The following is a 144,179-nucleotide window of genomic DNA, read 5'->3' on the forward strand; positions in this document are numbered from 1 at the left end:
GGCTGCTTACTTTCGCATTTCCTTCTTGGGGAGACTGCAACAAATTTTCATATGTCCTTCTCAATATGTACACCTAGCTCTCTCAGAGCCATGAAGTGTTATGAACAAAATTGGTGGGTGCGCATTCACGTGAATCATGAGTTATGGGTAACGATCTTCCATATTGGGTAGCTAGTATAGTGTTTCCTGCCGCTTAAATTTTCACTTCGCTGCGTGTGGATTTATTTTCGCGGACTGTAAAGTCAACGCTTCAAACCTTGACACAAGCCTTTTCTCCCACTCAAGGCAAGCGTACGCAAATGAGGTAATGAGTAAGCAAAATATTTTTAGCTTTAGCTTCTACTGAATGAATAAGCTTATACTAATAAATGTTAAATACGAAATAAGCGTGTACTAATAAACAGTTTTAGCTTGTACGCATTAGCGCTTGCGGGTACCGGGTTACCGTAGAGGTGTACGACACCAGTAACACCTGCACCGACATCTTGTCACGCAGATCTTAACCAGAGTACACACAGATCAACTACTGCAGTGGTCTACCCTGTTCTGCTTAGCTTCTGGTGTAAAGCACTGGCAAAGCAACACCTGTAATGTGAGCTAGGCCTTATTATAAGTCTACAGACTAGCATCTGAGAATAATTATTGTGCGCCTTTATCTGCGGTTGAAACATCCCAATTATGTTTCACTACCCGCTTTTGAATCTATTGCTTCGGGCTCAAAAAACGATTCCTGCTGCCACTGAACTAACCGTGGTGGGAATGGCCATCAAAGGTATGGCCGAAAGGTGAAGTACACCTTCGTCCATGAAATATTGGTTGATGGGACTAACTTATGTCATGGTTTCTCCCTTTGTGCTATTGTACCCCGTATGGGAAATCAATGGCACAGTGGAGAACCTTGGAAAGCGGACATTAAGACTAGTCTGAATTGCCTGTTTTATCTTCGCTACTATTTCTCGTTGCAGCCCTGACCTGCTACAGTTTATTCTTCGACTGAAGACTGACACACAAAACAGGAGAATTAATGCACAAACATTCTATCTTGCCTCGCCGGTCTCATGTACCGTAGCTTGCGATAGAGAATTCCCATCGGTAATATTGGAAAACATGTGCACAAGAACATTACCTCGTCCTGTACTTATCGAGCCTCAAAAGACGTCGTTTGCTTATACTTTCCAAACGCGATGATGCATGAAATTATCTTCTCATAGTAGTAACGTGTTCTGTGGTAGTATCGAATCGATCACTTGAACGCGATGTGTAATTGAGACCTTTATGGCTTGCATGTGTCCGTGCCTCCCGAATAAAAAAAATATTTCATTTGTATCATGCGACCGCGGCCATATACATGATTTTTTAAAGCTGCGTGCTTATCTCACGAAATGACAATATTTACTTATAGCATTTCTCTGGTCAGTGGTCTGCCGCAACAAAGCTAATATGACGCAAGTTGATTCCATACAGGTGAGTTTTTGAAGATAAGGTCATTTTTGCTGAATTCAGATCCCTCTAAGGCTCGTGGTATCTGGGTATCTTGTCGCTTTCTTCTCATAAATCCAACAAATTGAGGCTTTCGAGTACACGTAGGACAAGTAAAAGGTGTCAACATGAACCTGGTAATAAAAGAGACGTACCACGTTGGCGTATAGAGCTGTGTACGAAATAGTAATAATGTGTAATTGGCAAAAAACGATAAATGTGATATCAAGCGTCACTTACAGCGCATACATAGACAGAGGACAAAAAAGGACGACGTGGGCAAGCGCTGCGTCCCAATTTTTGAGGAGACGTTTATCTTAGCTAGGCATTCCAATGAAAGTACCAGAATAATCATTGAAGCAGCAGCGATTGCCTATGGCGACTCGGTTAGTAAGCCTTCAATCGCACTAACAGACAAAGAACTGGTTTTCCTGAGATCGCACATGCGCTCTCTTTCATCTTAGGTAATAAATTCTGAATGCATTCTCATGTCGGGTTGCTGCTTGTAGACGGCGCTTTTGTCTTGATGTTTCAGTGCATATACGTTTGTTTCTGAAAATAAAAATCAGTTGGAAGTCAGCGCTTGTCCACGTCGTCCTTTTTTGTCCTCTGTCTATGTATGCGCTGTAAGTGACGCTTGATAACATGGAATACCAACTAGCCCGTACTCAAACCTTGCTTCAGGATAAATATGAAACCGAGATGAGCTCGTTCAAACTGCGCATGTCTAGAACCGGAACCGCAAGTGTGGCTTTGCTCAATAAAAAAAAAATGCTGCACAAACACGCTTTCGAAGAAACCTCCGCCTGCAATGATGGTTCATGAACATAGTATTTCAACGGGTGCGAACAGTAATAGTCAGTACGTCTTCTCTTGCATATAAGAAACCCGCCGTGGTTGCTCAGTGGCTATGGTATTAGGCTGCTGAGCACGAGGTCGCGGGATCGAATCCCGGCCACGGCGGCCGCATTTCGATGGGGGCGAAATGCGAAAACACCCGTGTACTTAGATTTAGGTGCACGTTAAAGAACCCCAGGTGGTCAAAATTTCCGGAGTCCCCCACTACGGCGTGCCTCATAATCAGAAAGTGGTTTTGGCACGTAAAACCCCATATATTATTATTGCATATAAGAAACTCGCAAAGCTTATAAAACAAAGCACTGACGCCTGCTCATCATAACAGACCAGATATCCCCGCAAGTCAGTAGTTCGGAGCAGTTTCGCATTGTGATGGCTGAACATTCACACCGAAACGAGTCACATCGAAAAAAGTAAGACAAGGTCTTCGGGGGGAGCCTCTCTTCCCTCCCGAATGGCAAACATGCTTTGTCTTTGTCTTTCTTTGTCTTGGGTTTCTTTGATGTCAACCGTTCTGCGATTTTTCTAATTTTTTTGCATGTGCTAGCATTGTGTGCCTGCATTGTGTGCTAGCATTGTCTATGTGTGCGTGCGTGTGTGTGCGTACGTGCGTGTGTGTGCGTGTGCCGAATGGGTAGCGCATCGGGATGCTGCGCTAATGCGACAGGATTCCAAACCAACCGTCCGACCAACTTAGGTCACTGAGTATGTGGCAATGTGTACATATGTGCCACTCTTCAACGAATCTCTTTCACACCGACATAGATAACTGTAGTCGCGGTTCTGGAAGGTGTCGCTCTTCCATAAAATCTTTGACGCACTGGATATGTGCCACCATGTCTGCTATGATCTTCAAAGAACCTCTTTGACGCCAACTTGGGTATAGACACGTTGCACTGGGGAATGTGCCACTCTTCACTGCCAAAAAGGTCCTTTAAATTTCTCCGATCCTGGCAGAATCGAAACCACCTCACAAGGCTTCTTCAAGGACAGCAACGCTACATTTTAGCAGGCTTCACCAGAAATACACTGGTTGTATACATCGCTTTTCAATGAGCGCCATTCACTCCAACGCTTTAGAGGGCTGCGACATGAGTTCACTGGGTACGTTCAACACCCTCTAGAGAACTTAAGGCCTTCTCGCTGACCCTCTCCCCTTGAGCGACGTCACGCACAAGAGGCCAACATAGAAGTTCCGTGCAGCGTGCTACGAAGCTACGAGTGGCGCACCAGTTTTGAAAATGAAGCGCGGAAGATATACAATGGTTAACTCCGGCTATTCGGAGAAGACTGAGGGGACGAAAGCGGCGACAACAATTCAATTAGTTCCAGGAGCCCTGCCGCTCCTTGAATAGCTTCGGGGTTAAACAAGTCCCGGCATGCTCGGCCATGCTATTGCATGCTTCCGAACGCACATTTTTCTAGACGTGACCAGTGCATGTAGTCTCAACACTTGTGCTGTGCTTGCGATTGTGAGTACCGCGAGTCTTCATTGCCCCGGAATGTGGAGTGCCATGCCAAGATATGCCTATTAAGTGCTGCGTGCCCAATTGCCGGAGCAATTACATGTACAAATCAAGGCAGAAAAATAATGTATTCAAGTTTCCGCAAGATGAAGAAGCCCAGAGTGCCTGGATTAGGGCGCTACCACGTGCAGACTTCATTGTATTAGCGCACTCCAGGGTAAGATGTTCAGAACTTCTTTAAATAGTTACTTTTGAAAAATACGGAAAGGTTAATTGCTCAATTACAGCAAGTGCATTTACAGAAAGTGATGTTTCCTCAGAGTTCGACGCCAGCGAGGATAGACATAAATCTGAATTTGTGTTAAGGCACCTTTTGTGGTGTAGGACGAATATTTTATTGAAGAACTACTCCTGCAAGTTGAATGACAAAATATTGGATGCCAATGCTAAGGCAAGGAAGAGAAAAGCTGAAACTCTGCGCAATAAGGCAGCTGTTTTCGTGTAAATAGCTGCACAAATGTTTTATATCCCATTTCTAAACTCATTTGGGTTGTTGTAAATTAGTGGACTGCGGTAATTAATGCGTCGAAAGCGAAATTATTCGTTTGACCATAATCTAGATTGTAATAAATACATGTGTCCCCAATAAGATTGTTCATACGCAATTGTGAAGCTAATCGAGTGCATTACATTCGTCATTGCCGTGCCGTAAAAACCACAAGTACAAATACGGAAGGAGAGGTTTTTATGGATTCAATTTACTTGAAGTAATGGGTATGAAGTATGGGGTATAATAAATAATAATAATAATAATTCCCAAAAAACGTACATTACAAGGACGACAAAGCGCGATGCTATAAAAGCTTCTGGCATCAATACATGCACAAGCTTTACAAAGCTGTTTTGTATCTGTGCCTCTAAATAAATGCTTTGTAAGGTGCCTGCTGCTCATTCCGCAGTTTCGACTGAAGAAAACGTGTGGAGTGGTCAATAAAAGCATACGGCTGCTAGGTGAACCAAGCCGCGATCCCTTCACTGAACCCGTATCCCCGAGCGTGCCGATGGCCTCTTGCCCGTGACGTCACTCGCCGAGCACTCCGGCCTTCTAGTCTAGGAGGTGTTGGTACGTTCCGCTCTTGAATGAACCTCTCGCTAACTTCGGTGTCTGAGTATTAGTCACTGTGTGCGCGGCAAGCGAGGAGACAATTCTAAGCGTTCACAGGCACTGGCGAGCCACGCTTCTCGTCTCGGAGGCCATGGCGTGGACTTCTCGGTAGCGCCACCAGACGGCGCAGCGTTTCCAGAAAGAAGCGACAGGGAGGAGCCCAGTTGCCGCATGAAGCCTGTCTAAGCGCTCGCACGCCACGCCGCGCCATGCATTTCGGAGGCCACGCCTACGCTTCGCGGCGGCGCTGATAGAGGTCTCCGGGTTTCTTAGGGAAGCGCGAAGGAGTCCCGCTGCAGTAAACGCCTCATGCGTAACTCGTTTCGACGGTGGCGATAAGTTGTGTCACTACATTGTTTGAATACTACGCGCATTACCGTCGACAGTAATAGGGAGATGGGTTCTGTCGAATCTTTCATGGATACGGCACGCCTAACTAAACCAGAGGTGTTACCTCACGCACTAGAAGCACCAGTGTTTGGTTTGTTCAACGGTTTCGCAATAATTACAAATTACAAACAGCACAGCATAATTTGCCAACAATACCTACTCAATACAGTCATGTAAAAAATCTTCACGCCAGAAGAAATACGTTCGTTTTAGGTAGGAGTTAATTTTGTTCTCATGTGGCATTGAAAAAAATAGCTTTTTTGTGATATTTCAATCTTTTCTTTCTTGATTGTACCTTTCTTAACCTTATTGCAATTTGTACAATACAATGTACTCTTTTGGGGTATTTGTTTTTTTATGTCTTGGTTGCATCTTTATTTATTCGATTTTTCTTGTGTATATTTTCTTTTTGTTGGAAATTATGATGTACTGTCAATTCTATGTTTCTTATTTTTTTTCTCCCGTGTACTGTTATAATGTACTATTGGAGAACCTTCAGTGTTTTACATTTTGCACGTTATTGTAGTGTGCACTTTGGTTGAGCTTTTTGTCTTGTCAACTGCCGTGTAAATTATTCATCCGCCTACTCAAGCTGTCCATAATAGCTTTTAGCCGAAAATTTCTCCAGCAACCGTTAATTCTTTTTTTTGGGGGGGGGGGGGAGATAAAATTGGCTTTGATTTCACTTGATTTTGACAAAACTCCCTTATCGCAGGAAGGCAGAGATTGATTGATACGAAACATCATTTTTCATGTGCACCTCATCCTGACTGCCATTGCTTTATGTGCAGCACGAAGTTGTTCCTCAATCCCGGCCACGGCGGCCGCATCCTGATGGGGGCGAAATGCGAAAACATCCTTGTACTTAGATTTAGGTGCACGTTAAAGAACCCCAGGTGGCCAAAATTTCCGGAGTCCTCCACTACGGCGTGCCTCATAATCAGAAAGTGGTTTTGGCACGTAAAACCCCATAATTTAATTCCAATTTTAAGTTCTTCCTCAGTGACTTTTCAATAAAAGATTTCAATAAAACTGAACAGCACTCCATTTCAATTATGACAATTATGGCAACGTAGTATGGCAAATTCAGCAACGTTGACTTGTGAGGGTTCGGTCAAGGATTCCTCGAATGCCTGGGATTTCTAACAGGCAGGCACGCGCGCACACACACAACGCGCGCGCGCGCGCAGGCTATCTTTCCGCCAGGCTATCACCCTTTCTTGCGGTTTGTGTCACCCAGATAGTCACCAAGACTATCTTTCCCTTTCTTGCGGATCATGGAAGTGCTTGGAGCGTACGCTCTTCATGCGAACCTTCAGGCTTTGATTGTGGCTGGAGTTTATTTGGCTGCAGTAGTGTGGGAGTCTGTAGGTCCCATTCATGGGAGGCCCGGAATTACCAGTAAAGATATGGCGTACATGTGCTCTATCTTTCCCTCTCCTGCCACAGTGGCAAGATACCAACTGGAGCGTGATCTGCATACATCGGTGTCGCGCGGAGCGCTCACCGAGTGTGTCGGAGGCGTATTTGGGCAGGTCCCTGGTTCATATGGTCCCGCACTTAGTATTCAGTGCTTCCGGGTCAATGCCGTTTTACACACAGTTTATTACATCGCAGATAAGTTCTGCGGCAGCCCGCAAGTTGGAAGAGGATTCATGAAAGAAAAAAAAATTCATTCATTCAACTGCAACCCGAAGCTACATTCTGAGAAACCCGCATGGGCTCCCTTTCTTGCTGCAGCCGGATGAATAACAACATTCCTTTTCACACTTTCTTCTATGCGGGACTGTGGCAAGGACCATGAAATGCTCTAACGTGCAGTTTTATTTTTCCCCCTTGAGGTCGCGTCTACACTTATGACGCTTTATGGTGTGCTGACAAAAAAAAAGTATACGCAAAAAGAAGCTGCATATCCAAAAGCGCCTAAGCGTGGCACCTTACAAAAGTCCCAAGTGTGACTAATGGTATATTGAGATAAAATAAATAAACAAACAAATAAATAAATAAATAAATAAATAAAAACAATTGATAGCTACAACAGGCTCGCTTATCGGCCTTGTTTATGGTTTTAACATATATTGACGTATAACGTATGCATGTTACACATGCGTATAATATATGCATATGATGTCTTTTTGTTTTACGGCCATGCAGTGAGCGCATTTTATTGGCCGTAGTTTTAATGATGTCATTGATTTTCCGCCACCGTAGTTTAGTGGCTGCGGCGTTGTACTTCTGAAGTCCAGGTCGCGGGAGCGATCCCGGCCTAAACGGTGACATTTGAATGAGAACGAAATGCAAAAACACTCGTGCACATCAAATTTCCATGTGATAAGAACTAATCCGAAGCCCGCCGCTACGTTGTGCCTCATAATCAGATCGTGGCTTGGTGACGTAAAACGCCGGAACTTACGCCGGAAACACCGTAAAACGCAGCGCAGTCACTGGCTCATTCAATAAAGAATACTCGGTGTCTCCGAACTATAGCTTGAGGAGAGCTTCGCAATATGGTTGGTAATCGTTAATGTGGGGGTGACTCTATGGAAAGTAAGTTTCCTGAAGTTGTGGTTTTGTAATAATTTGGTTGGTAATAACTGCTCGCGTGACGTATGTGTTGCACATGTGCTGTGCAAAATAAAGAAACATTGTTCATTTATATAATGCATGGCTTGTGAGCGTCACGACCTTAAGCAAATTATGGCGAACCAGTTTAATTCAGTTTTATTTTCTAGTTTTTCTGTCCCGAAGAAAAATCAGAATAGAAGTAAAGATGGATTTACTTGCAACATGCTCAAAGGCATGACTGAAATAAAGGTGTTGCTCTGAACTAATTCTAACGTTTTATCTGTTATCAAATGCAAACCTCAAGCAACCCGTGTGCAGTTTATACATGTCTAGTTTAGAGTGTGTAGCTCTGAGGTGTAGAATGTGCACTCTAAAGTTTACAGTGTAGCGTCGGCGGTGGCGGCGGCGTTACCAAGCGAATGAACAGAGCGAAAGAGGAAAGAGCGAACGACGGAGACCAATGAGAGCCGCCCCTTAGGTGACGTGCGCGCAGGAAACTGGCGTCATGCGCAGCCGCCGGACCTCTCGATGCGTACTCGTATTTGGTCTCAGCCGGACCGCTCGTTTCGTACTATCGTTTGCTCACATCAGCTCTCACTCGCGCTTATTTGGTTTGCTTGGTTTGGTCTCGTTCACGCTTGTTTTGATTATCATAGTTTGCGATTGTTTTCTAATATGATTTTATGCGCGACGCGAATCATGCAGTACTTTCTGGAAGCCGCGCGGCACCCGCGATTACGCTGGAACCTTCGACGAGTTATTTATGTGTAAAAGCCAATGCGCTTGACCCACACATCAGATTCTCGACGACTGCCGACTCTGCTACATGTCTCTCAAATTCTTTGCCTCAATATATCACAAAATGAAAACGCTTATAGTGCTACGCTCGAATTTCTCATTAGGGAGTGTCATAATCACGGACGAATTTGTTGACACATACTGAAAAACCAATTGCGGAAGCATTCGTCATGTCTGTGGCGTTATAGCCACTTCGTAATTGTACTGCACGTGTTTGTTCGCGCTAACTTCTAATCTTCGCTAATCTTCAGGGCCATGTCGAAGATGCGCGGCTGTATAAAAACACTTTGAGATCAAACCTAATCGCTATCTTAAAGGTGCTGAAGTTGACTCGCATGCGATATTTGTAGCATGTGAAGGTAACACTAAAATACTAATTTGTTCAGACAGATGTAATAAACACTTATGCTAATGTTCTATGTGAAACATCACTAATGAATGAAAAGAAAGTAAATAGTGGTTTCTAGGGCGATTTTCTGAAACTGTCTGGTCATTTCTGAAATTCTCTTTCGTTCGCTTAGAAATTGGAAGTCTAAAATTATTCTTAATTCAGGGCGTGTTTTGTATAGGAATCTTGTCTCTTTATACGCACGCACATCGGCCATGCATGCCCCTCAACTCTGTTCTGTGCTGTGTGCTGTTTGTCACCGTAGAAAAAGCTAGCACTAAAGAACTTGTTACTTTTCTATCGATCTCTATTTATTAAAACTTGAATTGTAGCGTATTCATCTAAGACACAAACGTGTAACATGTTTTTTTTCCTTGTTTTCATACTTACCACAGCTCGAACAGTGTGTTATGAGACACGCTCGACTATTATTCCTTTCATTTTTCTAGTTCTTACTTTAATGCGAAAGCATTTTTCTTTAATTGTGCAACACCAGCGTCATCAGAAAGGCGTGGAAGAAAAACGGCAAAATCGTAATATGGCCGGTTTGCCGTCTTGCGTTGTTGCGGCCTCATAAGCAGCAACATTACCTTCGGAAACATAACGCAGCAGCACTAATCTTAGCGACATGACTGAGCGAAATAAAGCCGCGACACAGTCAGCGACAAGTAATGATCTCCACACACACGTCATCAGAACTGCTTAGGTGCCCCTATAGCTCTTTACTATATATTGTTCTTCTTTAACTTTGTTTAACCTTGTTCTTGAATTAGTGCAACCTGCAGTCTTTCTGTGTTCTTACTGCCGCGCTCTATTCCTAGTACGTTTTTTCACGCACTAACAACAAATAGCCTAAGACATAGCGGCATTAGGTAAAAGAAGCGGCTGCGCGAGCAACTGCACCTTTGATAAATTTGTCAGTTTAAATTTGTAGTTCAAGTCAACGTGGACGTTGGACACGTTCAAAGGACACCAGCTCATGTCACCACTAGAACTTGCCTGTTTAGGTCGTTACCGATAGTGTGATTTCATGCAACTGAAGCTTAGCAAGAGCAAGCGGCACCAAGCACATGATAGCTGGAAACAGCGAATAGAGGGAGAACACGGAACACATACACGTGCTGGAAGGATGTACTGGAAGGACGTTTATGCAACAACCATTAACTAAACCGTTAAATATCGTGCAGTCTTGTACTAACAGGTCTGTGTGTTTACGGGCATCTAAGAATAAACTACACTTTCACGGGTATTGTGTCATGATGTATTGCTTAAATTCACTGAACGGAAGCAAAATAAAATTAAACTGAGTGCAGAGAGCCGACTTGCACTCACTGACACCACTGCTCTTTGTGTTATCATACAGACTTTCCCTTCAAATTTCTTTCTTCCCATTCTTGTAACTCTTCATCACTCGTGTGCGAGTCCCGGGCGCCATCTGCAGCATGAAATTTAAAGCAGTTAGGCGTGAAGCGTGTGGTCTGCAACCGCGCTCTGTGCATTATTTAAAATTGACGGTTTTGCTAAGGGCAACGTTTTAAGAAACCTATTCCAGAAGTGCTGCAAATAAAACATGACAATGGGTCCTATGGAGGTGCCCTGCATGATTTCTGAACACCGTGCTGACATAATCACTTCGTTGTGTACATGGCTGTCGGCACGAGTGCACACGGCACGTGTACACGGGACATGTATGTCCTTCTATAGGACTAATCGCCCGTGACATGCAATACTGCAACATACCTGCTTCGCAAGCGAAGCAAAATATAATGATTTCTTCTTCATATTTCTTTGCTTGTGATCGCGTATTCGTGGGCTATTGCACGGGGAAGCACTTAACTTCAGAGACCTTGCCAGTCCGAACCAGAAATATATGTTGTTGCAGCACCAGTGGTAACGGGTCTCCGGTCTAGGAAGCCGTGGATTAACTTGTCCATTGCGTTTTCCAGATCTTTGAATGCATCATGTAACCACGTAAACAACAAAGGACAAAGAAGGAAACACACAGGACAGGCGCGAAACTTCAGCTTCTTCTTTGTCCTTTGTTGTTTGCGCGGTTACATGATGCATTCCAGTATCGACCCCCAACTAGTCCGCCTATCCCTGCTAAATATGTTATTTTCCTGTTCACCAGCGGCGTTTCCGACATCATGGCCAACAATCTCCACGGGGGTCTGCTTATCATATGTGTAGAAATATAGAATATATGATGTAATGAAAGAGAAGTGCTTGCCATGCTCTACTTCCGGCAAATGGGAGCGGAGGACAGCAGCAATAGCTAAAGATGCTGCAGAGTGCACTGGTTGATTGGTTGATTAATTGACGAGGTTTAATGTCCCAAAGCAACACTGGAGCTAAGCGTGACACCGCAGTGAATAACTCCAAAAATATTTCGACGACCTGGAGACTGGAGGTCCTTAAAGAGGCCCCTCCCCCCCTCCCCCCCCCCCAATCAGGCTTGGTGAAATAACATAGTCCGCGGGTAGCATACACTGCTGTGAACATCTCATCCAAGTTTTGCTATCGTATGCGGTGCGTGGAGCTCTTCAGCGCATCGCGAAGTCCCATTTCTCTCAAACGCTCTCTTTTCGACAGAAGGCCCTGTCCCCACTCTCTTCTACACGCAGTATTTCGTCATTCCCTTACATGGCTGCTATTGGCCAATAGCTGACATCAATCTGCGATCGGCTAGATGGCGTAGATTCCACGGCCGTCGCGGCTTGCCGCCACGAGTCCACTGGCTAAGCGCACTGCGGCTCGCTGAGGACAGCCGCGTTTGGCGTATGTCTAGCGCTTCGTAGGCACCAAAGGCGGAAGTCATGGCGTCTACGTTAACATCCAAAATGAAATTTGAGCTACACACAACGGTTGCATTTATAAGGCGGAATATTGTGGGCACGCCCCACTTCCTAATTGCTGTGGGCACGCCCCACAGCCCAATTGCTGACCTAATTATGCGTTAGGTCAGGAATTAAGTTGCACCAACCAACGTGAAGAGGTGGGAAGTACTTACCTGGCTCGGGCTTGAACGGCTCGTTCATTGCAGTTGGCAGGGACTGTGCACAACGTGGCTGTGGAGAATCCAAAAAAAAATTCATTGATACGCCTCAAAGAAAGGATTGATTTACGTCTGACTGACCAATTCCTAATGCGTGGGCCAACTCAGGTACACTGCAGTGAATTTGGTTATTCTTAGATGTCACATCATTTTATAATCGAAGGCACAGAACCTCCTAGTAGGGACAGCTGGGCAATTGGTACGGCTGCATTCTAGAAGTGCGCAGGTAAAGAAGAGACGAGCGTAAGAAGTTAGGCGATCATCTCTTTGCCATTTGTTTTACGCTCGTCCATTCTTTATCCGCGAAAGAGAGAGAAAGAGAGAAATGGAAGACAGGAAATCCAGGGAGGTTAACCAGACGCACGTCCGGCTTGCTATCCTGTACTGGGGGAAGGGGGATTTTAACCGTGAAGTTTTCAAGAAAGCAATCGCAGTAGAGATGTGTGTGTCCCTAATCTATCTATCTATCTATCTATCTATCTATCTATCTATCTATCTATCTATCTATCTATCTATCTATCTATCTATCTATCTATCTATCTATCTATCTATCTATCTATCTATCTATCTATCTATCTATCTATCTATCCATCCATCCATCCATCCATCCATCCATCCATCCATCCATCCATCCATCCATCCATCCATCCATCCATCCATCTATCTATCTATCTATCTATCTATCTATCTATCTATCTATATATCTATCTATCTATCTATCTATCTATCTATCTATCTATCTATCTATCTATCTATCTATCTATCTATCTATCTATCTATCTATCTATCTATCTATCTATCTATCTATCTATCTATCTATCTATCTATCTATCTATCTATCTATCTATCTATCTATCTATCTATCTATCTATCTATGCCATTAGAAATAATGGCTTTAGTATTAGCACCGTTAAGGTTAGCTGCGTCTTGTAGCAACTCAGGGAGCGCGAGAGATAATAATTAAGGAAATAAAGACAGGGTCTGCGTAGGCCACTCGTTTATTTTCCGTCTGGTTCTTTCTCGTTGTCCCAGATTGTGAGCAGAGGCGCGGCTGTGCATGTATTTCCGTCAATGACACCGGTCGCAATAGTCACGTCAGGCGCTGCACGATGACGACGTTCAGCAGGTTCGCCTCTTTCAACGTTGCCTTTTCGTCCTTCAGTTCCTTGCGCGGGAACGTTGTCATCAGGGCGAAAGTCGCTGCCTCGTACTCAGGCCTGGCGATCACGATATACTTGCGGATGTCGGCCACAGTGTTGGTCTGATTCATATGAGCAACCAACCTCGAGCCATCAGAGAGGCGAATCTGTACGTTGGTCGTAGGTAGAGACTCGTTCAGCTTTATCGCCTTCTTGGCGTTTGCCTCTAAGAGTTCCAGCGGCGGTATAGTCGCCGATGATCGGCGGCTTAGGGTCGGAGTTACAGCGCCGAGCCGGTGACCCGTGCCCTCAAAGGCCATCACCTTGGCCCGTTGGGGGGCCACGAATTGCTCGTGCCGGTGGTCCTCCATGATAAGGCTCAACTCAGCCCCGTCTGCCTGCTGCAATAGCTCCGCAGGGATCTCCCCTTGGCGCATAGCCTGGAGAAATTGCTGGGTGCTTGCACTGTCGTAGGGGAGCAGCGGACCATCGTCGATGCTGAAGCCATCCTCCCACATCTTGATCACCCGCGAGACAGAAGGCTGCTGCTGCGCGGAGGCGACCGGTGGGGCTGAAGATGCCCCACTCTCACTGCCCGTCGTAGCGTCACCCAGTTTGTAGCCACTTCCTGAGAACGAACTGCCACCGCCACTCGGCGATTTACAGGCCCCGTCATCCACTCCCGGTTGTATGACTTGAGCACCGTTCTTCTTGGCGGCCTTGAACATCTCGACGACAAAGTTCTCCTTGCTGTTCGATTTCCTGCTTGGCTCGATAATCTGCTGGCCACTCCGCTCTGAGCCGCCAGCATAGTATGCCTGGCCATCTTCCTCGTTGGCTCTGTTCCCGCGGGCAAGATCCGAGAACCCATGGATCCTTATGGACGACTGGGTTGCTGGCTTGGGTTTGGCAGCTATGGTGACGTGCTGGGGCTTCTTTGACTTCTCGGGTGGCGTCTCCTTGGAGCTCGGCGGTTCCATGCTCTCGTCAGGGTACTTACAGATTGAGGCTGGTGTCATCGAAAAATTCCACGACATGGACTCGAGGCATAGCTTGGCGCTAGACCTGTCAGCATCGGGTGATCAAAGCCGAGCACTCATTGATGTCCGACACCACATGCAGCGTCGCCATCTGGCAGGGGTGCTAAGGCAATTCAGCCTCCGCCGCTTCGCAATAATAGATCCTCTTCTTCATCCTGTCACTTTATTGAACGCATTCATGGGCGGTAGTAAATCGGTCGGCAGAAGAAGTCAAGAATATAAAAAATAATTTCGAGAAACGTTAAGTTAAAACGAAATTATTAATCGCACATTCTGAGTTAGGGGTTACACGAAACAGGTGTGTTACGAATAACAACTAAATAAATATTACTATAACGAAAGCGTAAGAATGTGAGACAGTAGAAAATATAGCGTCCCATTCTTGTCTAACGCAGCAAATTCTTAAGAAATGTGAGAGAGTCAAACAGATAGAGGGGATCAAAGGCAGTAAGGTTCACTAGACGTTCTTCAGCTTGCTGCCCTACACGCGGAGATTGGAAGGTGGAAATTGCTCCACAAATGGTCCTGACGCTAAATGCCAGAGCATCAAACGAAATGACCATTCTAACAGTCAAATTAAGGCCGGCTTTTCAAAAAGCGATTGGCCAAGGTGATAATGATGGTGATGGTCAAGGCTGTGGCCTCCATCAATTGTGCCCCTAACCTGAGTGTGTCTCTTTGTTTGTTTGTTTGCCTCTGACAGTGAATCATACCCACTATGGGGGATTAGCCAAGAATGGGGTAATTCATGCAATGTGTTCGTCATCAGCCGTTCGAGACCATATAATCACGTGCTCCTTCGGCTGACACGCTATCAATACTTAAAACGTGTCGTCCTTTTAAATCACACGTCAAACATTTTATTGCTTTAGCTTCACCAGCTTTAATTTAACGCTATCACACACTGTTTCTAGGGTGGCTTAATTCTATTCCCGTCATCTGATGCATGATTTGCCTACCAAGGCCTAACATCAGTTGTACCGTTGTATTCTTCTTTCTTTCGCATGGATTCTTCACTGTAGCTCGACCAATCTTGCACAATCCCATACTTTTCTACATACAAAATACAACTAACTATGGTGCCCATAAGACGCTTTACGATCTCCCAAAATCGCGTACTTCTTGAAGTCGACAATGTTTAATTTCGTGTGCACCCCTTGGCTGATTTCAGCCTTTTTCTTCACTTCAAGAATTTGCGCACATTTCTTGGATACTGCTTTGCCATTTTTTCTTATCATTCCTTTTGTGTCTATGTGCGTTAGGCGCTGAAGAAGGGGATTCTCAGCCTCCAGCCAACGCTTCTACAAGGGGACTTGCCTTATAGTCACGGCTGTTGCCTAGACGAAGACAGTATCATTGTCCCGATAAAGCACCTCTGTCACAACGTTGCTGAAAGGCTGGAGTTTCCCTTATTAAGCTTCTGTTAATCAATTCAAGCGCCATCTTCTTGTGAAACGATCGTCTTGCCTAGCTGCTCCCGACCACTTTGCGAAAATGAATTATTGAAAGCAGAAATTAACTACTCGCGAATTTATACAGCGGCGATGTTACAAAACTTTTCGTTTGTAATTGTAATTTATCATCGACCATCCTCCTTGCGTAATAATGTGTCCAATATTACGACGTGCCCTTTTGATTGTTCATGTATTCATATATATGTATTTCACAGTATTAATAAGTTGTATTTGCTTGCCGCATCTGTATTGATCGTGCAAGGGTCCCTACATTTGTGATTGGTTTTACATAGCATAATCTATTGTTTTATTTAATTTCTTTCACTTATGTGCACATCGTACCACAAGTCTTGTCGTGCCTGCTGCATTGGTCAAAGGTGCAAGAAAGTTGACTTTTGTCATTCTGTGTACGTGTGTGTGTATGTTCTAATTGTTAATTTTTTCATGTCATTTGCATATGTTCTGTCAACGATTAAATGTTGCGAAAAAGCAAACGACCAAAACTGGATATATTTCCAATGTCACCAAATAAATCAAAATCAATATTGGCCGTCACTTGCTCTTTCCAACCCTCCTATAGCACAGTACAACCCCCCCCCCCTCTTTTTTTTTTGTGAAGACTGAACCTGATTACCGAAGTAGACCAAGAGGTGCACCTGAAGCAAATAATTCGCAACTGTCACGTAGGATTCCCTCGAATGCAGCGCAAGCAGCGAGATTCACGACGATGCAACTTTACACACTTAAAATTATTGTTGCGCTTGCCGATAACTTGCGGGGTTCGATTCAAGAGGTTCGTCGCTGACGATCATTGCGACGGGAGTTCTTTGACTCTCTATATGTGCATGATTCAATTGCATCATGAACCGGGAAGTTCTGGTGCACATAAACCAACTTAATTGTGTGCAATGTACTGAAACACATTCGCGAATTTGGAATCTGGAAACAAAAGCGTAAATTGTTGCAATGAGCCCATATCATTGCTTAGGGCACCTACGAATAATAGGAAACGGTGATGTTCTTCCGCTGTACATGGTGGCGTCAAATACAAAACCCGAGAAACATCCTTGTCCCCATGACACGATCATTATTTCAGTTGACAGCTGGAGAACCGTGCGGGCTGACCACCAGTGCAGTTGCCTGTGCAGTAAATTTTCTTGAGGAAAGGAACACCATTTTCATTTCCGCGAAATTCGCAGTTACACTATGAAGGGTGTGTCAGGCTGTGACGTTACTATAGACACAGCGCTGGTGTCTGGTCATTCGATCTTCCCACTCCCACTCATCGCTAGTCGGTGAGGCAGGGCTAACCGAGGCTTGGTCCGTAAGTTCTCGAGCCATACCCTGCGCCACCTCATTGCTACCGTATGGTAGTGTGTGAGCGGGTGTCCAGATGAGATAGACAGTTTTGTCGTGGTTATTAGCTAACTTTAGGAGTCGCAGTGCCTCTAGCGATATTCGATCGTTGGCGAAGTTTCGTGTCGCCCTCTGGGAATCACTGGTGGTTATGTCCGTTTGTGTTTGCGATATGGCTAACGCGATAGCTATATCCTCTGCGGTTTCTTCGTGTAGCCTGCTGATTGTTGCGCTCGTCGTGCATTTTCACTCGTAATTTATCCCCCCTGCTGTGTAGGCGCGCTTGTGTCTGTATCTAGCTGCGTCTTCTTAAAAAAAACAAAAAACAAAAAAAGCTGCACCTGGTGTCACGATCACACATGGCCGGGTCTTCACTACTTCGCATGGGCATGCTTTCCGTAAAGCCGAAAGCCCAGACGCTGCCACACGTGATGATGATTATCATCATCATCAACATAATCATCATCTTGAAGGCAGTGGCACGATTTCACTCAAAGAGATTGGCCAAGAGTAGGGTGCCTTTCATAAATGTCTTAGAGAAATTGACGTAAAAACATATCAGTGACAGTAAATGAAGGCAAGAAAGTAGTAGAAATATGTTCTGATTTAGCAGCTAACCTCAGTGAAAATAATAACAAAAGTGGGCAAATGTAAAGCATGGGTGAAAAAATAAAACATCGAAAAGAATAAAAATCAGATCAGTGAGACATTAATATAGGAGTGACCCAGCACGGGATTCCCGAAAGACAGCAGGACAAGAAAGTTCAAGGGCAGTCAAAACAGTGGCGTTGAGACTACCAAAGTCGCCTTATTTAGGGAGGAGAAGCGAGGACAGTCCTCCAGAAAGTGATCATGGGATTCTAATCCATTGCAGGAGATTCAAAATGAAGAGGCAGCCGGAACAGATCGTCGAGCCGAAATATTTAGAGCTTGGACTCGACAGCAACACTTTGTTACTTCAAGCTACAAAATGTTACTTCAAGCGCGCTTTACAACATGTTCAGTTGAAATTCAAAGAAAATTGTAAGGCCTGAGTTAGCCCTCAGAAAAGGTACGTGCGTGGTTGAAGTGATAAGGCCCGTCGTCAGAAGAAGAAAAAAAGATTATTCAGATACAACGCAGATGTTAGAATTTATGTGAAGGAAAGCTTTCGTGAAGCCATTAATGAAATGCTTTAAATTTCCCCATTTCATTCCTGCATCTTTGGTACAAAGGAAACTGCGTGCTTCAGGGCAAACGTTCGAACAAAGAAAAAAGAAACTGGCACGCGCAATGTGCAATTGATTTGTGAGAATTTCGGAGAAATTCTGAGAATTGTCTACAATGTGTGAGCATTGTTGTGTTCAGCTGTGACTTCGTTTTTTGCTTAGTTTTGCTTACTTGCTTTTCCTAGCTTATGCGCTTATACCCATAGCCTTTCCGTTAGCAAGCAATGCTTAGGTTTTAGTAGACAATTGTCAGATTTTTTCGCTGCATCCAGCCCCGTCCATGCAATCGTACCAATCGAGCCGGAACGCCGGGCACGAGTGCACCTCGACGGAGCAGAGTGGTTGAAAGCCAACGCAACCGCCGCAGTAGCGCGTGAGACGTTGCGTGACGGAAGAGTGCATCGCCGCGATGCCATGTCCCCTCGCTGTCGCTATCGCAAGCCTGTGTTATGCCATTTATGCTCGCGTTCCTTGTCCATGCATGCTCTCACCTGCATTGTGACTGCGCCTTGGTTAGACGCAATGAAAAAACACCAAGCATCTCAACGCGCTCGCTTGCCCACGAGGTGTTCTTAACTCGAAGGAAGCTCAGCAGCGTTCAATTGAAGATTGGTTCACCCCAAAATCTTCAATTTGGCCCAAACCCAAACTTTAAGTTGGACCACCCCCAAATTTAGGTAGATTCACCCCCAAATATCAGGTTGGACCAACTACGTATTTCATTTGTAACCCTAAATTTCAAAGGCCTACCCCCACATTTCAAGTTGGCCCACACCCAAATTTTGGTTCGCCCACCCCCAGATTTCAATTTGGTCCTAGTCCAAATTTAAGTTGTTTCACCCCGAATTTCAAGTTTGTCCACCTACAAATCTAAGTTGACTCACCCCAAAATTTCAATTAAGCCCACCTCTAAATTTCAGATTACGTCACCCCCAAATTTAAGTTGTCCCACTCGAAAATTTAAGCTGGGCACCCTCAAATTTCAACTTGGCCCACCCCCAAATATTCAAATTGGCCCACCCCCTAACTTAAGCTGGCCTACCCCACATTTCATGTTGTTCCAGCCACAAATTTCAAGTTGGCCCACACCCAAATTTCAGTCGGCCCATCTCCAAACTTCAATTTGACCCAACCCCAAATTTCAAGTTGAATCACCCCAAAATTTCAGTTGTCCCACACCTACTATAAGCTTCACCATGCATATTCTAAAAAGCCCTAAAAAGTCTGGGGCAATTCCCTTTCTACATATTTTTTTTTTCAAATTGTTCCTTATCGCTCTAAAGCTACCAGTCATCTACATTTACACTATCATAGCATATAAATACGTTAACTTTGCAAACTACGGATTTTTAGTGCACATACAAGACATTGCGCTTTTCACGTGACAAGGCTGGGGAGTTCGCCAAAGAATGCGAACGCATTAAAATCGTTCATGTTCGTTCTTTTTCAGCGTGTTGATGTGCCGCTGGCCGGGTATCTCTCATCTTCTAGCACCACCTACCTTCGCAAGCCCGCGCCTCTCTACGTTCACGAAGCACTTTCTCGACATGCACTTTCCATCGAATTCAAGCGCAGCCATCAGCGTATACCAATAAGAACGGCAGCGGGGAATGACAGCACGGGCAGCACTTGAGAATAAACATTGCTACACGCAGTGGAATGGAGACTCGGACATTTTAATGGCATAAAATAACAGTATTCGCTCATAAGCAACCTGTGAACTCTGTGTGAACTAAAGATTGAATTTATGTCGGTGAGTTCGGTTTCCTAGCATAAAATTTGGAAAACATCATTACTACATCATATTATTTAATATTCCTTATCATGGGTTATGTAGCAATTGGAACATTGAAACCTATTGGTAATGAAGTCATAACCTATGTGTCCCAAGTTATCTGCTTAGCACCACTTTCGCGATATATGTCTTCGAAATCCTTTGCTGAATGCACTGATGGTACGGTTTGCACTGATTAGCACTGCATTTTTCTAGTGTTTATCTATGTTAATTAGAACATCAATGTAGTATCATAATGCTAAACGGGTAGGCATTCATTAATCATCTGCTTAGATTCCGCAATTGGGACATTTGCCTTAAAGTGAACCGTTAGAAAGTTAATGAGGGAAGCATTGCTTTTAAACAATCATTACACTAAACTTGTTTTGCAATAATATTGAACTGTTAAAGTTATCCTGTTGATATGACAACATCGGGCTATCTACCTTGGGAAAGTTTTATTTAGCCTCACTCCAATAAAAGAAGTAATTACTTTAAAAAATCAACCAATTTAAGAAACTTCTACGCGACTCATGTTGCAGCGGATGGCTTCCAACATGTAGCCTGTCTCAATCGTTTTCAATGTACGAATTCGTTTTCTATTCTTTTTTTTATAGATTGGCATGCTTGAAGACAGTAACGCAATATCGCAGCTATTGCGAGGGAATAGTCTAGCTGTGGGTGAGAACTGCTTATCAGGGTTTTGTGGCCTTGACTTGCTTGCACTTGCACAGAGATAACAAAAAAAAAATCAATGAGACATAGAGAGATAAAAAAAATTAATGAGACATACGCAGACAAAAAAAAGAATGACGTCAGAACTTATGTTCCGTTGTCTTCTCCTGTATATCTACGTGCCATGTTCTGGGCTGGTTTGGTTCTCGCTAAGCGATGCACCAACTCCTCCAGCAAGCAACCTTGATTATTGTTACCTACACACTTCGCCCGTCCTTGCAAAGCACACTCGCATTCAAAGATCACCCACAACTCACTATCACTTACTTGAGCTGATTTTCTACTAGCACAGGTACATGCCTTTATCGTGAATTATAATTGTCTGTTATCGCCCTGTCTGAGAATAAACTCGTTGCTCTGTTTTTCTTCAATAATCATTGATTCATCAAACGCTGTTCGAACACGTTCGCTGTCCGATTACTGAAGACCCAATTAATTAAGCACGTGTTCATTAAGCACTGCGAAGCAAGGGTATCTGCTTTTGTTACACCGCAGAAGTGCAATTTTCTTTTAGGAAGTGCATAGAGATAATAGTGCGTTTTTTTTTGTTTTTGCAAGGTTCGATGCTTTTGCGCCATTCTCGCTTCTTATTTGCGTGACAAGTGTGCCGCTGGCTGCGATTGCCGAACCATTAAAATTAGCTCATAACAAGTACGAAGCAATAAACTTGCGAGACGTACTTGAATTGAATACATTTAAATGGAGGAGGTCTCTCAGTTTCACATTAGTCGTCTCCCTGCACTTAAGCATGACGTCGAATGCTACGCACCTTCGAGTTACCTTTGCTACGGTGAGTGGTCAGACTGATTGGTTGTAATCGAAATACGAAGTTGCTTCGGCGTTCCAATGTTCCTCTCTTACGTACAACTTTCTTTCGGTTTCCTAAGCAGAATTTATTTCTACACGTTCTAGTTTTATGTATATTGTTTTGCCTCATGTATCAATGCAAGGTATGGTATAACGCCCTTGCGTCACCTACTTTACACGGAAGCATATTTTATTATGTTCTCGGTCCACCTCAGTGCACCTTTTGTGTGATAGGAGCAAATGTGTCCCTTGCCACATATTTTCATTTGTCCGGACATTCTAACATGAACCGAATACTTCTCTTTATAATCACACTATGCTGTTTCAGAATTTCATAATATTTTTTTTTCTTTTCCAAAAATACGGGAAGTCTGTCTGACGCAGCGTAGAAGGCCCGTTCATTTATAGCGCAGGTCACTTCAGCTGCTTGATGTAAGCCAATCGGAAATGTTGGTGTGCGTTCGTTTATGGCTAGTTCAGGAGCAGACTAGTTCATGAAAATTCTAAGTAGCATTGTTCGTAATAAATGTCCAGTGAAGTAGTCTCGTACTTTCTTGAAATACGTCCTGTACCTAAAGGAGAGCCGGGTTCTATTCTGAGGCTGACTTAAACGTAATGTCTCTGTCCCTATACAAACACTTACGGAAACTCGTCTGTACCCCTGTGTTACTGGTAATGTTATGACGACACTGTAGCATACCTTCATGTCAGAGTTCTGTAGGATTCCTTCCAATAACGTGTTTTCTTTCGTTGTTTCTTTTCCTAAGCAGGATAAGAAATATCCGGTATTTCATCTTGTATTCAACATCCGTTTCTCTCGAATATCCGTATTCGATTGCATTCTACGAATAAGTACAGTCAGCGCTGCGACCCAGCCAGACATAAACACCCAGCCAGTCTTCCAGAAATAAAGCCTCTTTCTTACTTGAGGGGTTACTACTTACTACTTTCTTACTACATGGGGCTACAAATACCAATCTAAACGAGGCAAGGCTCTCGCAAAGGCAATGGAGGACCAAGAAATGGCGCTTCTTAATGAACCGGGCGTCGCCACCCGAAAGGGAAACAGCGTCAACAGGTACACCACCCCGGACCTGTCGTGGATGGCGGGCTCCCTAGAAGTGGCCTGGCGGAACGAAGACGTAGACCTGGGCTCCGACCACAGCATCATAAGGGTAACGATCAAGGAACGAAGGTAATGGGCAGCCCTCGGCAAAGCCCGGATCACCGACTGGGACCGAATGCGCAAGCACACGGACGAAGAAAACGAGACCTCCGAGAAAACGCGGAGGAGGGCAGACATCAAACGTACGCAGAATGGGCGCGAGAACAAAAGATCGCGCTCGACATATTTACTCAAGAAGTTGTGACAACGATGCAGACGCCCTTCGTCGACGCCAAACTAGCACACATGTGGGAGGCGCGGCACTCGCTCACGCGAAGATGGAAGCGTCAACTACGAAACAAGAAGCTCGTCAAACGCATCGCGCTCCTCAACAAACAGATCGCTGAATACGCAACCAAGCTGTGCCGAGAGAACTGGATGAGTACGTGCGACGGGCTGCAGGGAAAGCTGTCGGCGCGCAAGACCTGGTGCCTGCTCAGACACCTGATCGACCCGTTGAGCAGCAAGACCGCAACCAACCGCAACCTCACCAAAGTTCTGAACGCTTACGATGGCAACGGCCAAAGGCTCATTGAAGACCTCAAGGCGATCTACCTCAAGACGGAGAGAGGGCGATTTCCGATACCGGAGGAGTACGGGGGACCGGAAAATCCGGCATTGGATGAACCGTTCACCATCACGGAGTTATTAACAGCCATAGACGAGAGTAATAAGGCGAGCGCACCCGGAACGGACGCCATTACATACAAGCTGCTCAATAACATGAGTGATGCGGCGGCACGCGGGCTCCTGGGTCACATCAACAGAAACTGGGTAAGCTCGAAGTTGCCCGCAGAATGGAGAGAGGCCGAGGTACGGTTCATACCTAAACCCGGCAAACCTATGACCATCGAGAACATGCGCCCCATCTCGCTCACGTCCTGTGTGGGCAAGGTCATGGAACGCACGGTTCTCAGAAGACTTCAAGCACACCTGGACGAGACAAATCAGATGCCGGCGACCATGTATAGATTCCGCCAGCACCTGAGCACCCAAGACGTCTTGATCCAATTACACGAACTGGTGATTAAAAGAGCAACGAGGCACGCGCACCGGGGTATACTGGCTTTGGACCTCAAAGGGGCCTTCGACAACGTGTCCCACTCCAGCGTGCTCGAGAACCTGCGCAAGACAGGGTGTGGCCGCAAGACCTACGGCTATATCAAAGATTTCCTAACCAATAGAACAGCAACTATCCGGATAAGAAATGAACGGTCAGAGCCTGTGGAGCTCGGAGACAGGGGTACCCCACAGGGGTCTGTCCTGTCGCCTCTGCTTTTCAACCTAGCACTCCTGCCCCTGCCCGAACTACTCAATCAGACCGAGGGCGTGGACCACGCGTTCTATGCCGACGATATAACGGTGTGGACGAACCGCGCGGGTTCCGATGCCTGGGCGGAGGAAGCCCTGCAGAGAGCGGCAACGACCGTCCACGAGTATGCCTGGACCTGTGGCCTGAGCTGCGCTCCACAGAAATCGGAGCTGCTCATGGTACAGCCCGGAAGACCAAAGAAAGAGCCGCCGCCGAACATAATCATCACCATCGACGGCACAGAGATCAAACCAACGCAGCAGATCCGGATACTGGGCCTGCTGTTGCGCAGCGATGGCAAGGCGCACGCAGCCGTCAACAAAATCAAGACCACATCCGAGCAAGTCCTGAGCATGATCCGGAGAGTCACCAACCGGAACAGAGGAATCAAAGAAGAAGACGCACTGCGCCTGGTGCAGGCATTCGTCGTGTCACGCGTAACGTACTCCGCCCCGTACCTCCAGCTTGCGAAGGTGAACCGCGAAACGCTGAACACGACGATAAGGAAAGCAGTAAAACTCGCCATGGGCATCCCAGTCTACTCGTCAACGCAGAAGCTGCTGGAAATGGGTGCCCACAACCCGGTGGAAGAGCTGGTGGAAGCACACCTATCCCACCAGAGGGTAAGGCTGAGCCGGACAGAGCACGGTCGGGCCGTCCTACGCAAGATAGGATGGCAAATTGAACAGCTACCGACAATGGAGCCGCTCCCCACAACGTGGAGAGACATTATTAAGACCAAGCCCCTCCCCCGGAACATGCAGCCGGGGAGGAACAACGAGAGACGCTCTGCGCGGGCCAAGGCACTGGCTCGACAGCTGGAAGAGGACCCCGAGGGCCTCTACGCGGACGCCTCACTTCACAAGCACGGAACCAGAGCAACGGCGGTCGTCACCACCATCGATAAACTGGTCACAGGCGCGTGGATACGGACGACAAATACAGCCGAAGCAGAAGAAGTGGCCGTGGCCCTCGCACTCGCACAACCGGGAGTGAGGACCGTTGTCACGGACTCCCAGACCGCCTACGCAAGCTACCGCAAGGTGAACATCTCTTCTGTGGCACTAGCGATCCTCAACAAATGCAAATCACCGGGGCGGGCCGTTGAGCTCGTGTGGGTCCCGGCTCACTCGCAAGTGGAAGGCAACGCACTCGCCGACCACTATGCCCGAGAACTGTCGATCCGGGCCGAGGACGAGCCAGGGCTACCGCACCCCGTGACAAGCTACAAAGAAATCACGCAAATGTACAGAAGCGGCAGATGTAGGCTTCCCCGTCCGCATCCGCAACTCAACCGAATTCAGCAAACGATCGTGCGACGCACGCAAGCGGGGTCGCTAGCGCATCCCGTGCTCTTGCATAAGATGTTTCCAACAGAGCATGACACTTCATGCCCTTTTTGCAGACGGTCAAAAGGCACTCTAGCGCACATGCTTGCAGAGTGCACTAAGCTCAAGAACCCCCCACCATCCCTACCCCCACCCTCCCCGGCCCCAACCCCCCCGAGCGATGGGAGACCTTGTTGTCCAGCCCCGACCTACCGGCCCAGCTCGCGCTGGCGGCTAGGGGCCAGGAACTGCTGGACACATATGGGACCTGAGAAGAAGGTTCCACCCCATCTGGTGCCAGCGCGCACCAACCATCACTAAGGGCTCAGCACAAAAGTTGATTCTCTCTCTCTCTCTTACTTGAGCATGCCTCATACTCACGAACCACGCTATCTCGACTCTCAGTGCTCAAATCGATCCTAGGTGAACTGTAAGATGTCTTAATAGGGCCTCACACATTAAGAACAAAGGACTGTTTCAAAACGGGTTCTCGAGGCCTTATTTTATTGCAGTATAATTGAGGACTAGTGCTGGGACTTCAACTGGTGGTACTGGGCATATCTGATAGGATCCTTTAATGTACTTATTGTGGGGCCAGCGTGGGCCTTCAGGCAGCGCTACTGCTATGGGTCCGTTCAGCCTTCCCAAGCGGTATGGAGACCATGTTATGACGCAGAAATTAGGCAATAAGTTGGAACAGGCGAGCACAGAGTACGAAAGCACAATTGTGAAAGTTTCCACTGCGCACTGTAGGCTCCACCATGGGTGCAACCTGTCTACAGAGGCGAGGACCTCTACGTGGCCGGCATGTTTGGTCACATTCTGCAAGCACTGGCCGACTTTGTTCCCTTCAGGTGAGCCAGCCCAAGGGGCGATGGATTAAGCGGTGATCGGTGGAGCGTGAAACGTCTTATCCTTCTAACCAATACCGGTGGTTATAGCGAACAAGGATCTGTCATGAGGCCACTGCTAATCTCACAAGTGGACTTATTCTCTACAAGGAGTGGAGCTGCATCGTGAGTGGGGTGGAGGAACAGGTGAAAGTGTGAGCAGGCAAAACTTCTGATTAGTGTGAACTGCGTCTAACCGAGCAAACACGATATGGTGCAGGCAGGAAACATACGTAGCTGAAAAGATTTATGCTACGCAGACTGCAACTCGAACACGACCGATGGTCGGCAATGTGCAGTAAATTTGTGCTCCGTATTGCGAAAAAATCTAATGCTAATTTTCACAGAAGAAAGGTGGATGTGCATGATTACGACCAAGACATGACACACAAAACGCGGCCAACAAAGAGACCAAGAAGTACAGGAAAGCGAGAAAGAAATTACGCAAAATAAATTAATAGTTATAACGTCAGCGTGACTTTCTAAAATATCAGCACAGAACGGGCAGCTAGTGATCTCGCCGAGGGGGCCACGAAAACAGACAGACTTGGGCTTTTAACAAATATGTTGCTATACGTAGTGCACATGCAAACAGCTGAACTATTGTTGCAGATGAAGAGTTGCTATTTCAGAGGTTGGTAAAAGGAAGGAAAAAATGCTGTAACAAGCACTGTACAATCATTTTCACGAAGCTCGGTAGTCTGAACGATAAACTCTTTGTATATTTGCCAAACTAGGGTAACTTGAAATCGAGAACTGCAGTCTAAACTTGGCATTGCGAACTTTCCAATGCACTTGTCAATTTCAGTTTATGCATGGTAATTACGAAGAAATTCTGTTTTTTCGGTGACCAATTGATCCGTATACTTTTGCTTACGGGTGTACGCCAATACGTTCATCGCCTTCCATGGGTGCTATCTTTCATTTTAAAAAATATCAACTCTTTTAAAGCAAGGAAACCTCTTGGAACTGGGCACACATTTGCGAGACCCGAAATGACTATCGGTATATGGCCATAAAATATTATTTTTTTGTGACAAAGGAAGGTGGTACAATACTTCACACTGGAAACCTTCGCGAACGAGAAAAAAAATATGCCTTGGCAGAAGGCAGAACTTTGGTCGAGCGCAGAAAGCTTGCAGCACTAATCACCAATTTTCACTTTAACCTGGCGTAATCCCCACTTGTCCCATAATCATTAGGCTTTGATCTGTCTTTATCGTTTTACTACATTGATACTATCCTCCGTTATTAAAATCACTAAACAAAAGCGCTCTGAAGGTGGTGCCTTACTCCCCTCGAAACCCATTGCCATTCGATCTTTGTTTCGATTAAAAAGGTGATGTGTATTTATTTCGAAGCGCGATGTGGCTGTATAAATAACGTGCCCGCACGTCATGCATGCACTTTATTTAGGAAGGGGGGAGGGGGGTATGAGTGGTGATTGTGTTCTTTGTGCTTACTATGTATATGTGCTTTTTCACTAACTAAATGTAGCTTTTTTTCCCACTGTATGTCTTCCTCTTACGCGCAGTTACGACATCGTGTACGACCCCCGACGGTCATTTGGCGTCCGCCTGACGAACGGTTCCTACAACGGCATCATTGGACTTTTGCACAGCGGGGTGAGCGAGCCTGTACAGATTAAATCATCTGCTGTTTTGGAAAAACGTACGTGCACGACGTGATGTCACGGACGTGGCTTATCACCATGCTACTACCGCAACATGGCGGCCTCGATGACGTCAGGGCACCATATTATCTCGCATAGACTGTTTTGCTTTTTGACGGTAATCATGGGGCCTGTAGCGTAAAAATGATCCAATATTTTTTTTTTTTACTCCAGTCTCCCGACGTCGATTTTCCGTAACCGCCAGCGCAAACATCGGGCGGTGACCCGCAGCGTTGCCTGAACAGTCCAATTTGTTTGCTTTCAAAACAAATAACAGTGCCTACATTGAGAGGTTTTTTCTTAATTAATTGGCTGCCCAGAGTCCAGGTGCACGTCAAGTAGCGGAGGTTTCGATGGCTACAAGCCAGCGCACTGAAAACATACAACCGGATGAACAGGGTGGTGCTGGAGTCTGCAGTTGGTCCGCTTTCCCTTACTTAGCTTGCGGTCGCTGGTTGAAAATCACGGCGGCGTGCAACGGAACGTCAAAAATGCCGCTAAAACGGATACTCAGCAAGGAAGAGCCGGCAGAGAGATGTCGTAAACGTTCCGAAAGTGCGCGATAACGTTACACGGTCACGCAAAATGTTTTATTGTACGCAAATAAACCCATGCCATCTGGCAAGTGCGAGTAACCAGTGCCTGAGCAATCGGCGGCAGCCATCTTTTGTTCCTTTCGGAATGGGGCAGTGTCTGGCTATTCGGGAGAAAAAAAATCAGCTTCGTTCGGCTTATTAATGCATCTTTACGCTTACACGTTACTTTCACCCGATGTGTTTTCTCGGGTGCCGTGGGTGCAGCTCGAGAACTTTTGACCAATAGCAGAGGGCTAATAGCGAAAAGGCGTCGAATCAGAAAGAATAATTTTTTCTTTTGTTCGGTCTAATCATGCACGATCAATGTGTACACGTCCTATCAAACGGGGAGCGATCGCGGTTTTTGTGACGTCGCGTGACAGACAGGCGAAGTAGGTGTGGTGCGAAAACGTTTTTGACCAGTCGTGGATTGCAGAATTGGAATAGAAAAGTTTGGAATAGCTTTGCGTTATAGCGACCCCTTTTTCACCGCATTATCACTGCTATACGTTTACCGCTAAGCACAAAGTGTACCTGTCGTGTTGTCATGTTTCTTGTTTACTCAATTTCTCGACGCGCCAGTATCCCAAGATAACGACCACGATGACGCCGACAAAATCCCTCTATAATGTGGCGCCAGATGGATTATTGTGCTATTCTTGCAAAATAAAGTGGCCCTACTGAAGTTTAGCACGATAAAAGGTATAAAGAAGGGCACTGACCAATAAAAGAACGAAAAAAAGGCGTTTGAGCTCCCCTGACGGGAGCCTCCTTCGCAATGTATTCAAGGAAGTGCGATACAATGTTTATAAACGTTTAAAATATGACGTAAGCATCGCGTGTGGATGTGGTGAAGGGTGGATGTGGTGAATGTCGGTGATAACGGGTTGATCGTACGCCTGGTGTAGGTTACTGAAACCAAGGTTTTGACGGAAGCTTATCTGGTAGGGAGGGGGTGGAATTTTGTAGCTTTTATCATGATTCCTCCCGACCTGACGGGCTTCCGTCAGAACCAATCAAATGCTCTCCTCGTTTCTTCGTTTAAATAGGAAGCCACTTTTGCTTGCTTTCAAAACAAATAACATTACCTACATTGATTGGCTTTTCTTATCTAATTGGCTGCCAAGAGGCGAGCAGCCCGCTCAAGGGGAGAGGGTTTCGATGGGCGCCGAGCCAGCGTCCTGAAAACAGATAACCGGATGAAGTGGGTGGTGCCGGCGTCTGAGATTGGTCCAAATGCGCATTTGTTAGCGTCTCTTAGCACCAATGATCAGCATCTCGCCACAACGCATGCGCCGAACCCAAACGGTAACATTGAATTTGGGTTTTCGCAATGCCCCCAACGCTAAATTAAAAAAAAAAAGATAGCATGGGCGCCCCAAACACCCTAAACCTGCTTTGCGCCTGCTTTGCGTCGTCTCAACGTCGCTGCCAACATATCGAAAACGCGTCACCGCTTTTTTATTGAGAATGATAAGCTCTCAGGTATAGTTTTCATGCTACAAAATATTGCGGATTGCATTATTCCATGTTTTGTTTCTCTGCCATTATGATTTCATTATACTTCACGAAGGGCGCTGCAATAGCGGGACGCTAGCGCAAGCAGCTAACCCTATTCTAAAGCACTTTCTCGGTGGTGCAGCCTGTGAACGCAAAGTGTTCGCTTGTTGGGGCCCCCTAAGTTCTGGACCCCTGTTCTAAACCTCTCTGCCGCAAGAAAAAAAGGAAATAGTAAGGGTGCGCATAGTGCGGCTCTAGTAGCCCGTATGTAGAATGCTTGCCTGCCCTTTTCGAGGGATGATTTCACACCACATCCGAAGCGCCAGACAAAATTAGTTATGATGACGTCGACACACGAGATCAACAAGCACAAATTATTGTACGTGATGCACTTTAAAAAAATGTACCTTACCGTTTTAATTAACAGAGGTATTTCTAAAAAAATGACATTTAGCGTTACGTCCTTCGTAAAAAGCCGCTCAGTAAATCAAAACCACGCCTTAAGAACGAGATGCTGTGGTATCCTTGCCGAACAATAATTTCCAGTGCACTGGTAGTGACACGTTTTCACAGTTCCTGTATAAAAATGGGCCGTTCTGGTCAGCTTATTCATGTTTCGTGTTGTGCTTTGCGAAAAGCGCCAGAGTGAACGAAACGGATGGCTTCTGACTAGTGCGTGAAAAGACCTCGTTGAGTGCCCCGTTGAAAACAAGTTTCGTAACTGTAACTTGTTAGACGTGCACGAAGCAGGCTAACTGTGCCTTTCAGCGCTCGCTGCGATTGACTGCTATACCAAATTAGTATAAAGCCATAACAAGTAAGAAGAGTAGTTTTATCAGCAGTATAAACTTGTGAACGCTCGCTTACTAGCTAAATTAACAAGCACAGTGCCAGCGAACCCAGGCAAACATGCACACATCCCACTCGATGACTACGGACACCCACTGTAAAAATGCGGGCGTGAGGAAGCGGGGCCGCAGCAGCGAGCGTAGGGACCTTCGTTTTGTCTATCGTTTCAATGCAAACTAAGTGACGAGAACACGAAAAGCTACAAGACGTCGGTCCACCTTGACTATGTCCTCAAAGCAGGTCGCGTTAAAGATAAAGACCTCGCGTCAGCGCGCGGTCGCGCCATAAGCAGTTGCCGCCGAAGTACAACGCGCCCCTCCCCCTCTCCCCCCGGTTCCTTGCGCACTACGGAAAAAGGCGCGCTTCCTCCCCACTTTCCTCCCTTGCGAGCGCGAGGTTGAGCCGCGATGACCGCCTCACCCTCGCCCGCTTTCATTCGCGCATACAGCACACGGCGCGCGGCGACGGCGTTATGGCCCTTGGACTTTAGACAGAACATCATGGCGATGGCGACGACGACGGCAGAAACGCGCCTGGAGTGTCCACGTAATTAAGTGCTATGGCAATAAAAACAAAAGGAACCCCACCACATGGTCCTCGTCTTTTCTTCACAAAGCAGGGAGCTGACCTGGCCGCTGCTCCGGTGATCGTGCGCTACGATCGCGCCGAGGTGGTGACGTACACGCCCCCCATGTACAGTGGTCACTGTGCGCTCATCGCTGTCGCTGGAGAGCCCTCCGTCAACGCATTCAGCTACTTGTTCGTCTTCGACTGGCAGGCAAGTCAACCAACACTGCGGACTGAAAACTATAAAGCACGGTGTGAACACAACGTTTAAACCAGGGTGCCGAACCAAGCCGCTATTGAACCCAAACCAGAGCTGAATCGTTGTTTTCTGCCATCATGGAACCGAACCCGACCTGGAATTTATTGGAGGAAGTGTTCTGAACCGGTTCAACAAGCGGTTCAGAACCGTGGATGCTCAGCTTGCGCACGTCAGTGAGGAAAATATGAACAAAAAAATATCAGAACTTCCCTTATATGCGAGACTGAAATAACCTAAATAGCCTCAAGTTAGTGGTGACGCTTGTTATGTTATTCATTTTTATGCAATCAAATCTGTCCTTTATGGCATGAAAGTTTGGGGGTTTTACATGGTGCTCAGCATATCTTGCTACAGCAAAGGGACCGGAAAGATTCTGTTCAACTGTATGTTCTGTTTTGATGTGGTGCGGCATCAGCTGAGCCGCAGTTGTAATCGAACTACTAACGAAAATATGTATAGTGTTGAAACTCCTGACGTTCCTTCCAGTGTTGCTTGGCCTCATGCGTGACGCCGCAATGTTGCGTGTGAGAATGACGGTGAAAGAGAGAGGGAAGGAAATCTGAAAATTTGACTTAAAGACCAGTAAGTACGTGATGAAAAAGTAAATATTTTTATTTGGGAACCCCAACTAATTTTTAGTGAGGCACAATTTTGCTCTACATGGAACAGATACTCGGAATGATAAGAAGCTATCGGTGTAGCTGATAGGATTACGAAATAAGACAACTATACTAGAAGAGCCACAACCTCGGGTGTCGCTTTAAGGGTGCAGTGTACCTTCACCGCAAAGCAATTGATCCATAGCAACTATAGAGCAAGCTAGAAAATTGCGCACGATACCTTTATGTGAGAGGCGCGTCAATACAAACACTTGCGTAAAAGGAAGACGACGAAATCTGTCTCTAGTTGACCGGTGCTTTCCCGTCTTCTGGATATTTTCGTTTTTTCTTTTTCGACGTTTCGCTAGGGGGGGGGGGGGGAGGGGGCGTACCGATGCATGCATCGGTCCCCCACCAGCAACGATGGAAGTTGACGCTGCCCGACCTTCTCCAGACTTGGCCTCGCGTTGCGTGGTGCCAGCGCGGAAGCGTTACAGTGAACCTGGGCGGTACCACCAGTGACAACACGGAACTGTACTCGGCCAGCGGAGAAGACTCCGAAGTTGGCTTCGAATCCATGCGAAGCCACAAGGCGAAGCGAAGGAGCGTCAGGACACTTTCGCTTTCAAGTACGTCTACAGTGAAGAACACAAGCAGTCCCCGAATCGACTCGGGGACTGCTTGTGTTCTGCACTGTCCAAGAGTACAGCGGGGATCCCCGCCATACCCTTGGAGAATCTGCTGCATTTGGATAGACAAGCTGTCTCCACCTTCCTTGAAAGATTAGTGGGAAATGAACCAACCGATATAGGAATTAACTCTCTCAAAAAACGTTCTCGCCGTAGATGTGCAATCAACTGCTTTTGACATCTTGCTACAGTAACCAATTTGAACGGGATCAAAGTGCGCTTCCACATTCCAGTCGACAAGAACACAGCAACAGGCGTCATCTACGACGTAAGTATTGCAGTAACGAATGAAGACTATAGTCAAGACAACTTCTCCTGAGACTACCATCATGCCTATTTCCCGGATTGTCAGTTCACCGTGTGTGAGAATAGTCTTTAAGGGCGGCACCCTACCATCTGTTGTCAAGGTGGGCCATTTCCACCACCTCGTTAAATCCTTCATTCCGAAACATCTGCACTTTCGCAAGTGTCTCTGGTTGGGCAACGTCTGAGGGGTTTCTAATAACGCGGCACTATGTGCACGCTGCGCTGAGTCCCACACCAAAGAATCCTGCAAAACAACTGTATTTAAGTGCAGAAATTGCAAAGTATCGCATGAAGCCACGTTGAGAAATTGCCCCCGAATCAAGAAGGAGTGGAGTTTACATAAGGTGATGGTAAGGGAAGGCTCCAAGCACCGGGAAGCCGCCGATTTTGTGAAAAAAAAAAACGACGCTCCCGCCGCCGCTACTGAAGTTCACCAGACAATGGGACAGACCCTCCACAGGGCCAACCTAGTCCAGAGCCATCATCACCTGACACTCTGAAACCGCAGTCCTTGAGCGAGACCAGACGCAACGCTATAAATGAGACAGAAGCCCAAAAAAGTGCCGTTGCCTGGCCTGCACTGCCAAATGCAAGCCCATCTGCTGAGCCTGAGCAGCGTAAATCGCCTTCGTCGAACGTGCCTATTTCTTCCGACAAGTCGCCTGAACAGCATGTACAGGTGATTATATATCGCCGAAGTCGCTAATAGCTGCACAAATGCACAAACTTCGACTGTTCGATGCGATTTACGAGTCCTGGATGCTCTTGCTCCTATACTTGGAAACTTCCATTAGAAACATGACTCGGCCCACTTCTGCGGAAGCGACCCTTTCAAAAAGAAGTCGACAACGTCTCATTATTCAGCGGAATGCGCGAGGCTTGAAATCACGCATTTCCGACTTCCATCAATTTGTATATGCAAATCGGTTCCCGCTGCTAGTCGTCTGTTTGCAAGGTGTTTAAGTTCTCTAGAGGTTGTGCACGTCTCTTTTTTTCCTCGTTCTCTATGACATGGTCTACACATGTAATGGCATCGCAGGTGTGGGCAATGCTGGTAGCTTGCATTCCGCTGGTGGCTGCTGCAGTCGCCTTCGTCGAACATCGCAGGCTTCGCACCAAGGGCAGCTTCGTGTGGGAGACTTACGAGAACACCTGGGACATTCTGCGCTCTTTCTCTTACGAAGGTACGTACGAGAAAAAAACAAAACGCAGCCTGCTATCAGTGAAATTGGTGTTCCAGGTTTTTCTACTTGCACCTTTCATGCATTTTAGTATTCGTGTGTGACTTCGAATGGTGCCAGTGGTGACGCGGCTTGCGTTGCAGTTGATTTCGAGAAATTTGTCTCCAACTTGCGCACTTAAAGCAACAAAAAAAATCTTAATCATGTTGGTCGTAATTTCTGCAAACTTTCTCAACAATATTAGAGCACATAGCTAGGCATAGCTACGCACATGCGAAAATGGGTCGACAGTAGCAGCACATGAGACAGCAATGTCCTTGAGTGTTGCTTTCAACACCATGAAGACAAAAAAAAGGAGGAATCATGTGCCTGGTGACCCTGTTTGGAAAAATTAATACACAAGTGCACCAAATATACGTAAATGTGAAGTCTTAATCAGAGCGCGCATTCACAAAGCAACACTTTGGGCTCTGTTCTTGCGAAATAGCACGTATATTATTGGAATTCAGCGTAAAAAAATTAAGCAACAAAAGAATAACGCGATACACTTAAAATTCTGTATGTTCTGTAATGTGTGGGGTACGCGTCTTCTGTCAGGCATGGCCTCCTCTCCAATTTTTTTTTGTAATTTCTAGGAAGTAATTGACATGTACATTCAATTCTCTACTGCTTTACGAAGTTCACCAGGATGGCTTATTGGGCTAGTTAGAAAAGCATCATAAAGGGTTAAGAGCGCACACAGACGGGGACAGAGTGAATAACAACAGGTGCATGGTTAACCCACGCGTGGATCGCTTTGATTTTCTTAAGGTAACACATTTTCAATCTGTTCCAGGTAATGCATGATTAGCTTTATACATGAAAAAATAAATTATGGGGCTTCACGCGCCAAAACAACTTTCTGATTATGAGGCACGCCGTAGTGGAGGACTCCGGAAATTTCGACCACCTGGGGTTCTTTAACGTGCACCTAAACCTAAGCACACGGGTGTTTTCGCATTTCGCCTCCATAGAAATGCGGCCGCCGTGGCTGGGATTTGATCCTGCGACCTCGTGCTCAGCAGCCCAACACCATAGCCACTGAGCAACCACGGCGGTTCTTTATACATGAAATAATTGAATTGAATATTTAAAAAAAAAAGAACGTTTGGAGCACTCGAGTGGGAAAACTCCTACAAATAAACCTGCATTACATATCCAAACCCGTAAAAAAAAACTGAATAGTCCTTACTTTGGCACGACCCGTTGCATTATCAAGAAGCTGACACACTCTCCTTAGTGAAGAATAAATGAACGAAAACGAAAAGAGGTCTTAGTGTCCCTATACTATTTTCCCCTCAGGGTGAAATGCGTAGAAATTTATACAAATTTAGATACTGGCAGCAATGTGTCAAGAACAGCGCATGACGGTTTCCAAGTAGCTTCGCTATCTCTGCAAACGACGTAAAACAAACCACCAAGCACACGACTCAGTGCTTTTCGATGTCAGTCCTGTTAGGAGTCACACCGTGTTTTAAAATTGACGTGTTGAATGCTCTCTTTCGGGAGTCTTCGGGGAACAATCAAATTACTTGGACTTGTTTCTACAGGTCACACTACAAAGACAAAGAGCCACGCTGGCCGATTGCTCTTTTCCATATGGTGGCTCACAGTGCTGGTGCTTACGAACGGCTTTGCTGGGCAGCTCAAAGCCAGCATGGCCATCAAAACCGAGCCGCCGAGATTTCAATCTGCAATTGAGATCGCGTACCAGACCGCCATACGTCCACTGATGTGGAAGGACACTGTGTTCGAGGTGTACGTACGGGTAAGCACGCGATTATTATCTGTATCATGTCTTGATAATTAGCTAAGTGAAAGCATTTGGTTGTGGAAAGACGGTATTCGTTCACATATCAATATAAGCCTTCATTTAATAATATCACGAAAAGAAGAATGTGTTCTTTGCGAACGCCTGGTGTGGATTTCTCCTCTACTCAGTTGCGAACGTGCAAAGCACAGTCCGTAAATTTGAAGTCTAAGCGAGAAAAAAAAAAAAGTTGGGAACGACGAGATCGCTGATAATTCTCATTTTGTTGACGGGAAAGTTGCTACAAAAAGGCGACTGCAGTGCATATAATTACCTGCATTTGTTCAAACTGAATTTCTCACTTTATGCCTCACACTAGTGCGAGGAAAAAAAACTTCGGCAAGATCTTTCTTTTCCCTCAGTGCTTTCACTAGTCCGTGAGTTTCTTTCACCAAAACATCACGGATTCAAAATACACGGTAGCATTTCTGTTCATTCTTTTCTGCCTTTGTTGGCATCGTCATTTTTCATCCTTATACTTCCTACGGCGCCAGGGTGCGCTCCGTGCCCGGCAGTCATTGAGTGTCGAATCCGGCCGAGGCTGATTTGCTTGAACGATCACGTACACCTTAGGCAAATGAACACGTATGTTTATTTGCCGTTTCGTTAGTTTGCTTTGCAAGGAACTAACAGCACTTTACCACCACGGCTACATGGCTAGAAGGGAGCATTCAGGCTGAACAAAATTGTGCGATTCCCTTGGATGATCGGCGAGCATTGAAACAGAGAGGAGGCACAAAGGTAGTATAGCGTGGCGAGCCGGGGATTGGCGGCGTAAAGTCTTCCGCGGTGACTGATTTCATAGGAAGCTTGCTAGAAGATGACCGGGGGGTTGGTTCAATCCTTCCGCTACTATAATATTTAGTGTGGTGCATTTATTTTCGCAAGAGCTCACGGATGTTTATTCATGAGCGAGCAATATGATTTCTTAGCTGGTTATGGGAGGTTCAGTTATGCTCTCTTAGTGTCGCAAAGCTTTAACTATTGTATAAAAAATTGCGAACCTACAACACTAAGTAACTTTATTGCGAAAATCTCAAATAAATATAGAATATACATATACCTCCTCCTCAAATTTGGTGCAGTGGCTGCCGAGAAAAACAAATTCTCCTTTTACATGCATTTAGATAGGAGCCCCTGAGGTCGACAGCTCATACCTCATACCCCCTGGTCGCATACCCCCCTGGTCTCGAAAAGGCGGTGAGTGGTGTAGAAAGTCATGTGAGCTCGCCTCGCACAAACACACGCAACCACATTCCCTACAGTGGGCGGCTGGATGTGTCTCTCCGGATGAATTGCTATCCTCTTCTGAAAGATACTCAATTTATCTACAAGAGCAACAACCAGCTAACCAGTGAAATGGCAGAGGCCCTCCACATAAACAAAAGAGATAACTGTGTCAGCCACTCTTCGGTCTTGCTACATGACAAGGAATTTAAGTTTCCTGATAGTTAGATTTTCTGTAATGTTAACGTTGCCTTTTAAAGCTTTAACCGGTGATCCCTGACACGCATCTGCAGCCCGCCTGCTTCGTGTCTGAGATCGTATACTTGCTTCCCTTGTATAAAATCTCTCAGTTGAGTAAGCGCCTTATCCTGCCTTCTCTCTTTGTACTCGTCTTTGTGCGCTTTTAGAGTTTCAAGACGCTAGTAATCCAACTCGCCCAGTTTTGTTCATTCTTTTCTTCAGTAGCCAAACTTCTGATATTGTCGTAGTTAATATCCGACAACATATATCTTAGGGCGCATGTCCGATATATTTCACATATTTTCAATAATCTCTTATGAACATATGGGGTTTCACTTTTGAGACCACGGTGACTTGAAAGCACCACGCGAATAATCTTAAAATCAACATGAACCAGCTATAGCCCTATTTATATTGCTGTGCTTCCCCATGTGAGGATCCTGTACAAAAAAAAAAAACTTGTATGTTCCAATGTATGATGTGGGTCACGTCCCATGTGATCCAATATATCCTATGTGGAATATCCCATATATCCTATGGGATGGGCGCCCTATGACACATCGGAGCATGCAGATTTTTTTTTATATGGTATTTCTATATGCCCACACGGGCTTAGTGGATATGGAACATGTTCTTTATAGACGCTTACATCGCTAGCTGCGTTCTGTGCCGATACCTCACGTGACGCAGACATCCACAAGGCCAGATCTGCGAGCACTGACGAGCCTCGTCCGTCGCCACGGCGGATTTGTGCCCATCACCGACATGTACTCCGAAGGTGCCATGAAGGATCTGTACAGCGGCCGCGCTGTCATCATCAGCGACCGTGATGTCAGCATGCACATGCTGGCCAAACAGTGCAGGCTCACCGGCGGCAGTCTGTATGTGGCGCCCGAGGAGCTCTTCACGCACTTCATGACCGTGGCCCACTCGAAGCGCTTGCCGCGAGCCCTAGAACGCAGGATTCACGGAAAGTACGTTTTCCCCTTCTTCGTATCGCCACACTTCCGCTTGCCCCAGAGTTAGCATTTGTCAGTCGACCTTGTTGTCTTCATAACAATATGCAGTTTTCAATTAATTTATTTATTTCAGTTCGTTAACGAGACAGCTAAGGTAGCCTGCCAGGACTGTTTGATGAAATAAAGTGTCGTCTATATCAGGTAAAAGGATTCCTTTAAATATGGATCCTATTCATTCGCGGACCGAAAGGTAATCATATTAGTGCGCTTGCTCCAAGTAGAAACACCTTCAAAATTTAGATTCCAGCTTGACCGAATCAGAATAAGTCGAAGCAATGTACGAAAAGCCAATTTGCTTAGAAAAGCAGGGAACTGCGCTTTTTGGGTGGCATAATTGCTTGATTTCCACAGAACTGTGAGAAAAGGGATGGTATACAACAACACCAGGGCCGGATAGAATATACGTTTGTTAAATAAAGGAAGAGATGGAAAAAGATTAGCAATAAATTGAAAAAGATTGAAGCAACACGTGAGTTCTTCACAAGTAAATGGACATTAGCAGGCAGCTGCACCGAGCGCCACCGCTGTTGGAACGGGCCAATTTCATCTGAATTGTATCCGAGAAATTGCACGGAAGTGTTCTTTTTCATTTTTTGTGCGTAGGGATTCTATTTCCAGTATTAATGGCACTGCCAATAGGAGGCCTAACTCCATATGCTCTCTCTTGTTCCTAATTTCTGTCGTCTTGCAAATTGCTTAGTCGTTTGAACTGAGTTCCTTAATGCACGTTTTTCTTTTCTTTCTTTTTAGCCTTTTAGAACCCCTTATCATTGCACAACGGGAGACGGTGGCTGCACCTGAATCATGACTGTGGTGAGCAGGGTGAAAGCTACTCCTGAATCAGCCTAACTGCTTCATTTTATATGATCAGCATGAACCGACAGAATTACACTGATGTTCTATAAACCAGTGTATAGGCTCAGTTTCATGGATCGCGTGCAACGCTATGGAGGCTACAGATACTTGTTGCAGTGGCTGCGTTCGCAGAAACAAATAGTTCGGTGTCCTAGCCAGCAGTTAGGTGAGACTTTTCTTCATTTATACAGTTTGAGCATTAAGTGAAAAAAATGTAATCCTCAAATAAAAATAAACTGTTTATTTGTACGACTGCTTTCCATTGTTTTCTTTTCGTTTTTTTTAAATATAATTTTCAGCTAGTCGGGGCAGCCTCACTGGCAAGCTCGCGCGAGCAAACGCCGTCGGCGCGCGGCCAAGCATAGACGCAACGCGCAGCAAATCATGGAGGGATCTGACGGAGTGATAAATTTTGGTGACCGGATTTCTTGCATAGCTTCCACAGCATTGTACGCTAAGTATGAAACGAAATGTAAGCGGGGTTATTGTATAAGTTTTGATTCACAAAAATACAACAAGGTCTTCGTGATTCGGATAGCCTCCCAATTCAGTCCCATGGCCCTAGGAAATCACTACCTGTATTTATCCTCGTATATTAAATTGTCTTTTCCAATAACCTCGCAGTGGTACAGCGGCGACAGCGACACAGTACGTGTTCAATATTGTCACGGGGAGCACTTACACGGCCAGGATTTGATTGGCACTCGTCAAGCTACGTGGCACAGAAACACATGCTTCAGGGTAGCTCGAGCGTTCAGTCATGCAAGCAAGGTTGTCGTTTTCATCCCACTTTGAGGAGGGAGAAAGAAAGAGAAAGAGAGAACGTTTATTCTTATTGAGATGGTGCGTCTTCCTCGTGCGTTAGGTCCCATTGGCTCGTGCCACTCGGCGCGGCCGCTAGATCAACCGTCCCTGCTCCAGCGGGTTTGAGCTTGTCGGTGCACTCTCCCAGGAGGAAGGTGAGGGTGAACGAATTAACGGGCCTCAATGCGCACGTCCCCGGGCGAGGAGAACGTCGAGGCACCATAGAAGGAACAGGAGGAGTAGCCTGAAAGGTGTGGGCATTTCCAGGTGCAGTGATATACTGTTGACTTTGCTAGACAGTAAAAACATAAAAACATTGTGGTGAGATTTCCCCGCCAAAACCACGATATAATTATGAGGTACGCCGTAGTAGGGGACTCCGCAATAATTGGGCCACCTAGGGTTCTTTAAGATGTGCCTAAATTTAAGTGCACGGGCGTTTTCGCATTACGGCCCCATTGAAATTCGGCCGCCGTAGCCGCGATTCGATCCCGCGACCTCGTGCCTAGCAGCACAACACCATAGCCACTAAGCAACCACGGCGGGTCTTGCTGCACAGTAGGGACTCTATGAGATGAAAGAGGTGAAGAGTAAAGAGGCAGGGGAAGTATTTAGCACGTAGTGATCGCTACTCCACGGCATCGTCTCCGTTAAGGATATGGTGGGGGATAAGGTGGTGAAGACCGTCCTGCTATGTATGTAATGTTGTAGCGTTCCAGTGGTTCTGTCGATGCGTCGTCTTGGTTCGACAGCTCTTCCTATGGAGCCCGGTTAGCAAGCTCTCGGGATACCGCTTTTGTGCGTTCATTAGCATGAAGAGAGGTGTGTCCATCATGTGTAACTGTGTAGGGTGTAATGATGTGAGGGTACGGTGTGTGTAGGATCTCACCATACCTTGTGACATGAACCCATTGCAGTGGTCACCGATTCGCAAACCTTTTTTCAGCATCAAACGTGTTGTCATGGTCGTGAGGAGCTGTGACAATATCATCCGGTACCTTGCACTCGTTGCACTGCGGGAATCTTATTTGCACGATTTCACATTAAAAAAAACTATACTGGTTTAGGGTATCCGAAGGGTCTGCCAATGAAAGACGCACTCAACGCCAGTCAACTGGACTTGGCTTGCTTATCTATCCTTAGTTTTTTGTTTTATTATGTGCGTTAATTTTTCTGCCCTTGTCAAATCATTGTAAGCAGCCCATTTGAAATAGCAAGTCCTACATATAGCATGGCTGCTAAATACAGCTGGCACTAAACCTTCTGGCCCTCTTTTCTTTTTCTTTAATTTTTCTTCATTACCTTGGACCTTACCTTGAATTTCTCATCTGAATTTCCTTTCATAAGATCACTAATAAAAACTGATTTGCCATGTTCGGTATCCCATGTTTCGCGTTATTGATTAATTCGCCTTCGCGTGCGATCTGCTAGCCTCTTTGCTAGATGAGATGATCGAGCGACCACCCGGGAAGGAGCGTTAGTCCCAGGCTTGAATTCCAGAAAGAATTTTCTTCAACTGTGAAGCTTCTTCGTCTTTTCTTTCTTTTTCTATTTTTTTAGAAACCTTTATGGGTTTGCTTTGTAGGTACATGCCGCAAGAAGAGTAGATGTCAATCTTTCCGTTTCATGAACCTTCCTCCACCTTGCGGGATTCCTGAGAATTGATTTGCCATGTGCTGTGAAATTACGTAGTTCTACAAGTTGCGCTGCATAAAAAAATGGCCAAGCCTATCTTTACTTTTGCGCGTGCGCAATATCACTGACGCTAATGCGTAAGTACTACAAGCCGCATGTGCTTGCTATCTTTAAATCTGTCATGTCATCTTTCTTGGGGAGGGGAGGGGGGGACTTGTAGCGGATGCTTACATGATAAGAAGGTTAGAAACCTGAAAAAGTATAGATAATTGACTTAAAGGCTATGCTGCCTCTTAGAACGTTTCCAAATTGTTGTTATCATTCTATAGCTTAAAAGCATCTGTTTTCTTCAAATGCATCACAATTAATTTTTATTGGTTCAGAGTTCAATATATGGGAGTTGGCTCTTTTCATGAAAGCGTTTTATAAATGTTTATTGTAACACGGCTCGCTACCCGCAGGGCTACGTGTAACCCATAGAATAGAATGTAAATCTCAGCGTGGAGCATTCTGTTGCTTAAAGAGAACTATCGCCTTACGTTGCCTGTTTCTCGTCATATCGCTTGCTCTTTTTTTTTACGTCCCCCTGCGTGTCATCCCGGCCTCCCTTTCCGGCAGAATAAGAGCCATGATCGAGTCCGGGCTTCACGCCAAGTGGTACGACGACGGCGTGGAGGACTGGCACCGCTGCCAAGGCATGCAAAAGGCCAGCGCCTCCCACGGCGGCGAGCTGTCCTTCAAGGTGCTCCGCTACGACGACGTGGCGGCCGTCTTCACCCTGTGGGCCATCATGGCGGCGCTCTCGCTCATCGTCTTCCTGCTCGAGCTGTGCGTCCACAGAACAGCGACGCTACCTCACCGCAAAATCGCTCCAATGCGTGCCAGGAGGAAGGCCCGCTGCATCGCGAGGGTTGCCGCACGATGAGGCTTGCGAGTTACGCAAACTCAAGAATCGAGAATCGTTTTTGCACCGAAGCTCTACGGGGGAGTTTCACGACACTTTTTTCGTGTGACTGCAGCAGCGGCTATACGCATCAGCAGTGTGCTTGGTTTCGAGAAAGGCTTAGGCGCATTTTTACAGAACGGAATCGGTGCAGTGCAGCAGTCGCAGCTTATACGAACACGCGTCAAGTATAGCGGAGAGTGTATAGAAGTACTAAGCTCGCATAGCGAAGCTTTTAGATAGACTCAGATTCAGCGAAATATTTGCACCGGATGTAGTAAAGCGTTTTGCAAAGTCTAAACGAGAATTAGGGTGGTTTCTGAAAGAGTGCCGAATACCTCGAGTATGAAGAAGGAGTTCGCTGCCTACAGCGAAACGTCTATCTGCACCTCTGGTATTATAACGAAAGAGTTACACCAAATAGATGGAGAATTTCACAGTGCGGTACCAGCGCAGCGTACGGAAGCGTGCGTTGGGAGTTAGCAGATAGTATAGAAGTGTTTTCAGTTCGATTATAATAGTTCACATTAAAGATACTGCGGCTATACTGAAGTGCTTGCATCATATACAGTGAAACGTCCGCAAGGACTGAAGTAGATTCCGGTTATTTGGACGCCTAAAATTTCCGAAGGATGTGAGAGCTCCTTGATACGGTTTCACTGTCAATGATGCACGAGTTGCTTGTATTTGCGCACACCTGGGAAGGTTCTTTAGTGTAACCTCGTACAAACAACGTCTGTAATCAAGGAAATATGCAGCGAGGGTGCTAAAATCGGATGTCACAATGGAACTTCCAACAGAAGTTACAATAAAAACTGACGAACAATCCAGTTAGAAAAATCACCGAATAAATATGCAAAGTGCAATTAATTCAAAAACAAATTGATACAGAATAATAATACGAGCATTATGCAAACTACATAGAGAAAATGTACTCCACGCAATGCAGTAGTGAGAAACAGAAAATAGCATTAACTTGGCATGCAGAATAAATGCATAGTCATGTTACAATTTCCAGCGGTAATTCAGCAAGGAATTCCTTGCGATGTCGAGATTTTGAGTATATGTGAGACAATGAGAAGTTGTATGCCACTGCGTAGAAGACGGCAACGATATTCGCACACCAAAACTTTTTTTTTTGATAAAAAACTGAGCTTTAATTTTATAACCACTCTTTGTGACTGGAACTTATCAGCGAAACATGCATTTCCTTTCTCCGAAGAATCACTGCACCGGCAAACCTGCATATCTCACGCAGATGTGATACAGCAATCTGGATTTCGGCTGCTAATTGCTGCTTCTCGGTGAGACGAGTGGTCTCTAACCATTTTCCTTAATATTGCCATTTCCTTACGAATTAAAGGGCATTCCTTCGATGAGGCATCGTGAGTGCCGCTGCAGTTTGTGCACTTCAGCACACTGGCTTCGCACGTGTTAGTGGTGTGGGGCCCAGTGCAGCGAGAACAGACGGTAGTGTTCTTGCACACACTACTCACATGCCCAAACTTCATGCACTTCCAGCACTGCAGCGGTTTTGGTATGAAGGGGCGAACTGCGTGTCGGAAGTGGCCCACTTTTACATGCGAAGGTAGGGATTCGCCTTTAAATATGATTTTGACACACCGTGACGTGCCGAGACGAAACCCGTTTGTGATGATGGCATTTTCCGTAGCTGGCTTGATTAAGATTGACAGATCGGAGTCGACAATGGTCTCATCAACATCGTAAATTACGCCACTACTGATGTGTTTGCCCAGCGGAATATGAGGGCGGACTTTCATCCCGTCAAGTTCCGTGACATTGCGCAAAGAATCCAGCGCAGCCGCGTGTTCTACGTCAATCGCTAGGACGTTCTTGCGGGTATTCTGTAGGGTAGCCAACCGGGCTCAGTCCTGGTTAACCTCCCTACCTTTCCTTTATCATTTGCTCTCTCTCTCTCGGCTGCTAAAGTACATGCTCTACACAGCGTATAAGCTAATAGTATGTAACGGTCAAAATGGCCTTGTGTAATTTTGAATGTCGCAGTATGTGAAATGAATACGGGGAGGAAGTCCAATTAAGTGTAGAATCTAGCAAAGTGGACAATTGGTCGAGTTGGGTAACGTTCATTTTTGAAACAGCGCAAAATGGACGAAAGACAGAGGGGAAAGCTTACAGGGCAGGCGCTTACTGATAACCAGGGGCGTAGCCAGGGGGGGGGGCTTATGGGGCTTCAGCCCCCCCCGAAATTTTTTCGTGCTGTCCATGCACCGCCGACCAAAGTGACTTCCGGCGCCGGAAATCAATCTGTATTTTGTCTAGAATGTCTTTTTGACGCTCGAAAAGACATTTAACCGCGAAGATTGCAAACTCGGGCTGGATTTCGTGGCAACGCCCGTACACCGGAAGTCACATAACGCCAAGCAGTCCCATCCAAGCACAAAGTTTTGAGGGCGCTTTGATGGTGAGCGGGCTCGCCGCGGCATCTCACTGAGGCCACAAAATCTGTGGAGCGCATGGATATCAATTGCGAAACTTTATGGGTATAAATCTCATAAGCTCTTGATGTGAAAGGTGCATTGACATTTCCAAAGTTGTGCTTTAGATATTCAATTGCGGAACTTTGTGGGTTTAATGTTGTTATAAACATTTGACGCCAAATGTCTATTGACTTTTCTAAAGTCTTACATCGTAACATACAACGAGACAAGCCAAATCAACACACTAGCAGACGAGTTGACAAACAGGCAGCGAGGTCCAATGAGACGAAGCGTTGGGGTGGTTCATTTGTGCCGTCATGTCACATAAAAAAATATAAACATTTTTTTTACCTACGCCAGAACATCCATGTCAAGACACTCAAGCCAGCCAAAGTAAATACGTTCTTATTTATTTTTTCTACTTTGACTTTTATTCGCGAGGACACATTGAGCCGCTTCGATTTTTTTTTTGTTCTCGCTACCCTAACCGCGGGCTGCCAGAGCCAACCAGAGCGCATACGTTTTTCTCGTATGGCCCCGACCACCGTGCGGTACACTTTGGTGCGCGTTCGGTTTGCTCTGGCCGAATGGATTTTCACCGGACAGAGCTTTGGACGTTTTCTGGCTAGCAGACGAGAAAAAAAAAGACAATGGTCTCTCGCCGCCATCAGTGTGGGGACTCGAAGGATTGCACCGCATTCCTTGAGCGGAACCTTTCCGGAAAGTCTTGTTTCGCCGCTGTAGGATACTTAGCATTATGCGTATGGTTCTCAGTGGACCAAGCGTCTCATGTTTTCTTCGGTATTCTTTCCGTAGCCCCATTAGGTGCCCGAAGTAGGCATTAGATTCTGGCCAAGATACTTTCCTATGCATTTCTTTTTCCTTTCGGTGCCTCCGCCTCACAGCAAAAAAATACATTGTTGCGGCGCAGCGAATTGTCGCATGGTGAAAGTTCGATTTTGATACTTCTTTTGCGGAAAGTAATGGGCGACGGGACGCTTCAGTTACCGGATACGTTTATTATATTATTGCGAAAGCAATTATATGGACACTCCAGGCGCATTCCTGCCATTGCCCTCATGTTTCGTATAAAGTCCAAGGGTGATAACATCGTGACCACGCGCTGCATGCTGTATGTGCGAGTGAAAGCATAGGAGGGGAGGTGGAATGGGTGAGCCGACGATGGTGGCTCAGTCTTGTGTGCGCAAAGGAGAAAAGCGGGGAGCAAGCGCGCCGCCTTCCGTCGCGCGCAATACATCGGGGGTAGTGGATGGAATGGGGGCGGAATCTAGGATTCTGTGAATCTATGATTGTGCAACATGTTTATTTGCCTTGTTTGGCGCATTATATACAGTTACTTCTTTATTACAGTATTATATACGCATTGTACAGCTATTACAGTTATACAGTTATTAGACGCATTATATACAGTTAACGTATACAGTTACATACACAGACTCATTGGAGACTTATACGTATACTTAAATATCTTGTTGCGAGGTTTTGTGTATACATGCAGTGAACTTTGTTTCCAGTGACACTTTTTTGTCCTTTATCACGCAGTATTTTCGCATTTGCATATCCCATTGTATCTTTGCATTTCTAATGTACGAGGGCGAGTCAAATGAAAGTGAGCCTACCCTAACCGCGCAATAATGGTTCGGTTCATTATCTGCGAGGCATGCGCGTAGGAGAACGGCATGTCTCATTTACAAAAGTGACACGCAGGTGTGAAGATAAATGTTCTTTAATGCTCTCATACACTGGGTTGAATATGGTTGCGTCACATAATGGACACTTCAAAAGTTGAACAACTCGGTGTCGCGAAGTTTTTGACAGCTGAAGGTGTTTCCAAAACAGAAACTAATCACCATATGACTGCCGTGTACGTTGAACACTGCATTTCATTGACCACTGTGAATCGTTGGAGCAAACGGTTCAAAGGACGTTGCAAAGACATTCCAAGACCGGGCCAAAACCATCGTGCAATCACCCCTCACACAATTTCAAAGGTTCATGAGCTGCTGAAACAAAAACGGAGGATAAGCATCGATGAACTGGCAGACCGTCTGAACATCAGTCACGGTTCGGTTCACGCCATAATTCATGAGCTTCTCGGCTATCGGCTCTTTGGCGCGCAATGGAGCCCCACGATTTTTATCCATCGCGAGAAGACGAAGAAGTTTCGCGCTGCCTTGACTCATCTGATCGGGTATCGCAATGAGCATGGCGACTTCTTGTTTGCAACTGTGATCGGGGACGAACCTTGGTGCCACTACTACGAGCCTGAAACACGACGGCAAAGCTTACAGCGGAAACATTCGAATTTACCACCCCCAAAGAACGTAAAGGCCATCATTTCCGCTGGAAAGGTGTTGTTGACTTTTTTTTTTTCGATCGACAGGGTCCATTACTGATAGAATTTGCTAAATCTTGAGAGGCTATCAATTGTTTCCGATATTGTGAAACGCCAGAATGGCAGCGTGTCGCAATCAAGAACGAACAACGTGGAAAATTGACGAATGGGGTCATCTTGCTCCACGACAATGCCTGTCCCCACGTCGCTTATGTGGTTAATACAAAACTGGCAAAGTTCAAGTGGGAAACGCTGCAACATCCGCCATACAGCTCAGACCTGTCACCTTGCGACTTCTACATTTTGGGGTAACAGAAAAAACAGCTCAAGGGAACCAGATACAGACTTTTTGAAGCAGCAACCCAAGGAGTTTTATAAGACGGAAATCACGCAACTCGTTAGTCAATAGGACAAATGTCTAAATTCTCATGAAGACTACTTTTAAATAAAGTACCCCGTTGTTGGCTCATTCATTTGACTTGCCCTCATATATCTTGCAGAACTCCTGCTTTTTATACGTGCTCTCTGTCGCGACTATAACTTGGGTGCAATTACTCACGATACACGACAAGGGACAGCTACTCCTGCGTAATACAATGGAACAAACTACAGCGTCATTGAGATTTTTCACTGGCCATTGCATATATACAAGAACGTAAGCACGGTTCTTGAATGACAAAATTTCATTAAGATATTTCTCCTCAACTTGTACAGTTCATTGCCTTTTAATTTTTCATATCAGTGGCATGCACTGCTTTCCTGGTTTCGAACTGATATAGTTCTAAAGTTCGTGTGATATTTTCTTTACTTAATAAATAGACAAAAAACATGGAAGCATTGACGTCAGTTATGTTGGGCACAATTTCTGGCACATACGAGTATAATATTTTATGAAAAAAATAGATATTTTACTTGTATTTACGGAGCGTAGCTTTCAAGAATTCGTTTGCAGCATCTTTGGCAATGACAATGCAGTTATTATTCATGTATTTGATCCCTCGATAAATTGTTTAAGAGAAAGCTTTAGCTCGGGCCCAATCCGACGCGGCCTATTCAAATACTTGTAAAACGCAGAAACGCTTTTCTGAGATAATCCTGCTAATCGCTATTATTGAAATTGGTTGCATTTGAGAGAGAAAGTTAAATCCTAGTGTCTGTTGGAAACAGAACTTCGATTTAGGGCCTGAATTTTGTTTAAAATATTTTGGAAAATTCGAAAGTTTGAAAAAATAGAAGCACGGCGTTTACAAACTAATAGCTATGCATGAAGAACAGATATTGTGGTTCTGTAAACGGCATTTATTATAACAGTCAAAGCGGACAAGTTTGCTGTGTCAATTTGTATCTTACGTTAATTGGTTACGTTGTGTACAAGGGTTCTGCAAAAGCCGTATTTCCACAATACTAAATTTTTTTGAGATTCATGTGTAACATATTTATTTTGTCCGCTGTAGATGTACTATTAGATGCAATTCACAGAATTGTGATATCATTTTTCATTGTTGAGTCACGGAGTTTTAAACTTGATAGTTTCGTTTGCCGAAAATGTTCAATTTTGGCCAATTTTTAATAAATAATTGACCTCCTAAATGAAAAATTCGAAGCCAGTAGTCACTAGAAATAAACTTTTTCTTTTAAATGCCACAAACTTCCTCAAATTTGCTGAAGTGGTTGCAGGGGAAAACGTGCAGCTACATATATATATATATATATATATATATATATATATATATATATATATATATATATATATATATATATATATATTGGGCCAGTGGCGTAGCCCCCCCCGAACAAAATTTCTGGCTACGCCACTGCTGATAACTGACATTTTCATTCTGAAAACTAAAAAAAGGCAAAAAAAGCTCATGAATACAAAAAGGCCAGCTCGAGCGCTCATGCACTAGACGAATGGGACCTCCTAGCAAATTTATGTCGCAGTAAAAGAATAAACAGAAAAAACCTCGCATGCAATTATCGGGCACTTTTCTAATTTAGAACGCTTCCACGATTTCAAGTGCCCCCTGACTCTCACGTCACAGATGTGCGCTCAAAATAACGGCAGCAGTCGTACGACCAACAATGGACAGGCTGGTTATTTTTTCTTCTTTTTTTTAAAGTTTGCTAGGCTGTGGCAGCTGCTCGTCGAGACAACACCCCGTCTGCCCAATGTTAGCGGTGAAAAGCTCCCAAGCCATAAGTGGTAGACAGGAAAATAGCATCGATCTTCAGGAAACGATACGCAGCCAGAAAAGAAAACTGAAGTCGGGGTTTTTGCGATACGGGGTTTAATCAGAACACCCACCTTCTAAGAACAATATGAATACAAATGGGCGACATTCAATAAAGAACACTCTCCGAGATATTCTTGTTGTAGGCATCATTCATACATCGCAAGCAGAAGCGAGCTCAATTACATTTGCTAGTAATGTACCATAATAATAAAGCTTGTTCATGGAAACTCACAAGGAAGCTAAAAATAGCTGCATGGGAAAACATCCTTCACCTATGCGGTTCATAAGGCAAAAAAAAAAGAACAGCGGTAGTAATTGCAGCAAACAACATATGTGGTTAGTAGAAGATAGGTTGCTTTATCTTGTAATGTTGATATTCAAAAACACATAACAATATTATCAGCCCATAATTCGCTCTATATTGTGCAGCTGGTTCACATTTTCTGCCTGTCCATGTCCTTATCTTGCGACTAAAGTAAACTTTGTTTCTAACTTCCCAACGTCTCTCCGCGCCATAAAGCCGATGTTTTCCTACTTGTATTTTCATTACGTTATTTAATTTAATAAACATAATTGGAACACTAACAAGGAAAGATAATCAAACGAGCCTAGTTTCTCTCTTCTTTGTCTCTAATCTTTCCCTTTTCAAGATTTGAATTAGCGCCGCTATTCCTAAGCAGCGTGATTGTTAAACAGCATGTTTTTTTTTATTCCTCTCTTTAGTAAATGTTATTGTAGAACTTAATGTCAATACTATATTTATTTGCAACCTTGCTATTCTTACTGTTAGTATTGCTGCTCTTTCCCCATTTTCCTCTATTGTTCTACCGCCCATTTCTTGGAAGATTAATGCCCTGTTGTGAGTGTGGGCCAGTGTCAAGGACCATCATCATAGTCGTCGTTGTCGTCATCATATACATCATTACCATTCTTTTATATGTTCTGTTTGCCTTACCAAAATTAACGCTCGCCAACTGACTTTGATTTCCACCCCACTGCACTTTTTTTTTTCTCATAAGTTGCACCACGTGGCACCTCGCTCTTCCACTACAACGCGAACCGATCTTCTGTTGTCTCGCGTCAGCAATGATAAAGCATATATGTGTCTCCCAAACGAAGATATTCAACCGTGTGTCTTCATTCGTAGTGCGCACACAAAAGTATCGCAGTCATGATACCACCGACACCCTCCCCCGTTCCAGTATCTACCAATTTAATTTACGAATTGATCGAGTAATTTATTTACTAACAAATCAGCAAAGCATTCACGCAGTATCCTTGGGACTAAGTTTTTGTCTCGACCAAAATGAAGAAAAAAAATAATTAAATCTGTGGCTGAGCCTCTCTAATCTGTACAGTGGATTACGAGTGGCAACGTAGTGGAGAGCTCTGAATTTGGTTTCGCCACCTCGGGTTCTTTAACTATATGATGTAACAGAAACAGTATGACGCAAAAAACAAAAGAAAGCCGATTCAAGGTAGGCCGTGCCGTGAAACCATGATATAGGAGGAAAGTATTTTCACAGGACAGATACATGAAAGCAGACAGATAACATGAGCCAGCTAGTACTGTCATAGGTATGCTACAGTTCCCACAGTGTTGTCAAGAGGTTTAACCTAGAGAACAATTCATGCATGCAATACTGTTACGTTTTTCCCTAGCAGTTCTAGTCGTTCGTGTTCCATTGAAATTAATGCGATCGGCTTCCACAAACAGCGCCCGTCATAGTTCCGGCATATGGCTGCTTAACGAATGCATCAAAGGATCGCATAGCACGTGAAAGGGAACCGAAAGCTTGAATTACTGGAGGGATCATTATAAAAAAAAAGACGATTATGCCAGTTCGAACAACTACGTGTCACTCAAGGTAAGAAACAGTGTCATAAACGGAATCAAAGAAGAAAAAAAAAATAAATTGAACAATGGCAGTGAAGGGATCTGAATCTACACCCCCGAAAAGTATAGTGCCTTATATTAGCGCCTTCTAGGCCAGATGGAAACCAGAAAAGTTTGGGCATGTTGGTAATTCATAGCTATATATTTTCGGTATTTATAGTACCTTGAGCCTTTCCACTTCTCTAAATTCCAGTGCTTGTTCTGTCGCTTGTTCTTACTGCACTAAGTAATCTGTACAATGCCTTAGACCCCTCGGCCATGCCAGCTTCCTTCTTTTTTTTCTTTATTGCCTGTTTTTCACATACACATCTACGCTGAAACGCACACATAATCAAAACATGAGTTCAGAGAAGAAGCACGCAAGAACCTGCAGATAACGCATACGGGCTGTCGTATTCATATTAAAATTCTTTAAGAAGGATCCTAACCTTGACAACCGCGTTTCGGAGCGCATTCTTCCCCTCTTTGCATCTCCGAGTAGGCATTTGTGCTTCCTCGGAAGTACCTCCACGTCGGTATAGCGTCTGGATCGCAGTTAAAGCCAGCCACTCGTGAGCGCCATAAGCGCGAAGCCGACCGGGATTGTTAAATTAAAAGGTACCCCATCCCCATTTTCTATTGCTATAGATATCTCATGTCATGGACATCTAACGAGAAATCCTCAACATGCAAACCTTCCCAACAATGTAAAAAACACTACGTTTACGGTTGTTTGCAGATTTACCATAGTGTTCCCCAAGGTGCTAAAAAGCGAATTTCTTTTAGAAATGGATTCATTGAAAGTGTTTCTGTCTGAACTTTGAAGAAAAAGATTATTTGACTTCTCGTGAAACTTGCACACTCTTTACCCTTTTAAATATATTCTGGCCTTGAGTTCTATTTCATAGGGACCTATTAGAGGCACAAGAAATTAACTGTGGAGCACGCCCCTATACAAGCTTTTCGTTTGAACATTTTTCAAAGATTCTATTGAAAAATGGTGCCTGCAGTAATGTTTGTAGCATCAACAAAGTCGGGAAGGGCTTTGCCCATTTTCACCTGACACGTAGTGGGCAAAAAATGATCTCTAACGTCACGAAAGAATATAAACCTGTTTACCAGTTGCACGCACCAGATTATCCTCATCCTTTACACGCCTGAAATAGCTCGTATGGCTACGTCATTCCCAACTCGAGGCCCCCACAAAAGCAGCAAACAAGTGGTGACATTTAAAAAAATACTTAGCCGAGAACAGTATAGCACTTGCAACACATACCACACTTTACTTCTAAAAAAAGAAATTACACAGTGCTGCTCTGGCGAATACAGAAAGACTTACCTTCAATTTTCCAATCCTTTTGCGCATCTCTTTTACATTTACTGATCATTCTCTTTAAAGAATTCTAGTGGGACACTTAGATATTTTGCCAGAGTAGCTTCCCATTTGTTTTTGGCAAAAAATATCTGGAGTCGACGGCCATTATCTGTGTGAAAATCTTCAGCACTTTCCCCGATTAACAGGACTTCCGGACATTTCACTGAATTGTTTGGCAACAATAACTGCTTCAATGACGTTTCCTTTGTTGACACAGAAAAGACCTACATCGTCTGCACACGCCAAGAGTTTTTATGATTGCAGTCCAAACTGCTGGGTAATGCTTTCTCGAAAGTACATTCGAGCGGTGTCCACAAAGAAGCGTTCTGCACAATTTCGACGTGCGCCTGCTGGAAGAATGCATCAAAGGACTGAATAACCGTGGAGCCGACATGAGAACTTGAGTTACAGGAGGGAAATCGGCGCTACAAAATCAGCGTAAAAGGCACAAAAACAAGTAAATACGACTGTACGACTCCTGAATATTACGTCCCATTCAAGGTTAGGAATCACCGCTGCAAATGTTGTCAGTGGACAAAAAAATAAGTTGAAAGAAAACTTATGGCAGCGGTGGGATTCGAACCCACGCCCCCGAAGAGACTGGTGCCTTAAACCAGCGCCTTAGACCGCTCGGCCACGCTACCGACAGTTTCGTGCTTCTGCCAGATTTCTAATCATCCGCTATCTCTACGCGCCTGACTCTTGCTCCATTTTCTTTTCTGCTATCGAACCATGCCCTACGACACGCAGCGTTACGGCGCCTTTCGGCTGGAGAAAACACGGGGCAATTGTAACGCACCAAACAGCACACTAGCGGCATGCTGCACTGTGCACAATCCCACATTTAGAGTTAAAGTTACTTAATTTGCATAAGTGATGAACAGCTACATACAAGGGTAATGTTGCACTGTAGATAATCTTACGTTTAGAAATGAAATTAACGCGTCGCGTCCAGGAAAGAAAATTATATTCTCGTTTTAAGACGAGACAACGTTTATTTTTTATTCAAATAATACGCAGCCGTATGCACGGGCAAAGTGTCGCGTCGTCCGCGACCATTTGCAAGCTTATCACAGACTGCAATTCAATGAGCATTCTTTCCCTTCCAATCCCATTCATTTGTTCCAAATTTTTCAATACGCGGGCGAATGAGTGCATGCTGAATTATTTTTTTTTGTTTCATTCGTTATCTTAAGTTCGGCGCTTCCTGAAGCGAAAAAGCGGGTGAGAAATGGTAGCTCTGCTTTCGTCCTCGAGCAATCCCGGTAGCCAAGTGTTGTTATTACATACAATGGATATGGGTATTCTTTGCATAATGCTGTTGTTGAACGGATTCAGAAGTGATAAAGTTAATGGCATTATGCTGTGGAGGCTATCGAACGTCTTACTTCAGAGAGGCATTCTTTGTTTGACTTTTTAAAGACTTATTTTAAACCTGTCCCCAATCGAACCTAAAGACATGGCAAAAGTGCTACACGTGCGCGTAGTCAAACATTTTTTCATCCGCAGTCGAAGAGTTATAGGTAAATATTGAAAAGTACTCCAGGCTATCTAATACTTCTAAAGCAAATAAAGCCTCAAGCTATGCAAGAAGATATCACAAGAAAAAGCCGTACAAGAGACTGACAATGCGCTAGCCCACCATAATATAATTGTCATTTATTGCTCTGGCCATTTAAATTTTTTCTTTACCCGTTATTCGAAACCGGTAAGTGCGAGCGGTTATAACAGAGACTACGGTTAGATTATAATATACGTGGATTACGGTTATAACGGAGACAGTAAAATTTTACGCCTGATGTTCAGATAACATTTCGCACTTTACTATGCATTTGGACAGGCCGTTAATAAAACAGACAAATTTCGCAGGCCCAGTAGCCATGTCGGAATCTCTCTGAAATAAAGTTTCCATGCAGTGGTTTCTCAGATGTAATACAACTAAGTGCGATGCGTACAATCCTGTGTAACATCGACTTAGCGATGCCACGAGCTTTAAGGCAATGTGTGATGCTTGTCGAGGGATGACCGGTGATGAGGTCTGCATGCACGGAGAAGCGCAACCGGTAAGTAAATATATTTAAAGATTGCATATACCGTTCTCGATGACTGACCAGTAATGGGCCCATTACATACCCCATGAGTCAAGAACGGGTAGTCCGAATACAAGACCTCTAAAGAATTATGAAAACGCAGCTGAATATCCCGCGCTACATTCCATTAGGAAGTGTGCGTGCCTTACAGGTACCTATCGGCCTATATAATATACACGTGTTTTACGTCTAATTTCGTGCTCTATTGCGCAGAACAAAGCTGCGCTCACTGGTACAACAACGTTCGCGAACATTTCCTCGTGTATCAGGCGTCACGTTGCCCGATGAGTGGACTTAATATGCACAGGATGTATGAATCCCATTGCTTCGTCCAATTCCGTGCCCCCATCGCATGGTTACAGATTTATCCATGTTAAATGTGCATCGCCGCCACACCCAAACGAAAGTGAGATCCGATATATATATATATATATATATATATATATATATATATATATATATATATATATATATATATATATATGCGTCGAGTAATCCCGGTTATGTATATATACGAGTCGTTTTAATCATCCACGAAGCACCGAAGGACGCGAAACCAGGCATCGCATGCACAGGAAGCTTCACTTCAATAAGGCGCCGTACGAGTTTAGCACAGCTTGCAGCTGTGAAGACACCTGCACACAGCGATCGCGACTCGCATAGCGTGCGGACGTTTGTGCATGACATCCCACATGTGTGCAGTGCATCACCAAGAGAGTGGGAACGCCGCTAAAAAACATTCCGCATAGTTATACCGTCGTTATTCCTGCGTGCAAGCATATGACATTTGAATGTGTCCGCCTGAAGCTCAATAAAAAAAAATACCGAAGCGTTTTAATGCCACCGTCTTGGGCTGTGAACGTTGCCGGTTTCTGTATGTAACAGCGAAACGAACGCTGTTACAGCCGATTCGTGCGCTTGAATATAGTTTGCCTGTATGCGTTCGGTGTTTCATGACCATGTTATTTGGCTGTCGCTGTGCACAAAACTGAGATATCACATGTGTAACAGCGCAAGATGTCGGCACCCATGAATCGCAAAATAATACCGTCTGTAGATCCCTATGCTACGGATTCTTCCACGAAGGAAGAATGAAAAATCAAAACGCATTATTTTGTTCCTCGTTTCCTCATTCCGGTTTCCTATCACATTCCACACAAAACACGTATTGCAAGCAATCCTTAGCAAGATTCCGGACCAAAAACATCTTTTCATTTCTATATGGGCAACAGGAACATTCATTCATTCATTCATTCATTCATTCATTCATTCATTCATTCATTCATTCATTCAGTTAATTCATTTGATTCATTCAGTTCATTCATTGACATGCGCACACGTCGATTCCAGTGATGAGCGACCATTGCAAAGCGTCTTTGTTTACGTCATCGCTATACGCTTTCTTTGCACCAGTGACGGCACGGAAGAGCGGGGCCGAAAGTGAGACGGGTATGAAAGCTTGGGGCTCTGAGCAATTTCTCTAGATTGCGTAGTGGAGCTACTCGTAATTCGCAGTGCGTAGAAATATAATTATATTTCTTCGCCGCGACATCGTAAGTAGAAGCCATTACCGATATGAAACCACTGCCTCCAAGAGCAAGCCGCCACCCCCGAAGATTTCCAATTAACCCTGTTTTATGTCAGCCGAACCAATCCCACACCTCTGCAAGTGTACTAATCCCATTGCTTTGTCCAATTCCGTGCCCCCATCGAATGGCTAAAGATTTATCCGTGTTAAATGTGCATCGCCGCCACACCCGAACGAAAGTGGGATCCGAACTATCATGACACCTGTGATAACTGCCCCTAGTTTATCAACTCATTTAGGCCACGCGCCGACATTCCCAAGCCTGATAAGATTACGGCCCGCCGCTCTCGCATCGCAGTGGACAGCGTTCGCAGACAGTTCGCCTTGGTCTCATAAAATTATAGTATACGCCTACCCAACTCGTCTGCAGCGAGTTGGGAGTGTGTCTGTACTGTGCCGTACTTTATATTTGGCTCTTGTGAGCTGCCTGTCAGTCCATGTGTGCTATACAATTAACCATGCGATGTTGTTGTGGGGTGCGATCTTGTAACGTTGCTGAAAGCAAACCATTCACTTACACTCGCGCGATTAATCAAAATTGTGTATTCGCCGACGAAAACACGATCCCGACCAAGCCAATGCGAGAATAAGGGACCGGTTCGCTTTCCGAACCGTTGCAAGGGGCGCTCTTAAGGTACTCCAATCTGTTCCTACTCTATTTCTGCCACTAGCCCGTAACGATTGGTCAAAAACGTTTCCGGCCACCCTCACTTCGCCTGTCTGTCTCGCGACGTCACTGAAACAACGAGAACAGCTTATTTGATATGACGCGTACAGACTGATTATGTATGAATTTGGCCAAAATAATAAAAAAAGAATTTCCTATTCTACACTTTTCTCTCCATTAACTCTTCACTATTGGTCCAAAACCTTTCCGGCTTAGCCCACGTCACAAAAGCGCGAAAACTCATCACGTCAAAGGGACATGTACACACTAAAGATGCATTATATGCCGAACAAAACTGACTTCTTTCTTCAGGACAGCCGGAGACTGCCCCGTTACTAAAGTTATAAACGACTGTTGTCCTCCAATTGCTGTGGCACTGACCTTTGAAGTTGCTGGGGATAATGGCGTTCTCGGCGAACAATAATGCGTTTTAGGTGGCAGCATAACGTTGTCAAGCCCGTTACGTACGTATACGACTTCGCTCTGCCAATTCTTCATCAATGAGGATCCGTGCTAGAACTATTTTTAACCTTCCGTTGCACGACCTCGCAAATTTTGGACCAGCCGCCGCAAGCTAAGTAAGGGGAAGTGGACCAATCGAAGACGCGGGCACTGTCCTCCTTTTCCGGTTAATATTTTCACTGTGCTAGCTAAGACCCACCCATACCCTCTCTACTGTGTGCTCATCGCTTCTTTTCAGCCGCATAATTTAAAAAAAATATGTCAAGGTAGGCAAGGCTATTCGCTTTCAAGGCAAACAAAAGTGGCCTCCTGTAAGCGAGGAGAGCGTCTGACTAGGCTGTTCAAACAACGCTGCAGGTCCCAATCCCGTGCTTGCGTCGGCGGTTACGTAAATCTGACGTCAGGAGATTACAGTAAAACCAGAAAGGAATAGTTCAACGTTATACGACCCAAGGTCACATCCATGGACACTGAAAATTTGCCATTTTTGAATTTCGCCATTCTGAAAAACTGTAATTGGCCGACATTGTCGCTTTCATGCGCATAGCGAGGATGTTTTTCCGGAGGGGGGGGGGGAGGAGTGAGTGCTAACGGGCTCGGCTAAGTTTCCCACGCTTGGTGCATAATAATACAACTGTTAACTTGAGCAGGCCTTTGGTCTGCCTGAAGGCGTGTACCATCCTGCACTTGTCTCTTGCGGGCGTTCGAAGAATATGCCGCTTTGTTCATAGCTGACGCGCCACGCATAAAAGGGAGCGGGACGCCGGCCGGAAAATTTTGGGGGAAGTCCTGAAGCCCAGCAGCACACACCCCCCCCCCCCCCACACACACCCTGGCTACGCCACTGGCTGCTATACGGGCCTCTCTTATCGACTTTAAACGGCGCTGTTGCAGAATATGTCAATGTGGCAAAATGTGTCCAGATAGAGTAGCCCCACCGGAGAGTTACACAATGTTTGTTTCCCCGCCATGCAGTTCTCACGGCTGAATAAGAAAAAAAGTTTGAAGAACAAAGTCACACTTTAACATAGGGGAAGGATTGTTGCTTATTAACAAATGTGTCAATTAGTACTCAATAAGGAGAACATTAACTGAGCGTTAAAAAAGGTGACTCGCATTCCGGCCCTGCGAAAGTACACGTCCAGCGAAGCTGTTGCAAGATCCCCACTACAACTGCTGAGGATGGTATGCAATGCTCAAAGCTGATCCAGCTCAAAGCAAGCATCCGAACCCCCAATAAAGGTGGTTCAGATGCTTGTTTTGAGCTCGGTCTTTGTTAAAACATATGCTGTTCTATGTGTTATATGCGTGATTTCAATGAGTGTATGCACTGTTCGCTTCCCTTTGCTGAGTGCTTGTAGCCTCTGCACTACGAGGGAAATGAGCGATTCCATTTTTGCTTGTTGAGGGGGGGTACGAGTCATTGCTGATGATGATAACCTCAGCTCACCGAGGGACACGAAAAATGCCGAGCACCGAGAGGCTAACAGCTTCGCTGTAATTGCTGCAAAAAAAACGATACCATTGAATGCTTTTAGCAGTTTCAGTTTTACACCGCTTTCATTTACGATTCCACTTATCCTCCACTGATCTCTCCTACCTCGCGAGAAATTATGGGGTTTTATGGGGTTAATTATGGGGTTTTACGTGCCCAAACCACTTTCTGATTATGAGGCACGCCGTAGTGGGGGACTCCGGAAATTTCGACCACCTGGGGTTCTTTAACGTGCACCTAAATCTAAGTACACGGGTGTTTTCGCATTTCGCCCCCATCGAAATGCGGCCGCCGTGGCCGGGATTCGATCCCGCGACCGCGTGCTCAGCAGCCTAACACCATAGCCACTGAGCAACCACGGCGGGTAAATGAGGACGTCCTTCGCACGAGACGCTGTAACTGCTGAAGGACATGTTCACCGCTTCAAAGGAAACGTGAACGCTAGGGCATCGAAAGATAAACGACGACGCAGTCGCACATCCTGTAGCGAACGCCGATAATGCGAAGACCTGATTCTCATGAAGCAAAACCACTCTTCGCTTTTACTGTGGTTCCCGTTACAGGCACAAAAAGCAAAAAAAAAATGGAAGTTTGCCTTGTCGTATAGATCTCACGGTATAAAAAACTGCATGGTCGAACTGTACGTTCAAAAACACATATACTACAATTGCTTTCAACTTAGGGAAGAGCAAGATAGAACGTAACAAATATTTCGGCAGTTGGCTCTGGCACACAAAACTCCAGATTTCCTTTTTTCTTCTTTTTAGCAGGACGTAATTTTACATTATCGGTGCTTGCACATATGCGACGACCTGACGAAATTCACTCCCCGCCATCGCAAATATAAAATAAAAAAAATTGAATATTATACAATTTTTAGGTATTATTCTCTGTCATGTGCACTCACCAAAACCAAAAAAGAAAAGAATTCTGATTTGAAGTAAAAAATATTTACTTATTTAATTTGTAAAGTATCGTCAGAGAATTTTCAGAGAGAAAATTGATGCCAATATCCAGACCCACCTGGCATCGTACGGAAGACAAGCGTGCATTCCCGTGTCACGCGCAACCCGTTTATCACAGCTGATATCACGTTATGCAGCAAGAGATTAGCGGGCATTGGTAGCGAAACCAAATAATATAGGCACAAACGCTACAGCAGGTCCCTTTTCACCCACCCTCATGCGAAAGATTAATTGCACTATGGAGAGAGAAAAAAGTTTAAAAAAAAGTACAACTGCTACGCGACCTGGCAAAATGCCCTTGAAGTTTCCTGGGTGACGCACGTTTCTCGGGAAGAAAAAAAAAATGGAAGCAAAAAGTTTGTGGCAGCGGTGGGATTCGAACCCACGCCCCCGAAGAGACTGGTGCCTAAAACCAGCGCCTTAGACCACTCGGCCACGCTACCTTTTTTTTTTTTTTTTTTTTTTTCTTTATTGCCGGTCGTTGGCCCGGATAAAAATTACACATTCACAAATAATCAAAAGGCACACTCACAATATGTTGAAAACAACCGCAGAACTTGTGCGGCTGCGCTTGTGCTAAAATTCCCTTATCGCCAATAATAATTCCACTCGTGGCAACCACTCTGGGATGCACTCCAGCAACTTTTGTTCCTCTACAAAGTTCCGTATGCTTTCTTTGAAATACTGGCGAGCCGCTCTTGCATCGAGATCGGCATGCCTTACCGCAATTCTACATTTCCAAATGCTATGCAGGGCCAAAAGCATGATCACATCGAATGGGGTACCATCATCACTTTCTATTGGCAAGTAGCGAATCCCATACGCATCTAGGGGGAAATCCTTTTTGATTGTGCGCTGGAGCACATCCCAGAGGAAAACGGCATCCCAACAATGCAGAAAAACATGTTCAATTGTCTCCTCCTGCCTGCAAATTGTACAATGAGTGCCCCAAGGAACAAAGAAACCTCTTTCAGCCAGCCATGGTTTGACAGTCAGCGTTCCGGAGTGCAATTCGAAAAAGAACGTCTTAGCGCCTGACGGTACTAGCATCGCCTTCACGCGCTTCAGAACATTGTGCCCATGGCTAGCTCTGTAGAGAGACCGATATAAAGGCACGGGAAGAACAACATCACACAGGTCCCTGTACAGTTTTTTCCGGTTAACGTCACTCAAATATTGAAGAGAAAAACGCGCTGACAAAAACCTGCATGAAACCACAACTTCACGTAGAAAACCATAAACACCCCCTGGCAAACTGCCCGTTGAGACAACCATTTCGGGCAAGTGCCTGCCCAGGCGAAGTTGGCAGACAGTGTATAAAAACGGGTTTTTTGCGTCCCTGAAGAAAAAAAAACGATTGACAACCTGTCTCAAAAACAAATGTGACAATCCAAGTCCTCCATTTCGAACTCGAAGAAACAAATTGGTACGACTTGATCTCTCCCAAGACGATGCCCACACAAACACTGCGAACACCCGGTGAATTTTTTGGATGTTTACCCTTGAGCAATGCAAGACTTGGAGGATGTACCAAAGTTTGCTCACTAAAAATATGTTGCAAATTGTGGCTCTGGAAAACATAGACCAATTCCAGCCATTCCATTTGTTTACTGTGTCCCGGAGCTTATCCACTTCACTCCTCCAGTACGACTCACTGTCTTTGTAGCACTGAAGGGGAACACCCAAGTATTTCACCGGAGTCGTAACGAAACTCATGTTGGCAAAAGTGTCTGGGGTCGCCCGCCAATCCCCGTGCCAGAATCCCAGGCACTTACCCCAGTTTACCGCGCTGCCGCTCACAGCACAAAAACTTTTAACACATTTGACAGCCTGTGTTATACTGTCCAAATCAGTGCAGAACACAGCAATATCGTCTGCATAAGCCAACAGGCGGACTTCAACCTCGTGCAGTTTAAACCCGCGGACACAGTCATTCTCCATGACACTCAAACAAAACGACTCTATATACAAGCAAAACAACAGCGGCGAGAGAGGGCAGCCCTGACGCACAGACCGCTTAACTTGGATTCGCGCTCCCAACATCTTGTTGACAATGAGCCGCGTCGAGCAGTCCCGGTACGCCATGGCAACCCCCTCTCTAATTATTCTACCCAAATTCACATAATCTAGAATGCACAAAAGTATGTCATGAGGCACCCGGTCAAACGCTTTCTCGAGATCAATTTGGAGCATTGCCACATGTGCACCCATGGCATCGCAACATTCGAGGATACTGCGTGCTACGTGTATGTTTGAGAAGATAGTTCGACCTTTAATGCCACACGTTTGATGCGGCCCCACAAGCTTCGCAATGACAGTCTGCAACCTCTTTGCTAAGATTTTCATCATTATCTTATAGTCTCCGTTAGTGAGACAAATTGGGCGGTAAGAAGTTACCCTTCGCAATGCAACGGGATCTTCTGACTTGGGTATAAGAATAGTGTGGGAAGATGAGAAGGACGGGGGTAGTACTTTGAGCTGGAATGCTTCGTTATAAACATCCGCTAAGGCTGGTGAGATCGCACCTTTGAAATATTTATAAAAGGCTGAGGTTAGACCATCAGGGCCAGGGGACTTTCCTGGATGCATACTTTCAATAGCACTTTTCACTTCCTCTTCCGAAATTGGTTCCTCCAATGTTTCTTTCGTACTTTCATCTAGCCTTGGCATCAACGACAAAAAGTCCTTTTTAAAACGATCAATGTCGACTGCGCAGTAAGTGAATAAACCACTATAGTGCTCGAAAAAAGCACGCTCGATATCTTCTGCTGCGTCGCTAACTTTTCCGCAATATTCGATTTCCGCTATCTGATTGCGGCGCGCATGCCACTTTTCTGAGCCTAACGCTCTTTTCGACGGTACTTCTCCCATTATCAGCCTTTCAGCCCTTGCCCGCACCACAGCACCGCGGTATCTCTCGATATCGAACTGTTCTATTTTATGTTTCAGTGCGCGAATATCGTCCATGAACATGCCGGGCATCCTACATTCCTCACTGATCAATTTTTCTAAATTCCTGCGCATCTGTTTTTCTTCTGCTCCCTTTTCTCTGCATATAGCGCTCGCACGCTCTAAAGCCTTGATTTTAACCACCTGCTTGAAGTTCTCCCATTTTTCACCAGATGTCGTGTTATCATCAGCATTCATTTCTTCAACTTGCTTCGTTACATCCGCTGTAAACATTTCGTCGCTTAGTAATTTCGAATTAAATTTCCATAGTTGCCACTCAAAGCCCTTTTTCTTTTCTTTCGTGCTTGCTACTAAAAAGCTGACCAAACAGTGATCACTGAATGAAAGTGCGCTCACGTGGTACTCCTTACAAAGGGGTATCAAATCAAGGCTCACATACACTCTGTCAAGACGGGCGTGGCTGGCTGCCTGAAAGTGGGTGTACTGCGTAGTCCTCCCACCACCGAGACACTCAGCCACGTCTTCCAAACCATCGTCCCTTATCATATCGCTTAGGGCAATGGTGCTTGCATCCTTGTACGGTCGGGCGCTAGTTTTATCACGGGCTGAAAGAACACAGTTAAAATCACCGGCAATAATGAGGAGCCTATTACACAGGGTATACTGTTTTAGCTGATCGAAAAATCTGCGTCTTTCCTCAGCGACAGTCGGCGCGTACAAACAAATAACACGCCATTCCAATGACGATAATAAAAAATCGCAGACAATAAGCCGACCTGACGGGCATGACGTCACAGCTTCTACTTTTGCTCCAAGGCTATGTCGGATGAACAAAGCGCACCCGGAAGAAGTTCCCACAGCATGGCTCACTATAACACAGTATCGAGCTAAGAATTGACGCACCATGCCCCCGGTTTCGTCGTCGCCCTCAACTTTTGTCTCCTGTACAGCTAGAATGTCCAGGTCATATTCGGTAACTAGTCTATAGAGTTGACTTTGCTTCCTCCTTGAGGCAAGCCCACGTACGTTTAAAGTGGCCACACGAAATGACCTATCGATAGACATCATTGCGAGGCGGTGAGAACCCGGGGGCATGACGCTCACCTCACTACTGCGCTTTTTTTCTGGGTGCCTTGACACGGTGCAGACCTCAGGGAGGCAAAGGCGGCGTTTCCGCCGTCTTGCGCTCCGTCGAAGTGTTCGGCCGAAGCCGATGGGAAAGACGCCGCACGGGAGTCGTTTTCGCAGGCGGCTCATCCGTTGCGAGGGCGCTGGGCCCCTTCTCCTTTTCGCCTGCTTCGTGGGGCCGCTTTGCGGTCGCACTGGCACTGTCGCTATCGATGCCTGTCATCGGCACTGCCTCGGGAGTAGACTCTACAGCTCCGCTGGAAAAAGTGTGGCCGGTACTACTTGGAGCAGCTTTCCTACTCCGGTCCTCCACGGCTTCATGCAGAAGCCCGGCGTCGGGCTTCCCTGGAGCTTCAAGGAGGACGTCCTGTGGAGTGTTCGGGGTACCCTCTTGAGTAGTCAGGTTTTGGCACACTCCTGCTGTTTCTTCGGAGTCTGCCTCATCCATAAGGTGGTCCAATGCATCGTTTGCCTGGACTGGTCCGGTCACGCTGGCGTACGTCTTTGGGCAATCCGCGTCCTCATGGCCGAAACGGCGACAACGACTGCAGCGAGGTACTTTGCAGTCCCGACGTATGTGCCCGGTGCTCTTGCAGCGCAGACAGAGCGGAGCGCGGCCTGGAACAACGACGAGAGTCAGCTCTCCGGCTATCTTGAGCTGGTGGGGAATGTCGTCGACTTTGACGTCGCCATGCAATTGCAGTCCAACTGAGCGAGTCGTCGAGCCCTTTTCAGTGACGCCTTGCACACGCCACTTCTCCCGCGTCACCTCCAGCACTTTCCCGTAGGGTGTCAGGGCCACACGAATGTCTTCGTCGGTCACGCCGTGCAGCAACCAGTGTAGCTTTAAGCGTACCTCTCGGTTGTTTGGATCGATGAGCAAACATGGGCGATCTTTTACCTTCACGTTGACAGCGGTGAGCAGTTTCTGAGCGGCGTCAGCACTCGTCATTGTTACAGCCCACACGTGGTTCATCTGATACGCCCCCAACGCCAAAACGTCGGGGAGGAAACGTCTGCGAAGCAACATATGTTGTTTTTTCTCTTTCCGAGGTCGCAGCTTCGCGAATAAAAACGCCGTATCGTAGGGCGCGAAATTTGTAAGGAGTTCCTGTTGGAGCGGTCGTAATCGGGAGGCATAATTGATTACGTGATTCTGCGAGTGATCTGGAAGAATAATTTAATTATAGTTTATTTATTTGTTTGGGCGCTGCAGAGAACTTAATCTCGAAAACAACGATAGCACTAAATTGTAATAATAATCAAGCGTTTTGATCGATTCCTTTCTTTCAGTCAGTTTTGTTCAATCGTGCAATAACTAGTGCTTCATTCTCTCTTGTGCGAAAATTTATCTAGAAATCTAACCATATAGTTTGTTGTTTAAATTGCAAATTGCTCCTGACAGCTTCTAATAATTATTTTCTAATATACGTGTCGTATTGAAGCTATTTTTGGTGATGCAATGGTACTAGTTGTATACATGTGTAACTATATGTGATAAGAAGTGCTATTTCTGTAATACCCTCATATGAAAGCCCTTCAGGTATTCCTGAAGAAATAAAATTTTAAAAAAAAAACAACCACTGGTCCAGTACGCAGTTCGGTAAGGAACATCTTGACGCTTCGTGAACGGAAGGTAATGCGCATCTTAATGTGGGTCATCTACTCAATAATAATGAAATTAACTGCAAATTATAACATGTAAAGTATCTGCCGTGTGCGGGAAAATGTATTTGGCCTTTTTCAGGCGCAAAGAAAGTTGTATTTCTAATGTTATCGTCGTCTACGGCTGCCACCCAGTATAAATTAGTATGCAGTGTCATTTAGCATGCAGTCGGATTGTCACGGTAAACTATGATAATGCACCCATTTGCTCTACGGTAGTTTTCTGTTTATGGGATGCAAAAGAATAATAACATGGCAACAGTTCATAATGCTAGGCAAACTATACTGTATGTTGTTTTTAATTAGCGTCTCTGCCCAAATTGGTAGGCGGAGCGGGTGACGTTGCACTTATTGAATTTAGAGCTACAAACCAAGCGTTTTTGAAAAAGTGTTTGATTAAAACTTAACTTGAAAAGCGGGGTGTTCTTGTCACAATATTAAAATGTAACATGTGAGAACAGGTGCTAGTTTGAAAATTAGTCCCAGGTAGACGCTTATGAATTCCCCTCAATTCATTAATTTCGTCACACCCGCCATGGTTGCTCAGTCGCTATGGTGTTGGGCTGCTGAGCACGAGGTCGCGGGATCGAATCCTGGCCACGGCGGCTGCATTTCGATGGGGGCGAAATGCGAAAACACCCGTGTACTTAGATTTAGGTGCACATTAAAGAGCCCCAGGTGGTCGAAATTTCCTGAGTCCTCCACTACGGCGTGCCTCATAATCAGAAAGTGGTTTTGGCACGCAAAACCCCATAATTTAATTTTTTAAATTTCGTCAGATAGAATAAGCGGATAAATTAAATGTTATTGTTAAGATGTTTCTAGCTACAAATATTTCATGTTGTATCTCATGTAAATATAGTGAATTTCTTTTTGTAATCTAACTCACGCAGAAAAATTGTGCTACCTGTCAAAGGTGACTTTAGCAGCTTCAGTTAAAATACCTCTATAGGCCATTCAACCCATGCAGAAGCAATATAGTAACAAATTAATAGCTACTTACTGTGCATATATCAAAACTAACACCGCATTCACGTAAGTATAGTGGACAAAATTCTGAGCGTGGGTAATGACAGCCATACAAGACTGAATTATGAAACCCAGTAGTATACTTCTAAGCATTACAGTACTTAGTAAACTTCACAGAACAGCCAATATTGCGTTGCACAACTTTGTTTTTTTACACTGTGCGTTTTATCATAGAATTGATTATTTGAAAACTGCTCTGTATTAACATGTATATGATATTATATCTACTGTTGCCTAAACTTTGCCTCTTGATTTTTATAGTTTTCCATAATTGCTTCTACAATATTCTTTTCAATGTTCGTCACTTTTTTCTATTCTTACATCAGGTATTTATGTACCCTTCGACGAAGACATCAAAAGCGGGCAAAATGATGCATCAGACACCTCTCTGAAGTATACCAATAATCTGTGAAAGAAACTTTTGCACAGCCCTGGTGAACTTTGCAGCGATTTCACGCATGGTGTAAATTTGTGTTTACCATTTGTCCTCTTTAATCGCTTTTTTTCACAGTTTGCAGTACTGTGACATCTGCTATTAGTGCAGAATTATAAATTTCTAACTCTTGTGTTTCAGCACTTTTTTGGAATTCCCCGTGTTTGGCAATTTCCGTAAAAAATTAGAGACCATCGAGCAATGTTCTGCATGCTTCCTACTGTCGGTGGAATTATGGACTTCAGCATTTTCTAATATACAAATCATTTCATTCAAATAGGTCGTCCGGTTGTCATATGAAAGCGCTTTCTATGTTTCACATGTACTTGAATAGGAAAAACTGAGTTATTCTTGAGGAAAGGCTTCCTCTTAAGCTCTTCTTTACCATGTCAAAGTGCTTAGATGCGATTATTTATCTAATCTGCAAGCGCTTACAAGTAGAAATGAGTATGCACGCATACGACATTGCGTGCATACATATCGGCTTAGGTGGCGACAATACTCTCGAGCCATTAATGTTCTGTATACCTTGCCTGTGCCCCTGACATGAGTTGTCACAACCTCGAATAAACTGCGACATTGGGCGATTTGCCCTGCGTGAGATTTGAAACGGCCAGGCGATTGCACGCAAAATGTTGGGTTCCTAGTAGCACCGCGCTTTAAGTGACCTTCTTCAGTTATTGAATGAATCAAAGGAAGTGGTGCCGCCTCGTAGAAGCGCCGGCTTTTCCTCTGCATTGGAGTGCGATAAAAAAAATCACTTGGCAGCGACCAAAGCCACATCGATACGTTGCTTACTGGCTCGTTTGATTGTTGGTTTGTTTGTTTGGTTGACTGATTGTTTGTTTTGACTGTACATTCATTCGTTGTATTTACCTGGGCATCACGGCTAAGCTCCGCCCGTGGGGAGCGAAAGAGCCAGAAATCTCAGCTGCGCAGTTCTTGGCTTCACTCCAGATACTAATGACCTTGTTCTTCTATAGCGACTCCCGGCGAGCTGCGGTGACAGCTGCACCTCCTTTCTTTAGGTCCTACTGTTCGCAGGCGTCTTTGTTATTCTACGCCGCTTCTCTCTCTTTATTTCTTTGTTTCTTAGGCAGTTGCTGCTCTTTGAAACCTATCTTTATCCCTTGGCGAGGCACACACGAGATTGAACTGGTAACTTGGCAAAAAAAAAAAAAAAAGGTAAAGACGCTCTTTCTTTTTCAATCACCGGTGTTTAAGCTCACTTTGGTGTCTAGAAGGAGGAAGCAAGTCGTTTAGAATTTCAAAAAACAATAACCACAAAAAAAAACACAAGCAAATGTTCGGAATTGTCCGCGACTTATAGGTTCGCTTTTTACTAAAGCTATTTTCCTTACAGAGTCACTGCAGGATTAAGCACGCCTCCTGCTCGGCCGGCACCGCTGGTAAGGAGCCACTGTTCATTGAGCTTCGTTCAAGCGAAGTCCCGATAGGCCACAGAAGCAATAGCTGCATAGCTCTGGCGAACCGGTATAGTGCGTCGATCCCACGCCTGGCTTTCATCCGCTGCAACCATTGCCGGCAGACTGGGCTATATGTAACCAATAAGGTGCCAATAACGCTCTACTTGCTTCTTTTCTTATGGACTGTTTTGTCTGGGCTATGCTCAAAATTTTCGTAACATGAAGATTAAATTAGTACGCAACTGAAGAAATAAGCGCGAACACATTTTTTTTTTTTAGCCCGCACCTGTACGCAAGGAGTGAGAGGTCGAACTCGGTGCGGTAGGCAAAACCCTGCGAGAAGTCAGAACCGTCCCCGTACGTAAAGCGCTGGTGATGCGCCTGACTGACCGGCGCTTCTTCTTTACATTTCATACGCTGGAGATGCGCCGGGCTAACCGGCGCTTCTTTTTCGTTACAGTTTTAATAACATAACCGGCAGCAATCGTCCTGTATTGTGAGGCATAGTATAAATATGCTCCCAATTCTCAGCACTGCATGGAACTAAAATAATATAACACTGTATTGACAGCAGCTGGCAGTATACCTTGTATTTGCTACCTCGCTCCAGGTCTGTGGCATGCTTTAAACCTGAAGTACAGAAAGTGCGGCCTGCGAGTCTTGCTGGTTTGTGAGACGATTTTGTAAGTGTGGCCCACCCCTCAAAGGGCAAGGCACTGGCAAGTAGGAAATCCGCTCTATATGATGCCATGGGCGAAACGTCTGCAAAATTATGTTTCTGCGGATAACTTTATCAACGTACTGAAGACGAATCAGGCCAGAATTAGAAAAGAGCTCCCGCTCTCGGAAAGACATATTGACAACGCCTCTGAATATGAACGACTACGCGCAATTCTTTGTAAGGTTGAACGCCGTTACCACCCTTCTGCGCAACTGTCGGAAGGTGCAGAGAACATTCCCCGTAATTGATATTCATCCCTTCCCTACAATGCACGGCCTATGTGAGTCCTTTGATTGAATGCGAAGGAACCTGAATTCTCGGAGTTCCGGAATATGCTTTGAGTTGCCTCACTTAATATTGAGAAGCATTGTTAACGATGAAGCCAGGGAATCCCCCGTTCGTGATCTACGCGTTCATGAATTTCTTTAGGAGTTCATCAGAATTACAATACATCACGCTAATTGTGCTTTGAAAGCGTTTGGCAATATATGCAACGCATTGCGCTCTCCTCATCGGTCAACTTTCCCAAAGATGGTAACTACCTAACCGGGACATAAGTTTTCTGCCATGGAGCTTCAACACACCTTTGACGGAGTTCCATTAAAGCTTGTTTATCTCTTTGTTGGCATCGAATTGCATGACAGTATCGCGTTCCCGTTATCTGACGGATATACATCGGTGAGCAGTTGTACGTCTGCTTCTCACGTTGCGGCACACAATAACAGCAAACATTACCTTTCGTCTCCCAACTTCGTCGTCTATACTTCGGCATAACAGCCTAGAATTCTGCAGGCTGCTATAGGGATGCTGGATACAACAAAGTCTGCGAGCTCTGTAATGTATCCTGACTAAAAAGCAAGACTGGAGTCACCGGCTCAATGTTTTCTTTTCATTTATGCAGATTTCTGCTGGCTGTCACGTATGCTGCAGCAAATACACTGACTACCGATTTCACCGCCAATCCATCAAGTTCAATTTCAATGGAATCCGAGTAACATTGGTACAACGGGAAACGAGTTAGCCGACTAACCGACTGGCGGCCGCTGCTCGCTCCCCGAGTATGATGGTCCATCTATATGTTGTTGTTGTTGTTGTTGTTGTTGTTATTGTTGTTGTTCTTCCTTTTTTGGGGAGGGGGCACCTTAAACGTTTTACATGAACGGCGTGGGGCAACACCTGCAGATATTTGCTTCGCAGTGAGCAAGCCAATGTGTCATTGCTCTACCGAGTAGATCTTAGACGGCAGTTTTCTGTAAACATAAAAATTGGCCATGCATTATACAAGGCGTAACAACTATCATGCACCAAGATTTAAAAACATGCAAATGTCACGTAGCTGGACACAACCAAGGTAATGTTGTTTGCAGTCGCTTGCGGATACTCATTGTTTGTTTGCATTACGCCTAACTACATAAATGATCTTAAGAAATCGAGTTATCAAGTATCATAATTAGTTGAAAAGTGTCAATGAGAAAATTGTAGAGCAACATGCTTTCTGTAATACGCTGTAATAAGCTGTAGATACAGCTTTCTGCTGCTCGATACGTGCGGCATAAAAGTGTTTTTCCGAGTGCGAAAGAAGCCCGCGAAAACACGCAAAATTACCGCGCTACTGGGCGCTCGGAAGACACGAAGACATTGAGCAATCTGTAGGCGTACGATGCATAATCAGTTGTCCCAGGAAAGGGCTATTTGGATAACACCGGAACAGCCCTTCTCCCTTTAGTGTCGATAAAATAACCTCGTGATGGTCATGATGGTGAGGCTAGTGCCAGTGTCGAAACCCCTGCTAAACGCAAGCGCCTGGAAGCGTCTATAGCTCTCAATTTTACGGTTACGAACGACAAGAAGGGACACAGAGGGGCTCGATTTTTGTTGATCCCGATAATATAAGGCCAGAATGCAATGAAGCCAAGGAAGACATAGGGATAAATAGATGTGGCTGAAATGGAAAAGCAGAAACTAAAGAAGACAAAAGTGGAATGAAAGTGGACGAAAACATCACTTGCCGCCAGTGGGGACCGAACCCACAACATTCGCTTTCCGCGTTTTATGCGCTACCAATTATGCTGCAGCGACGGCCATCACTACGTAAACTAACTTGGTGTATTTTTGTGTACTAGATCTAGCTCCGGGGTGTGTTAGCCAGCGCCATTCAAACCCATGGGCTGTCGTGGATCACCATTTTTTGCCCGGTGACGTGAACATAGGAAAGCAGGCACGTGCCTATTAAACCCTCATACGCCACCTAATGACAACAAGGCTGCCCGCTTCGAGACCCTTGCTATGAATGAACGAGAAGAAGGGAAACAGTAGGGCTCGATCTTCCTTAATCACGAGCATATACAGCTAACAGCCAATAAAGGATAATGTGCCATTCACGGCTCATATAGCTCGTTAGGCGTGACAGGTGATGCTTAGAGAAAAACGATGTTCTTCGTGAGTACGACAAAATTTGCTTTCGTCGCCACCACCAGCAGTGTAGACGCCGAAAAATCATACCATTACTTCTACTAGACACTGCGCAGGAACTTTCGTTTTCAACCTTCCCTGAAACCACAGTAATATCTGAATGTTGAGTTGCTGGCTGAGAAACGTACTATAACCTGAAAACAAAAAAAAACAAGAATAAAGAATAAATTGTAAGGCTGGACACCATCGTGGCTCGATGAATACATTTAACATTTTTGTTTCGCAATACAGTCCCTGCTATCTGTTTTGGAAATGAATGAATAAATGTATGATGGTTGACACGGTTATTGATAAATTGGGGAGTGTAGTACGCTCGCTACAGGCAAGCTTTGGAAATAAGACGTACAACAAGCGATATTAAGCTGTATTTATGTCCATATCTCTCAAATGACATGTCGCCCGGACTTGAGAGAATAATAAGAACATATTTTTGAAAAATAGAGAGAAGTTTCATTTTTTGTATGCTTCGGCCTCCTTTCAATCGTAGAATCTACGATGTTTCCGTGATGAATAATGAAGGGCAGATAGTCCCGCGGCGCTGCAGTGAGCAGTGTGCTGTGTTGTATGCGTATACTTATGTGCTTGCTGATTATTTATAAAAACTGAGATATCTCCCCATTATGGACTCGCATTCTTGATATGCAGTTCCTTCGCGCAGCTAGCAATTTCTTTTTTTCCCTTTATTCTGTAGGACGTTCGCCAGCAGTATTTCATATCATTGATGGATTGTTCTGTGTCCTTATTAAAGTAAAATAAGCTCCGTGCAGTGCAAGGCATCCGCCTATATAAACGTTACAGCGCATATCACTGCGACAAAACGCAACTGAAGTCGTCTCCAGTATGGCTTCGAACGCATCTCACCTGCTGGTCACATTCTCGCCGGTGAGTTTGGCCCAATTTTTTTTATCGGTATACGCATACTTTGCCTTTACCTCACAGCGCTAGGGCGATGAGGGTAGCCGTGAGGCGGAGTTACGGACAGCGTACCTAAAGGCGCACGTAATGAGACCGACTGAGAACCTTCGCTGCTTGTCAGCACCAAACTAAATAATTAGATAGACGCAGCTTGACGTTTACTGTCCTTACCGCTGAGACCAGTGTATACGCACCGCAGTAGGGCATGCGCACAGCTACTCAGCGAGCACACTTAATGCCTGTGCGCACAGCACTCGCGGCCAGCGGAAGTCGGAACACTGGCCTCTAATATCTAACTCTCTCCTCTCGGACCACGCATGCGCCGTCGATGCTGTGACAGCACGACGGCGCGAACCCGTCTTGAGCGTCCGTGTGATTGGTATCGCTGTAAAACAAGGCCTCGCAAATTAAATGTGCTGCCTGAAAAATCGCCGGCCAATATGGAAAGCTAGGAGGCTCACAGCGCCCAAAAGGAGACAGGAAGCACCCCTCGACCTAGGTGAAAGAAACAAAAACAAATTCCGCGAATAGCCTATACTGCTGTTAACGTTTCAGCCAAATTTTGCACTCGTGCGAGGTCTGTGGGGCTCACAAGCGGAGCTCCATTCCCAATTTTCTCTCATACACTCCCTTTTCAAACAGAGGCTATTTCCCCACCCACTTAGGGGTTGCGGGTGGTTGCCCCTTGACGTCAGCGGGCAGATTCCCATATAGCGCGGCCATTGGTTGACAGTTCACATCAATCAAGAAGGGTCTTTGAATCAGTACGATTCTTCCTGCTGTTACTGCGTATAATAGTAATAGTATTTTACTTGTAATTTCGTGCAATGTTAGTTGTAGTAATTTCAGTAAGAATTACGCACCTCCAGACTTTCACCTGCTCTTTCGACTGGGTGCAGCAACTGAATTACATTAGCTTGATTTCGTACGTACTATTAAGCCCCTGTTACTGGCATGGAAAATACGCAGCAACTTCTCACAGCCGTGTTAGCGACCTGCTGCAGCTGTTTGCCGCGCCCGCCCAAGTAGAAATGAAGATTTCGTTACACTGCTTTTCAATGTCGTAAACGTCGCGCCTCGCTAATTTCAGTTTAGTATTGTACGCTCAAGTGGATTCGAACCACGCGACACTTAGGCACAGATTACACGTATATGCTATGCCGTCCGCACCTCGCGCAGTATGGCGGTTAGCATACACAAGTTCGCCCTCGTACGAAGCTCGAACCCGGGACCAGCAACCAGAACGCTAGCAAATTGGCAGCCCTGATGATAGGGACCTTCATGGGAAGGCGTTAGTAGCGCGGATTCCATCTCCGGTCGCGGACAAACATCTCTTCAACTGCTAAGCTTTCTTTCTTAGAAACCCGTACAGCCTTCCTTTGTAGCTTCGTGCGATACAGTCGGGTGAATAACAATTTTCCCCTTCGTGGACCTTGCTTCACCTTGCGGGCTCCCGCATAAGTGATTTTCCAAATACAAATGAAATATAGAAACTAGCACGACGAATAAGCCGCGACACTGTCATGTCGTTTTCCTATCCGTGTTTGCAGGCTCCCCCGTATTCGCAGGCTGGTTACAGGAACGGAAAGCTTTACATCGATGGCGTCTTTGGTCTCGTCGTGGATGCGCTGGCAGACTTCGTTCCTTTCAGGTGAGCTTGCCCGATTGTGGGAAACTGGGTGCATCAACTTAATTGCATTAGCTTGGTTTCGTGCGTACCATTAAGCACCTGTTACTGGCATGGAAAATATGCAGCAAATTGTCACAGCCGTATTAGCGACCTACTGCAGCTGTTTCCATGGAAAGGGAACAGACCTACTGCTCGGCCCGCGATAATAAATCAGTGTGGGCTGGTTGGTACAAGCTGAACGTAATGTGATGACTGTAAAGCTGTAGCGATGCTATTACTCTCTATCTAATATGGTGATGCTAATACGCCTACTTCAGGCCTTCATGCTACATGTTTGTGAGCTTTGTAAATGCATATCGGCTCTATACTTGAACGCGCTTGGCGGCAATGAGTTACTCCTGGGTTTGCAAATGAGCTTGACACCGCGTAGCAGAAACAGGTTCATCATAATTAAGCGAAGTCCAGCTTTGAAAGGCAGACAATAAATACAAGCTATTAATACATCATCTATTTGACAATTACCAGGAATATACACGCACCAACACGGACGTTTCTGTAATCAAAGAAAGTGCGACTGCACCTTATGTTGTACCATCCTTACAGATAGAGTAAGCTTGACGGCTATAGGACGCTCGTCGTCACCAACAATAGCGGAATTAGTGGCAGTTTTGCAAGCCACCTATTTTATCAAAACATATGAGACACCAAAAAAGTGGGCAATTTGAACGGATTCCTTAGCGGCTCTATAGTCTTGAAACTATTGATGGCATCCAACCACGCCTATGAATAAAATACATAGTATACTGAACAGTTTAACACAGGCTATTTGAAAGAAAACTTGAAGTGATATTACAGTGGGTGCCGGGATATGCTGGTATAGCAGGCAACGTATTAATGGACACGTTGACGAAATTGGTCCATAAAGATGCAGAAGTTAAGCTCATCCACTAATGGACATGCAACGCATATTAGGAGTATTAAAGGAGGACCTGTGCATTGAACACGCTTCGCGTATTAGGATTGCGCTGCTCGAGACAGAAGGAAAAGATAGAACTACCCTGGACATTCGAGGACATCACATGCAACTTAAGTGTACCACGATTGCAATCAAAGAGCTGCATTCCATCTGCAGAAGCCAAGTCATTAGTCCTGGAACACCTGAACACGATTTACCCGAATCACCTACAAGTATACACAGATGGTTCTGTCAAGGCAGACGAAGACCGCTGTGCAGCTGCATTTTATATTCCCTCTCTAAGATATACGTGGTCTGGCCGTCTGGACTGTATAGCCTCGTCGACAGTTGTGGAAGGCGTAGCAATAGCTTCGGCTCTGCGCAAATTAAAGACTTTGCCTCCGCAGAATGTGGTTGTCCTTAGGGACTCAAAGGCCGCATTACAACAAATATACCGTGGCTTGCCATCCCTCAAGTTCCCACGCAAATCACTAGCCATCGTGAAAGAACTCAACAACAAAGGCTTCACAGTAAAGTTTCAGTGGATTCCTTCCCACATTGTTATCTCGGGAAACGAAAAAGCTGATGTGCTTGCATACGCAGTGCTCTATCATCCTCCCAAAATCAAGGCTCCAAAGAGTAGTCAAGTGCAAAAATCTGACATTCGATATCACTTTGCGTCGCTTTGGGTTCCACCACATATGTCCTGCGTAACCAAGAGATTGCGCCGAGAGGAAGCCACACTTCTATATCGAATAAGGACAGGATCTGCTAATACACCGGCCTGGTTATTTAAAACGGGGCGAATCAATTCTCCGAACTGTACGGCATGCAACGAGACAGGAGACATTGAGCACTTTTTGTGGTCCTGCCAGCAATTCCAAGATGAAAGAGACACTCTCCTGAAAAATCTGCAAAACAAGGACCTTCCGCATGCGCGCCTGCAACACCTTATATTTCCCGAGGGATCAGTTATAGCCCGCAAAGAAACTTCACGTCTCCTCATCGAATTCTTAAGAGAGACTGGCTTGATGGACATATGGTGAAACCTTTCAGCGGTATTGTGCGAGACGCTCGGGCGGAGCAATTGCCGGCCTTGTTCGCCAGGCTAAACCCGCCTGTTGCTACAATTCACCACCACCACCACCACCACCACCACCACCACCAGGACCTGTGTATGTCAGCCTGGTTTACTGAAAATACGAAGGAATCAATTCTTTACGAAGTGGACCCTCAAGTCAAATGCCAGCTGGATTTAGAGGAGGAGGAACAAACTTTTATTGAAACCAGCAGTTTAGTTGGCTGGTCCTAGGCCTCCCATGTGGGGACATTGAGGTCTTGTCTCTTCACCGCCTCGCAGGCTTGCTGGGTAGCCCAGAGTTGGTCGTCGAGGTGGGAGCTACGCAGGGCGGCGCGCCATCTCGACGAGAGGGTCACAGTATTATTTGTCGTATATTGGAGTTCCCATTCCCATACCATGTGGGGAAGCGATGCTGCCTGAGTTTTACAGATATTGCAAGTGTTACTAAGGTAGATACCTGGATATATCCTGTGGTAACGTGTTAGTGAGGGGTACGTGTTTGTCTGTAAAAGGCGAAGGGTGGTTGTCTGTGCTCTGTTTAGCTTGTGATGAAGGATGGGGAAGGTTCTTTCGAGATAGATGATTTCGTAAGGTCGTTGTAGCTGGTGAGATGATCGCGTTCCGCGGGTGCACCTGCGCTGTCTCCGGCACGGTAGACAAGGCCTCGTGTTACGGAGTGAGCGACCGCGTTGAGGTTGGTGACGTGCGGATACACGTCGCCGGCGTGGACTGGGAACTAGACGAGAGTGATTTGGTTTTCGAGTGAGTGAGGGGCTTGGTGTAGGATGCGTTGTGCTTGTTGTGAAATACGACCTTTGCTGTAATTGCACGGATTACTTTGGCGCCAGCAGTCGTTAATGTACTCGGTGAGCTGTTCCACCGAGGGGTCGTCTAGGCTTTTGAGAGTTTTGTTGGTGACGCCGTTCGGGCCTGGGGCTGCACGGCTGTTCACTTTGGGCAGAGCAGCGTGTCACTCGGCCACGCTGAAGTGCTCATCGAGGGGAGAATTCGAGGACCCCGCGTACTGTCCGTGAGGCATTACGGGCCCGGAGGAGATGTACTTTGGCATAAGGTATTGGTGACAGCATAAGGTATTGCGCCTCGGTTTCTGGGAATATAGGAGTTTGGTGAGACGATGCTGTTGTTGTGAACGGATGCTGGTACTGTCTAGAAGATGTTTAAGAATTTTCCACGAGTGGGAGTGGTGGAGTTGCCGGTCTAGAGAATTACGAAGCTCCGCCCATCGCTGTTGATTAAGGCCGCGTTTTCGTCGATAGAGCTGTGACGTGTAGGAGAGTAATTTCAATGATCGAATGATCGCTGCTAAGATCGTATTGAGTATTGCGCCATTGAGCGTTCACTACATTTTTGATGAACGTGAGGTCAGGCGCCGTGTCTCGCGCAGTGGAAGTGCCGAGGCGCGTGGGGAAAGTCAAGTCGGTGGTGAGAGTGAAGCCGAGATCGTGGGAGTCTTGCCAAAGGTTACGGCCCACAGCGGAGCAGTGTTAGTAGCCCCATCCTCTGTGCAGAAGGTTGACGTCCCCGCCGATGACGAGGGGGCTGCTGCCAGCGGCGTTCAGGGCCTTTTTAAAGAGCGTTAAAAAGCGACTGTGGCGTAGGGGCGGGGCGTCATAGATATTGAGGATGAAGATGCCGTCCGCACCCTTTTTGTGTTGAAAAGTTCAATGAAAAGGTGTTCGGTGTGATGGTCGGGGAGAACGTGTTCGATTGCGGGGATTCTGTTGCGGACAAACGCGGAGACTCCATGGGGGGCGTTGGTAGCGATGAAGGGTTGATATCCGGAAATTGTGAGTGGAATGTCGTGCGTTTCCTGGAGTATATGAGTACATCCGGCTGACGTGACGATGTGCGAAGGTGTTGACGAAGAACGAGCTGTTTGTGGGGGTAGCCTCGACAGTTCCACTGCCATATCACTGTATCAGTGTTAGTGTGTGCCATGATGAGCGATCTAAGAGGCCGTTGGTGGCGAGGCGGAAGTGTCGTGAGTGATTCCGCTCGTGTCCATTATTATAGCCGGGGTGACGGGGGTGGATATGGTGAAAAGACTCTGGATGTTGTTTTATATAGCGGTAACTTTTTGCATTACGGCGAGCAGAGCGTTGTCGAGAGTTTCGATGGGGCTCTCTAGCGACACGAGCATGTCTCTTACTTCTGAGCGCACTGGTCCCGTAGATCCTCTTTGGAGGGCTCGCTTTTTGTTGGGCCGGTGTCGGGAGTTCCCTTGAAGGTGTGATGCTAGGGGGTTCTGCGCCTTTGTGTGTGGATTGTGTTTTGCGTTGCTTTAGGTTCTGAACTTCCTGTGTGAGTTTTTGAATAAGGTCGCGTATACCTGCATTTTCTTTCTCAAGTTGATCAATGACCGGATTGCCAGTGTTTTGTTTAGGTGCAGGGGGAGACCTGACCGGAACCTCTCGCGAGAGGCGTGTCATAGCCTCTGCGAAGCTCACTTTTTCTGAAATCTGTCGGCTCCTTGGGGTCGATCCGGATCTCGACCTGCGATGGCATGATCCAGGTCGGGAGCGGGAGCGGTGTTTGGTGTCCATTAGCCGGAAATCACCTGGCTGAGGGGTTGATTTCTGTGCCGTACGTTGTTCCCAGAGGCGTTTCCGAATGACGTATGGCGTTTTGTATTTGGCCATACACCCTTTGTCCGCCGTGGGGTGGGGTCCACCGCACAACGTGCACTTGGGGTTGCATTGATGGTCTTGGTCGAGATTGCGGGCGCCGCAGCTCCTGCAGATCTTGTTGTTAGGGGATGGACAAACATCTATGCGGTGCCCGAGACGGCCACGGTGGTAACATATGTCGATGTTCTTGCGGTACAAGGAGCAGGGGATCAGTGTTGCACCGTATGGGACCAGGTAAGGCACACTGGGTCGGTCGAAGGCGATGATGACGGTCGTGGTGGTGAAACCGATGCGCTTGGCGGCCAGGGCTTGTGGATTGCGGTCATTTATGATGTTAGCGTCAATTGTCTGAGCGCTGTCGGTGAGGGGAATACCTCGGATAACTTCTTTGGTAATGTAGTCCTGGGCTGCCTCGTATGCGTTGACTTCGTGGCTGACACCACTGACGTGGATATGTTTCATGCGCACGTACCTGTCAGCATTGTGCAGTCGGGCCGTGCTGATCACGACGATGCTTTGTTGAACGCCCGGACAGATCGTGTCGTCTTGGCTGGAGTCACTTTGGGGCTGTCGCCTTTGGGGATATTTAGTACCCCTTTAGGTCTGACGACGACCTTAATTTAGTTCTTAATAAATTGGGGCATACGTCCGGCCTTGAGGACTTGAGATTTAACGTTCTTCCTCGTTTTATTGCAAGAGCGGGAGTCTTGCGATTGGGGTGGGTCGTCGTCAGATTAGTTTTGGCTGCGTCTGCCGTCGGGAATGCGGGACCGAGCGGTGCGCCAGCCCATTTCGGCGGTCAGTTCTTCTAGAGTGATGTCTTCACCGATAACTTGAACCTCCATTCTCGCCGCGCAGCCGGCGCGTGCTTAGGCTTAGCATGGCGATGGCGTGGTCGTGGCACAAAAACGTTCGTAACACTGGGAACGGAAGTGTCCCACATGAGAACTAGGTGTCCACGGAATCCTGGTGACTTCACAGATCTAGTGATGTAAAACTCAGACCAAGAGTCACCAGAAATCGCTGCGAAATCACTTGGTGAAGCCGGAGCCCTGCTGCTGTCAGAGCTTTTTTTTATGAGTGAGTTTATGAGTTTTATGAGTTTTTAGGAGTGAGTTGACGACTGGAATTCTGCTTCTGTGCAAGAGAAGGACGATAAGGGTGGTGTTAAACGCACGGCGGCCGCGCGCATTCGCGACCGGAAGAAGAGCCGTCTTTTGAGGCGACAACGTGAGTCCCAGAAAGGAACACCATTGATCTGTAATTGTAAGAGCGAGCTGCAATCTTGTGGCTTGAATTTGGAGAGACGGGTGGACGGTCCAGACTGTGATGTCATCTGCACAAATGAGTGCGTGCAGGTCAACAATGCCGCCCAATCGCCATGCCAAGGGTAGGAGGCTAATGTTGAAAAGTATGGGCGCCAGCACTGACCCTTGCGGTACAACGCGATGTGGCCGAAAGGATCCCACATTCGCCTTGTTGATGCTGCTTGAGCGTAATCTTCTTTATAAAGTTACCAAGATGCTAATTCATCGACTGCGCCTTGGGGCAGTATACACCAAACATTTCCTATATCGCTTAAAACGTGCTTCTTTACCGACTTTCTCCTGTGGCCACAACGATGAGGATGTTCAGCATCTACTCCTCGGCAACTAGAACAAGAGCTACACTCCGTTGATCCTCACCGACCTTTCTCACCCGCAAAATTGCTGGGCCCACGGCCATCGCAAATATGTCACAGCGAAAAGCACTGAACGCATTGAATGTTTTTACGAAGATACAGGCATCCTTAACTATAACTTACTTTTATTATTAGTGATTATTAGCACTTGTATATTACGTGTTATACTCTTTTGTATTCTGTGCTCGCATTATTCTAACTGTGTAATTCCTTATCTGTTCATATGCTCATCGAAAACTTCGCCATGGCCGCTCGTGTGTGTTAGTGACTTTATTTACAAACTCGTTGTGGGGCGACTTGCATTTGCCTTTCATACGCATATGTCCGTGGGTGTATAGGACTGTGTGCTGCGGATCTCTGGCCTTATGATGTGGTTTGTATTCATTTTCTTGCAACATAATGCTTATATTGTTGTGTCTGCTATGCGAAAAGGAGTAGCCGTCACAATTATAAGATGACTATATCTTTCTTTTATATTAATTTCAAAATCTACAAGCAATAATGATAATAATAATAATAATAACAGGCAGGTAATAAGCTTACGTTGGGGCCCACACCCTTGTTGTGAACAAGTTACCAGTATATGTGTGTCCCTAAACGACAAGTTTTCTTCTTTCCGTATTTCCTTCCCGGCAGCTTGTTCCTTTCGGAGCAGTGCTTAGCGCACAGTGTACTGCCCAAATCTGTTGACCGTAAGAACACCTTCTCATCTTTCTGCGCCTTTAACATTTGAGACATGATTATTGCAACACTTTCTTTTTTTAATGTAAACATGGGTTTCTTGAATCGTTCTGCAAGAAACGGAGAGCACATTTGGTGTGTAACAGCTGTTACCCATAGTTAACGGCTTATTGTGGCCGTTAGATCCTTTTCCAAGCACTGGATTCGATCTGCATGGTGTTCTGCACTTGCTTCTGTAGCGCGTGTGGTACCTCTGTTTTCCGCCGCCATTCTTTTGAGCTGCAGCTACGACATCGTGTACGACCACCGACTGTCGTTTGGAGTGCGCCTGCAGAATGGTTCTTACACAGGCATCATCGGACTTCTTCAGAGTGGGGTAAGTGGACGCGCGGGGCTTAGGAATACATTGGCTTTTGGCGAGCTGCCGGCCAAGAGCGCCAGGCTAAGCCCGCCTGCTGCAACACCACTACGGCCACCACTTTTTAGACGAGCTTGCAGTGTACAGTCAAGAATAAAACAGCGCTCTACACATGACCGAAAACTAAACGAAACGACACGAGCTCTAACTTGAAACTAAAGATAGCGACTGAAACCTCTCCACAAAACTGGTTAATGTTCAATCTAACCACTAAGCAGCGATCACGATCTTTTGTCAACTGGTTTTTAACAGTCTGTTGGCTTCTTATTCAGCTTCAAATAAGCTTTTGTGTAAAAAATATCTTTTCCAAATTAGTGCGATCTCATGCGTTGTCGGATGTTTCATTTTCCCGGCATATACGTTCTTTTCTTGGTCTCCTAAAAATTTCATTGATATGGTTAGACTGTGCGCGAACACCACCGCCAAATTTATTAACATAGCGATCAGGAGTCAGGTGACTCCATCCTGTTCCTGCAAACTTCCTAATATGGTCATTGCGTCTGATTTTCTGACGACATCAACTAGGCTACTACATCCTTAGCAGACATTCTCTTACTCATACTCGTAGGCAACCGCGTCATTCCATTAGCTGCCCAACTATACTTCTTTCTTTTAATCTTAGCTAAAAAGTCAACTGTCTGATTTTGCTGTCTAATCCATGCTGCCGTCTTCCTCGCTAATAACATTTTGTGCACCAGTTTTTGCCTCCATCGCTTTTTTATCGCGGTTTCCAACTTCTTTTGAAGTCATTTTGAGAGCCTCCCATAATTTCATACGTAGTGGCAGAATACGCGAATTTTGGTTGCGTTGGTGTTGTGAACTGCACTGCACTGGTTCTCGGATGTTGTCATGGTAGTTTGGACTGTGAACGAATCACTAGATACCAGTTATCACTTTCCTCGCTCAGGTATAACCCATTTCTAACACAAGCCGCCGCGAATATCGGCATCCCCGGAAAAACTTCCTAACCCTAATGCGAAGGCGTTAGGAAATATTTGTCACGCTTTCCAGAAACACAGAACATTCCGAATTACAGCACGTATGGAATTGGCATGATGTGTAACGACTATCGGCAAACGTGCTCTGAAGGGTCAGCGCAGTTTCAACTGCCTTCGCAAGAGTGCAGACAAAGAAACGTACTTAACGGGCCGAGGTAGCCGCCTTTGATCTTTAACTCGATTGCGTTACTAAAATGCGGTTTCACATCTGTCTTCGTCTTCGTAGCGCCTTAGGCTTTTATCACTTGCACACCTCCCAGGCCGCGGACCTGGCAGCTGCCCCCGTGCTTGTCCGCTACGACCGCACCGAGGTGGCCACGTACGCACCCGTCCTGTTCTCGAGCCACTGCGGTCTCATCGCCGTCGCGGGAGAGCCCGCTGTGAACGCATTCAGCTACTTGTTTGTATTCGACTGGGAGGCAAGTCACAAAAGAGCTGGATGACGGTGCCGCGCGAATGTCTTTTGTGTGTGTGTGCGTGGTACAGTAAGTAAACACACTTTCGGTGCACTCGGTTGTTCGGGTAATCGTGAATTGAGCGTCTTTCGATGAAAGCGACAAATCAAAACCACAGTCTCGTTCGGCGTCCGCACGGGGCAGGCCGCAAGTTACAGCGTCTGTAGGAGTTTTTTTTTAGCAACTCCCAAGCCTGCAAAACCTTCTGAAGGACGTTTTTATAGGAGGTATGTAGGTATACATGACTGAGCGCGGAAGTAATGGCACCATCGGAGAGAATATGAGGACCTCGAGCTCTAACCATACGAAACGCGACCGTTATTCAAGTGCCAGCTAGCTCCATGGGTATTGCGCACATATTTGCGGTCCTTGAACTGTTATCATCAATCTGTGTTGCCTATACTGTCCCAATCCCCAGTGGCTGGTGCCCAACGGTGTCAATTGCGCACAGGATTGGACGTAATTAAAAAATAGAAAATAGAATCGGAATCGACCTATATATTCTTGAAGCAAAGCGCGAACGTGTCGCTGAAATATTTGTCGTTAACGGCGATAAAAAATTTTTATAGCGAGAGTGCACGTACTAATTTAAATGCAACAGGGCAGGTCCGCTTGATGCGCTGGCTGTTCTTTCGATAAAAGCCGGAAATGGAGCCAACATATAGCTCAATAAATGCTGCTTAACAGGTCTCTCAACTTCTACATGTACGGAATAACCTCTTGCTCGGACTTTTGTAAGTTCCTTTTGCTTATGTCCTCATGCTCTGGTTTCATTCTTTATTTTTTTTTCTTTTGCGACAAAGCTGTCCATGTTACTTGAATCAGTAATATACGTGCAGAGAGCGTGTTCGGTTAAATGTGTGAACAATAAAGTGCCAGCGAACACTATGACAGACTTCCCAAAGATACGTAGGGTGGTGGATATATCATGCAGGCAACATTAGGAGAAAGGTAGAAGGGGATGCGTGCCAAATTCAGAGAGAGAGAGTAGCATAGATCAAGTGAACAGCGTGTGCAGCGGTAACGGAATCATGTCTGCAGCACCCAATGCCTTTCGAGGCACGATCCTGTTCAGCAAGTGTGGCAACTTCACATGTGTTTGGTCGATGATTTGGCGAAGCCTCGTAAACCTTCTCAGTGCTCGTATTCTCTGTTACCCACTCTCTTAGCAGACTATGCAATGCAATGAAGTGCAAAATGGCCACTCGCTTTGAATCAATTTCTGCTTCCTTATTTGTTTGTTTTTTGTGCATTATCTGTCATTTCATTTTGTATAGGACAATTTTTCTTTTCGACAGCAATCTTCTGTTACATGTGGCGCAAACTTCCCTGTCCACGCTTGTTTTGCGAAAGCTGCTCAACTTCTCGCAGTACGATTCGTGGTTTGGGGGCTTCTGCGCATCGTGATAGTTGGGAAGTATACAGCCCACAGCTGAAATTGACAGTCCCGCTTTTTACCATTGGTGTTTTCTACTACGTGTTTTGTGTCGTCGTTTGTACGGCCGCTGTGCATGCCAGCTGGGACGCAATGCAATATTATGACGAACGCACTAGCCTGACAGCGCATTCAGTAGGGACCCAGAGGAAGGCCACTTTAGGGTAAACATTTTACAGTAGTGATTGTTGATTAGCGAACTGACGGAAGGTCTGATCAAGAGACCAAAATAAAAAAAATTAGAAAAGCATTCGACCCTCGAAATTTCCCCACCCTTACCATCGTTGTTTTTCATGGCAGGCTGACATGCGCAAAGCATGCACTACATGGTTCCGGTATGGGTTGCTCTTTCGAGGATTGCCAGTAAGGCACACACGAAGACAGTAAGGCACACAGGTAAACAAACGAGCGCTCCCGTTTGTTTATCTGTGTGCCTACTGTGTGCCTGTCTTCGAAAGCGAAGCCCATACCAGTATACAGTTCCAATTAGCCCAAGAAACAGCACCGTATACATGGTCCATTCCATCCACCTTCACTTGCTAAACTGCTCCAGTAGGTACTGCAACTCACTTGTCGCTTCACCCGCTTGACACGAGGCCACCTGCACTTCACCGTTCGTTTCACCTGCGGGCAGAACCAGTTCCGATCATTCATTGCACTTGCGGCATAGGAAATGTACGGCTATGCAAGAAGTGTCTGTCCGGTTGTCCACAAGCGCGGAGCTGAAACTTAACCGCAGTGAACTAGTTCCTGAAGTGCAGGGCAAAACGGAACGGACAGCTTGCAGGAATGCTCCTATAGGCTGCACTATAGTCGCACTGAGGGCCGTCCACGTGGCCAGGCGAGTTACGGCGAGTGAAAGTCACGCCTATTGTAATGTGCCCCACTTCGCCGTTTTTCTTTTACTTCTTTGATTAACATGCTGCGGACGCGCCTCGTTCATTTTTACAAGGCAAGGTCTTGTGGTGCCCTCCCTGCCCAGGTGTGGGCAGTCCTCCTGGCCACCATTCCGGTCGTGTCTGCGGCTCTAGCTTTCGTTGAAAAGCGGAGGCCGCGGACTAAAGGCAGCTTCATCTGGGAAATGTACGAGAATGCGTGGGACATACTCCGTTCTTTCGCCTACGAAGGTTTGTAAATATGCGTGCCTCAAATTGGCGCCATAGAGCTGAAAGTTTTGTTGCGCAATAATAATAATACTTGCTGTCTCGTATTCGGTGAGCCACTGAAGCAGATCATTCTGATCAAAAATTAAAATAAAACGATGGAATCCTACAAACTCGGTGGGGACTGGAAATTCAGGTAGTGGTACTGCCGCGAGAGACTTTGTGTTGATTTTGAGGGTAAGAAGTCGGCGTTGATCGCATGAAACTGTATATTTGTGGTAGGTAGCAATATACAAGATTTGCTAATATTTACTTATCCCCAGAGAAGTAACAACAAAGAAAAGCGAAATTTTCACTGTGCCAAGACAACAGTGAATATACTCAAGACATGTAAGCTGTCAATTATGCTTTTTTTGTCATACTTCGCTGTTGAAGACGGTAAGTTATCTAGTTCCGGAAAAAAAAACTTCGTTTTGCCTGTATATCTTGCAAATATGCATTAGCGAGGCATGCTTCGTTACACCGATAGCTGCCGTATTCATCAGGTGCGAAGTCTCTACCGCAACCGTAAGATGGTGCCGTAATGAAGGCTAGCTACAAGTGCACTTATAATATACGTATAAGGGTTTCGTTCGGGCTACCACGCGAAATATATTTTCCCAGTGATGATGAGGCTTAAAGGATTCGCTTGTGAACAGCGCATGACGTGACCCGGACACTGAGGTGCACAAGGCTCCTTTCTGTGAAACAGCGCGTGAACGGTTCCTTAAGCTACCTTGCGCAGAACCTTCTTTGCTGGCGTGCTATGTACAAGGCAGCGTTCACGAATCACTTCGGTCTTCTTCGGTAAGCACCTAGATGCCTACAATACACCGACAAGCTCGACGTTCTCCTTTGCTCACCTAGTGGGCTCACCTTCCAGCGCAGAGAAAGCAGGAAACGGTATGGCTGGTCGATTTGGTGTCGAAATGAAAGCAAGGCGCTATGGGTTTTCTGCCCGCGTGTCTTCGCGTGACGCTGCGTATTCCAAGGTCTACCATCCCCAAGTGGGTCACCATAATGAGCTCACCATGAGACCAGCTCGGCTGGGACTTTCGCACGGCGTGCAGGGCACACGGTCCAGACGAAGAGCCACGGTGGGCGGCTCCTCTACTCGCTGTGGTGGCTGACTGTGCTGGTGCTCACGAATGGCTTTGCCGGCCAGCTCAAAGCCAGCATGGCCATCAAGACAGAGCCAACGCGGTTCCGCTCTGCAGGTGATGTCGCCGACCAGCCGGCGATAAGGCCTTTGATATGGAAACACACGGTCTACGAGACTTACGTGCGGGTAAGTGCATGTGCGTCGTTCACAGGCCTGTATCAGTGGGCTGTCGAGTGCTTCAGTTGATGACATATTGTCTGTCCTAAAGAAAGAAAGCACACTGCGAATACAATTTTTTTCAGCAGATTCAGAGGCCGAACGTTGTTCGCGCCTGGCCTCCTGCGAAAAACCAGTATACATACTCGGAACATAAATAGAGAAATATTATTAGCAGAGACAAAACTTGAGTGTCCGACTAACTGACGAAGAAAAGGAAGAAACACTAGCTGGCCTTGCGTCCAGCAGTTCAGGCTATCATTCATTGAGAACGAGCGTCTCTCTCACGGGGTTCTCAGGTCATAAGCGCATGCCTCTTTTTCTTGTCTTGCAACGTCAAAGTTGTTGAAGTCGAGCGTGTAATTCACACAACGTGTTGTACACACGTGCAGCTTCTAGACTTTCCCTGCATCTCACGAGATCAGCGTGCAAGAAAGTGTACACTGCACCTTTTCGTTTTGGCGTGGGTGAATATAGCAGGGCGTCTCGAGATTGGGGCAATACATGTACCTTTGTTCGGGCACGAAACCACCAAAAGCAATCTCTGTTCAAAGCAGTGCAAGAATAAATGGCTCACATGGTGCACCAATGCTTTGGATTCCTGGTGCACCCAGCAAGTTCGAACACCTCGTAGCGGCTTTAATGTCGTGTCAAACTATGCATGTTTTACATTGTCGACTATAAGACACACTGTCGCGCGCACTTGAGCTTTTTCATTATTATTATCATTATCATAGGGTTTTAGGTGCCAAAACCACTTTCTTATTATAAGGCGTAGTGGCACTCCGGAAATTTCGACCACCTGGCGTTCTTTACCGAGCACCTAAATCTAAGTACACGGGTGTTTTCGCATTTCGCCCCCATCGAAAGGCGGCCGCCGTGGTCGGGATTCAATCCCGCGACCTCGTGCTCAGCAGCCCAACACCATAGCCACTGAGCAACCACGGCGAGTGTTCCTTGAGTTCTTGATGCATGGCATCACACCTTCGTGGATACATTTCCTCATCAACCTAATTATACCCACTCCCGAGCTGAAATGCTCGAATTTACAATCCAGAGAAAAGACGGGGAATGCGGCAGATGGAAATTCAAGACGATGAGCAAAACGTGAACAAGGTGAATGCCGGAGCCAACGTTTCAACAAGTGGACTTGTCTTCTCGAATTTACAATGTTACTTTTATATTTCAAGTAAGTTTTAGCAGCGTTAGGCATTACCCCCACACTGATCATGAGGTTAGAGAGAGAGAGAGAGAAGAGAGAGAGAGCAGAAGAAAAAAAGGCAGGTAGGTTAACGAAGGTCTCACACGGCTGGCTACGTTGCACGTTGGGAACGGGAAAAAGTAAGACAAGGTTAGATAATTCTGATACAGTATTGCCTATAAACGTAGTTCGGAAATGCCAACATCTTGTTATTGTGTATTACGTGTAACCAGCTGTTAGCAATTGGCGACGCATTCCAACGAGTTGGTGTTTAGTAGTAAAACGCTCTTAGCCAGTTAGCAAGAACAAAATATAGTGCCGTATTATTTCCATCAACTAGGACCTCCATACTTCTCGCTTGTCTCATATCTGAAGTTGCTCGCTGCCTCACCACACGTCGCCGCTTGATAAGCTGAGCTCTGAGCCTTCTTTTGCCTTGACAAAACTGCGCCAACGATAATAAAGCCTACGCCATGCCAAACCAGCGTATAATTACGTCCTAGCCTGTTTTACATGACTTATTGCTGCCACTGTTGTGTAGTGTACAAAAATATAGAAGAAGACGTGGGCTAGAGGAGAACTCTCGTATACGTATGGCTGCGCAACATGTGGTTGGGCTCAGCCCACTGAAAGCGTTATAATCATTCATAAATGGCCCAGCTTTTTTTTTTTTTTTTCATAGCTGGAACGCATGGAAGAGCGGCTGTATTTGGTTCACGTTGCAGCCGACACGGTTATCTTTCAAAATAGTTCAGTCGCACTCGAGCGTTGTCATAACGTAATGTCAGTCCGTATACGCGCTTACGGCAGCTTCACTAGTTGCCTGCAATGGCGCCACAGCGCTTATGGCTACCGTTGTCGCATGCATCGCGGTAATGCGGACGCAAGTGTGCGCTAATGCGTGCTTATTTCCCTGAGGAAAGGCGCACACTTTTAGGCACGAGGTCCCTCTTTTGTTTTCCCGCCTGCAGACGTCCGAAAGACCATCCATGCAAGCCCTGACCCGGCAGGTGCACCGACACGGCGGGTTCGTGCCCATCGCCGAGTTGTATTCTTCCGCTGCCATGGAGCAACTGTACAGCGGCCGCGCCGTCATCATCAGCGACCGCATCGTGACCATGAACATGCTTTCCAAGCAGTGCCGGCTCACCGGAGGGAGGCTGTACGTGGCGCCGGAGCTGCTCTTCACTCGGTTCTTCACCGTAGCGCACTCGAAGCGCCTGCCTCCGGAGCTCGAGCGCAGGATACACGCAAAGTGCGTCTTGCTGTACTTATCTAGTTTTTAAGAATGGATGCCGCTTACGTACGCTGAAGGGACATACAATATTAGACAGTTTTAGTTGGGCGTCCGCAACCACCTACGTACGCAGCGCGCGCATGACACGGCAATAGTTGGCCGGACGCGGAAGTTGAGAAGGGGATTGATGACTTGCACGAGTAGGCACCAGTAGTGTGCTACTCAGCGCCGCGATATGCCACCTTCTGAAACGGTGTAGCCAATATCAGCCGCCACGAAGTCACCCCACAAGCCGGAGTCATGTCTTTGGCAAGAGCGATATCGAAAAACGCGCTCTCGCGGACGCGCGAGAACACGCGAGAACGTCCCACAAAGCCCGCTGAGCCAACGCCACGTATATAGCATAAGGTCTTTACACTCTGATTCATGACGTCATGCTACCTGGCCCGGCTGCCATAGAATCTAATGGGGACGCTCCCGACTAGGCAGCAGTGATTTTGACGTCCCCGCTTTCATCACGCCAGCCTTGTCAACGGAAAGTTGGGGCCAGGTAGCGTGACGTCATGGATCGGAGTAAACAGGCCTTGCGCTATCTAGGTGGTGTTGGCTGAGCCCGCAGCGGACGCTACGCGGCTTTTGAAAAGATGCGGACGCACGCAAGCTACCGTGCGTGCTCCTGCGTACTGCGCATGCGCACTGACGCCTCCGCGGGTTTGCTGCGTACGCAGAGCTCCTGCGGACGCCGAACTAAATCTGTCTATTAATAACGCCTGCGCCCTTACTAAGCACCCATATAGCGTTCCCATAAAGTTGGACCCGCTGCAGCTAAACATTCCGAGAGTGTCGCAATAGTTGAGCTACGCTCGATAACTGTTACGACGTTCGAACGCCCATAAGGCTACGAAATTGTAAAGTGAAAGTGAAAGGAAACAGGTATAACGCTAAGGCAGATAAGCCCATCAAGGAGTACAATTATTTTAGGAAGAAGGAATTAATCATGTTTTTTGATCTGGAAATGCAGTTAACAGAGAGGGAAAAATTTAAGGAGTATAGGCAGGCAACTTCTACCGGGATTGGCAAAACGCCTGTCTACAGTTCAGAAAAAAGCTGACATCAAATGAAATTGAAGATTGAAAAGAAGAAAGGGTAGAGAAATAACAGGATGAATAGTCTAAAGTGAAGCAATGAGAAAGATTTCGTGAGACAATAAACGAGAAAAGCGTGCAGCCCGCGAAAGAGGTCTTGCGCTTAACTCATTCCTCCGAAGTGTTATTTATGTTAAACCAAGCTCCCAAGAAAGAAATTTGTTTGAGCCCCTCGTCTGCAGCGTTTAGTGTGAGCGCACTCCGTCTCGGCCCACGTCTCCATCTGTCGGGTCAGTTGACGACTAAAACATGACGACCGAACACTGGCGGCAAGCATGTCAGAAAGAAAGGCCTTAAACGCTACCAGGGGTTGTACTCTTAAAGGCGAAGCTTAAAGGGGCTAACAACTGGGCAAAATGTGTTGCGAGAGGTTGATGGAAATGAAATGACCACTATATATAGTGGTGGGCATTCCAGCACGCTGTTCGCGATACAAGTAAGAACTATAATTTTAAATTTGCGAAGAATTAAAGGCTCAAAAACCAGTAAGTAGTGAGACCTGGCGATGAAATCTTGATACTTCGGATATATTCTGGGAGATTACTGTACGTAAGTAGACTGTTATTAAGTAAACATGATTATTGCTTAAAATTGCGGCTGGTAAAGTATTACACTCGCGCATTATTCTATGTTTCCGAAATAGAAAAAAAAGCACGCGTAGCTGCGCCAACACGCTAACTCTATCACGTGCAAAGACATCGTTTCGTTTTCGGTCCCATTGGTTCAGTTTTGACTGGCTAAATACCAAAGCAGTTCGACAGGAAACCACGAAAACACGTAGCTATTATCGCCGAAATCATTTAACAATTCGGTAAACATGAATCGCAGGAACACTGACTTGATAAACAAAATCATACTTTGTTACAGCGCAGCCCACACTTGTCGTCTACCTCCCACTAACGCCGGCGTATAATCGCTATACCGCTCACCTATCACCGTTTTCAGCATGCCTCCAGTGAACGACTACATCCTCACTGCAGATCGAAAAATTCTGATAAAAAATGTTCTAAGGCGTTTTCCGCGTTAGCGCTTCATGATTATACACAGTTACCGGTAGGCTTTCCATTGCAGTAAAGTAATGGGTACCATGAAAATTGGTTGTCAGTCCCTTTAAGCGTCTCCCAAGTTTATTGTGCTTCTTGAGGGCGACTGGTCTGCGAGATTGTCTCGGACTACACGACGTTCACGCGCGCCTACACGTTACCCGCGTCTTTCCTTCCTCCTCGCCTTTCTATTAACCTTTATAACCCTTGCGTGGGGAAACCCGCCAGACGCTTTTCCGGTCAACGTCCCTGCCTTTTCCCTTTCTTTTCTTCTCCCCCTCACTTGCTGCTCCTGCAGAGTGACCGCCATCATGGAGTCCGGTCTGAACTTAAAGTGGGAACACGACGGCATGCAAGAGTGGCACCGCTGCCAAGCCATGCAGCAGGCCGGCAGCTCGCAGGCCGGCGAGCTGTCCTTCAAGGTGCTCCGCTACGACGACATGGCGGCCATCTTCTCCCTGTGGGCCATCATGGCGGCTCTCTCGCTCGTCGCCTTCCTGCTGGAGCTGTGCGCCCACAGGACGTCGACACGACGCCAGCACCGGCTCCCGCGCATGCACGCGAGGCGGAACGCCCGCCTCGCCCTCCAGGACCCGGCAGGAGGAGGCGCTGCGGTGCCTGCCAACGCAGGCACGCGCCGTATGCGGATTTCTAGCGTGATGCGTGGGAACAACTCGGTCGTCAGTTTTTGAACGCGCAACTATGTGTAAGGTCCACCTCGATCGGTCAATTGTAATTCCTGAATTCCAGAAACGCCCGCGCTAGCTTGATAGGCTTCATCTGGCTAAACATATATAGCGTACGCAGCGCTTTGTCATTCAGTCGTCGAGGTCGTTCTGTAATATTAACGAACAAAGCATGGCGCAATGCCTGATTTACGTGTCTGAGAGTAATCCACGGTGACAGGCAGCATGAAAAAATGAAGAGGACCGGGGAACCAGCTTTAGCCCGGTCGAATCGGCTGAAAAATAATCGCGCGGACCGGTTTGGCGTCTGATGAAAGCGTTAGCTTGAAGACATTTAAAATTAAACCATGGGGTTCAAACGCCCCCAAACTGTATTTTGTGTTATGAGGGACGCAGTATAGCGAGAAGGCTTGGGATTAATTTTGACCAGCTGGGGTTATGCTTTAACGTGGACTCAAAGGATGGTACACGGATCCTTTTGCATTTGGTCCAAGTCGTAATGCGGCGGCCGTCGCCGTGAAACGCACCCGCGAACATGTGCTGCATGGAGAAAGGAAAACATAGGAGGGACTATTACGTCATGCAGCCAGAATTGGCAAGCGAACGCTCTGTGAAGCCACAGTGGTGGCCCAGCACGTGACCTCTTGCGTCGAGATCACGGAGCAAGAATCGAGATTTGCTGAGACCTTTGGTTCCCAGTAACTGTGCCAGCAGTTTTTATTCGGTACGCGTTCTTGTTCAGCTGTCATGCCGTGGCTCTGGCTGCAGAGCGGGGACACTAAAACCAACCTCGCACTTTGACGTGCGATTGCGTGTTGGGTCACCAATGGCGCACGAGATTTCGGCTTCAATCGTGTTGCTGTATGCTTCCTCCTATTTCTTTCTTCCTCCACGACGTGCTCACGCGCTCGACGCCATAGCCACAGAGTTCCCACGGCGGCCCGGCGGGTGAGCTTGGACACCATCACGAACATAAGCACTACAAAAGTAACCTCGCATCATTGTCTCAAATGGCGGCAATTTGCACTCAATGTACAAGTAAGCTACACCGAACGATGTCTGATAAATACCGCAGTTCTTTCATTCCACCTTTCTTTGGCCGTCGATTAGCCTCTAACGGTACCCTTTGCTGCTTCTATGCCTATCATGGGCAATCGAAGGCGCGATGTATAATAGGAAAAGTTGTTGTTGTTGTTGTTGGACGTGATTATTATTATTATTATTATTATTATTATTATTATTATTATTATTATTATTATTATTATTATTATTATTATTATTATTATTATTATTATTATTATTATTATTATTATTATTATTATTATCCTCTTTTATGGCTTGTACCCACTAAGGAGAATAGGCCAAGATTCGGGTGGTAGGAGGTATACCTCAAGAAAGTTCTTATTTAAAAAAGAGAAACGCAAATTAAAAGGAAGAACAATAGGAAAGACATGCAGACAGAACGACTCATGAGCTTCAATTCGTCTTAGGAAAAGTGAGCAGTCTGGTAGCGAAAGAATATTATCGAATTGAGCGTTAAAAGAAAGAGAGAGATACGATGAAAGCTCTGTGAAGGGCGCAACTATGTTGATTTATAACCAAGTCTCAAACACACAGAGTATATTTTCGATGCCTTCTAGAATGCACCTTTGACAGGAGAGTCAATGAGAGTACTTTGACGTACGCATGTTGCCCCTCCAGAAAAATTTAGAAAAACATAAAGCAGGTGTCTGCTCCCCTGAGACCAGGATGGTTATATAGACTCTCCTGCATATAAGCCATATACGTCTATAATATTGACACCTCGAAAGATTTTAACGAGATTCTTATCTCCGTACTCTTGCTTTATTGCGATAGCAACTATATGGACATTTCAAGCGAACTTTCACCATAGTCAATGCCCTCGCCATGGGGCTCCGTATATATTTACGCATATGTATGTTATATGCTTATCCACGCCGTATATGCCGGTTATATTGCTATACGCTATTCAATCGCTAAGGTTGCTCACACAAGGCCTTGCCTTCATGGCTAAATTATTCCTCAGAATAATGAGGTTGGCAGCCCACAAACAAATATCACGATAGGTAACATTCACAGTGCCATGCCCTCTTACATCTTCTTAGACTATCGAATATTAAAAGTGCAAGTCGACACAAGTGTTCAAACCTGAAAGTGGTGTAATTTTAGCGGCATGGGTATTTACGTGCAACGTTGCAGTAAAGGTCAATAAAGGTCATGCACGCTGCGTCAAAGCTTTGAAGGGTTCCAGAAAATTTGGTCGCAGCCGTGGAAGTCGGGTTCCGCGTTAATCAAACTTCTGTATAGTTGGAATATACCATCCGATAAGTTCCAACACAACCCTTAACCTTTAATCACAGTCAGTGATTTGCCCTTAGAGCAGCACTACTATCTTTTGTTGTTGTTCGCCGCCAGTCGTATATCTTTGCAGTGTGCAAGTGCATGCTTAAGCTGCGAACCAGCAATGACAATGTTGGTTCAATGACGCCGTCTGCGGCATTTACTGGAGCTTATTCAAAAGTACATATGGTTGCTTACGCCATGTGTTCCTTGTTTATTTACTATTATTTTCTGAAGAGCTATTTTCTTTCATTATTCGCATGGAGCAAATAATGCACTTCCGCGTGTCAATGTAGATGACCTGATGAAGCGGACTCTGCGTGACAAATCGCATTGTGCAGGTTTCCAAATAAATATGTTCCCTGATTACGCTTCTAATTATTCAGTTCAACGTACGCATTCGAAATGACAAATCGAAGTCCAGTAGTGAAGTGAAGTCACGTCTTCTCACCAGAGGTCCTAGGCCTAGAGTCTTATCTTCCAGATATCCACTTCAAAAATTTGCTAGAAAATGCATTGGCGTTACAGTTAAGATTAATAGCAACGGCTTGATGCACACTTTTGGGAAACTGTTAGCTTTAGCGACACCGAATTTCGTAGCATATTTTGAGGCCGTATATCTTGACAGTGCTGCTTGAAGACGCACAAGAAGAGGCCATACCGCTTTCACGATCCGACGCAGCTAGCAGACTTCGAGTGCTTGCACATGAGATCACGCTATCTCTATGGTGCACACCAAACAGCCAGACCACCCAGAGCAACCGTCAATACCACCTGCCCTTCCCATCCGAGCACTTCACTGTGCTCGGATGGAATTGCGAAGCTTCATCCTGCGTCCTAAAGGGAATAATTAAAACCTTAATTAGCGTCTCTTCCTAAGTAAATATTTGGCCATTTAGATTTCTCCATGCAGGTAAACTAAGCACCTTCCACAAAGTCATTTCAAAAGGTGGAACATCACTATTTTTTACAGGCGCTTCCTTCTTTTTTTTCTTTTTCAATTCTTCCAGCTCCATTAAAAAACACAGATATGTAGATTGCAAGTACAATGCGAATCGCTCAGTTGATAAAATTGCAGCTTGTAAACAAGAACGCGCGACGCAACCATTAGTAAGATAAATGTTTAGTTAAGCTAATAGGGCATTCAGCCTTCGAGAATAACCATCAAACGGGCCCGTACTGTGCCACAAAGGGAAACGTAGCTAGAGATATCGAAAGCACTTCTGCTGAAAAAACACTAATTGGAACAAACTTTACGAAAAGCCGAAAAGGTGACTATTGGTGCTTCTCGAGACTTCAGCATGCACCCCTAATGTGTACCTTCTATTATTGTGTTATGTTGTTCGAACTTGTCCAAAATAAATGCACATGATTGACTCCTGGCAACTGTAACCATATTGGACTCTTCGGATACGTGAAAAACGCAATAAAGGTTATTTTATCTTCTAGTAGTTTTGCTTGCTTCACATCATAACCGGTCTGTGCTTTCGTTACTAAACGAATCTATCACAATATAATTCGAAAAAAATTAATTACTGGATTCTACTTGCCAGACCACGAAATCAGCGTGAGGCACGCCATAGTGGGGTACTCCTAAATAATTTGGACCACCTGGGGTTATTCTTTAACGTGCTCCCAAATTAAAGTACAGGAGTGTTATCGCATTTCCCCCTCATCGAAATGCGGCCGCCGTGGCGGGGATTTGATCCCGCAACCTCCTGCACACCATTAAGCGACCACGGCGCGTGTCGTATAATCCACACATAAGAGCATACAGGTTGCTTCAGTGAACATTATCATTCTTCTTTAACTTGCCTTTATCAGATAGCACAATTCTAGTCCATGAGTTTACTCGGAGAAGCGGACATTACTTGCAAGAAAAAAAAAGACTGAAATGCATAACCGGTTAATTAAGAAAAATCGCTCATTGCGTTTTTAACTAATTACTTTATGGCCCATATTGCAATTGACGAAGTCTAGCAGGTGAGATTGCAAGGCATATCCACTTGAAAATAACTTTGTGAACGAAACCACTCACGAGATATACGCCGTCAAACTTGCGATGAAAGTGTACTATATGGTTCCAGTCAATTCGTAAACGGAACGTTGTTTTGTGCATTGATGCCCAAAAGCAGCTGGAACGCCAATGCATATCTCCGCAATTGAATTGAAAAACGTTTATTGTATAAGGAGAGGGTTGTGAATGCAGGCGAGTGGGGCCCCTAATCCAGGGCTCCACTGGCCTCAGCAGCCCGCCGGGCTTGGTCGAGGAGTGCCTCTTGGGCACTCCTCGACTTCCAATGCTCAGGTCTTCCAATGCTCAGGTCTGCAGGTCTTCCAATGCTCCTGTCTGAATTTTTGCGCCGGAATGTGAGGCTTATTAACTTTCGGTGGCCTGAGCTCGCATTCCCACGTAATGTGAGCGAGACTTGGCCGGCCTCCGCACCACGGGCAAGTGCCCACGTATGCGGTGGGGTGGATGGCATGTTTTAACCGTATGTGCCGGTATGGATTTCCCTACAGGCGGCGCCACCCATACGCTTCCCTATCCACCGTGGTTGCATAGTGGCTATGGTGTTGGGCTGCTTAGTGCAAGACCGCGGGATCGAATCCCTGCCACGGCAGCCGCATTTCGATGGGGGCGAAATGCGAAAACACCCGTGTACTTAGATTTAGGTGCACGTTAAGGAACCCTTGGTGGTCCAAATTATTCCGGACTCCTCCACTACGGCGTGCCCCATAATCCAATGGTGGTTTTGGCACGTAAAACCCCGTAATTTAATTAGCGAATCAATACGCTCCCCATCCGCCTAACATGAGGGCGTTGCGGGCGGTAGAGCTGTCTTTCGTGACACTGGTGTTGGATATGCCGGGGCGTACGGGGCACCTGGGACGGGAGGAGGGTGTCTGCACGGGGGACACTCCCTCGGTGACTCCATAGCTCGAGCTGCACTGTCCGCTCTGTCGTTCCCCGTGGATGTGTCCCAGGCACATTTCTCCGCAAAGTTCGCGAATTTACATATCGAAATTGGTGTCATCCTGAGAACTCGTTCCAACTGTATCCGCCTTGCGAACTCCCCGGTTAGAATTTGTAAATTGCAATGTGTACCTTAAGGTAATTAGTTAAACACTTAATTAGTTATTTTTGTTAATTAGACGATTATGCATTTCAATCTTTTTGTGTAAGTAATGTCCGCCTCTTCGAGTATAGACCAGCTCATGGACTTGAAATGTCACAGGCGATTCTTAAAAAGTTTTGGAAGTGCTTGCTTAAACACCCGGCATATCGCGCCTACACTTTTCTATAGGCTTCCGCAAACAGATGGGTACCAAAGTGGCAAGAACTCATGACAAACTACATCTCTTGTTCTCCTGAGTTGAACCTCCTGGCGTAATATAACGCCTACATTAAAGTTGCGAATTATTTCCGCGCCACAATAACAACAAGTCGATAGTTTGAGCATGAAAATTCAACCGTGGTGTGTGCCTTACTGCATAATTCTGTACATAGCTTTGAAATGCACAAGAAGAAATGTACTTGCACGTAGCATTTCGGTAACTCCTTCAGACAGTTGTGAAAGAGTGTCTGTGTACGTCGCTCAGGCGTTCGACGTGTAGCACTTTCCTTTCTTTAATGAGGGCACTTTCATTTCTCAGGAAAATCACGTGATCGCAGAACCTGAGGCTGGTGAGCGCTGAAAGTAATCAAAAAATAGGTGTGCGAGCAGCACGTGTTTGGCTATTGCCCCCGTCCCACCACGCTATGGTAGTCACTGTGGTGTTGCATGCATCGCACGGCATCGCACAGAATCGTTTCTATGCCCAGCTCATCTGCCTTGATGGAAGCACTTGCCTCGCATCACGCCTAATAATAGCGTTCATTTAATATACTTTGTATTTCATATTATTATTATGTAAACCACTCCTTATGTGATACCCCCAAGTGGGGTGTTTAAGGAAATAAAATGAAAGTGAAAAGTGAAAGCATGCTGGGCGCGAAGTAAAGCATCTTCGCTCCCGACCGCGAAGGCCGCATTTCGATGGGGACGAAATAAAAGAACGGTCCACCTTGCTCCCTTATCTCTTCTCAGTTTTCTACATTAAATAAATAGATATGCGGAGCGTTATAGTGCGTAGCTTTTTACCGCGCTAGCTGTGCATTATCACAGCTGCAATGACAATGTCAGCGGATACTTTATAACATTACATCGCGAGGACCAGGAAGGAAAACATTTCGCATGCAGGTTGCGATGGAAAGGCGTATCTGTATGTACCCGACGTGGCTGCTTAGTGGCTTTGGTGTTGCGCTGCCAAGCACGAGGTCGTGGGATCAAATCCCGGCCACGGTGGCCGCATTTCGATGGGGCCGAAATGCAAGAACACGCCTGTACTTACATTTGAGTGCACGTTAAAGACTCGCATGTGGTAAAAATTAATCCCGAGTGCACCGCTACGGCATTCTGCTTCATCATATCAGCTGTTTTGGCAATTAAAACCCAGTAACTAAATTTTAAAAGCATCTCTCTGCAGTTCAAGCAGCGTTTGCTCACGACCGATCCGGTTGTCGTGAAACAGTGCGAATTTCCTCGTCGAAATTTTCATGCGAAAGGAAATCGAGGGTGTCAAAACAGACGTCAAACGGGAAAAAAATCTGGCAGCGGTGGGATTCGAACCCACGCCCCCGAAGAGACTGGTGCCTTAAACCAGCGCCTTAGACCGCTCGGCCACGCTACCTTTTTTTTTTTTTCTTTATTACATGGAAAAGAAAACTGAAGGTGTATTACAAAGTGGACCCAACTACACACTTAAAACTCAGGCAAACACACACATGCATCCAACAAGTGCATCCAGTCTGGCGGAGGTTCCTGCACAGCGTACACACTTCTTACATACGCAGCACTTTCGCGAAAAAAGGATTTTGTAGTTCGCGGGCTTTCGGCATGGCGATCGCAGAGTCTACTTCTCCACAGGCTGTATAAACCAAGTACAATGAACATGTCATAGGGAGGACCCCCTGTAACGTTAAACGGTAGAAACCTAATTGAGTATGGAGTTATGTCAATGTCCTTTTTAAGTGTCCGTTGGAGAATGTCCCAAAAAAATACAGCATCCCTACAGTCTATGAAACAGTGATCTATGGTTTCGGCACGTGGACAGAGCCGACAGTTTGTTGACCATGGCACAAAGCAACCCCTCGAATTCAACCAAGTTTTAACAGGGAGTGTTTCCGAATGTAATTTAAAGAAAAATGTTTTAACTCCAGGAGGCACACACATTTTTCGGACGCGTTTAAGTACATCCTGATAAGGTCGATTTAAATAAGGTGCACGATACAAAGGATCTGGGAAAATAGAGTCAACCAGTGCCTCAGAAATTGCTTTTCGACTCGCTGTGAACACGTACTCCAGGCTGAATCTAACTTTCAAGAAAAGAAATGTATCAACAACCTCCTTGAGAAAGCCCCAAGGAGCCTGTGGGACATCTTTGACATTTGATGACACTACTATGTTAGGAACATAATGAACTAAACGCAGTTGCAACATTTCACGCAAGAACGGATGGTCACTGTCTCGAAAGAAAAACAGGCGAGAAACAATTTGCCTGACGAAGAGGTGTACTAATCCTAGACCACCACGTTCAAGGGGGAGAAACAGATTGTCGCGCCGCATCCATTCACAGCTCGAACTCCAAATGAATGTTGCAAATACGCGATGCAGTGCCTGAAGGCGAAGTCTTGAGCAATGCAGTACTTGGAGCACATACATAAGACGGGAAGCTAAGAAAACGTTACACACTTCAGCACGAAAGAACACGGAAAAATTCCGCCCTCGCCATGAATTCACTTTACGTTGAATTTTGCCAACTTCTCCCGACCAATGAGCGTTGCTATTTCTATACTGTGAGAGAGGCACACCTAAATAACGCAGATCTTCTTTCCATTGAATTCCTGCGTAATGTGATGGCATTGTGGCCCATAATCCAAACCAAAAACCTGAACTTTTTTCAAAGTTAACGCTTGCGCCAGAAGCAGCACAAAATTCTTCTGTAATTGCAAGAGCAGTGTTTACACTCCTTTTATCGGTACAGAAAAAGGCCACGTCATCTGCATACGCAAGAACCCGCACCTCATTAGTCAGTAATTTGAACCCTTGGAAATTTTGTTCTTTAAGAATGCGCATACAAAGTGGCTCTAAATACAAGCAGAACAGAAGCGGTGACAATGGGCATCCTTGTCGTACTGATGATGAAAGCCTAATCGGATCGGAGAGAGAGCCATTCACTATAAGCCGCGTTGAGCCATTAGCATAACATATCCTCACACCTCTAAGGAGCAGAGATCCGATATTTATATGCTCTAGTAAAGTAAACAGGAATGAGTGATTCACCCTATCGAACGCCTTAGCCAGATCTAGCTGTACCATTGCCACCTGTCCAGTCCCCTCAGCTACACACTCTAGCACCGATCTCGCAACATGAATGTTCGTCTGAATGGACCGTCCCCTGATGCCACATGTTTGATGATCACCGACCACAGATGTTACTACAACTTGCAAACGGTTAGCTAATACCTTAGCAAAAATCTTATAATCCACATTGCATAAGGAGATAGGACGATATCCGTCAACTTTTTGCAATTTCTGTTCATCATCGGTTTTGGCTATAAGGACGGTGTGTCCTTCGTACATTGTGGCGGTTAGGTACCCTACTTCCAAGGCCTCTCGGTACACCTGAAGTAATAATGGCGATAAGAGGGAACGAAAACACTGATAAAATTCGGCAGTAAGGCCATCCGGGCCGGGCGTTTTGCCCTTCGCTAACGAATCGATGCATGAAGTTACCTCATTGATATCAATGTTTTCGTTTGTATAATCGTACTCATCCTGATTTAACTGGGGCAGCAACGATACAATTTTTTTGGCAGCATCTGTATCCAATGGCATATGGTCTCGGAATAGTTTTTGGTAATGTTCAAAAAATGCTTTAGTTATTAGAGTAGGCTCGTTAACAGTGATTCCACCATACTCTATCTCTAGTATTTGTTTAGACAGCGCGTGTCGGCGCTCATCACTAAGGGCCCTACTGCAAGGCTGTTCTTCCAGGAAACGCTGCTCTCGCGCCCGCACTAGTGCACCTCTGTATTTTTCTGCGTTCAAAGTCTGTAACTGTGTCTTGACCTTATGAATATCCTCAATATATTGACCCGGATGTATGCATTCAAGCTCATGCAACTCACTCAAAAGTCTATACAATGCTTTGTAATTATTCTTTTTTTCAAAGGCTAATATTGATGATTCTTCGATAGCTATCATTTTAGCTTCCTGTTTGAATAATTCCCACAAAGCAAAGAGTGGCAAGTCTTTGCGGCAAGACACATGAGCTATAAGCTCAGTAATACGATTTAAGAAACGCTCGCGCGAAAGTAACTGGTTATTAAATTTCCACAGCTCCCAGCACATACGCCGACTTTGGTGCCGACGGCTGCCAAAAGATGCTGAGACTAGGCAATGGTCACTAAAGAATATAGGATGCACAGTGTAACCATGAATAAGAGGTAGCGCGCTAAGTGAAACGTAAATTCGGTCAAGCCTTGCATGCGAGGTACCCTGGAAGTGCGTATATCGACATCCCGCCTTTTCATTTTCCCCAATGTCCACAAGCTGATAATCACATATCAGGCGTTGCAACGCATCACTACTGGGATCATGTCTCAGCTTCAGTGACGTACGATCTTGCGCGTTACATACACAATTAAAGTCTCCAAAGAGGACCAATGCACGATCAGTACAGAAATGATTTTCTAGAGATAAGAAGAAACACTCGCGTTCACGTAACTTGTTCGGGGCATAAACACACACAAATCTAAAGCTCGTGCCACTGATATCAATATCGCAGCAGATTAGGCGCCCTTCCCTATCTGTAAACAAATGTAGGAAATCACACTGTAAATTTTTGCTAACAAATAACATACAGCCTGCGGAAACGCCTACTGCATGGCTGACACAAACGTTATAGTCAGATATGAATGGAGATAGAGCTACTTCTGTGTTTTCGTCGGATTCAATCTTTGTTTCTTGGATAGCAGCAATATCTAATTTTCTATTGCGTAACAAATGAAGAAGCTGTACTTGCCGGCGCTTACTTCGTAAGCCACGGACATTTAAAGTGCCAAAATGGAAGGGAAGAGCGCCCGCCATGATTACCTATGTAGGTGCAGCGTCTAAACGCTGCTCCAGAGGTGCACCACTCCCTTCTCGATGAGGTGATGCACTACGGACTTTTTGGTGCACGTTAACACAAGGGACATCAGCAGGTGTAGGTGTTCCCCGGAGCGGTTTTGTCAACTTTGACACCTTGGGAACGCGAGCTTCCTTTGCCGAGGGCGATGGGTTGTCGGATGGCGCTGGACGCTTCTTGGCGGCCTCGCACACCGATCCAGATTCCACAGGCAGTGGGCGATCTTGAACTGGTGGAGATTCTGCCCAAGACACAGTTGGTTCGTCGTCAGGTTCCTTAGTTTCCTCCTCGCTCGCAGGCTTCTGGCTGAGGCTAATGTCAGCCGATGACGGTTTAATCTGTTCTTGTCGATGAGTCTCAGGGAGTGTTTCTCCAGTTGCATCCACAACTTCGCTCACGTCCATGAGATGATCGGTGATGGTATCAGCCTCAGCCGGTCTATTTCCACGAAGCTTGTCAGCGTAAGTTCCGACGCATGCATCTGCAGGGTGACCGTAGCGGTGACAGTTACTGCAGCGTGGTGTGCGACACTGTCGCCGGATATGCCCAACTCTGTTGCACCGGAGGCAAAGTGGTGGTCGGCCAGGTACCAAGATAAGGCACTGGTGGCCATATATGCTCAACAGATGTGGCAGATTACCGGCAGAAACGCCATCTTTCAATGTGAACGCCACGTCTCGGTTAGTCATTTGCCAGCCCTCCATGCCGTCACACCGCCACATTTCTCTCGTGATGGACTGCACTGTGCCATATGGCTCTAGCGCTTCAACAATCCGTCTCTGTTCGAGGTGTGGGGGAAGCCAAAGAAGCTTCATCTTGACATTCTTGCATTCCGGGTCAATGACAAGGCACTTGAGGCCTTTCACCAACAATTCGCCTTTGTCGACAAGTTTCTGTTTCGCGATGCTATTAACACATGTTACCAACCACAAATGGCTCATCTGGTATTGTCCAGCGCCGAGGATATCAGTTGCACTTAGCACTGAAAGGAGAGCATCGCGAAAGTCCGGGGCTCGATACGGCCGCCCTGCCAGGTCAGCATGCAGGAAAACTGAATTGAGGACGGTGTTGCCAGTCGGTAGACGAGGAAGAACGACTTTATAATTACCGGAATCGGTAGACGACGGTGGGTGTGATCCTCGGCCAAGGGCCGATGCGCTGTTTCCAGCGGAGCTCATCGCAAACGTGGCCGTTCGAACAAGCCTCTTCTTCTTCTTTCGGCCACGCTACCGACAGCGACAGATTTCGTTGCGCTTCATAATCAGCAATCCAATCTCCCTTCTCTCGATATGTGTCCTACTTTTTTTTTCTTCTTCTTTTTTTTTGGCACGCACCGCGCCCTCAGACGCGCCATGCCTTAGGCAGGCCTCTGCCGTACATGGTAACAAAAAAAAACAAAAAAAAGCGAAAACAAAAAGCGAGGGCGGTATCTGGAAACGCCGCGAAACTGCGTGCACGTCTTTCGATGTAACTTACTATGCTGTATACGTACGCTCTGTTCCACGTGCAACGAGAATAGCACAAGAAGACCAACTGCCCCGTAACAATGACCAGAGGAAGACCTCTTTTTTTTTTCCCTTACTCTGTCTCTCTCACTGAATCTTCTATTTCTCCAGCATTGTTTCTCTCCCTCCAGCTTTGTCCACTCTCGGTTCGCATCAAGAGCTACTCTGAAGCGAGAAGTAAATGGAGCCTGGACAATACTGTGACTCTATACCAATTTTACGCCTCGTTGGACTTTGCCATTCATCACGCGGTGTATTTTTAATAATGTTTCACGGGCTTTCTTTATGCCGCTGAAAACAAGAGAAAAAAGGAAACGATTGTGCAATAGGTAGGAAGGTGAACACCGCTAAGTCGTACATCTTCTAGACCACGCGTTACAAATTTTCTTTAGTTATTCTTTTCACTTACTTGAAGACTATTGAAATTAATAAATAATCTTGACTAATTACGCCCCTAAACCGAGTGGACAATTGGACAGGGTGGACCGGGTGGACAATTCATGCTTTTAGGGAACACAAGCACAGCGCGAAAGACGGAGACAAGATTATCAAAACAGACAGACGGCGCTGCGCCGTGTCTTTCTTTTCTTGTCCCCTTCTTTAGCACTGTGCTTGTGTTTCTATGATTTACCAACACGCCCACGCCTCTACCCTCGTATGCTTTTAGGAATGCCTTCTTGTAGGCCACCCGAATATTTTCAAATATTTGTAAAATATAACTTGGCTGCCTTGTGTAGAGATTTCTTTTAATAAAATACCTTCGCTTCAGTTCCAAGATAAGGAAGCCCCGATCCCCTTCTTTCACTGGTCTTTCTATGAGTAGTGGGAGAGAACGCAAGCTGTGAGAGGAGAGACAGGGAGGTCAATCAGACGAGCGTCCGGTCTGCTACCCTACACTGGGGTTTAGTAAAAGGGGGTATAGAAATAAGGATGGGGGAGAGAGTGAAATCTACGGGCACGTGGGAGAAGGCAGAGGAAGAGTACCAAGGTTCTCTCTCGCAATTTTACCTCTGTAGATGGCTGATGACAGCCTCTTTTCGAATGTTCAACTTTGTCGCTTCCCTCCGATTTGCGTGGGCAGCTATATAGGCGATTAAAATGCCTCTATAAGGCACTGTGGGAGATGAAGTGTCACAAGGTGTTGCTACCAGCGTCCGGTAAACCGGTTTTTTTACGCAAACGCTCCTGCGTGTACCGGTATACTGGGCATGCTAAAACTCTGTCGTAACGAAAGCTATGCCTACACCGGGGACAGTGTAATCAAAGGTGATGACTTTGATGAACCGATCGTGATACCAGTGCGTGGTATTTATCCTGGCACAATTTATAATAAAAAGCTTTAGCCTGTCCCGTATTTCGCCGAACGCAGGAGAACTATGCGTTTAGCCAGATGGGCGGAGGTGTAAGCGTGAGTGGCTGGACGGATGGTGCTACCTGGGGAAACTCAGCCAGACAGACACAGAGCTAATAGTGCACTAACAAAATGCATTTTGCTTCGTTGTTGCTCTAAAGTTTCGGCAGCGGGGAATCGCGGCACAGTAACACCGCTGCAAAAATTTAGACTAGCAGCGAAAAAGAATGTGTAACTGCAATATTAGCTTCATGTTTGTCAGCGCCTCCAAGCGGCTGGGCACCACTCCGGCAGCTCATGTTTACGCCTCCGCCCATCTGGCTGATCACCCAAACCATCCACGTTTACCGAAATAACGGACACCGTAGAACTTCTTAATGGTATTTCTAACGCGGTTGGATGCTGTGGGCGGGGCAATGTCACAGCATCTACACACGCCTCATAGCATTAACCAATAGAGGTAACTGATACGTCATTGCCACCAGTACCTATATGAGTGACGATTATATTCGTCCACGCCCCTAAGCACTGCAACAAAAATGTGATAATAAATGGTGAAACGACGTGACCGACTTCTCCTTATGGGCCTTGCATGTTTCTGGCATGCTCACGTGCAAAAAAATGTGGCAGCGCTGGGATTCGAACCCACGCCCCCGAAGAGACTGGTGCCTAAAACCAGCGCCTTAGACCGCTCGGCCACGCTACCGACTGTACTGTTTGTCACTGATGCTCAATGCTGCCACTCAATGCTTCTGATCGAGATTACGCACTGTGATATATTGACTCGTCAGTTCTAAATCTCTTGCGCAGCTATCTTCTTGATAGAGGATCTTATGTTATCGTCAATGGCCAAACGTCTTCTCTTTAGAACTGGTACAGCGCAACATACAAAGGAATTGTATGTTGCGCTCTACCAGTTCTAGAATGCAATACCAACTCGCCCAGTCCTCCACCCTAGTGGTCTTCCTTTTACATGACAACTAGCGGCGTCCCTTAAAGGGGCACTAGAGGCAAATATTAAGTCAAGCGAAAGAGGCAGACTAGTGCTTGAGAATCTCTAAGGCGTCAATATTATCGCTAACAGAGCCTTATTAATTAAGAAACTGAGGTAAACGCAGTACATGATTAGGGACTTTCCCGGGACATTCAAGTACTTGCCCGATGACGAAGGCCCACCTCATTTAAGTTCTATCGCTAGTACTGAACCACTCGTCGCAAAAAAAAGAAAAAAAAACATCCTTGTATTGTATTATAAGACGCAATAAAATACTACTTGTCCAGTTCTATGTTATTTCTAGAAATAGAACTAATTGAAATAACCATTGCGAACGATGCGGGCGGTAGAAAGGCTTCGTTTTCGCTCGACTCTGCGCCGCCCACGCTTTCGCGTTTCAGCAGTTTCGCTATCGCGTAGAGCTGCGCTTGTTTTGCTGGCTCGCGAAACTCGCACAAACTGCAAGTAGCAGAAAATTCAACTGCCGTGTTATGTTGCGGAATGCCCGAACCGTCTAAGCCACTTGAACAAAAAGCAGCGGCAGCGGCGAATCCGCCGCTCTGTCTTGGCTCGGTGCCACCGTTTGTCGGGCGCCGTTTCACTCGCCGACGGCTGCAAAGGGCGGACGGAGGTGGCGTATGCAAGGTCACCAATCCCCCAGTTGGAGGGCGGGAGATTCAAATTTCGCAAAAGATATTCGGACCCTTCAGATACAATTTTCTCCTAAACTAAGCCTTTTCTTGGCATGAAATAAGCATTGTGAGTTTTCTGGAAATATGTTTAAATAGTCCACGTCAACTTAGTATTTGCCTTTAGTGTCCCTTTAAATGAACATTATTATTATTATTATTATTATTATTATTATTATTATTATTATTATTATTATTATTATTATTATTATTATTATTATTATTATTATTATGTTGATAATAATGTTATAATGCTGATGAACCAAAACTTTTCAAAGCGGTAAAAATTCCCTATAGCGTTAAAGCTGTTCTCCTGCCAAGAGGTCAAGGAACGAAGGAATCTACTTCGAGAGCTCTCCGACTTTCTCGACCCACGGTCAACAGACGAGGCAGCGCGCGCTTCGAACTCTCGGCACAGTATGTCGGTTGACGAGGGACTTCAAACAACCCGGAACATTTGTAACTTTATATAAGAGCGTATGCCTTCCAGTTCTTCAGTTCGCGTCCGTGGTTTGCGGCGGCACTTGTAGGTCAAACTGTGAACTTCTCGAAAATGTGCAAAAAAAAGTTCACATCGATATTTAAACATCGATTCTGTCAAAAGCTTTGCGTATCCATAGGGCTAGCACAGACACTCACGTTACCAGACCTGTAGACGCAACAAATCGGACGTTCTTCCTCTCCACAAATGAATACATGGAAAAATTTGTTGCTCGCAACTGCTTTCTAATGTGCGCCTTTACATTCCGCAAGAAAGCACAAGGAAACAGCGCGCCTTTCAGCACTCAGATTTTTGTGACCCTCTATCTAGAGTGCAGGCGATATATAAAGCTCATACAGAGAGCCTGGACATTTTCCTGCCTAATTTTAATATTTTCCTGAAAGGAGTTGCAGAGGAATTTCAATTACTGAACAAAAACTCTCATATCTGTTGCGAGTTCCGCCATTGTAATCCTTTCTTCTATTTCTGCGTTTTTGCTTTGTATTCTCTTCGCGTACACATTTTATGCTCTGTTAAAATTTCTGTTCGCGAAATTATTATTCTTTTTTTATGTGTGCGCGCGTGTGTATGTGTGTATGTGAGTACGTAAGCTTGCATTGTTCTTCCTGTGCATTGCATTGCCGAGTGCCCCAGCACCAAGACTCTCGGCGGTTTTCTTCTTTGCATTCGCTTCCGCGTTTGGCGTGGTTGCTGGGTCGGCCATCTCGGTGGTTGTATTGCCTCTGCAGTGAATGCCAGCCAACTACGCAAAGTTTGGGCGTGTCCTATGCGACATAGAATGTACTCAAAAGTATGCTTAGGGAGGAGAAGACGACGAAGAAGAAGCGCTCGTTCCTAGCCAGAGATCGGCTCCATGATTTCTAGCTTATTACGCAGTGCTATTTACCTCGAACGTAAGTTTTGCTTGCACCAATGTGTCCGTGAAGGCCAGCGGCATCGACCGATCCCAGCTGACCCCAGAGAGTTTCGCCTTGGAAGGGAACGGACGTGTCGTCGGCGCGCTCCCCAACCAAGAAGACGACGCCATCTTCACCGACCGCCCTCGGCCGGGCCGCTTTCGCCGGAAGCCATATGGGAAGCGGCTTTCTTGCCGTTTCCCACCGACCGCTCGATGGCTCTTGCAAATCAACCGCCTGACGCACCTGCGCGTCCCGGACCCTCGCGGGTGACGGACACGCGCCGCCAGGACCTTGACAGCATGGATTTTCAAGACTCCGCTGCTCACAACCTCACGACACCAAAAGGACCCAGCGACCAGAACGCCGGGACAGAGAGCCAAAGTCAAACAGATGGGGATTGGCAGACGGTCCTCACGCTTCGGCAGAAAAAGAAGGATGCGAAAGAGAAGAAGATCAGAGCACTGGAATATTCGGGGACCTTGAAGAATCAGCAAGTTTCCACTGGTCAAGCAACTGGTAAATCTAAACACAAACCAGCATACAGGCGCTTACCCCCCCTGCCAAAGGATGATTTTAAGATAGTGGTGCGACCGCATCAAGGGCTATAGACCGCTCAAGAACCTGACTAGTCCACTACTGGCGGATGCCGTGATTGCTGCGTGCAACGGGAAAATATCAGGTGAGCAATTTCTGCTCAGAATCAAGCCGGGCTCCAACATTTTTATCGTGTCCACGCCACACCAGACAGTGGCGGACTACGTTAGACGTATTGAAATGCTCAACATCAACGGCCGGCCTCACTCGGTCAACGCCTACGTAGCGACAAGTGACGGGACAACCAAGGGTGTCATTCACGGCTTGGACCTGCACACGACACCTGAAATGCTAAAAGCGAATCTACGCATACGCACGCAAGGGGTTGAAATTCTCCAAGCGCGCATGTTCCGTAACACTAAAACGGCCGTTATCACCTTTTTTGGAGGTGTTACGCCGCGGTACGTCTACTACAACGGCGGAGAACTTGCTTGCTATCCCTACAAGATTACCACTCAGGTGTGCAAAGTGTGTCACCAAATTGGTCACCGATCGGACGTCTGTCCCCAGCCGGACATTCCAGTGTACCGTATATGTGGACAACGGGACCCTGTAGCCGGACATGAGTGTGCTCCCAAGTGTGCAGCCTGTGGGGAGGGTCACATGACAGGAGACCGAAGTTGTAAAAAGCGTCTCAAACCCCAAAGCAAAAGAACGCCGAGGACTGGCGTTCAACGGACTACCCGGAAGGACAGCTCAACGAAGCCACCTCAACGCCTGCGTTGGTTCAGTTCCGATGATGGAGAATCCGCATCCGATTCCTCGCCGGAGGTATCAGAGACTCGCCGTCGATCCAGGTCAAGATCGCGGACCCGAAAGAACTCCAATCCCAAAAACCCACCTCATTACCAATCACCAAAACCACCTAAATCGGGGGCTTTCGGCACTGTGACCAAGCAAGTGCCACAAGATAACACGGTAAGCTGGGCACGAGTCGTTTCTCCTACTGCTCCTATAACAGAAAATCCCGAATATCGGAAGATCGTTAACGAGAACAAGCTCCTCCGCGAGAGCTTGGCAGAAATTAAGCGAGAGTTGGCCTCCCTCAAAGCTAGTCGCTGTACCGAAACGAACAAAACAACACATACTAAAGCAGCAGGCATGCCTTTCGAGGTTATAACGACGCCGAATTCTGTGGAAGTTACACTCCAACAGGTTGTGCATCAATTACAAACTATGCAAAATTTTCAGCAGCAGATGTACGCAGAATTTCAAAGCCTAAAAACTTACGTCGACGAATCTGTGGCCAGTACAAAGAGCGCGGCTCGTAAGCGAGCCAGCATTAGCCCCAGCGCTCAATCTAACCGCCGTCCGCGACCCATATCGACCTCGGACAGCGAAAGCACTATTCATGGCGAGTAGAACGCGAGTACATCACGAATATCTCGAAATTTGGCAATGGAACTGCCGCACCTTCCACAAACGGGCGGCAGCTCTACAACAATACATTAGCACGGTGCCAGTCAAACCTGATGTTATTTGTTTGCAAGAGATCGGTAACAAGCCAGTCAGATTGACTGGCTACTACACGATAACCCACCCAGACTACCCTAAGGTCGCGACGATGGTGCTCAAGGACATAGCAGTCAGTATAGATTATCTGGCGAGTAGCAGCATCAATCATCAAATTGTAACAATACTACCGCAGAAGCGTAGCAAGGCAAAAACAATAATCACGAACGTGTATAGCCCCCCTAAAGAAAGGAGGGCCGATTTCGAGGCCATCATTCGGTACGTCATGTGTCACTCCGGCACCCAGGATAGACTACTGCTTCTTGGGGACTTCAATGCTCCTCACACCAGCTGGGGTTACCGAACAGACACCCCCAAAGGCCGAGAGCTCGAGCGAGCGACCGAAGCATATGATCTCCAACTCATAATTCTCCCTCAAAACCCGACAAGATTAGGTAACAGCGTCAGTGCAGACACCTTTCCAGATCTCACATTCACAAATAATGTCAACGAGGTATTCTGGACCAATCTAGGAGAGAATCTAGGCAGTGACCATTTCATTATCAGTGTGTCGGTAGGCTCCCCGAAAATTCGGCGACCCTGTGGCCAGGTGGTAATCACGAACTGGGTAAATTATCGCAAACTCCCCATGCCGGAGATATCACCTGAGAACGCTGAAGAGTGGGCAAAACACATTCGAGACGCTCATAAAGCAACATCTAAGCGGCTAGCACTCACAGCGGAAACGCCGGTAGTTGACAACCATCTGCTACATATGTGGGAAGCCAGAAGGGGGCTAACTAAACGATGGAAAAAACAGCGACTTAATCGCAAACTGCGCCACAGAATTGCTGAAATATCAGAGCGGGCAAACGCTTACGCACAGCAGTTAGAGACAGCGAGTTGGGCGAGCTTTTGCGACTCGCTTCGCGAAACGTTACACACCTCCAAGACATGGGCGATACTTCGCAGCATAATGGAACCAGGAAAAACAAAAACGGCCAATAACTGCACTCTTCAAAAACTTGCCGGAGAATTTTCAGGAACAGATCAGGCCCTCCTCACTAAGCTTAAAGAGAAGTACGTAGGAGCAGTAATCACTCCCCCATGCACCTTGCCATACCAAGGGCAAGAAAACGCGGTGCTAGACGCTCCGATAACTAAGGCAGAACTCTTCGCGGCAGCGCAAGCTCCGAAGAGAAATACTGCTCCAGGACCAGATCAGCTCACAAATGCTATGATCCGGAACCTGAGCGACGACCACCTAGAACAGCTTACCCGGTATTTTAATGAACAAATATGGGAGAGGGGCGCAGTTCCACAACAGTGGAAGGAGGCCAAAATCGTGCTTATTCCGAAAGCAGGAAAACCTCATGATCTACAAAATCTCAGGCCGATATCACTAACCTCCTGTCTTGGCAAATTATTTGAGAAGGTGATCCACACACGTCTCACGTCTTACATTGAAGACCGCAACATATTTCCTACTAATATATTCGGCTTTCGCCAGCATCTGTCGACACAAGATGTTTTCCTGCTACTTCGCGAAGAAGTTCTATGCAACACCACGGTTGGTGCGGAACATCTCGTCCTGGCTCTTGATTTAAAAAGCGCATTTGACACTATTTCACATGAACTTATCTTATCTGAGCTAAGTGACATCGGTTGTGGACAAAGAATCTATGATTACGCCCGCTCTTTCCTGACCTCTCGCATCGCGACAATAGGCATTGGCACTACGCGCTCAGACCCTTTTCCCATGCCCAATAGAGGTACACCGCAAGGGGCGATACTCTCCCCCCTACTTTTCAATATCGGTATGAGACGCTTAGCAAAATCACTCGACGTCATACCTGGGCTAGGGTACGCAATATATGCAGACGATATAACCCTATGGGCAACCAGCGGCTCGTTAGGACAAAAAGAAGAAATCCTGCAAGAAGCAGCGACCGTTGTTGAAACCTTCGCTCGCAGCAGTGGAATGAGCTGCACTCCCGATAAATCAGAATTTATCAGCATACGAGGGCGAGGCCGTCAAACTCACGAGCCGGTGAACCTCTTTCTAGGAGACAGCCAGATAAAGGAAGTCCAAAAAATGCGAATCCTCGGACTGTGGCTGCAAAGCAACAAACGAGTAGACCACACCATTAAAACCCTTAGGACTACGGTGAAACAGATCTCTCGTATGATCCGTAGAGTAACTTATCACCGAAAAGGTTTCAAGGAAACAGAGACGATCCGGCTCGTTCAGGCTTTTGTGCTAAGTCGTCTCACATATAGCCTCCCTTTCCAGGACCCCACGAAAACAGAACTAAAGGCCCTAGATGCGTTGATTAGAACGTCGTACAAAGCGGCTCTCGGCCTACCACAGGGAACCTCTACTGAACGCCTGCTGGCCCTCGGGATTCACAATAACTACGAGGAGCTACGGGCAGCGACGCTCATATCTCAACGGGAGCGGCTTAGCTTAACCACCTCTGGCAGAAAATTACTTTGCCGCGTGGGTTACCCTACTCGTCCACAGTATGCGGGAGAACTCGAATCTCTGCCCAGAGTCCTTCGTGAAAGGATCATAGTAGCCCCAATCCCTAAGAACATGAGTCCAAAATACCACCAGGGACGTAGAAATGCTCGAGCTCGAAAGTTAATGCAGCAATTCGATGGAAACCCGGATACAGTTTACACAGATGTCGCTCGATGTGGTGCTGACAAATACGCCCTCGCAGTGGTCGGAGCGGCCGCAAATCAAGGGCTTGTGACTTGTGCCACGGCTAGAGTTGCATCTGCGAATACCGCAGAAGCTTCAGCCATCGCGCTAGCTATTAAAACTAAGGATGCTCTGGGACAATCGTCGATAACTCTTACAGATTCCCAAGTCGCATGTAGACTATTCCTCACCGGGAGGCTACCACACAGCACCACTCACCTATTAGGATCCAACCTAACGCAGAAACACATGATCATCTGGTGCCCGGGTCACGCAGGACTCGAGGGCAATGAGAGAGCGGAAGGCGCAGCTCGTGCTTCTGTCAACCGAGCGGCCGACCACTCTGACGAAAACCCCTTTTTACCACGAGACATCCTTGAGCACCAGCGGCGCGAGCGAAGAAAGTACAGTCCACCACACCCTGACCTATCCAGGCAGGACTCTTATGACTGGCGCCGAATACAGACGCACACATTTCCAAACCTTTATTTGAAAAATGCCATTCACCCAACGCTGTACAGCGCTCGCTGTCCTTGGTGCGGAGGCCGGCCAACTCTCGCCCACATTACGTGGGACTGCCAGAACAGGCCACCCAAAATTAATACACCAAAAATAGCCGGCAAACTTTCCGGAAGGGAGCAGTGGGAGACTTGGCTCGCCAGCGAGGATCGGGAGATGCAACTAGCGCTTCTCGACCAAGCACGGCGGACCGCTCAAGCCAGTGGGGCCCTGGACTAGGGGCTCCACCCACTCGCTTTCTGCATTTTTTTTTTCTCTTTTAAATAAACGTTTTGATATATATATGCTTAGGGATGTGAAGTTGAAAAGTCACAAACCTGAAGGCTGTGAATACTGGTCCACGGATAATAAAGTTAAAAATAGCTGTTGCTGTAGTCCTGCATACGAAACGTGCCCCGTGTGCGTATATGTAATGCCATTCCAACACTATGACATGCTTGACAAACCAGACAAGCAAAAGAAAGAACAGTTTAGATCGATAAAACATTACTTTAAAACATAATATCGCACATCGTCCTGCCGCGGCGAAATCTTCCAATAAACGTTCACAGTTGCCTGTTCATTTGTTCAGTACACACTTGCCTTATTTTGTCCCTTCAATCGCGCTTCTACGTACTCAAGTATGCATCACGAACTGGCCCAAGGCTCTACTATTCTGAATATTTATTTGAAAATGTCATGTTTGTTAATCTTGCATCAATAGACCAATTATCAGCGCTATGGATAAATCACAATTATTTTTGCTTCTTTTTTTTTCTCGACCTTCGCACCGGAACCAGTTAGACCGCCGGTATACGTCACAGTGACGTCGCTCATTTCGAAGTATTCCCCTGTGTTCGGGCTATTGTGGTGCAGCACATGTTCCGAGACTTTTTTTAGCATAGCTGAAGCGTAATTTACTAATAAAGTCAAACCTATTTTTCCTTTTTGTGTACCTTTAAAAATTGTGCTTTCTGCTCACTGAATGTTGATTCGTTACGTGGGAGCCTTTGCACTCGCATTCACCCACTAGGCTGCAAAACATTGCTCCTTAGCCTAATGTTTTGTTCCTGGTGCAAATAAAGAATATAAATTCAGAGCTATATATTTTGTAGACAAACGTCAGACGCGGGGCAATAAAACGTAACTTTTGGGACAATGAAAGGCGGTTATAAATTACTGAGTGGATGTGTGAGTGTGCGAGAGTAGGTGGTCGCGAAGATGCCGCACGCGCAAAAATTTTAATGTGAAATGATATCATATCTGGTGGTACTATGAGATTAATAAACCTGCAGCCGGCATAGAACGTGTAAGTTGTCATTGAAAGTAGCTGGGAGAGAAGTTTGAACGGCAGGTTCACATAAAAGTAGGTGGTGTTGGTGATTATTATTATTATTATTATTATTATTATTATTATTATTATTATTATTATTATTATTATAATAGCAGTGTTTAGTGTTTAGTGTTTAATAATAATAGCAGGCTTAGCAGTGTTTGTTAAGATAAGATATGACACTGTGGTTACAGACATTTCTTTAAACCACGCCGAAAGTTTGACAGTAAAACTTACGCTTACGAACACAGAATTATTGTTGATAGCTATTTATCGTCCACCTAATAACAGTGTCACACGGTTCTTGCATGAACTTGAGGAAATTTTAGAAGGCCACAAAGCAGCAGATCAGATTTGTTTGGCGGGTGACCTAAACATTAATATATTGAACATCAGTTCGACTACTGTGTCGGATTACCTCTCCATCTTATCAACCTATGGCTTACAAGTGACTATAAATCAACCTACAAGAGAAGAACTTTTACAAAATAGACTAGTATCCTCCTGTCTAGACCATATAGCAATAAGAGCACCGAATTATTCTTTAGAGGCATGTATCATAAGGCAAAAGATAGCGGATCACTATTTTGTCGCATGTCGCCTTAAGGCACTTTTACCCCTGCCCGGAAAGGACAAATCAGAAGAAAAACATGACAGTAATCAATTAAAAGTGCAGATTTTAAACAAGAGAACATTTGATCATTTGATCGCACAGTTTAACTGGGCGGAAATGATTAAGGATTGTAATTATGCTAAAGTTTATGACAAATTTTGTGAGCAGCTGAAAAAATTTGAGCTTTCTAGTATGTACACAATAACTAAAAAACAAAGGAAAAGTTACCCCTGGTTCACAGCCGACATAATGAGAGCTATTTCCAACAGAGACTGGTTGTGGAAAAGGAGCAGGCGGGCGCCGAAAAATCAAGATTTGAAAACTGAATATAAGATTGCGAGGAATAGGGTCGTTGCGCTCTTGAGATCAGCAAAACGCCGGTATTTCGTAGACAGATTTAATCAAGCATACAGAAATTCTGCAAAAACTTGGGCTTTAATAAATACTCTCCGAGGCAGTACTGCGGCACCTGCGAATTTCTTGGAATCTTTTTCAGAGAAGCCAGATGTAGTTGTAGATAATCTCAATAATTTTTTCACGCGTTTTTCTAACACTGCGCAGTCGCAGACACACACTTGCTCACTCAAACATACTGTTCAAGCATCTGCTTTTTTGCCCACGTTGTCGAAGGACGATCTGAGGCGAATAATTTTTAGTTTCCGACCTAATAAACAACCGGGCATAGATGGGTTGGCTGTGGCCACACTAAGAAGAAATTTTGATACATTAGCAGACGTAGTGCTTTTTATGATTAATGGTTTTATAAGCACCGCATCAATTCCGGAGACCTTAAAAACGGCGATTGTTAAGCCACTGTATAAAGCAGGAAAAAAAGATGAAGTTGAAAACTATAGACCTATTTCTGTTTTGCCTATACTCTCTCAAATACTGGAAAAGTTTCTGTTTGATTGCATGACTTCCTTCTTGAAGAAATTTTCAATCCTAACACCAAGACAGTTTGGATTTGTTGCTGAGCGAGGTACTATTACACTGTTAGAAGAGTTCACAGATGAATTATATTCTGCTCTAGATAAGAACCTGTATAGTTGTGCCTTGTTTTTAGATTTGGCAAAAGCGTTCGAAACTGTAAATCACGATATTTTATTGGAAAAGTTGTTTCGTTTGGGTTTCAGGGGACCCTTTTTTGATATTATTTGCAATTATTTACAGGATAGATCACAGGTGGTCATGGGCAGTAAAGAAATATTTAGCACTAGAAAATATATTACAGCTGGTGTTCCACAGGGATCCGTGTTGTCCCCTCTTTTATTCAATTTATTTATGAACGACTTTCCCACGATAATTACAAAGGCCACTGTGTATCAATATGCAGATGATACAGTTCTACTCACTCGTCATATGCATTATGAAGAAGCAATTAGCGCCCTACAAAATGCAGTCCATAAGGCTATGCAATGGTTTGAAGAAAACTGTGTTTATATCAATGCTAAGAAAAGCAAAATCATGTGTTTTCGTAGTCCATTAAAAACTCAAAAAATGAACTTGCCAATATTTCTGCATAATGAACATTGTATTTCGTGTAAATGTACTGCTATAGAATATGTGGAGACATTCAAATACCTGGGTATAACGTTCAACAGCGGCATGTCTTGGCAACATCACATGGCGTTTTTGTGTGGGAAACTACGTAGTGTTGCATATTTACTTTTCAACATAAAGGGTTTAGTACCTCTACCAGTCAAGAAAATGATAGTGCATGCACTAGCATACAGTGTGCTGAGGTATGGGATAACGATCTTCGCCTTTTGTACAGAGCACTGGAAAAATCGGATTGATAAACTACTAAAAAATATATTAAGAAATGTGGCTTATGGTAGTACACTTAACGACAATAATATTTTTCAGGAATTAGGATTTTGCACATTGGAGGGTTTATTTACCAGAACTGTTATTATGCGGCATAATTGGAGCGATGAATTCAAAGAGTCATACGATACACCTCGTTTGTTAAGAAATAAAAAACGTTTTAAGGTACCCTATTCCACTACTAAGTATGGTGAAGCGAGAAGAAGTGTATACATCCCAAAAATATTTAACGATCTGGCCGATGAATTCTTCTTGGCAACTTCGAAAAAACAGTTGAGGAAATTATTGATGAAACGGTGAAATTACTCCTGATCTTTACTTAAGTTGTTGATGTGTTTCTCTTTTATGTCATTGTCTGTTAACGGGTAATACTACCAAGCATTCTTCTCAAAGTTGAAAAAAACGTGTTATTATGTATATGTCTACCTTTTCACTTTTTATGTAAATATAGAACCACATCGCTGTACCGACTCTGCCGGGCCTAGTCGCACAAGTCCTCGTAGACTTAGACAGGCCCGTTTCTTTGTATTGTGTTTGGATGTGTGTCAATAAATATTATTATTATTATTATTATTATTATTATTATTATTATTATTATTATTATTATTATTATTATTATTATTATTATTATTATTATTATTATTATTATTATTATTATTATTATTATTATTATTATTATTATTATTATTATTATTATACTCTTCTTGCAAGAAGCTCGTTTCTCGTAATAGTATGGTGTGTCTTCACAAGTAGGCTATTTTCACCTTAAGGCGCAGAGGAAACTGAATGATCATTTGAGTTCATATAACTAGGCTCCTACTTGTTGAGAAGAACGGCAGACAGCCATCATAGCAAGTTAGGGTGGAGTAATAAAATAAGATGTGAATCAATAAAACAATAAATGTGTGTTAGCCTGAAGGTCCTAAAACAAGCGAAAGCAACGTAAAGTTAAAAAAACAAAGCTCTCCCAAATGAGGCGGCCGACACCGTGGCTCGAGGACTCACAAACCGAGCCACCGGGGCGCCGCGGTTGGGGCTGACAGGGGACCGGATGGTTGGCAACAGGGATATTACTAATCATTACAGATTGGGAAGGGTGCGTTTTCCTCCCGCACACCCATCACTTAATAAGCAGCAGGCGGTGGCATGGCGCCTCCTTCAAACAAATACATATCCGAACCCGGTGACTTATAATCATTATTACCCAGACCAATATTCGGCCAATTGTAAACTTTGTCAAGAAAGGGCGGACCTGGATCACATTATCTGGGCCTGCCCTCGGGCGCCACGACAGGGCCGAAAAATTCAGGATCGGAAGCAGTGGGTGACCGTGTTGCTCAGCTCGGCCCCCGAAGACCAACTTTTGGCTGCCCAGCAGGCCGAGGATGCCGCTAGAGCTCAAAGGCTTCTGGCCGCCATCTAGGCGGGGTTGGCCCCCCCACGAATCTGCCGGCTATATAAATAAAAGTTATTTCTCTCTCTCTCTCCCAACGTTCATATGACTAAAGGAAAGCTGAAAAAAAATCTGTGGCAGCGGTGGGATTCGAACCCATGCCCCCGAAGAGACTGGTGCCTTAAACCGGCGCCTTAGACCGCTCGGCCACGCTACCGACGGATTCTATGTCGCTGCGTGTTGCAATCGGCCTTCGCCAATGTGTGCTCGATCCGCGACCTACTTCCTTTGCAGCTGCACGCCCTGCCCGTCTCTTTATTGTGTCTAAAGGCAGCCAGGACCAAAAAAACTCATAAGCTAGCGTCGCCGTTAAACAGAGCACAACGCATGTGATTTTGTCAATGACCGTTCACACAATGCACGCCGAAATTGCAGCCACATTGGCCAACTACAGCGGCATTGTATGCAAGGACCTTGACTGCATGTTCGAATAATAGAGTGATTTTCGCTCTCAAAACCATCGCTACGAATGGGTATTCTTGTCGTGTTTCACTTTTCTGTCTTATCTGGTTTTGCTAACGGCATATTTTTTCTCGTTTTATCTCCTCATTTTCCTTTTGTTTCCGCCATTTTCTCTTACCTCATTTTTGTCATTGTCCCTCTTTCTTTTACGTTTATGCTTTAATTTTTCTGCTCCCCTTTTGAGCCCTTACTCTGGCGTCTTAATTCTCCACTATTTCTGTCACAAACGAAACATATGGAGAAAGCAAGAAGAATGTGATGACGATCACGAAGGTGATGGTAAAACAATATGCATCGAATATTTAACCGCGAGCGTCGATATGCCGGTTGCGGGCTGCTCGCAACCCAGACAACAGCGCCATTTCCGTGACTGTTCCCCTAAAAGAAAGCCCGTGCAGTTATAATGTTTCCGAAACTGATCATTTTTCTGAGGAAGCCAGCTACACAATAAACACCAACATTTATATTCTCAAAGAAATAAAGCCACTTGAGCAAAAAAGAAATGTATTAATGGCGGTGGCCCATAATCCATCTATAACTATTGGTAGCGCGAAGCACGTATGGCGTGGAGACGGGAAACTATGAATAAACCAACTAATGAACGCCAGAACTACATAATAGCGAACTAGCTGGTTATTCGATAATGAATTGCGGAGCCTTGTAAGTGTCTCGTACCCGCCGTGGTGGCTTAGCGGGTGTTGCGCTGCTAAGCACGAGGTCATGGGATCGATTCCCTGCCGCATTTCGATGGGGGCGAAATGCGAAGACGTTCCCCTGTTGGTCAAAATTATTCCGTTCTCCCTTACTACGGCATGCCTCATAATCAAATCGTGGTTCTTGGCACTTAAATCCCCGGTATTCATTCATTGATTCACATTGATGAACTCCTCGAAAGAACTACAGCGACAATTACTGGCTATTTAGTTTATTATTAAACAGAAATACATATAAAATGCCGCGTAGTGGGGGCCTTCTTGTGGCACCACGTCCAAGTGTCGACCCCTGTGGAAATCTCTCAGATAAGTCAACACACTGAAAGTGCGCTCATTATCTGGCCGGCTGCGGCCGACGGCTCGCGACGTCAGTTGATTATCTCCTGTAATTGACCGCTGTCAGTACAAGATACCTAATGCAGATACTGCCACGTGCGCGCCCTGTTCAGTGTGCATCGAATAGTTCTGCGTGTCACATAGCTGCTTCCCCCTAAAGGTTACCAGAACTTAAAGAAAAAAAGAACGCTTGAATTTTATCTTGATGCTGTAACACATTGCCACGTGTTGCTCTTTTACTTTCTTTGCCTGTCTCCAATTGTTTACCTGAATTTCACTGTTACCAAGTCGTCGCTAGCTCGGTGCAAAACGCGCCTAGATTATCCACATATTTTCTTACGTTGCCGCCAATTCAATGCCCAGATTGCTCGCGCGTCGCGAATATGTTTGCGCAGTCTCGAATCTACGCGAGAATCGGCGATTATTCTGGATGCTGCGGTGGAGCACTTAACAAACGTGGACGAATTCGGCTGCTGGGAGTAGATTCGCGACCCTCGCGACTATCATTGTAGTTTGAGCACATGGTTTGAGTGTTGCCTGTCTATCTCGGCTTACCGTCACGGTAATTATACCGCCACTACAACGTGGCATTAATTTCGAGACAATGAAGAGAATGCAGTCGTCCGCACGTAACTACAGCACTGAACCACAAAGCGAACCCGTGCAGTTTCTGCAGAAAAAAAAAAACTTCGTCATTTAAGAAAAGCTCGTCTGGTACGGGTATTTTTCATTCAGCGAGGACGCTTTCTTTCTGATGAATTATAGCATTACAATAAAGCACTATATTTCGCAAGAGGCAAGAAAAGCCGGCGTTGTTCTCCTCAACGAGTGCCAAAAACGAGTACCAAAAATCAATGTGACGTCAGTAGTAACACAGAAGATAGTAAATAATATAGCAACGTTAATTAGTGGTAAGCATGTGTAATCCATGTAAATTTAAGTGAATTAGAGTGAAGTAAAGTGATTTAAAGTTAGAACAAGTTAGAGTATATAGAGTGACTTAAGTCGGAGCAAAGTGAATGAAGGTGAATTAAAGTGGATTAAGGCAGATTAAAGTAGATTACGGTGGATTAAATCGGATTAGGGAGATTAAGGTGGGTTAAGGTAAGTGCAAATCAGAGCAAGGTGGGTTAGGGTCCACCTCTCAGTTTTAGACATTAAAGAAATAGATATCCGGATCGGGATGGTGCGCAGCTTTTTAGGGCGCTAGCAGTACATTATGACAGCTGCAATGACAATGTCAGCGTATGCTTTATAACATCATAGCGCGAAGACTAGGAAAACACAATTTTCTGATACAGGCAGCGATGAAAAGGAGTATTATCTGTAGCGAGTTTCAGAGCAACCAACTAGTGTCGCCAAGTCCGCTTGTCGATAGTGAACTTGGACGACAAGACAAGTCCACTTGTCGAAACGTTGGCTCCTGCTTTCACCTTGTTCTCGTTTTGCTCATCGTTTTATAGTACTATTTTGCGTTTTAGCTATTATGTTTAACCATACGTAAAAATGAACTGCGGTGAATCTTTCCGTCCCACAAAATGAGGCAGCGGCTCATCCGTATCATTCCTACTGCTAATAAGGAAAAGCTTATGTTGTAGTTGCTAGTCGAAACGCTCAGCTCCACTTGCACGATGTGCCTTATAGCTCCGCACATCGTGACAACTATACTCCCCACTAGCAGCTGCACCTGTGGCTATTCGCGTCATGCCACATCTGGACGAGATCGCCCACCTGCCTCTGTACGCATCGACTAGTTAAGCACGGGCGTCCATGTGCTTCTGGCGAGCTGCTCGCAACCCAGACGACAGCTGCATTTCCGCGACTGTTCCCGTAAATGAAAGCACGTGCGGTTATAATGTTTCCGCAGCTGATCATTTTTCTGAAGAAGGCAGCTACACAATGAATACCAACATTTACAGTTTCAAACAAACAAAACCATGAGAGTAAAAATTGCGGGGTCCTCTAATCCATGCATAACTACTGGTAAGGCGAAGCACGTTCAGGGTAACCTAACAAATGAGATCCATAACGACAGAACAGAGAACCACTGCAGCTGGTTATTTCCTAATAAATTGTGAAGACTTGTCAGTATCTTTCACCCACCGTGGTGGCTTAGCGGGCATGGTGTTCCACTGCTAAGCACGAGGGTACGGGATAGAATCACGGACGCGGCGGCAGCACTTAGATGGGGGCGATATACAAGAACGTCCGCGTCCCATGGATCGGAAGCATGTTGAACATCGCCTGGTGATCAAAATTAATCCGGGGTGAGTCCTCACTACATCGCCCCTCATAATCAAATCGCGGTTTTGGCACGTTAAAACCCCACAATTCAACCTAATTTCTCGCGTAGTACTACAATTCATAATAAAACGTGATTCGAAGAATCTAAAAGAGTTGCTGGCAGCGGTGGGATTCGAACCCACGCCCCCGAAGAGACTGGTGCCTAAAACCAGCGCCTTAGACCGCTCGGCCACGCTACCGACGCTTGCAATATGCAGAATTTTGTGGTGTGTCTCGGACGACGCTTCGCGGAGAGTAGGGTAAACTCTGCTGAAGTTCAGAGGCGAGCGGTTTGGGGCTGATTAGGTGCTCAGTGCGGGCAAATAAAGACGCCCGAGTGCCCCACAATGTCATCACTTCTTATCTATCCGAATTCCTCGTTTCCTGCACTCTTGCAGTTGTGGCATAAACTTACCCGGAATGAAAAGGCGCCATGTTTGAACGTTCCTATTGACGTTATCCAGGGTATGTATATGTTCGAAGCAAAGAGACAACGAATAAAGAAATGGGGCAGACGAGGAGAACAAACCGTCTTTCTTCAAAACCGCCTTCTGTACAGGCAAAACGAGAACCCCGTGCAAACAGTGCGACTACACTTCGAGATTCGGGAAGCCTACGTAAGGAAAATCAATTCGTTTGGTATGGAGCGCACTGCATATCGAGCGAGCACAAAGTGACCTGTAAAAATTTGTTTCGGGTTCCGCCAACTTGAACGACAGTGAGAAAGTCCTTTTTGCACTTACGGGCGCCCGTAAATGGCAATGTAAAGTGCGCTAGTTGCGTCACGTCTTCACATCGCCTCCATCAGGCTTGCCGCCGTGTTTTCCGCATCGGTTAACGACATTGCGCTCACGTGCCTTCGTATCGCAACCGGTTTCTAGCGGAACCTGTCGCGAATCCCAAAGCATGACCTCTGCAACCATCAGCGCAGCGGCAGCGACGACTTCAGATCGAACACTCTCGACGCCAGCGGCACCGCGGTCTGAGGCATATTGAACTTTCGGGACTCACGCTGTATCTTGCACGTAAAGAACCTTCGCGTGGTAACGCGGAAGGCGCGAATACAATTCGACTCCGCTATACAGTTATGATTTCGAACCGGCATATGGTCTAGAAAGGATCTAAAAAGCGGTGCTGTGTCCTGCCTACGCGGCTAATTCGGGCAATAACTAGGTCTGAACTATCATCCGGTGCAAGCAGAGACGTGAATTGTAGCCGTGTTTCACGAAGGGAAGGATGGCCTCTTCTCCGCTATACCTCATGGTATGTGTCACGAATTTCAGCCTTCCAGAAATGAACAGAGAAACGACGCAAACACGTCAAAAACAGCATTTATCCCGAGAAACTATTCTAACCCAAAACAAATAAACAGCAAAGTAAACTCACACAGCATAAACCCTACACACATAAGAGAAATTCATGAAACTAGCTATATACATACAGAACAAACTAACCCCCGGTTATAGACTGTTCTTGCGTTAGAGTAAACATGTAACAAGAAGTCACGAGAAATGACATTGGCCTGCGTAATTCCGACGCGGCGTGGCCGTCGACTTCCGTTTCGAGCAGAGAGTGTTGTAGTCTTCTTCCGAGACCCTCGTGGTATAGGACCCTGTCTGGGCCAGTGGGGCCTTGTACCGCTGACGTGGCCAGGCGATTGCCTCCGTGGTACTGGGCAGTGGCCGGTTACGGCAGCGTGGGGCTGGACCCGGGCCGTGGAGCACTGACACGGCGACGACATCGGGGCTCAGGAGCTGGAACTGTCGCCGGCCAACTCTCAGACAGTCGCCTCTCCGGTCCGTGACCCTCGAAGCTCTGCCCTGCTCCTCGTCCACGTCAGCAATGCTAAGTCAGCCGCCGTCGTCTCAAAGAGAAGCTGTTTATGGATACGGCTCCGTTCAGTTTTGTTCAGTGTGTGCAAAAACTCAGGTCCCGCATTCGATGCAAAATCATTTGATTCTATACAAAAGCTTATATGCATTTTCACTTGGGTATGCATTTTTGAGTACATTACTCATCAGTAGGCACCATCTTCAAGATCAGTAGACTCTCAGGTAGATATTAAAGGTTTCTCAAAGATTTTCAGCTGTGCGCCCCGCACTCTCTTTGTCAGCGTTCCAACACTTGCGTATCTAGTTTCCTTTCCTTCCGCTCTGCCGTGGTATAGCGGTCCCGTCAAAACGTCACGCCTCTCTATATACCTTTCCATGTTAGCGCTTGTAATCATCAACACTCGACCATCCGCGGAATGCAGTGTTTATAGCGTTTATTTTTATGATGTTAATATTTTTTTTCAAAATTCACTGTCATGGTTATTTTCTGAGCTGTGCGTTGTTCTGTCATAGTTTCATATATTGTTCAAGTGCTCTTCTCCTCCTCTTTCATATATATTCACCTTTCGCCATGCTGTATGCACACTACTTTTTTCAAGACTTCTTTTTATTTATTGTCTTTTCTTACTTATATTCCCATGCAGTTCTTGTTTTAATGAAAGCGTGCGGCAGCTCTTAGACTTCATGGTTGTTCTTGGGCACGGTAGCTAACTGATTCACTGATTTATTTTTTATTTGCTTATTATTATTATTATTATTATTATTATTATTATTATTATTAGTAGTAGTAGTAGTAGTAGTAGTAGTAGTAGTAGTAGTAGTAGTAGTAGTAGTAGTAGTAGTAGTAGCTCGTTTGGCAACACTGCATATATTATCCTTCTCTACCCCGCCGTACACCCATACTTTACCCTTACAAGTGGGCACACTGCGGAGAATATGCCTCACTCTGTACCACACAGCCTGTCAACGTCGTCCCCCCCTCCCCTGCACGCTGCAGACTTCCCGTATTCCCAGCCCTACTCACAAACAGTGGGAGGCCATCCTTCTCGGACCTGCGTGACCATCGCATGTATGGACTGGTAAGGCTGGCCCTCAAGAGTGCTTAGACCGCAGGAGTCCTGGACTGAGGACATCACTACCGCAAGAAGAGTGAGACTTCATTGCGTTTTTCATTGCCTTTATTTTGCAGAATAAAGTTTCATCATCAGTCTCGTTCCTTAAAACCACGCGCTCGTTGTTCAAACAATCGTTGACACGCGCACGTAGCCGCAGCGGCAGTGGGTACCTGGCCCCCGTTGACCGTTCAAGCAATACTGGAGAACGAACGGTTTTGTCAGTTTACAAGTTCACCGAACAGGCAAAAGTCAGTCCACAAAATTATTCGGTGACGTGTTACGTGCACGGAAACGTGCAGAGAACGTAGGGCTCAGAAGATGCCGGAAATCCTAATCGAATAGACAAGTGAATAAAGTATTGCTCTAATATTTCCTCGTTATGCAGAAAGAACCATTACGCTCACGCAGGGTGGCGGTCACGCGTAGGGAGAGCTGGGCAATCACCCCGCCACCCAGACATTCGTAGATGAGGAGAGTTAGAACATACTGTTAACAGAACGCACCAAAATAGCGGAGCTAAATGTTGAAAGATACGTGAATTATGTATGTGCGAAAGTATCAGCGAAAGGGCTTATCCAACCATTGTATGCTGACCAAGAAAATGGTGCAAGTTAGCGCATCATTGTTTTATGTAAAAAAAAGTAACTCCTTCGTAAATCTTGGATAAATCATGCCGGCACACAGATATCCATAGAGCACAACGACCTGTTAATGAAATAGTGTATTATATTTAATGCCTAATGCAAGATGTCATAAATATATACAGAAAAGCAGAAAGCCCTGCAGTCTTGTTTATAGACAAAGATCGGTGCGCGCGCGGGATCGTGGAAGCTGCAGTAATGAGCAATGTTGTTTAAGAGTGCGTCAGCTCACCGTATCTTTTGTTATCTCCCAAAGAAATCAATTTTATTGAGGGCAGTTGGTGACAACTGCATAGTAACGCACATATGTTAGACGGCACGATCAAATGATTACTTATGTTCATTCTCATGTTTTCTGTTTCTTTGTGTCTGTTTTTCTGTATATATTTATTGCATTCGTGACTAACTTTAATTTTCGTCGATTTAGCCATTCGGCATGTACCACAGCGTATGTGCCCGTTCTTGGCCTGTTTTCCAGTACGGGTTTGTGCCACCGAAATACAAGACAATAAAAAATCTTAAATGTTGATTGATATGTGTCGTAGTTTTTTTGTGCACCATAAGCCTCTCATCGCCATTTTGCATCCGACACGTATTTATTTATTTATTTATTTATTTATTTATTTATTTATTTATTTATTTATTTATTTATTTATTTATTTATTTATTTATTTATTTATTTATTTATTTATTTATTTATTTGAACATACGGCTTCCTATAGGAAGGGATATAGCAGAAGTGTACGTACAAGCCTAAAGTAAAAAAAAAAAGGCTGTAAATATATGGTAATAGAAACGCAATTGATAAGTATACAAAAAATAGCGGTGTTACTGGCTTGCATCGACAACTAGTGCGGCGAAAAATCCATCTGATAGGAGTGAACGGATATTGCCAGGTGAAGAATTCCATAGGTAGATTGCTCCTGGAAAAAAAACAACCGTTCTTAGATGCGATTGTACGAGCGAAAAACGGTTTCAGGTTCAGGTCATAATAAATGTTCGTTGAAGACTGTTTAGCAGCTGATAATTATTTCTTATTTGAAAGCCTACAGTAAACATTCCCTTCGTCCTTGGGACATCGCTATGTATGCGAGTCACATTGTGCCTGCGCCTCAATTGGGGGGGGGGGGGGGGAGAGAGAGAAGGCAAGAAAGAAAGGCAGGGAGGTTAACCAGACTGAGTTCAGTTTGCTACCCTACACGTGGGGAGGAGAACAGGAAGTGAAAGAGAGAGAGAGAAAACTTTCTCTGCGAATTATATTCCGTGAATTCGAAAGGCGTATCCACTTGAAACGAATTCTCCGGAGTGCACCAGTTTTGCGATTTTAATCTTGAATGTGTCCGACAAGATGCTTTGTAATTCTAGTTACATCTTCAAAGGAAACGTTGTGTCATGCATGAAAGCAGAGGACAAAATTTCAGTACTTTTTTGCGCTTTCGCTATGACGTTTTACCGCGCGTAAAGACCAAGCGAAGACCAAGTGTGGTTCTTTCCGTTCCGAAAAATAGGGCAGCCGAGAGACAGTGACTCATCCGTATCATTCGTACTGCTGATAAGGCAAATCCCTGGCACAAAATTTTTTCTGCATTAGTTGCTAGCCAAAACGCTGAGCTCCACTTTGTAATATAGTTTCACACACCCTGACAACTATATTTACCACTAGCAGCGGCAGCTGCGGCTATTCGAGTCATGCCAGATCTGGACGAGCTTGCCCACCTGCATCTGTATGAATGGAATATGTAATCGCTGGCGTCCGTATGCTTCTGGCGAGCTGCTCGAAACCAAGAAAACAGCTGCATTTCCGTGACTGTTCCCATAAATGAAAGCACGTGCAGTGATAATGTTTCCGCAACTGATCGTTTTCCTGAAGAAGGCAGCTACACAATAAATACTTATATATACATTTTCAAACAAATAAAACCATACGAGTAAAGGTTTCTGGCGCCCGTAATACATGTATAACTATTTCTAAGGCGAAGCAGGTCCTAACAAATGAGCTACAGAACGACAGAGTAGTGAACCAGCTGATTATTCCTTAATAAAATCCGGAGCCTTGTCAGTGTCTCGCACCCGCCGTGGTGGCTTTGTGGCTATGGGGTAGAGCTTCTAAGCCCGAAGTCGCGGGGTCGAATCACGGCCGCAGCGGCAGCATTTAGATGGTACAAAATGCAAGAACAACGCCCGCCTCCCATGCATTGGGAGCTCATCAAAGATCCCCTGGTGGTCAGAATTAATCCGGAGTCTCTCACTGCGGAGTGCCTCGAAATCAAATCGCAGTTTCGGCACGTACGATCCCAGAATTCAACTCACTGTTTTGCGTGGCGCTACAATTCATAATAAAACGTGATTTGAACAACCTAAAAAGAGTTGCTGGCAGCGGTGGGATTCGAACCCACGCCCCCGAAGAGACTGGTGCCTAAAACCAGCGCCTTAGACCGCTCGGCCACGCTACCGACGTTGAATACACGCAGAATTTTGCGGTGTGCCGCGGTCGACGCTTCGCGGAGAGGTGGGGTAAACGCTGCTGTAGTTGAGAGGCGCGTGCTTCGGTGCTGATTATATGCCCATTGCGGGCAAACAAAGGCGTCCGACTGCACGGCAATGTTATCATCTCTTATCTGTCCGAATTCCTCGTTTCCTACTCCCGCAGTTGTAGGACTAACTTACTCGGAATGGAAAGGCGCCATGTTTGAATGCCCCGGTTGACGTTATCCAGGGTGTGTATACGTTCGGAGCAAAGAAACAACGGAAATAGAAAGTGGGCAGACAATGAGAACAAACATTCTTTTTTTAATACCACTTTCTGACCGCCAAACTGACAACCCCGTGCTTACAATACGACTGCTTCCATATGGGTGAAGTCTACGTATGGAAAGGCCACTATTAGGTGTGGAGCGCACTGCACGTCGAGCGAGCACAAAGTGACCGGCAAAAACAAGTTTCGGGTTCCGCCAACGTAAACGACTCTAAGTAACCTGTCCCCACGCAGCACACCTCCCATATCTCCAGGCCTACTCCTAAAAAATGGCTGTGGCTTAGGTAAGGTTAAGCCCAGGATGCGAAGCATACTAGCCTTTATTTTAGTTGTTGAACCACTGTTTAGCCTGGTGAACTGCTGTTGCTTGGCTATATTTGGTTCGGCTAGACGAAGAAACAACTCATGCATTACTGCTTCGCCTTCAAGAGTGGAACGCGACAGCGTTCCCGTCGACCCGCCAAGGGGTGTGAGACAATGGGCTACAGGGCCGCGACTACGCGCCCCGCATTGGACGCGGTGAGCGTCGAGCAAAGCAGCGTTCGGCGCGGCAACGAAATGTGCGCCTGAGCAAGAGACGCCCGCCTTAGAAACAGCTCGTTTCTAAGGCAACACCGCATTCACTAGAGGCGCTTTTGTACCGCTTTGAAGCATCGTACTCGTGGCTCAGTGGTAGCGTCTCCGTCCCACACTCCGGAGGCCCTGGTTCGATTCCCACCCAGCCCGTCTTGCAAGAGTTGAGCCAAAGCCACTTCTCCTCTGTCGTGACGTCACGGTGTCACGTGGTTTCATGGCGACACCGCCGCGCCTGAGGAGCTGGGTTGAGCGCTCGTAATATGCTTCGCATAAAAGTGGGAGGCTGTTCTTCTCGGACCGGCGTGACCAGCGTATATATGAACTGGTAAGGCGGGCCCTCGAGACTTCTTAGGCCGCAGGAGTCCTGAACTGAGGACCTCACTACCGCAAGAAGAGCGAGGCTTAATTGCGGTCTTAATTTTTATGCGAAGCATATTACGAGAGCTCAACCCAGCTCCTCAGGCGCGGCGGTGTCGCCTTGAAACCACGTGACACTGTGACGTCACGACAGAAAAGAAACGGGGCTCCAACTAGCGCCGTCGCTCGCGGCATCGCCCCCCGCATCGGACGCGGTGAGCGTCGAGCAACGCAGCGTTCGGCGCGACAACGAAATGTACGTGCGCCTGGCCTGAGCCGCACGCCTGAGCCGACGCCGACGACACCGGCTTTTCTGCGACACGAGCTCCTTAACGCTGTCGCGTTAAAATAAAGGCTAGTATGCTTCGCATCCTGGGCTTAACCTTAGCTAAGCCACAGCCATTTTTATTTTGCCGAATAAAGTTTCTTCATCAATCTCGTTCCTCAAAACCACACGTTCGTTGTTCAAACAATCGTTGAGACGTACACATAGCCGCAACGGCGGTGGATACCTGGCCTTCATTGACCGTCCACCTAATGTTGCAGAACCACGGTTTTACTAGCTTACAAGCTCAACGAACAGACCAAAGTCAGTCCACAATATTATTCTGTGACGTGTTACGTGCACTGAAACGCGGAGAGAACGTAGGGCTCAGAAGATGCCGGAAATTCTATTCGAATAGACAAGTGAATAAAGTATTGCTCTAATATTTCCTCGTTATGCAGAAAGAACCATTACGCTCACGCAGGGTGGCGGTCACGTATAGGGAGAGCTGGGCAATCACCCCGCCACCCACATATTCGTAGATCAAATCAAATCAAATCAAATCAAATCAAGTTTATTCATTACAAACAAAGAAACGGTTACATTTTTGTTTTACAGACGAGGGTCCCAAAGTCGAAGACTGTAACCGGGACCCTCGGTGGGTAATTATAAGAGAAAAAAATTACATAGGTGGCAGGACAGAAATAAAACTTATACAATGTACACTAACAGAAACGAAGAACTGTAGTGCAACAACAGAAAAGTGATTACAATGTACCGTAATACTAACAAAAAATAAAAATATTGGCGTACAACAGAACCTTTAAATTATGTAAAGAAGGAACAGAACGAAATAGAGAAAAATATGAACGGCAGGCCGAGATGAACATGAACTAAAAATACAAGTGTGCTAGAAATATACATATACAAAATTTTAACAGACACAAAAAACATGAGAATACATAAAAAAGCATTATGAGCAAAACGACTAAAGGCAACAGCAAGCATGTGAACAGCAAGACATAAGAGAAATAGGGTAATAAATAATACATTTGGAAACTTAATTGCGTCACTGCGCCAAAAGGAACTCTTTAAGGGATTTTTTGAAGGCATAGAATGATGTGAGTGATTTTATGTTTGATGGTAAGTGATTCCATAAAGATATGCCAGCGAAAGATGATGTTAGTTTACCATAGTTGGTACGGACACGAGGCAGTAAAAAATTTCTGTTAAAGGCAAACCTAGTTCTATTGTGGTTATGTAAATCATTTAGGTCAATGAATTCGTAAAGCAATTGGTTGTTAAGTAACTTAAAAAATAAGATTGTTAAATTATATTGAAACAAGTTCACGGTCGTTAAAATGAGGTTTTGACGGAGCAAAATGGATGCATTTGACTGACGAGGACTGCTAGTAATGATACGAATGGCTTGATTTTGTAAATGCTGAACTGATGACAGGTGGCAATTGTACGTGTTACCCCACGCAGCGATTCCATAGTTGATATGACTATGGATAAAAGCAAAGTAAAGTGATAAAAGAGCCTTGCGAGAAAAGAAGGCGCGTGCTTTTATTAGAGCGCGAATGCCAAATGCCGTTTTTTTCTTAATGTTGTTAACGTGGGAGTCAAATTTGAGGTTAGCATCCAGGAGAACACCGAGGAATAGAACCAGGTCACCGGCTGGTATTAGATGAGCACCAAGTGTTAATGCTTGTGGAGAAGTTAGGACCCTGTGACCACTATTGAATATAATATATTTAGTTTTCTCTGGATTAATAATTAGGTAATTATACTGAGACACCATTCTATAACGTCAGTTAGCGCAGCATTTAACTTTGATGTTAATGAGATTAACGACGTGTCTGATAATGATATGGTGGTGTCGTCGGCGTATAAAACGCAGTGAGATGAATGTAAAAGGTTTGGTAAGTCATTAATGTAAATAATAAATAGTAATGGACCGAGAATGGACCCCTGGGGTACACCTAAGTTAATTATTTTAGTTTGAGAAAGGGCACCCGCTACAGAAACCATGTACTGCCTATCCAACAAATAGCTTTTTAATAGATTTAAGGCGGGACCAGTAATGCCGTATGCTTCAAGTTTAGTGAACAAAATGCTGTGGTTAATCGTGTCAAAAGCTTTGGTGAAATCCAAAAAGACAGAGCCAACGAATTTACCACAGTCTATAGATTTCTTAATAAAATCGGTTAAAGAGAGCAATGCTAAGCAAGTAGAACTACCGGAACGGAAACCGAACTGACAGGGATTAATTAAACTAAATTTTTCAAGGTAGTTATTTAAACGTTTAACTAATAAATGCTCAATAATCTTACTTAAAGACGAAAGAATAGCTATTGGTCTGTAGTTAGAAATTAGGTCTTTGGCACCTTTCTTAAATACGGGAATAAGCTTAGCCTTCTTTAGACATAGAGGAAAAGTGCCAGATTCGAAAATGCGGTTAGTTATGATACATATTGGTTCAGAAATAATATTAACAACTAACTTTAAATGGTGTGCGCAAATGTTATCTAAACCTGGACTTGTGTTTTTAAGGCTACAGATTGTTAAATACACCTCTGGAACAGTAACAGGGGAAAGAAAAAATGAGTGAGGTAACCTAGACAAGGTTGGCTGAGTGACTGGATTGTTCGTTATTTGTGTCAGAGCAAAATAGTCGCTAAAGGCATTGGCAACATGAGTGGGCTCGCGGTATGTTGTACCATTCAGGTTAATTTTAGAACATTGTTCAGGCGTGGAAGATTTATTCATGAATTCGTTCAGAAGCTTCCATTGCTTTTTTGGATTATTGCTGTGTTTATTAAATTCATTATCATAGTAGCGCCTTTTAGCCTGTTTAAGTAGCGTGTTGAGAACATAACAATATTTTTTATAACGCAGAGCCAACTTGGAGTTAAAAGGTTGCCGCTTAGTTTTCCTGTATAGGTTATCTTTTTTCCTTAAGCTGGTCAGTAAAGCGGACGTCATCCACGGGTTGCAGGCATACTTATATTTATTCTTACACCTAACGGTCCGGGTGCTTATTGATACGGCATGTAAAAACAGCGCAGAGAATTTATCAACTGCTGCTGCCGGATCTTCCAGAAGATTTACCTGAGTCCAATTAGTATTGCTAATGGTATCAATAAATGTATCTTGGTTAAATACTGATGTACTGAATGAGATGTTGGGGGTTGGCACTAAACTGTTAAATGTAACGAAAATGGGAAAATGATCGGTTATATCACTACGCACTACTCCTGACACAGGGGACGGTGTTATGTTAGATAATGCATGATCAAGAAGTGTTTGCGTTCCGTTATGGCTACATCTGGTATGGCAGTTAATAAGCGACTCGTAGCCATATCCGAAAAAGCAGTCCGAGTAGGCAGAATATGCGCTGGTATTTGTGTCGAGTAAGTTGATGTTAATGTCGCCCACGATTAAAACATTTTTGTTTTCGAACGATAATTTGTTAAGTATGACGTCGAGAGCAAGTAAGAAATCAGTGACAGAAGATGACGGGGAGCGATAGATGGAACCAAGAATAAGATTTTTCCGATTATGTGCAAAGGAAGGTTGTTCAGCCTCAATCCAAATAGCCTCACAGGAACTAACATTTATTGATAGATCGTGCCTACGGGTGTAAGTGATGTCCGAAGCAATGAAAATGGCAGCACCTCCATGATTATCAGACGAACGATGACAGTACTCAGAACTATAAGATGGAAAGCCGTATAAATTGAAATCGTTGTCAGAAAGCCAGGTCTCAGAAACACAAATAAACGAGAAAGAGTGATCAAGATTGTTGATAAAGTTACTAATGTTATCATGATTCCTCCTTAGGCTTCGAGCGTTAAAATGGATCAATGAACGATTATTATTTGAAAGTTCATACTTAAATCTTTGTGGGGATATCAAAGACATGGCAGATTAAGGTGCGCACGCGCAAGGAAAAGATGAATGAAAGACGGTTAGGTGAAGATGCGCAGGTCCGCTTCAGATGAAATGCGGAATACTCTGCTGTCACTGGTCTTACGAGCTTTAATGAGACAATTATCTGTCCACAGGAACTGCCAGTTGCTATCCTTCTTTAGCGCGAGTGCCTTCGCGAAAAGCCTCTTGTTGTCGGGAGTTAAATGGTCATTTACAAAGACTGGAGCTGGGGGTGGAGTGGAGCCTGAGAAACCAATTTGGTTAGTTTGTAGGCGAGCCTTTCTCGCTTTGCGCAGAAACTCGGTTTTCTTGTCACGGCAGCAGAAGCGGGCAATTATGTTTTTTTCGCCAGACTTCGTGGGCACGCGATGTACGGTGTCTAGGTCAGAGGGCGAAACAGGACATTCAATCACGTCGCCCATTAATTTGAGAATCGCGACACAGTCCTCCCCATCGGTGGACGGGACACCCTTAATCTCAATATTATTCGTTCGGGAATACTGTTCGAGATGCGCGACTTTCTTTTCAAGCTCGTTATTGCGTGCTGTCAGGGCTTTGTTCGCTGCAAGCAGTTCACCCTGTTTCGTCATCAAATCATCGAAGACACCGCTTAGGTGTTCGACACTCGCACTGAGGGTAATATGCTGGTTCAAGCCCTCACCGGACAGTTGATCCTTGATTTTCGATGCTAGGTCGCTTACCAAGGTTTCCATCTTTGCATTGAACAAGGATTCAAGCATATAAATTTTTTTGGATAATTCTGCGTTTGACGGCATTCTTCAGCACAAGACAATAGAATTGAGCAACAGGAAAGTATAACTGGGCAGCAGTTGCGGCTACAATGAAACGTTACAAAGTCTTGTACAAAGATCGTATAACCAACCTGGGAACAGATTGCAGGAGAATTAGACGCTGTTCAGTCCGCCGCAACTGCCACTGCCAAATGAAGACTGGTGCCTTGCAGCGGTTCTTATAGTTTGTCCAGGGAGCAGTCTACGCAGGCGCAGCCGGTCGGGACGAGCCCCAGTAGGTGGCGCTGCGCAGTTGATATGGCCGCACGTGAAGATAGCCACGAAGCACGCAGAAATCAGCCTGGGAACAGATTGCAGGAGAATTAGACGCTGTTCAGTCCGCCGCAACTGCCACTGCCAAATGAAGACTGGTGCCTTGCAGCGGTTCAACATAAAGAGAGTTTGAATATACTCTTAACAGAACGCACCAAAATAACGGAGGTCAACAAATGATGTAGCAAGAGACGGGAATTATATACGTGCGAATAAGAATAAAAAATGAGAGTAAGCGTAAGAATGAATGAAGAATGAGAATAAGCAAGTACCTGAAGCCAGGTTTCACGGTACCGCAGCCATGTTTAAACGTAAAGATACTGTGCCGCGTGAGCTGTTCGAGACCAATCAGATTAAGAAAACAGAGGACGCCTGTGTCCGCACCCCGTCTCTGAATATTTACAGAAATGAAAGCATGCTTTTAGATAGGTTATATATTTCGGATAATGTCGTGATTCCCTTCCTATACATCTTGTGTGTTCTCGCACGCACGCATTCACGTGTTCAGTGCTCCCTCTTTCTCTTCCCCCCCCCCTCCCGATAGCTATATATTCAGCCGCTCTTGACCTCAATATACAGTTGCAAGTAGCCCCTTGTCTTGTCACTGTTGCTTCTTCATTGGTGTGCTGTTTCTTTTGGCGCTTCATCATTTGAAAGTAAGCGCACCTCTGTTCTAAGTTTAAAAAGCAGAGTAACTCATTCGTAAAGCCTGGACAAATAACGCTGGCTCACGGGTAAGCACCACGACCTGTTAATAAAATAGTGCATCATACATTTTAATGCACTCGTTGATTTACGCTATTTTCCTCAATCTATAAATTCGGAATGAGCCAATGCCTATGTGCCCGTTCTTGGTCGGTTTTCCAGTATGGATTCGTGCCACCGCGACACACAACGCATGGAATTCTTAAATGTTGATCGATACGTGTCGTAGTTTTTATGCGAAGCATATTACGAGAGCTCAACCCAGCTCCTCAGGCGCGGCGATGTCGCCTTCAATACCACGTGACACCGTGACGTCACGACAGAGGAGAAACGGGGCTCCAACTAGCGCCGTCGCTCGCGGCGTCGCGGCGGTATATAAGCAGCTGCGCTTGCCTCTGCTAGACACTCACGAGGTGAGATGCCTCCTGGAGACAGAGCTGCTCGTTGGAATGAGAAGCGAAGGTTGCGGCGTGCTACAGAGACTGATTTTCTAGGTGGCTTTGGCTCAACTCTTGCAGGATGGGCTGGGTGGGAATCGAACCAGGGTCTCCGGAGTGTGAGACGGAGACGCTACCACTGAGCCACGAGTACGATGCTTCAAAGCCATACAAAAGCGCCTCTAGTGAATGCGGTGTTGCCTTAGAAACGAGCTGTTTCTAAGGCTCAGGCGCACATTTCGTTGTCGCGCCGAACGCTGCGTTGCTCGACGCTCACCGCGTCCAATGCGGGGCGCGCAGTCGCTGCGCCGTAGCCCATTGTCTTACACCCCTTGGCGGGTCGACGGGAACGCTGTCGCGTTCCACTCTTGAAGGCGAAGCAGGGTAACGCATGAGTTGTTTCTTCGTCTAGCCGAACCAAATATAGCCAAGCAACAGCAGTTCACCAAGCTAAACAGTGGTTCAACAACTAAAATAAAGGCTAGTATGCTTCGCATCCTGGGCTTAACCTTAGCTAAGCCACAGCCATTTTTTTTGTGCATCATAAGTCTGTCATCGCCGTATTACCCCATACAGGTATTTATTTATTTATTTATTTATTTATTTATTTATTTATTTATTTATTTATTTATTTATTTATTTATTTATTTATTTATTTATTTATTTATTTATTTATTTATTTATTTATTTATTTAAGCATGCTGCCGCGTATAGGAAGGACTATTGCAGTAGTGTAGGTTTCAGCCTAAAGTGCAACAAACAGTAAGTATATGTTGACAGAAACGCAATTAGTAATTATACAAAAGAAATTGGGAGGTGTTTTAGGCTGCATCTGACGCGCGCAAACGGATATTGCGAGGTAAAGAATTCCATAGCTCAATGGTGTCTAGGAGAAGACTTTGTATAAATGTGTTTGTGCGAGCGAAAAACGGTTTCACGGTCAGGTCATAATAACTGCTGGTTGAAGTCTGTTTAGCAGCAGATAACTGTTCGCTATTTGACAGCCTACAGTAAACATTGCCTTCGTCCTTGTGGCATCGCTGTGTATAAGTTTCGGATTGTGCGTGCACCTGATTTAGTGTTTACGTTTCGAGGTACCCCGTGAGAGGTTTAGTGTACATACACAAGAACTGCGCGAGAATGAATGAAGAATGATTGAATGACTGACTGAATGAATGACTGGAATGAATGACGCTTTACTTTAGAGAAGTGATGCCTCTATGGCCTGGGTAGGGTTGTTTACGGGGTTATTGAGGTAGTCACACTAAACGGTTCGAGGACCGCTCAGGTCAGTCCGATGACGTCAGTCTTTGGGGCGAATTCTCATACTGGCATCACATGACATTTCTAAAGTTATTCCATTTGTTGTGCAGAAACGAAACCATTTCATGAGATTACTCGTTGCACTAGATATAGGTAAACAATATTCTAAGCATCACGGTTACGTGTAAAGCATACAAATGACCATTTCACTATATATGTTTGCATCGCCACAGATTTTAACATGTGTGTTTTACGCGATTTTTCTGTTTTCAGAAGCGTGACGAATGTCAGAATAAATAAAGAAAGTTGCAGTTGTTTTAAGTACATGATGTTTGATCACCGTGTGCCCATGCTTTAAGGCCGTTCAATAATTTGGAGAAATTTACGCTGAGATTCCAGATCTTATACACAGGTCGTGTGACAGCACGACCGTAATTTACCACATAGCTCCGGCTCCATGCGCAATGTATGCAAGAAGGTTCACCAAGTGGAGGCGCTGTTTTTCTGCAGCCCTTTATGGAGCATGACTAAGCGCCGTAGGGAAGGGTGAGAACTCGCTCCATCACCCTGCGGATCCATCGTACATGTTAAAACCTATGTGAAGCATTATGATGCCTAGTGAAAGAGAGAGAGGGAGAGATTGTGTTTGGGAAGAGGCACTATTTTTTTAGCCCTTTAAGGAGCACGATTCAGCGCTTTGGGAAAGGGGAGGAGCAGAGAAAGAAGAAAGAGAAGGCCGAGGCGATTGCAGAGCCCGGTACCATTATCTGCCGCTGTTGGTGGTAGCCAGGTGGCGCAATGACAGTTTGCACGACAGCCCCGTATCCTCTAAGAACGCGAGAAGATGCCTGAAGGCGGAGCCACGGTGTCGTCCGGGAAACAGCAGCTGGGCCGCCGAGATCTGTGGGAATACCGGGCGTCGGAATGACACGTCGACAGAAGCCCTCTCTTTGTAGAATGCCTTTTCATCGGGCGAGGAGGAAAGGCGGCACGCGTCGACAACGTCGGGGCTTTCACCTCCTGGTTGGAGCGAGCCGGCGTACTAATTCTTGAACCCGGTGCCATTGTGTGCTGCGGAACTGTATTTTATCTCGTTGTGCGAAACAATATGTGTAATGTCGGTTCAAACATTCACTTCAGGGAACCACTGGTATTGCGTTTGGGTGCAGCAGTAATTACAGAACGCTGAAATGTATCTTGGCTGAGGAGAGCACTGTAATGGGCCAACATTAGAAGGTGCAATTCCGCACCTGCCTGGGGCAAAGTACTTTTCAACAGTAGATTCATCGTGAGGGTCTTAGAAAATTAGGCTAGATTAAGAAAGTTCATTAGTATGAACTATGAGCACTCCCTACCGCCGCTACAAATTTCTTGCATTGGGATTGGCTTGACTCGGGAAGCTTTTCAGTGAGCAATTGGCCAAGTAGTAGAAGGCTTGAGTGGCGTCGTAGTTGTAATGTATGGCATTATAGTCTGGAGAAAGTCTCTAGAAGAGTGTCACGATAGCCTAGCCGTTTTATTTGCCCGCTGCAGGGAGCACCACCCAAAGTTCAATAAAAAAAAATATCAGCCTGAGCATTCCGTACAGATGGTTAAGCAGCGAAGTTGAAACGTGCGGCCCCGGTGTTTGTCACTGGGTAAATACCGAGGGTCAATTAAAGTCTTTCTCAATTATGGGTTACGTCATTGTGTTTCTAAATGAGGTTACACACACATTCCTTCGCGACGGAGAAAATGACGTCAGTGACGACATGCCCGCAGCCCGCCGTGTCCTTTGAGAGGTGGAAACAATTTAGGAGCAAATTAGTATAAAGTTTTATAAAAAATAGTGTTGAATTTATTAAAGGCTACATAGAGCTGGCACTAGTGCCCTTTGAAAAGTTAAACAATCCATGTTATCAAATGATACGTAGAGCAAAATTTAACGAAGTACATGGCACTAGTGAAACCCTCTACTTAAGAGTCGAACACTAAATAAGAAAAACGCTAAAGGTAAAGGCGAATTCTAACTAAAACATGCAAAAAATTTCAATATGCACAGGGGAAAATAAGATTTTTAATTTAGGATTTTAAGACAGATGCTCTTTTCTACAGTGCGGATAAATGTCAATTGGCTGGAGTGTTTGGGCGAAACCGACACCTTCTTTGAATGGCCACACAACCAGCATGCGAGAATAGGCGCTCGGAAGGTACAGATTTGCTGGAATCGACAAGAACTCTATCGCTACGTCAAATACATGTTCCAAGCCTCTGTGAGTGCTGTGCCAAGTCTTTGTTTCACGGGAAGTGACTCGACGATCAACGACTGGGCTGCTATACTATGCCTTGCATTGCGAGGAGGTTTCAAGCCTCCGGCTTCGGGCGGCGCGGTGGCGCGGGAGGAAACACAGGGGATGCGCTCGGCTCGGCATCCCTCGCGTCTCGCAGAAAAGATTTGACAGTCATTCTACCACAAGCGCACGGTCACTGCTCATGCTCTGCCATTCTAGGAAGGTATCAAAATTTTCGCGCCACTGGTGCCAAATTCAAGAAAACAATTAATCAATCATTTCTAATAGATTAAGTTGATTAAATGAAAGGTGAACATTGATGAAGATTAATCGTCATGCGGAATGCTTTTAACATATTAATCGTTAATCGATATTAGCAACCCTAGCGAACAGACGACGCGCGCTGTTCTGGCGCCATCTCGTAGCCCCATCGTGGCACTGCGCTTTTCTTCTGACGCTTTCGTCATACCCTCCTCCTCCCCTTTCCGCCTCGCGCTCTCACAGCAGCCTCCTCCTCCTCCGCTTTCGTCCTCGTGTTTTCTTCGCTTTTCATCCCCCGCTGCGCACCGCGTGCGCTCTTTCATCCTTCGCTCTGCTCGTTCGCTTGGTTACGCCGATGACACCGAGGCCCGCCGACGCTCAACGCAGGAAGGGGTGCTTAAAGGGAAACTGTGACTATCTTTAGACCACATTATGGTATTGTAACGTTCAAATGGCATTGGCTCTCCTGTCACCGATAGAAAGGTTCAATTTGCTTACGAACTCATCAACAATTTTAAATAATCAATAAACCAGGTACCGACACTGAAACGGGTAAGTGCTTCGAATGACTTCACGATGAGTCGTGATGACTCACGGTGATATCAGATCCTACACTATCTTAATGTAAGCACGCTGAACAAGTGCTTAAAAACGCAGTACACTGTTTGCTGACGTCTCGTACAAAAAAGAGCCAGCTTCATCTTTTCTGAGAAGTGGCGGTGCAGTTGTGTAGTCTCGACGTCGCAAACACAGCGGGCCAGTAAAAAACTCATGCAACCAATCTTTACCATTCATTTTCAGGAAAACTAAACGACTTGCAGTCATATAGCTTGACAGAGATAATCAGAGTGCAAAGAGAACATATATTCAAAATTTTATAAATTTCTGTGGACATTGAAAAATCGCCGGAGTTTCCAATATGAACTGCGCTCTAAATGCGCCATTTATTACACTTTTACACGTACACTTTTACGCGTAAAAGAAGACTACACTTTAACTACACTTTTACGCGTAAAAGAAGAACCCGCCTAGGAACTGATTCGTGCTGTGACAGTGCTATGGGAAGGCCGCGTGTATAGCGAGCACACCTGAAGGGCAGCGTGCATACGAGGCGCGACGAATTGCTCTACTCTCTCGTCCGCTCTTTGTAGGTGCACGAAGTAACGGTGCAAGCCAAGACGCAGGCAGTCGAAAAACCTTAGGCTAATAATTAAGTAATGTGCATGTGAATGTCGCCGTGTGAGTAATTTAAACCTAAGTCACAATGGGTAACCGTTCCAGTAGTTGTTTCCAGCTTCGTTGTCCAATCACATTCACAGGACGGATTGGAAACCATGCATTTTTTTTTTATTGGGATGATTAACTACGTGGCGCGTTTAAATCCCAACATGTCTTAACTTTTCGCCCCCCTTCCACCGCCCCCAGTAATTACAGAAAATAACAGGGCATGGCTCTGGACACAAGAGATTGAAGAAAGCTTCCAATGCCTTCGCGCTTGTCTAGGAAAGGCACCTGTTCTGGTCTGCTTTGAAAAGGGAATGCCACTGACGTTGTCGACGGTATTCCCTTTTCAATATAGGTAGCGGTATTCCCTTTTCAAGATACCGTTGGCAACGTCAACGGTAATTCGTCGTGCCGCAGTTCAGCGGGTAATCATATTTTTTCAGATCCGAAAGTTCATATGGCTTGTACGGAAAGTTTGCTTCAATTTCCTTATTACGATGAGCCTGCGGAAACTGAATGTTGAAAAAGGTGTCAATGAATTTTTGTTGATTTAGGACTATTACAACTTATCCCCCCTCACGCCACGGTCCGCACCACTGACGGCATGTCTCCGAAAAAACCGCGCTTTTATTTCATAACTGCTATTTTTCACATCAACTAAAGTATTCGTAGTAACACCAGGTGAAGTATACTTGTTTTTATGGTGTAATAGGGCGCGACGCAATATAAAGTAAATGCAGGACAGTATAGAGTGTCACTTGCAGCTAAACTTATTTGCAGCAGTTCGATTCAATTTTTATAGGGAAGAGGCCAGTGTGCCCGCTTGAGCATGTCAAATAAATCAGAGGAAATTGCTAAATGCGTGCATGTTCTACGGCAGGTTGGATCAAGTAATCGATGTGGAATGGAATCTCAGACCTATCGATAAAGCCCCAGATGTATGAATGATGTATATCACACGTTCATTTTTTTTATGTAACGTGGCTCTACCACTTCACATGCCCTGGTATATTTGCTTCTGTCGAGTATGCGGATTTTAGTAAGATTTGTCTCGTGCATGCGGGCACCGCAGTGCATGGGAAAACGTGCATTAATCGTATTACTTGGCAGAGAGCTTGTGCTCTTTGGCCCTGACATCAACACAAGGGCCTGCTTTGGGAATGAATATATGTGGAGGTTCTCTGAGGTCCTGTTATATCATCGCTTTGTTTCACGTCCTGTTGCACAATAATGGAGGTGATTTTGCTATTTGGGTGTGCGTGCCAATTTACGTGCTCTGTGCTCTTTTGTGTGCGTACATCTCGATACGTACTTTTGCTATTTTATCGACGCTTCTATAGTTCACCTGTTCTGATTTCTAGTATAGTCTGAAACAAAGAATAAAAACGAAAGAAAGCGCGCACTCTCTGTGCCTGGCGGCGCGCATCTCTTAAAACTGGCTACCAAAGATGTTCACGCTAGAAGTGACGTCGTCGGGCCGTAATTCGAGTCCAGTGACTCATTCCAAGG

At 45.6% G+C, this 144,179-nt stretch overlaps 3 protein-coding genes, 7 non-coding genes and 1 pseudogene across 10 annotated transcripts; 1 reads left to right on the forward strand and 10 right to left on the reverse strand.

The window, feature by feature from the left end:
* Window positions 1-10,249: 10,249 nt before the first annotated feature.
* On the reverse strand, window positions 10,250-87,886 carry LOC139057741 (uncharacterized). Its single transcript, XM_070536493.1, has 4 exons — window positions 87,563-87,886; window positions 85,961-86,014; window positions 12,120-12,177; window positions 10,250-10,544 (listed from the first exon to the last, which is right to left on the reverse strand). Exons 1-4 carry the CDS (start codon window positions 87,884-87,886, stop codon window positions 10,465-10,467), a joined length of 516 nt encoding a protein of 171 aa, XP_070392594.1. The 3' UTR covers window positions 10,250-10,464.
* On the reverse strand, window positions 13,125-14,499 carry LOC135908506 (NSFL1 cofactor p47 pseudogene; annotated as a pseudogene).
* Window positions 21,613-43,123, forward strand: LOC139057082 (glutamate receptor ionotropic, delta-1-like). Its single transcript, XM_070534869.1, has 8 exons — window positions 21,613-21,660; window positions 26,236-26,336; window positions 27,907-27,997; window positions 31,588-31,746; window positions 34,428-34,572; window positions 36,159-36,376; window positions 38,576-38,859; window positions 42,817-43,123. The coding sequence occupies exons 1-8, from the start codon at window positions 21,619-21,621 to the stop codon at window positions 43,121-43,123; spliced, it is 1,347 nt and encodes a 448-aa protein (XP_070390970.1). The 5' UTR covers window positions 21,613-21,618.
* On the reverse strand, window positions 54,004-54,085 carry TRNAL-AAG (transfer RNA leucine (anticodon AAG)). The gene has a single exon. It is a non-coding gene; the product is annotated as a tRNA-Leu (tRNA).
* Window positions 61,070-61,151, reverse strand: TRNAL-UAG (transfer RNA leucine (anticodon UAG)). Its single transcript has one exon. It is a non-coding gene; the product is annotated as a tRNA-Leu (tRNA).
* A 12,289-nt stretch (window positions 87,887-100,175) lies between the features above and the next one.
* Window positions 100,176-100,257, reverse strand: TRNAL-AAG (transfer RNA leucine (anticodon AAG)). The gene has a single exon. It is a non-coding gene; the product is annotated as a tRNA-Leu (tRNA).
* A 52-nt stretch (window positions 100,258-100,309) lies between these two features.
* Window positions 100,310-105,020, reverse strand: LOC135901083 (uncharacterized). Its single transcript, XM_065430760.2, has one exon. It carries the CDS (start codon window positions 104,934-104,936, stop codon window positions 103,725-103,727), a length of 1,212 nt encoding a protein of 403 aa, XP_065286832.2. The 5' UTR covers window positions 104,937-105,020; the 3' UTR covers window positions 100,310-103,724.
* A 2,218-nt stretch (window positions 105,021-107,238) lies between these two features.
* On the reverse strand, window positions 107,239-107,320 carry TRNAL-UAG (transfer RNA leucine (anticodon UAG)). Its single transcript has one exon. It is a non-coding gene; the product is annotated as a tRNA-Leu (tRNA).
* Window positions 107,321-120,250: 12,930 nt separating this feature from the next.
* Window positions 120,251-120,332, reverse strand: TRNAL-AAG (transfer RNA leucine (anticodon AAG)). The gene has a single exon. It is a non-coding gene; the product is annotated as a tRNA-Leu (tRNA).
* A 3,755-nt stretch (window positions 120,333-124,087) lies between these two features.
* Window positions 124,088-124,169, reverse strand: TRNAL-UAG (transfer RNA leucine (anticodon UAG)). The gene has a single exon. It is a non-coding gene; the product is annotated as a tRNA-Leu (tRNA).
* Window positions 124,170-129,928: 5,759 nt separating this feature from the next.
* TRNAL-UAG (transfer RNA leucine (anticodon UAG)) lies at window positions 129,929-130,010 on the reverse strand. Its single transcript has one exon. It is a non-coding gene; the product is annotated as a tRNA-Leu (tRNA).
* Between the last annotated feature and the right edge of the window lie 14,169 nt (window positions 130,011-144,179).

The sequence above is a fragment of the Dermacentor albipictus genome, chromosome 3, assembly GCF_038994185.2.
Source record: "Dermacentor albipictus isolate Rhodes 1998 colony chromosome 3, USDA_Dalb.pri_finalv2, whole genome shotgun sequence".
NCBI classification, from domain to species: domain Eukaryota; kingdom Metazoa; phylum Arthropoda; class Arachnida; order Ixodida; family Ixodidae; genus Dermacentor; species Dermacentor albipictus.

Bases quoted from the DNA above. Each gene is read 5' to 3' on its own strand.
- LOC139057082 (XM_070534869.1), top strand. From the start codon at position 21,619: ATGACGTCGAATGCTACGCACCTTCGAGTTACCTTTGCTACG. The intron at 26,337-27,906 runs GTGAGCCAGCCC...TCTTACGCGCAG, and splicing joins GCCGACTTTGTTCCCTTCAG to TTACGACATCGTGTACGACC. The intron at 38,860-42,816 runs GTACGTTTTCCC...CCTTTCCGGCAG, and splicing joins GAACGCAGGATTCACGGAAA to AATAAGAGCCATGATCGAGT.
- LOC139057741 (XM_070536493.1), bottom strand. From the start codon at position 87,886: ATGTCATCAACTGAAGCACTCGACAGCCCACTGATACAGGCCTGTGAA. The intron at 12,178-85,960 runs GTGAGTTGCAGT...GATTCTCCACAG, and splicing joins TCAAGCGGGTGAAGCGACAA to CCACGTTGTGCACAGTCCCT. The intron at 10,545-12,119 runs GTAAGTACTTCC...TTCATGCTGCAG, and splicing joins GCCGTTCAAGCCCGAGCCAG to ATGGCGCCCGGGACTCGCAC.
- LOC135901083 (XM_065430760.2), bottom strand. From the start codon at position 104,936: ATGAGCTCCGCTGGAAACAGCGCATCGGCCCTTGGCCGAGGATCACAC.